Below are 144,179 nucleotides of genomic sequence, written 5' to 3' on the forward strand. Positions count from 1 at the left end.
TAACTTTTTAAGTATTTCACCTTTATAGTATCTAGCACTTCCCGCCAAAATTGCTTGCACAAACGGCTATCCATTAGTTTTCTGTACCACAATCATTTATAGCATCCATATCAAGTACAACCCATAACACCAAAGTAAAGCGTTTTCTGTATGTACTACAATCGTTTATAGCATCCATATCAAGTGTAAAAGTATACTGTTTCATTTGTTAATACAACCCATAACACCAAAGTAAAGCGTTTTCTGTATGTACTACAATCGTTTATAGCATCCATATCAAGTGTAAAAGTATACTGTTTCATTTGTTAATACAACCCATAACACCAAAGTAAAGCGTTTTCTGTATGTACCACAATCGTTTATAGCATCCATATCAAGTTTAAAAGTATACTGTTTCATTTGTTAATACAACCCATAACACCAAAGTAGAGCGTTTTCTGTTTGTATCACAATCATTTATAGTATCCATATCAAGTGTAAAAGTATAGTTTCATTTGCTAATACAACCCATAACACCAAAGTAGAGCGTTTTCTGTATGTACCACAATCGTTTACCACATCCATAGCAAGTACATCTAAAGTATTTCGCTACTAGTGTACGAAGCACCTTCTTGCAAAAAAGCGTGCACAAATTAATATCTATAAATGTGTATGTTAAATATTTCACTGCCATAGTATCAAGTACTTCGCCATAGTATAAAGCACTTGCGTACACAAACGACTATCCATCTACCAGTTTGTCTTTTATTTTAGCTGCTGATAGTTTGGACTTGTTCTCCAACAGAGGTGGTCGGATTGCTTTGATAGTTGGTGTCCATGCGCCTTGTGGTGAGTCTTTTCAGATTTCTTCGTGCCAAGTTAATTTTTCAGTAGTTTTCTATTTTTGTCTCGGTCAAAAATGGCATTTTCAACCTCTTCTCCAAAATGGGATTGTTTTGATATTTGGTGTATATGTGCCGGGGGGGGGGGGGCTATTCAGGTTTGTCCATGCCAAGTTGATGTTTTCTGTTTTTGGCAGATTACTTGGTAATTTAGTATCAGGTAAATCCCACTGGCTGGAAATGATACACCACAAAATTGATAGTAAAATGTATTATAGCAACATAAGTGTTACTAGTTAACTCATAGAAAGTTATGAGAGGAAGATGGATCTTCCATATTCGCATAATGTTTTGTGACTTTTAAAGATACATTCTTAAGGGTTTCACACTGACATAAGTGTACATGCTCGTGCATAACGTTTTCGATTCAAAGCGTCAATAACCGCAACTGCCCCAACAATTACCTTCGCCAACGCCCACTTCGTATTTCTTCTATTGATATTACCCATGTTTACAAATATTGTGTTTCCGCCATTAGCAAAACAGAATATAAGAAAAATTGAATATGTGACAACTGTTATCATCGTGATAATTAATATAGTTCTGCTACAATCACTTTTTTTAATATCAGTACCCTCCTACGCATTCTTCAGGTTCACTGGAATTTTACTCTCCGATGTGTAATTCTATATATCCTGTAATTCTATGTATCCAGTAGCTAATGAGATGTTGAATTTTATGTTTCTGGCTAACAAAGTAACATTCAATTCTATACAACCATACGACGGCGTTAATAGGGCACTTGCAATCCAGACTAAGCATGCTCGGACGCAAAGGACTATGGGATTAGAGGCTGTAGAGGCTGAGGTAGCCTAGTTCCAAACTGGTACAGTATTGCGTATTAAAAACTTCATTACTGTACCAGTCTAGTCAAAGCAGTTGTTCTGGCACATATTTCTGTGCTGCCCCCAACCGTGTTCATATAAACTTGATGACGTCGTCGCGTCCCCACGTGATTTCAAGTTAGTTTAAACAGACTGGAGGTGGAGTCCTGGTTGGACATTTGCATATCAGTGCAGTCCGATGACGACAGCCTGTCAGTTTGTGATGGATTACTACTGACATGCGCCCTTCGTATTGGTAAAGTAATGTACCAGTTTGGAACTAAACTAAGGCTCAGGAGACTCAGTACAGACATTCTGAAAATGAATCCTTTCAAAGTTCATTTCACAAAGTGTTTTTATTTGTGTTACTGAGAAACCAACAAGTGCAATATCCCCCCCCCCCCCCCAGATACGTTTATAGCAAAGGCGTTGAAAATGTCTTTAAAGAGAATAAGAGTTTCTTTTCACTTCTTTCTCAGAATCCATGCAACCTTTTTTTCTTTCAAGGTAGAACACACCTCAGGGACAAATATCCCTGAAAATCAAATGTCTTCTGAATTCTCTCCGAACTTTACCATATGGAAGCTTATTCCTGGTCCTTTTGAAAACACGAAACAAATTTGGGGTTTCACAGTCTTATTTTCAAGGAAATCGTCAATATTGTATTTTCCCTTAGAGTTAAAACAGTATTCGGCGGCCATATTGGGTTCTAAAATAACTAATTTTTATATCTTTTTTACTGTTATTTTGAAAGTGTATACGGTAACCCTACATTTTTTCTTGAAAATGGGTTGGAGTTTTATTGAACACTGTAACAGCAATGTTTAAACAGTTTATTACCGAGGGGCATTTTACATTAACAAAAAAACATGGAAAGGGCAATGCATCATACAGGTGTCCATAATTGATGTACGTAGGTGTGATATAATTTCTTAAGCTTCGAGGCACTTTTTTTTCATTTCAATTGATAAACATGTTTTTATATCGTTAACACCCACTTGACCATATTCAAGAACAAATGTTATTGACCAACTTGTATATACAAACAGTTGATATATTACATCACAGAGAACAGTGGAGAGAGGGTCGGGATGGGGGGGGGGAAGCAAAGATTAAGACAAACAGAGAACATATGCAAAAGATTTTGGTCTTTCATTTAAAATTTGACAGCCAAACCGGGGAAAAGTCAGAGTGATAATGGTGACAGAGAATAAAACATACAAACATACAGGCAGAGTCATGGGATTGTTATTGGAGATAGCATATCAGAGAGAAAACTAGAAAACAACTTTCGGGCTAGTCTGTCCTATTTTGTAGTGACAAGCGAAGCGTAAAAAACATATCCGCGATGTACACAGGCTACTTCAGGGCAAGCATGCGTCTCAGTGAGTTATAAGCGAAGTGAAAAATGTTTGAGAAATTTGAAGAGAGAGAGAGAGAGAGAGAGAGAGAGAGAGAGAGAGAGAGAGAGAGAGAGAGAGAGAGAGAGAGAGAGAGAGAGAGAGAGAGAGAGAGAGAGAGAGAGAGAGAGAGAGAGAGAGAGAGAGAGATGGGGGGAGGGAACAGAGAATGACAGAGAGGGATAGAAAGGAAGAAAAAGCCAGAAGGGGAGGGAAGGGATCATGTAAATGAACCGACCAAACACAGACCATTACTATAAGTTCATTCATATCATGTTACATGGGATAATGAAGATAAAAAGAGGTTCTGTAAATGATAATTTCATTTTTTTCTGAATATGTTGAGGGAAGTTTACACTTTATTACGAGTCACTGTAACCTCAATGTAGAGGTTGCTATCCCTTACACGAACCCATAATTGTCTGTACTTTCGACGTTGGCGGTCGCCATGACAATAGGATCGATAGTGTGCCACACTATTCTAATGAATAACAAAAACATTGGATAATTCTTAGAAGATGGGTTAATAAGTCTAGTTAATGAATTTGTTGGACAACTTCCATTATACATGGGTGGACATATCGATTGATATCAGGTATCTATGTAGATTGCCATGGCAACGATGACGTCAAACGCTCTTTTGACGCTGGATTGTTTGTGGCGACAGCGTGGCTCGTCATACCGATCAATGCCCCATATTTCAGTTTTAATATTAATAAATTTAACCACGCAAATTTGAAGAAAAAATTTACCATGGACATGTGAGACATTTAGGTTACTGTGTTGGGGTCATACCAAGTTCAAAACTGATAGGATAAGGCGATGACGTCACCATCAATTTTGACTAATAGTGTTACTCTGGTATTTTCACAATTTAAAAAAAAGAAAAGAAATGACACAAGTTGAAACACTTTATTGAACTACACTCCCCCTAGCCAATTGAAATGTATGTATGTGTGTGTGTGTGTATGTATGTATGTATGTATGTATGTATGTATGTATGTATGTATGTATGTATTTATGTATGTATGTATGTATGTATGTATGTGTGTGTGTGTGTATGTATGTATGTATGTATGTATGTATGTATGTATGTATGTATGTATGTATGTATTTATTTGTCGTTGTCGTCGTTGTTGTTGTTGTTGTTGATGATGATGATGATGGTGATGATGATGATGATGATGATGATGAGATGATGATGATGATGATGATGATGATGATGATGATGTATTATATGTTTTAAACGAAATCAACAATCAAGCCACGGTCCCTTGTGATACAACCAGAGTGATTGTTCAAAGCGTGTGATCATGCACGATAAAAAAAACTCTGCTTCATCGAGAGGGAGCCTCGGAACCGTGTTACAAACAAACAAACAAACAAACAAACAAACAAACAAACTAACTAACTAACTAACTAACTAACTAAGTAAGTAACTAACAAACTAACTAACAACTACCTTACTAACTAAGTAACTAACTAACTAACTAACTATACATGGATGAATAAAAACACCTTTAAAACACACGAATAACTGTTTATAGCCTCTGTTATCTAGACATGAATATACTGGCCCTTATTTTATTTCAATAAAAGTTGCACTTCCGAAGGCCGGGGTCATTACATTTTAGGGTACAGTGCATTTTAGGATGGAGCCCAGTGTGTTTTAGGGAGGTCCTAGTGCATATTCTTTGAGTTCATGATGTGTTTTACGGATGGTCACATTATATAGTGCTCAAAATATCATACGATGTGCATTCTGATGGTGCATGTAAATCACTCGTCAAGATGCATCTCAAAACGAAAGGTGTTATTTTATTATCTGTTAGTTTACGATCGCTATGTGTAAACGCATCAATGCACTGTCAAAGCCATTGCCGCTGGCATAGAGTCAAAGCGGAAAAGGGGACAGTACGCGTACTGGGAGTGTTTTAAGAAACACCGTGTATAATTGTGAAGTATTAATTCGTTTATTAGTTCACGCCAAGAGTTATTAACAACTGTTTTATGAGCTGTCTTAATTCCCTTTGTTACAGCGGTTTCCTTGACTTTCATACCTCGATATAAAACATGGCAATAAAAGCATATGTGTACGTAAGCCTTTCATTACTTCAAGACGGTTACATTCTACATTGAGGTCCGTTTTCAAAGTACGGACCACCGATAAAATTATTTGAGTACACGAGTAAGAATTTGAAAGTTTCTGTAGCTGAAGAAAGGTCAATCAAAGTGTTAGAGTGAATTTCCAAGAAGCGAGCCGTAGTCATCAGATGAGATATCAAGTTTAGTGAGACTGACTACAAGATTTTGTAGACACAATACAGATAGCAGAGATTGACCCCTCAGTGTGTATGCTTGTGTCTAGGATGTACCCTTCTCTCATGTTTTCTTTTTTTAGCTTTACACTTTCACAGTTATAACTTGGCTGATAAGTCAATACATGTTCCAATGAATTTGTAGTAGCTCTATACAGTTCATAGGCATGGTGGGGGAGAGAGAGAGAGAGAGAGAGAGAGGAGAGAGAGAGAGAGAGAGAGAGAGAGAGAGAGAGAGAGAGAGAGAGAGAGAGAGAGAGAGAGAGAGAGAGAGAGAGAGAGAGAGAGAGAGAGACTGACTAGCAGAGACTGTCCTGCAACATGAACAATAAACAACTTTACTAAGTGTACCATATGTCGACTGTAACAGTATTAGTAGTGTGCATTCTATTACTGTTTACACCATTAACAAAATAAAAAAGGGACCCACCCTGTGTAAAATGTTTGTGTGTTATCTTTATGGTGTCTATCTCAACATGAAACCTTGTGATCAGGCTCACTGATCTTGGTAGTTCATGAAATAGCTTTGACTCGCTTCTGGGAAAAGAACTGTAAATTCACCGTATTGTAAATTGTTTTATTCTTTCAGCTACTAGTACTTTGTTTTACCTGGAAGTATACGTTGCCATTGTTACCCCAATGGCGTCCACCTACTCCTAAAATAGATCCAAAGAGATCTAGTAGTTTTTTAAAATTCTAAAATGTCGACTTTGGGTCATAGTCATTCTTAGTTAGTCTAGTTCCTATACAATATCGTTACAATTTATACCTTCACTCACAAAATTAATCATACACATATTGGCATTCCCAAAATTGTGTATTGATCTCCTACATACATTCCCATGCGAATTTCCATTTCTCAAAAGTAAATGCAAATGTGGCATGCCTGCTGTGTGAGGGTTGGCAGTGAGTATGACTTCTACTCATTAACGAAGACATACATACACACATACATACATACATACATACATACATACATACATACATACATACATACATACATACATACAATACATACATACATACATAGACAATACAATTGGATTATATTCCACTTGTCTGTGACAACAATACATGCTATATATATATATATATATATATATATATATATATATATATATATATATATATATATATATATATATATATATATATATATATATAGTTTTTAACTATTATGCTCTGCCACTGCGGTATAGAGCACTGTCTTAGCAGATTGATACTCACCGAGTTATATATATATATTACATATTGAGTGTTTACACGTTGTACATATATAAGTATTATACGACGCGTAATACACTCGATATGTATGTACAATATATACATACATAGTATCTGGGATCCAAACCTTTCCCTTCGCCGTCAACAGTTGTCCTGTAAATTTCAATCGCGCATGCGTCAATAAGTTGGTAGACCTCACTGGTAGACGTAAAATGTTGACGTAGACGATCATTGTTTTTGTGTTATATTTTTATGATGACGTCACTGAGTTTAGTTTAGTTTAGTTTAGTTTATAATGAATGCTTATTATATATTGTGACATAGTAAATAGAATTCAATTTAATTGCAGTTCTGTTCACGATTGATGTGGTTGTCTAGGCAACACTATAATAGATAAAAGTATAGACTACGGAGTGCACAGTAAGCTTATTGTGCTCGAAGGAGGCATATTGCTATGGACAGAGGAAGCAGTGCAGTCGGTGTCAGACAGTTGACGTATCGGCGAGGTCACGTCTGTCACCATGGCAACGGCAATGAACGTTCCCCTGCCTTTAAAGAGAACCAACAGGACATTGTACAGTTGTCATAATTCGACCTCCATCCATTGTGTGAAGCAATCACGTCTGAGGTCATATATACATCTACTTATTGTATTAAGGCGCCATGTATACAAACCATGGTGTCTGGTGAAATCATGTGATAAATTGATACGTGGCTGACACATATCGTAATGCCATATGTATTTTTAAAAGGGAATTGACTATGAACGAGCGCTCCTAAAAAGTTGTTATAAAAAACTTTGAGATAAAAACAAGAAAATTTTTAAATTCGAACTGCTGAAGGGTAAAAGATTTTCCTAAGCTGTAATAGTTTCGAGCATACATACATACATACATACATACATACATACATACATATATACATACATACATACATACATACATACATACATACATACATACATGTATGTATGTATGTATGTATGTATGTATGTATGTATGTATGTATGTATGTATGTATGTATGTATGTATGTATGTATATATGTGTGTGTGTGTGTGTGCGTGCGTGCGTGCGTGTGTGTGTATGTATGTATGTATGTATGTATGTATGTATGTATGTATGTATGTATGTATGTATGTATGTATGTCGTAATTGTGTTAATGTACTTGCTTTACTCCTTACTCTCAAACAGAAGGGGTTTTCTGACAGACAATACGTTTGCCTAAGGCTCGAAGTAATATTTTTTGAGATTTTTTTTTTAATTCCTGCCCTTCCCTTCTTTATTTTTTGAGGTCATATTATCGGAAACACATTTTTTTCGCCAAATACATTTCGATGTGAAACTGATCGGCTACATTAGGCTAATCAATGGCATGCTGTTGTTTTTTTAAAACGTTCTATGTTTGAATGGTATATTACAGGCTATACCATCTGGTAAACTATAGATTAGGCTTACAGGTTCTGTTGCAAGCGGTATATAGTCCATAATCGTCGAATTTCATCAACTTAAAAAACCCGTACTTGTTAATATCATTAATCATTGTGCATTATTGAGTAGATGGTTTATCTTACTAATGATTATTAAATATTATTTCAAGGAAAAGAATGTCTAGTTCCCGAGAGACATTTCAATCACTGTGTTAACCTTGAACGCAGCTTTGTAGTTGCTATGACAACAGGGTGAAACAATGACAGCTCATATATTACATGGCAATAGGGAAACTGATCAAGATGAAATACAAGCTGAAGGCGACGAAGAAAATATTTCTCAATATTTAATTTAACATCATGGAATGGATAAACTTTATGAGTGCGTTATGACCGTATTGAAATGTGTAGTAGTAGTAGTAGTAGTAGTAGTAGTAGTAGTAGTAGTAGTAGTAGTAGTAGTAGTGGTGGTAGTAGTAGTGGTAGTGGTAGTGGTAGTGGTAGTGGTAGTAGTAGTAGTAGTAGTAGTAGTAGTAGTAGTAGTAGTAGTAGTAGTAGTAGTAGTAGTAGTAGTAGTATTTGACATTTTTAAGGCTTTTATAACAAGTCTCAGTCTATAATTTTAATGACCATTCACTATTCTTTTAACATTTGACATTTTAAGGGTGTTAACGGTATACTTGTTTTTGTTGCATTCACCTTATTTATGTTTTTTTTTTATTTTATGTGCAGCGCTTTTGAATATTTTAAATAGAAAAGGCGCTTTAGAAAGTAAATAAACTTAAACTTAAATAAATAAACTTAGTAGAAGTAGAAGTAGTAGTAGTAGTAGTAGTAGTAGTAGTAGTAGTAGTAGTAGTGGTGGTGGTGGTGGTGGTGGTGGTGGTGGTGGTGGTGGTGGTGGTGGTGGTGGTGGTGGTGGTGGTGGTAGTAGTAGTAGTTGTAGTAGTAGTAGTAGTAGTAGTAGTACTAGTAGTAGTCGTAGTAGTCGTCGTCGTCGTAGTAGTAGTAGTAGTAGTAGTAGTAGTAGTACTTTAAAAGTAGTAGTAAAAAATACTGTTTAGAAAAAAATGTATTTTGCAGCAAACGGTGTCACATAATCACATATGTTGTTCTGACTCTGTGATGAATAACACAATGTGTGGGTTTGTTTTTGAAATATGAACTCTGTGAACACGTATTGAATGAGCACACGTTCATATCGAAATAGAATGTATATGACAGGGTACTAGGGTTGCTGGTATGAAAGGACACATATGATGTATTGTATACAAACTGTTCATGACACCGTCACAGTCTGACAAATATGCGACCTTTAATTATGTCAACTCTTATGTAGAAAACTGACACAGTGTATTTTAATATTCAAGTGAAAATGTTAGGCCTTAAATGATAAAAGAAACTCAAAAGGATTCAAATTAAAATTTTGGAATTATTTGCGTCCGTATCTTGAAAGATTTTCCTAAATACTGTGGTATAAAATTTTATGGCAAAGTATTCGTGTCAAATATCATGCGTTCTACTTACAATGCGCTTGCGCAGAGCAGGTCAATCACGTGATATGTGACTGTCTAGACGATCTTTCGTTCATGGAGACAGTGTCAAGGTTACGGTATTGAAGACAAAATAAATTATTTTGGATATTTCAAATTCGATAGCATAGGGTCATATAACACAGTAGAAATACATGTAAGACAAACTCTACTACTCGTCTTGGCAGTTTTAATGACCATTTATGACGTCACCAAACTGTATTAATAATAATACACAAGTTAACAAGCAGAATGGCTGCGCTGCAACATCCGCCTACACCTAATGGTGGCATATCGCGCATATGCAGTCGTGTCAGCAAGAATATAGAACGATAAAAAAGAACTATCACCCATTAGACTAAATATGAACAAAATCAGTTATCTATATGTTATCTATATTCGAACAGAGAAAGGGCCATACAGTTTCCATGAATACAGTGTTTACATTTTCGCAAGGTGAACATTGAATATGTTTTTTTTTTGAAAAAAAAACTCTCTTTGGAAAAACTGTGGGAATTTCCTATTTTTAAATATGGATATGCTACTACTAGTAACTGAGAGATTGTTTAGTTTCAATATAACGATACTATATGAACAACCTGTTAGTTTTAATTTGGTAATGCCATTCAGACATTATTTTAGAATATATTGCCTTCGTATATGGAAGTCTGCAGTGTGTGGATATGTCTAGGAAATCGTCACGCCACGTTTCAATCAGCAACACTTACTTAAAATACATCTTTTGAAACACAGTCACCATTGTGTAATAATCATAACTCCAGCAGGAGTTATTTAATTCGTGAGAAATGTATTTGCCTGGTCGTCAGCGATTATGACTCCGATTTGTTGGATAACAGCTGTTCATCAGTATTAAAAAACAAACATTGAAATATTGAAGACGAAAATTCTCTTTCCTTTCATTCAAAATATAACGCGAAAATCTGAGCACATTTCGAATCCATTGTCATCAATGCCAGTTTATTGTCTTATATTTTATAATATTGGTTCCATTTTGGCGATGGTTTATATGTTTTCCGCGATATAGCACGGATTAGGAGTGAAGGTAGACAGGGTTGGCATTCCATGATATGGATATGTGCACAAAATTCAAAATGAATGCGACGTTTAGCCATTCAAAGTAATACATCACTACAAGCTATATGCAGTTTGGGGGCAATTGTTACGAACGTGTCAGGGTCACCGGTGACTAATGTATTGGAAAGTTATCCCTACGATTTACTAGCTGAATTGAATGTGTGATCCTGTCTATCTGTCTGTCTTTGTCTGTCTGTCTGTCTGTCTGTCTGTCTATAATATGGTTCCAATAATATGTAAGCTTTTATTCACATATATTTAAATTATGTTGTAAGGAATAAATATCTGTCGTGGCATAATAATGAAATGAACGCTAGTGATTATATACATCACTTATGTCCCATTCAGAAACTATTGCGTCCTTATCACAAAGCAAAGACCGACCTCTTTGATCTCCCAACTATTTTGACCAAAATCACTGTTTTCTTGTATTTAAGTTGCAAATATGCAAATTTACGTTTTTGTGATAACCTTTATACATTAGCAACGAGTAGTCGAATGGTTGAATTATATTTCATTTCTTATTATAAATGTCATCTTTCAATCTATTTCAAACATCTAAAGCAATGCATTTAACTACATTATATGACAAAAAACGTCTTGGAGATCGTGTCCGTGTACACACAAACACAAACAGAGACAGACAGACAGACAGACAGACAGACAGACAGACAGACAGACAGACAGACAGACAGACACAGAGACAGACACAGACACAGACACAGACACAGACACAGACACAGACACAGGCACAGACACAGGCATACCTATACATATCAAGCAAACACAGTTATTTATTAGGCCTTGGTTGGTACATGGTGGGTGGGTGGGTGGGTTGGTGGGTGGATGGGTTTATGGATGTATGAATGGATCGATGGATGAGTGGATCGATCGATCGATCGATAGATTGGTTGGTTGGTTGGTTGATTGATTGATTGGTTGATTGATTGATTGATTGATTGATTGATTGCTTGATTGATTGATTGATTGATAAATAAACTTCATTGAGGTGAATTCTAGATCTATGGTACACAGCAACTAACACTACAAACTTTTTGTGCAGTATATATGAAAGTCAGATGTTTTCGTGTGGTCTACATTTTATCTGGGAGTTCTGTCCAGTGTCGTTTTCTTTCACAACAAGTGTGAATATTCACAGCATTTATGTCGAATAGTTAATTGAATAGTGAGAACAATGATGATTAACATAATTATATATGTGTATTAATAACCTTGCACCTACACACTCTACGTGTCACAGTACCATTGACAGGCACCATTCTGAAAATGACGAGGTGGCAGCTGTCTTCTTACCCTTACCATTCCCCTTCAAACAGACTGAAACGTTGAAGGACTAGAAGTCTAGCGAAAGCTTGTTCGTACATGTTTCGCGACCCTTTCAAAGTGACAAAGCAGTCACGTGTCTAACATAAACGTAATCATGCCTTCCCCGAAGCTGAACCGCTGACGTTCTATAATGCGGAACATATATTGTTTTCATGACTGGTCGAGAAATAAATACTGGCCATGTAAACTTTTATAGCCAATACTTGAATAACGGTGTAAAATATTAAAATAAAACGGGGGGATGGATGGGATTGATGGACGGACGGACGGACGGACGAACGAACGAACGAACGAATGAATGGGTAGGTCGATAGATAGATAGATAGATAGATAGATAGATAGATAGATAGATAGATAGATAGATAGATAGATAGATAGATAGATAGATAGATAGATAGATAGATAGATAGATAGATAGATAGATAGATAGATATACACAAACGCGTGGGCGGGCGGGTCGTCTGACAGACAATACAGACAGACAGACAGACAGACAGACAGACAGACAGACAGACAGACAGACAGACACATTCACACATGGAGATACATGTAAAGGGATACAAAGTAAACCTAATTTGACCTTTATGATGTAAGCGGACATCGTTGCGACTACGGTCTGTGTTACCGACAAAAGGTACTATCTAATAAGTCGTAGGATGCTGAAAGGACAGGAGGGGTCATTTGAATATTTACTTTACAGCAATATGGGTCCTTTTAATATATTTGAATACATGTATTATAACGAGGACAGTGGAACATATGTCATTTAGCAATCGGCCACTCTTTGAAATTTACAACTCGTATTTTCAGGCAGCCTGTCTACGGTCGTGGCGGACCTAGCCCGTCAATGTATTTCTACAACCAGACCCGGAAAACGTAGTTACACACTTTGGGTAGAGTTATAAAATATTCATAAATATTGACAGCTGGCACAACAACTCTTATGTTATCCGCAGATTGGCAGTAATCCCCTGAAGCAAAAACATAATAATTTCAATACAAATTTCAGTCGCCATTTTTCTGCTGGTACATTTCTTCTCCTTATTTTATAATTTAATATGCCCAGTTTGCAATAGTGGCTATCTATCTCACAAAACACATATCAATGTACTAGTAGTTTAGTTCCTATACGGTATCATTACCATTTACACCTCCACTCACAGTCTAGTTCCTATACAGTATCGTTACCATTTACACCTCCACTCACATAGTCTAGTTCCTATACAGTATCATTACCATTTACACCTCCACTCACATAGTCTACTTCCTATACAGTATCGTTACCATTTACATCTCCACTCACATAGTCTAGTTCCTATACAGTATCATTACCATTTACACCTCCACTCACATAGTCCAGTTCCAATACGGTATCGTTACCATTTACACCTCCACTCACATAGTCTACTTCCTATACAGTATCATTACCATTTACACCTCCACTCACATAGTCTACTTCCTATACAGTATCGTTACCATTTACATCTCCACTCACATAGTCTAGTTCCTATACAGTATCATTACCATTTACACCTCTCATGTACTCACATAGTCTAGTTCCTATATGGTACAATTTACACCTCCACTCACATAGTCTAGTTCCTATACAGTATTGTTACCATTTACACTTCCACTCACATAGTCTACTTCATATACAGTATCGTTACCATTTACACCTCCACTCACATAGTCTAGTTCATATACAGTATCATTACCATTTACACCTCTACTCACTGGTTTAGTTAGTGGCCACGTTGGCGTCCAAACTAACATGAATGAAAGTACATTTAGAAATCCAAGCGATGCTGCTCCGTCGGTAAACTTTCCGCTGGTAAATTTATTGAGATCGTAAGGACTGAAAAAAAAATTGGTTCCTATTACGCCGACCCTAAACTTTATTTTACGTATTCGAGAAAAAAATAGTAAAATCGCGAAAAGTCTCGCAAGAAATAGTGGATGCGGAAACTGACATCAATTTAAAAAGACGATACAAAACTGTTCTTCCAATCTATAATGGCTGTATGTACATCTGATGGGAAGAAACCAATAACACAAAGACCATATGGAAAACTATGGAAAACACAACTACCTGAACTAGACACTCACATATGAAAATATATATTAAAAAAAAGTAAAATAAAAAATCTACCTACCCCACCTATTCTAAAATTGAGCGTAATTAGAACTACGCCATTTTTTGTTAGGTTTAATGGTGAACTTGAAGGTGAAAAAGTGGGAGAGGTTTTGTGTATATGGACACAATTCAAGTTATACAATTGGTTGTGTTAGGAACTGTCGAAGGGTCGATGTACACTGTATGCCAGTGTCACATCTGGAGTCTGAAAAGAGCGGGCTATGATAGTTAATACTATAAACTTTTAAATTTCCATCACAAAGAGTTTTTGAAAGCCGTGTCTGGAAGCTTTCGTCCTTTCACTAAGGGACGATCGGACAATGTCACAGAAGCTCAATAAGCGAAATTAGGGGGGGGGGGCGTCAGTGTATTGCTGAACTCCATTTTCGCACTTCTAACCACATTTCGACGAAAAACTTTCACTCCTTCAATGATAACAGCTTTTGTATTTACTACTGAGATGTTGATAAGTTGATAAAAAATACTTCTAATGTGAGATATGGTGCTGGGTTCTGATAGTCTTCTAATGTGTTTGCAATCATGTTTTTACATTACATCGATCATAGTAGTAGGACTGCTACAATTTTTCATCATAGTTTACATCATATATGAAAGTTTGATGTCCTCTTGTGAACATTCGTTTAGGGGAGGGGAGGGGGGTTTGACCTAAACGAACGATGTTCATTTGTTGAGCTTCCGTGACACAAATATTGTGCGATCGTCCAGAAGGACTTTATCAGCAGACTGATATGCGATGTATGATGATTCAGCGGTCGCCATACATGTGTATGCATATTACTTGCCATTTAACTCCCCTTTTGTATTATTTAATTTTTTTGAGGGGGGGGGGGTTAGTTAATTTATACTGCATATTAAACGGTACCTGCATTATTCTACACTCAGTGTACCATACTTAATCATTAGGCCAAATGAAAAAAAAAATGTGTTTCCGGTAACCAACCCTTGTTTAAGCCACCGACCCTGCACAATTTTTACTTTAAAAATATAAAATGGCGAGAATTTACTCCTATTTTCGTGTAATATTTCTGGCCAAAGTATCTTTGGTCAATCGATTTTTAAAATACATGTACCTTAAAAAATGCATGTTGGATTCATATAAAACAGTCTATATTGTGTTCGTTTACTTCACATATTCATTTTGTTTTACACCATCAAACTATCACAGAAGTATTGTGACTAATGGGTATCTTGACTATGGGTTGAAACAATTTCCCTCCCAAAAAAAATCAAATCAAATTAAAACTCCGACCTACCTACCCTATACCTTGACGTCATGTTCTCGGAAACAAACATTTTTTTAAAAACTTGCTATGGCAGAATTCTGATATTCAAACATAACATACATATCACCTCATGAACCTGGTACACAACATAATATATCTCTAACTTCGTACACAACATAATATGCCTCTAGCCTGGTATGCGACATAATATACCTCTAGCTTCGTACACAACATAATATGCCTCTAGCCTGGTATGCGACATAATATACCTCTAGCCTGGTATGCGACACAATATACATCTAACCACGTAGACAACATAATATATCTCACTTGGTACACAACATAATATATCTCTAACTTGGTACACAACATAATATATCTCTAACTTGGTACACAACATAATATATCTCTAACTTGGTACACAACATAATATATCTCTAACTTGGTACACAACATAATATACCTCTAACTTGATACACAACATAATATATCTCTAACTTGGTACACAACATAATATATCTCTAACTTGGTACACAACATAATATACCTCGAACTTGATACACAACATAATATACCTCTAACTTGGTACACAACATAATATATCTCTAACTTGGTACACAACATAATATACCTCTAACTTGGTACACAACATAATATACCTCTAACTTGGTACACAACATAATATATCTCTAACTTGGTACACAACATACTATACCTCTAACTTGGTAGACAACATACTATACCTCTAACTTGGTACACAACATAATATATCTCTAACTTGGTACACAACATAATATATCTCTAACTTGGTACACAACATAATATATCTCTAACTTGGTACACAACATAATATACCTCTAACTTGATACACAATATACTATACCTCTAACTTGATACACAACATACTATACCTCTAACTTGGTACACAACATAATATACCTCTAGCCTGGTACACAACATAATATGCCTCTAACTTGGTACACAACACAATATATCTCTAACTTGGTACACAACATAAAAGCTTAGATTTTATGCATGCATTTGAGTTGTAGATATTAGCCCAAATCCACTAAAAGAATATAATCAACATTATAAACATTCTAACATTCAATACTAAAATAGGTTCAAGATTTCATATATTTTCGACTAAATGAAATATCGCCAGTGTAGTCTAGGTCCAGACTGGCTGTATTACCATTACGTACTCAAAGTACTCAATCACTATCTCCAGTCTAGTCAAGGCAGTTGTTCGAGCACATATTTCTGTGCTTCCCCAACCGTGTTCATATAAACAGGATGACGTCATGGCGTCCCAACATGATTTTAGTTTAAACAGACTTGAGGTGGAGTCCTGGTTGGATATTTGCATATCAGTGCAGTCCTAGAAATGTTAGAAAGGTCAACAGCCTGTCAGTTTGTGATGGATTACTACTGACATGCACCCTTTGTGCTTCGCTCGCTACAGGGAAGCACCACAATTTAACACCTTTTGTAACTGCCTTGACTAGACTGGTATTAGTAATGGAGTACATTGAGTATGTACTACAGCCAGACTATCGCCAGTGGCGTTGTAGCTAGTCTAGATGCTACACATGGTATCAAATCATCTCTGAACACATCTGGCTCAATGAGAAATCATGAACCAAAAGTTCTTCATGCAAATGAGTAAACCCCCAACTGTTAGAATGATGGATACAATGTACAAGTTAGTATATACCCACTAAATCAATACAAATACAGCAATTTCTATTTTTATAATACTTATACCGACTCCTGGGGGGTACCAAGGGTATTAATAGGAGAGAAAAACAACAATAAACAAACCACAACAATCTAATGGCTGAAATTAGATAAAAAAAGCATAACTCGAACAAATGCGTTATCATAATGATTAATAGTATTGAGATATGACATTCCTGCTTTTGATAATCCTGTCAATAGTTCCTGACGGGGCCGTATTCCGTAATATCTTCATACTATTCCTTCTGTGCTGTGAATGGTTTTGTTTTCTCATAGACCTTACATGTGTAGGGTCTATGGTTTTCTTCTGAGAGAGTTATTTTTGTTATTGTCACTATATTGAGACGTCACTGCTTCAGTCACAATATATCTACGGATCTCTAACAGCCTACCTATAGCGTCACCGTCACGTGCCAATGAACACAAACAGTGCAGGAAGTGTGGACGGTGATGTTACGTAATGGTGTCTCTAATGACGATATTGTACTCTAAAACGACCGGATGTTTATTTGTGATGCGTGCCCTAACATAAAATCATAACAAACAACAACTGACGATGACTCATTACAACGTGCTACACTAAAAACACGTATACGTAACATCCCGCCCACCACCTTCCCTATCTATCTATCTATCTATCTATCTATCTATCTATCTATCTATCTATCTATCTATCTATCTATCTATCTATCTATCTATCTATCTATCTATCTATCTATCTATCTATCTATCTATCTATCTATCTATCTATCTATCTGTCTGTCTGTCTGTCTGTCTGTCTGTCTGTCTGTCTGTCTGTCTGTATGTATGTATGTATGTATGTATGTATGTCTGTCTGTCTTGCTGTTGTCTGTCTAACTGTCTGTGTGTCTTTCTATTTATTCATCCAGCTATCTATCTATTTATCAAAGGGCAAAGTGGAAACGAGGAAACGACAGGAGAGAGAGAGAGAGAGAGAGAGAGAGAGAGAGAGAGAGAGAGAGAGAGAGTATTAATTCTACAGCAAACGAATGTAGTTTGTAAGGATCAGCTATCAGTCTGTCCGTCGTTTCCATTTGTCCATCCATACATCCACCCACTTATACATATCCATAGATCCATCGTCCATCCACCCACCCTTCTAAAATATATATCCATCTATCCAGCCAGTCAGCCAGTCAGCCCTCCGTCGATCGCTCCATACTCATCAACAGGTAGTCGAGCTTAACTACATTTACCATATGGCAGCAATTATTTGTCAAGGCAGATAGTTAATAACAGTGTGGTTATTTTTTTTCAAGTTCATGTTATTTCGAAGTACATGATTTTCGTGTTTATACTGCATGACAAAGTAAATGTTTCAAAGGCTAATGCAGAATGTTCAACAGTATAGGCGAGATACATGTAACATGTATGACTCCACAAAGTCGCGTCCGTGTCGATGTTAGAATGACGTGGACACGGAGTCACTATTCATACTGAATGGCTCTATAGCCCACAGACTTCAATGTCTGCTTTGGAAATATCGCCACATGGCATCAAGAAACCGTGTTACAAACAAACAAACAAACAAACAAACAAACAAACAAACAAAAATATGCATGAATAAATAAAATATCATTTTAACTCATGGATAACTATCTATATACATGTACAAGACTTTAGTATATATGTATAAAGAATCGAGTGTAGAGACAAGGGTATGCGTACTTGTTGATGAGATGGTGTCTTGGTAGATTCATAATTTGATAATATACTATATGTTCCTATATATACTACCGGTATCCATACAAACAACACATATAGTATATATATATATATATATATATATATATATATATATATATATATATATATATATATATATATATATATATATATATATATACATGTATTAGATAGTTATCCATGAGTTTAAAATGATATTTCATTTATGCATGCATATGTTGTTTGTTTAATTTTGTTTGTTTATTTGTGTGTGTGTGTGTGTGTGTGTGTGTGTGTGTGTGTTTGTTTGTTTGTTTTAGCACGGTTCCTGGGCTCCCTGTGCTATCGATAGCATCGAAGTGACTTGTTGAGCATAAGATGGCGAAATCTAAAACGTGGTCAAGGAATGCGAGCTGTTGAAGGCCTGATATATTACTTGGGTAGCATAGTATGCCTACGCACTTCTATCTAAAACACGAATCTGAAAAACCTGAAGGTACATGGAAATTCCAGATCACATATTAATAAATTGACATTATCAGCTCATTGCACGACAGTAACATATATAGAGCTGGAAGTAAAGAATCCGATTCCTCTCTTAGTTTGAATTGAGAGGAAATTTCGTAAATTGACAAGAGGAAGATAACCTGAAGACAGGTGACTAATGAAGCAGAGAAATATCTAGGGATTGTCTCCTTTCTCGGTAAAGCAACTCAGACGATAGTAAGACTGGTAGTCGTCATACGGAAGTTTTGGCGCCAGGAATGACAGTGAGACATACTCAGCGTACGCCAGAGACAGCTTCCGTCTGTGTTATTTGGCGATTTGAAACTCCCCCACGCTCATTTCCTGGAGTATGATTTCACAGTTTCAATATTGACTTTCAATCTAGATGTCGTTGTCTGGTTATTACCAATACAATATGTCGATATTAACAGATGGATATGAGAGAGAGAGAGAGAGAGAGAGAGAGAGAGAGAGAGAGAGAGAGAGAGAGAGAGAGAGAGAGAGAGAGAGAGAGAGAGAGAGAGAGAGAGAGAGAGAGAGAGAGAGAGAGAGAGAGAGGGGGGAGGGAGGGAGAGAGAGAGAGAGATATATATATTTCAAATTGACTCGTAATATAGCAACAAGGAGAGAATCTAGTGCAGCAAAAACACATCAGTGAATCGCGACCATCATAGCATTGACTGTACAAAATGGGGAGGGGGGGGGGGGTCGGCATGAAAGTGAATACAATAAGTTTTAAAGCAGAGGGCATGTTCTCACACGAGCAATTGCGGCACGTGATATATTTCAGAATATAATACATTATCGATAATTGACATAAATGGCCGATACTGTGTGAAAGGAATGGAAAAACAAAGGTTTAGACACGTCAATATTGTCGATAGTGTATTACATTCTCGACTATATCAGCAGTCAAAAGTGTCACGAGTGTGTTAAACCGTGTACTGAAAGCAGTGTCGACTGTAACGCATAAATATCGGAGTCATATCCATTATGAACTCAATTGTAAACAGGTGAGGTTACCAGAATGACGTACAATGTGTCGTGTCGCTCCCTTTACAATTTTTACTATAGAAATACATAGGTAAAATCAAAATACGGAAAATGTTATGTTTTTCATCGGAAAATTTACAAAGAGCGTGAAAGAAGAAAAAAGAGGGGAATTATACCTATTTCATCGTAAAAAACCGTGTTACATACATACATACATACATACATACATACATACATACATACATACATACATACATACATACATACATACATACATACATTCATACATACATACATACATATATATATATACATACATGCAGACAGTCAATTAGTCAGACAGACAGATAGATAGACAGACAGACATGCAGACGTACTATGTGTATCTTGATTGTGGTTTTATAGATAGATAGATAGATAGATAGATAGATAGATAGATAGATAGTTAAGCAGACAGACAGACAGATAAATAAGAGCAGATGACCTAATAGATAAAAAGATAAGAAGACGGTGCAAAGAACTTCATAAGAGGTAATGTATGCATTATATGGCCCCATTAAAGTAAAATGGAACAAATTCTTCAAAGAGGACAATATCATAGGGTTAGCATCATGGGGGGGGGGGGACCCTGATTACAGATAAGATGTAAGCTTGTACCAGGTTGAATTAGGAATTATAAACCCAAATATTCGTTGAAATATTATCAGTTGTGCCCAGGCTCAACAAATGATTTACTTGCTGAGTACCTGTTGGTTGTTGTTATTAGTGTTAGGGGTACTTGAAAAAAACGACACGAATTGTTAGCGACTTGACATTGTCTTTTGTACAGGTAATTAGGCAGTGAAGTCCAAGGACCTTTATGGTTAACTTTTATCACCCACAGGGAACGTAAAAACAATGGATCTGACTAGATATCGGATACTCATTTGCCTTGGTTTTGTTTCATCGCCTAATTACAAAGTTAATGGCCTTCCCAGAGCTGACTACGAATGATACCGACAGAGAAATAATAGGAGGGTGATCTAGTGAAACAGTACCCGAGAGAAAATGGGATTTAATGCACTGTAGCCTCGCATCGTTCAATTTTTATTTTCTATGTCCATTCGATCATCATGTTGAGGAAATATACAAATGAAACGGAGTCCGACAAAGCAATAGTTATCCACGCACGTATGTGTGGAGATTTTCCGAAACATTGAACACTAGTGCTAAAACATCGATCGGACGGTCAGCAGGCGTACAAAGTAAATAAGTACGACCGGTGCCGTCCTTGCTTGGGGCCGGGTGCCGTCGTATACATACGCGCCAATGTATTTCCTATATACATTCATACGTACACAACATGTGCAGAATAGTGAGCGGTAGTACTAGTAGAGTTCACCCTGTTACAGAAAACTGCTTGTCCAGCATTGCCGTGACACTCGTACTAAACTTGTGCCTTGTACAGTTGTCATGGCAACAAAGTAGCTTGTTAAATTGATCGTTTACGACTAGTCCATGAGGAATGTACTCCAGCGATTCGGCTGTGAATTGATTCCGACTGAGGCGGTGCCTTTGACTGAGATTTGTATTTAGTCTCTCCCATCGTAAATATCTTTTCCGTCCACCTGCCGTCTCTAATATAGTCTAATACATTTTCCGTATCCCACTGAGTCACATCTTACATTAACGGTCACTTTGGTTATCTCATGCATGCAAATTACCACATTCCTTTACGTCACTGTGACGTCACGCGACAAGTCATGTGACTACTATGCCTGTTGTACTGATCGGATGTTGACCCCTTCTCACCTTCACGTCGCTGTGTGGTTGGCGTATTTGGCACGCAGCCAACCAGCTCAACGGTGTCTCACCTTCCTTCGTGTTGTTTGTTGATTGACTTGGCTGAACAACATTTTTTGCCTTATCAATAATACGTTACAGTCTACAGCAATTTTTGTTTTAAATGGTGCGAATTGTCATTGTTATGATCGCGAGTAAATTATACTGTCCTCTTCCGAGTTTCAGTTATGATATCAGCGACTTACAAGAAAAATTATTTATTTATTTATTTATTTATTTATTTATTTATTTATTTATTTATTTGGTAGGGTGGTGTGGGAAGTTGTAGAAATACCATAATGTATAAAGCTAGTGTGGTTATATTGCAATAATATAAATGCAATAATGATATAATTTACAACAAAATTCAACTTTTTGGTGCGATATCCTGATATTGTCTCTGGCCGGCAGTGTGTACGTGTTCCGGAAACTATAGAATTTTTTTTTAAAATTAGGCGAGGTTGGATGTTAAGTTTTAATTTGTACATAGATGGCATGCGACCTTTCGATGACGATACGACTCTACGAGAGCTTCTGATGTCTTATCTAGTCTATGTATACTTATGATATATGCACACTTTGTAGTCTTATAGACAGGTCTGACCTTCTGTAGTCTGAAATTCTAGGTCGCGTTCTTGCTATTCTCGGCAGCTAGCACAGTTTAGTTGCGCGGTCGGTCACACTGCGCTGCGATATACTAATCAATGAAGCGATATGCAAATAGGCCAAACGCGTTTAACGTAAACAGCACCATAGACTGATTACGATGTGTGCATTTGATAAAATTCGTCATAACTCGCAACGCTTTAGAATATTTTTAATGGCCCTTGTCTTAGAAATTCAAGTTTGGCTTTAAGTTCTTTCATCAATAAGGGGGTTGTCGAAAATAAATAAATTAAAGAATTTATAAATATTACATTTATACGACGAATTCTTGGGGTGAGCTTATTAGATGGAACAGCTCGTCTAGCCAACATTGTATATTTAAATTACTGTCCAGACACACAGACAGACTAGATGATATTCTTACTCGTGTGTGACTAGTGACTGTACGCCGTACGAAGATTCTCCGCAGTTTTTACGTTTGTTTTGACCGATCGAGAGGCGATCGAACATTTCAGACATCACCAGCACGTATTCTGGGTTAGGATGGATCAGATCCAACCCAATGTATTTAGTCCATCGCTGAAAAAAGTCCTTAAAAGTTACCAAACCGTCGCGATGAGTACATTGCAAGGGCCGAGTGGCTTCCCAGCTCGTTGGACAGAACAACAACCACATACACCCAGTTCGCCGGACGACGATTCTTTCAAGAAAGTCAAACTAGACATGAAAAAGGCTAACCAGGAGAAATATTTAGAAGACGTTGTTTACCATCCCCCACCCTTTCCAATTCAGCAGATTCCAGTTTTCACGCCGTTGGATCAATCACGTAGCGAACGAAGCGAGACCATTCTCGAAGGCGAGACGATCTCCTGTTTTATAGTTGGTGGAGAGAAACGTTTATGTCTGCCGCAGATCCTCAATAGCGTTCTAAGAGACTTTAGCCTTCAAGAAATTAACGCTGTCTGTGATGATCTTCATATATATTGTTCAAGATGTAACCCCGAGCAGCTGGAAATATTGAAAATTTTGGGCATCTTGCCTTTTAGTGCCCCGTCGTGCGGGCTGATCACGAAGACAGATGCTGAACGTTTGTGCAACAAACTGCTGCACGAAGTTATAGAGAAGTCGGTAGAGACATCCACAGTATCAGAAAAGAGTTTCAAAGTATATCACGAATGCTTTGGCAGATGTAAGGGCATTTTCACTCCCGAACTTTACACTTCTTCTCATGCCAAGTGTATAGAATGTGTCGATTGTCACGGACTTTTCACACCACAGCGATTCGTTTGCCACGCGCATAAATCGCCAGAAAACCGCACTTGTCATTGGGGATTCGACTCGGCCAATTGGCGAAGTTATCTTCTTCTTGCGAAGGACCAAGATATCGAGAAATTTCAAGCCCCATTGGAAGAACTGAAAGCCAAATTTGACTTCATGGGAAGATACAAACGCAAACCGGTGAGTGGATGATTTGTCATTTACATTTATTCCATTTTAAATATGAGATTGTTTTTTTTCTTCCTATTTTTGATAGTCGGTGGTGATGGGAGTGGAAACAACGGAAGCTTGATACAGTGCACTGCACTGCTAGTCCTAAAACTTTAAGTTAATTACTACAGACCTTTTTCATCGACATTCACGCCGCTATATTGATCTTTATGCAAATCCGTCACAGAAACAACATCGCTCACAAAATGCTAAAATCCCTTTTCAAATTTTTTCTTTGCCTTTTGTCTATTTAGCTTTTGCTTGTTTTATTATACACACTTTGAAAGTGTCTGGACCGTTTCACACATTTTTAGCAATGAATGTACCGGGCAAGAAACGATTTCCTTCAAGCCGCATTTTTTGTTTTCACATTTTGGACAACAAATAAGACAGCTCGAGCTGACCTCTCATTCGTTTTTCCTGTGCATGCTGTGTGGCATTCATTATAAACACCCAGTGAAGCTTGTATGTTACGTAACAAAGTTATGAATCGACTTTACTGCACTGGTGAACTCTCTTGACAACTCCCTATGTGGCGAGGTAATTAAAAAAGAAGGGCAGGGGTAAAGAAATTTCAAAGGCAGAAAATACGTCTCTGATGAGACGATCGGACTAGTAGAGTTCAGCCGAAGGTGGACGTATATTCCGATAGAAAAGCGATGCTCTCGATCATATTGTTTCGTAACACTGTTATCGTTTTTGACGCCGCTTGGATAAAGTAAACACGAGTTTGAGCACGTCTCGCTGTGTACTAATGGGTTTACGGTAATGGCTAGTCGAGTCGCGCACTTGATGTACGCATGTCACAACACTGGCGACACCACGGCATTGTTTTTTGTCGCTGGACACTGTGTATTTGCTTGTATACCGAGACAGATAATTAACCTTCGTTGTCAAAGTCAGACACTCCCGAAATGTGCAAAGGTCACCTGTTCGTACTTGTATGAAAACGAATTAACAGCATCACAAATTCAGCTACTAACGCCACGAGGGGAATCCCCGCTTTGGACCACCTACAACGGCTACAATGTATGAAAAATACCTTCTGCCAAGTTCATGTTACATATATTCCAGGGATGTTGGCTTTTAAGTGAATTGTTATGAATTATGAGTAAATTTTGACCAAGTCTAATAAATGTTTTTTTTTTGGGGTGTTTTTTTCTGTAAATATTGTTCAGTAGCTTTTACTTTAGGAATAATTTTCTTGAGTCTGCAAAAATTAAATTCAAGTAATTTTTCACAAATATTCATTTCTTGTGAATGACATTTGAAAATATTCTGGATTGTTGGCATTTGATAAATTTTGTTTAAGGGAAGTGTACAGGAAGAAATACTGTTCAAATTATTCATTTGAACTATTTTATGAGATATCGAATGGTTTTGAAAGTTTATGCCTGAAGTTTTTGGCTTTGAACAGGTGAAAAGTGAGGAATCTGTAATTTCATTTCTTGAGATGAAGGCCTGCTACTTTTGCAGTGCTGAGTAGCCAGTGTATGCACTATGCCAAGTTACAAGTTGGCATCTAGCCAAATACAGTGGTTTATGATGATCACCATTTTGTTCCCCTACTACACATGGTTTTGTTGGAAATAGAAAACAGAATTGAAAACGAGCTGACAAAAATAAAAGAATATTGAAAAAAAAATAAGAAAAAAAAATTGCATTTTTTATATATCTATATTATCGAATCATATAAGCATGCATTGCTGAACAACATTGAGATGTTTTTCCTTAGATTGAAATTTGGGTCCTGAAAATTCACAGTGGCTGATAAAGAAATCATTGTTATTCAACATCCCTATTCATTGCAAAATGAATGCAGAGCCATCATGACATTAAGTTGACTGACAGTGTTGTCAAAATAAGCACAGACCTTGAGCTGAAGGTCACAAGTGCCTGTGAAACTTCAAAAGGGGATGAATGTGAAAGGAATACTTGTATTGGGAGTATTTTTCTCTGTAATATCATGAAGGCTAAGTTGTTTACTGGCTGCCATCTCTACTATAGAGGTCTGATATTCTTGTTTTGTGCACACCTCTAAAGCTAAGTTAGCCTGTGTTGAAAGTTGTTGTTTTGCAGTTTGTTTTTGAACAATTTTTGGACACAACGATTTTTTTTCAAGTCAGTCATATTGGATTTTTTTCCTTTTGTGGCCCACAGCAGGAGTTGACCCCTGTAGTGATGTCGGTTATGTAACAGTATTGATGGAATGTAAATATCTGAACTTTAAAATAACAAAGCCAAAGCTCCTGACTTCAAGTGACCAGACTTTTGTTTGACCTGTGTCTGACACATTCTTATCATGTGAAGAATTCCTTTTAATTTGTAAACATTAGTTTGGGATTAATTCATCTCAAATTTAGATTGTAGCTTCACTGAAATGGTACTCAAATATAACAAGTAATTTGTCACATCATGTGTGTTCACAATCAGCAAATTTTTACCTTTCTGTAATGACCATTTGAATAATATGAATATGTACGTATTGTCACTTGTTTATCATGTGATGGGAGTTTTTTAAATTTTTTTATTTTATTAATTTTTTAAATTTTATTTATATCATGAAAAAAAAGGAAAAAGAAATACACGACAAAACTTTTGTAACAAAAACTAGTTACTAAAAGTAACCTAGAGACTTGGATTTTATGTGGCTAGAGAATGTGGTTCTTCTTTATGTCAGTAGGATAGCCTAATTTCTGGGCCATAAATATTCATACATTTCAAAATCAAAATCAACATGTGTTGACTTCTGAAAACGAAAAAGTCAATTTGATTTCATCACCTTGGTTTAAATCTGATGAGTTTTATATGTTATGATAAAAATGACTTCCATTATTCAGTGACGAACAAGTTAGATTAAGATTTTGCTAAATTAAAAATAAATAAATAGATGAGATGAGAAGCACAGCACTTAATGACTAAGGTCATAAAGTTTACATGATATGATAGCCTTATGGCTTTAGAAATGTGATATGGCTCCATTGAAACATTTGACAAATATGAAAAGTTCAGAAATAGATATGCTGCCAACATGTTTACTGAATATTGTTTCCCATCATGCAGTAGTCATTGTGACCTCTGACCCCCAAGTACTTTAGAAGCTTAACTAGTAAACAATTATATATTTTTCAAATGTGTTACACATACACTGTCCCTTCATCTGATGACAAGTTATCACAAATTTAGTAAAGTTACATGATTAGATTTGAAGTGAATTTTATTTTGTTATCCATTGATGTAAACCATTATTTTAAAATTGAGGTCATCTCATCATGAATTAGTGAAATAAAACAGAAAAATAATCTCCCTGGTGTATATTTATACGAGAATGTGTACCTATCTCAAGGCATATCTTTTCTTACTTTGTGCTGCGTATAGCCATGATTTCTGTAGAACAAGACAGTATTGACTTCTTAAAATAGCCATACTTTTCTAGAGAAGATTGCATAGATTCCAGGCTTCAAATTTTTATGAGTTTTGGAGCATTTAAGAGACCACTATCATAGTCTAGGAAGTGCTGAATCCATGCCAAACCAGAATTTTATTGTTGAGTAAAGGCCATTTATTTTTAGCCAAAAGAGTTGGCTATCTTTGTGGACAAACTGTTGAAGGACAATGTCAGGCCAGATCGCGAATTCGGCTTCTCTAATTTATTTTCCCCTCGATGTGTGGACACCAATTTCAGGTAACACGGAGACTTTGCTATCTGGTTTGGAAATGTTGCCAGTCTGGCATGGCAGTGTATGAATAAAGTATTTCAAGTCAGAGGTGTAGTTTCTAGCTTAGTTTCAGATGATCGTTTTGAGGGTCCTAAATTCACCATCTCATTCTAAATGTGTTTACTGACTTGGTGGAATAGTACAAGATTTATCTTTATCTGTATGCGAACACCAACAAATAAAATTACATATTTTAGGTTGAAATAGAGTTCAAGGTCTTTTAGGAGCAGAAGATTTGTCAAGACAAACTATATTACACATAAGGTGAATGAACTTAATTATTTTAGAGGAGAAGCAATTCTTTTATGTGTTCTGACTCATCCTAATGCCTTCAGAACTGATATACTATAGCCCTGGACGTTTTTTGCTATTTAAGACTTATTCCCACTAATTTTGCTGGAAAACAAAAATGCAAAAAAAAAATAGTGACTAAAATGCCTTATTGTACCGGTACATCAAAATAATGTGCTAGTCTGGTCATTACTGAAACTCAAGAACTTGCTGACTGTAAAATCGTAAAAAAAAATTGTAAAAAAAATGCCTGGCCTCTGTGTTATAGCGGCCAGGCATTGTCAATGCAATGTTGGTGAACTTTTCATGTCAGTTCAGATTTTTTGCATTTGTGTAAAAATAAGTGGGTGTGTATGACAGCAGTTATATAACATTAGATGAAGGATTGTATCAACAGTGACTGATTGTAGATTTTAATAAGTTGTATTCTGTATAGTTCTGGAGATATGTGCTTCTAGGTTTCTGACACATCTCTACCCCACTGCTATGGTTCCTCCCTAGCCCTAGAAATATTACGCTACTAGGTTTGACGCGTCTTCACCCTCCGCTATGGTTCCTCCCCACCTACAACCCCAATACTGTGAAAGTTTCGGTATAAAAAACCACCCATACCCATGCTAATGACTGCAAAAATACAGAAATAAACTTTAAATCACTAAATTCAACCTTCGTCTTGTCAACTCTCTCATTTCTTGTCTAACGTTTGCTCGAGTCACAAAACGGACAACAGTAAGTCATGCAAACAGGCTAGCTCAATATCGCACACGTGCACAACCTTGTGTACATTTGCGCTTTGGTCACATCGTCCATTTTGCGACTCGATTGAATGTTAGACAAGAACTGACTGAATAGACAAGACATAGGTTGAATTCAAAGTTTATTTCAATATTTATTAAAGAAGGTATGGGTGGTTTTTTGATGGAAAATCCATGAGTATGAAAACTGTGTGCAGTCTCTTGTTTACCTTATCGAAGGAACAGTATTGAGTGGGGTGAAGAGTGTCCCTCGGAGCACATATTTTCAGAGCCACATTCCTTGCTAAGTTAGACATGATAATTTGTGAAGCTTTATTAAATAGCACATTTGTTTTAGAGGTCATTCACCCTTGTTTCCCAGAAATTTAACACCCACACACAGGAAGTCAATACATTTGAGACAAATCCATGGAAAGAGGAAGGAAAAGTCATAAACATTTTCCAAAGTTCTGGTATGCACTAGGTCATGTAATACTGGCTCCCCTATGGTTACAATTTGCAACTGTGTAAATATTATGTCTGGTTGTGTTGTGATGTCTGGTTTAGTGGTTGGTGTTTTAAACATCTCATATTCTGTATGTATTGTCTGGAATCATGATTGTCTTTTAGCATGGTTATCTTTTTTATTTATAAAACAATTTGATGGTTCATATATCAGTTTACATAGTTCAGATCGGCTAGAAATATGTTATCGTTGCTTATCGTATGATTCTTAAATCTTGGCGAAAACTCAAAAATGTTAGGCCTGCTATCAAGACCCTGGAAAAAAAAGGAGCCATTTTGTCCATAAATGTATGAAAACTGGCAATGTGACAGACATTTTTGTGATGACCTCATTTCTGGTGTGTGCCAATTTGATAGCAGCGTAGCAGACACATATGTATGAAGTAGTACCTACTTCACTTAGAGCCAGCAACAATGCAAACATGTGAATGAATGTGTAACAATGGGCGTGGCTCACTGGGTCAGCTGGGTGATGAATGCTTCCAGAGAGTAGAGACGGAATATTTCATACCTCCATTGGAAGTGAAATAAAACGAAAGAGACATGTATCATATCGTAGTGAAACTGAAATCATAATTCTCCTATGGTGGTTGTTCAAATTTGAAATCGAGCTTCCTAACACAACAGCAGAGTGACTGCCAAAATCATTTGCATATTTATTTTAAAAATTTGTAGTTTGAAAGGTTTGGTAATTTGAATTTTCAAGAGCAGCTTTTAAAATTGGGTTTCAAAATATATTCTAAACCAGGCTGTTCTCCAAAGTAGAAAATTTCTTTAGAAAACTAGACATCTGCAAATATTACTCGGCCATATTGAACACATAATCCTGACTATACATGCAAGAGTTGTAGATATGACTGCCAAATATCTCCCGACCGGATTCATTATTCCTATTGGGATAAAAAGATTTATACAAAGAGTACTTTCCGTAATTTTCCCGATCAAGATTAATAATTTTTGAAATAGATTGTTGACAAGTACCATTAATTTATCAGCATCCCAAACAGGATAAACAGATACATTTATATCAGATATAAGGTATTCTTCAAATGTATGTACTAAAAAATTGACCTGGACAACGTATCACTAACACTTGGCATTTATGTAAATTGTAGGTCTTTGAGACAAGAAAGCATACTTTTCCCATAAGGGCCATGTTGTAGTTCAAAAAAGCCAAGAAATTCAACATTTATCCTGATGTGAAAAAAAAATATCCTGTTTGGGATAAATTTTCCGATCAAAATAAAAAAAAATTAATGCTTATCCCAATCACAATAATTATCCCAATTCAGGGTGGGGGTGGGGGTGAAGGATATTCTTGACTGGATGTTGTCATTAATTTGTGAGACCTCCGTCAGCACAGAACACATGAAGTACGTTTCAGATTAGTTGAACTTGGAAGTGATCTCAGGTCAGTCTGTTGCCTTGAAATTCAAGGACTGAAGGCCATGTGTTGGTAATACTGTTTAGTGCCTATATTTATCAAGATTGCTTCACATTTATTGGTGTCAAATTCCAATTTTTATTCAGGGTCAAAGCTGTTGAGATTTTGAAAGTCCTATAAATGTAGTCGTTTCTATAGTGATATTAGCTGAGAGACTGTCTTGATGTTACTATGGGCTAGCTCTTTCTATAGATTGGTGTAAAGAGAGGTGTACAGTAGTAAGCCCAAGACAAGTCTCTGGGCTTTAGTAGCATCAAGAATACTCACACTGCACTTGTATGCATTGAATGGAACTGTTCAGGAAATTACCAAGTAAAAAAAATTCATTTCTGTGTCTGTTATCTGGTAGATTGTCTACAGCCATAGTTCTTGAGAGTATGTGAGAGTTATTGGAAGCACCACGGATGTATTAGTTCACTAATTACATCCATGGAATCACAGATCAATACTGTAATAGCAAATTAGAACATTACATTTTTGTCACCAAATCTTTATCAAAATGAAATTTAAAAGAACTTTCCAATTGTAAAAACAATAGCAAGGCAATTCATTGATTTTCTGACTCCTAGTTACAATCACATTGCAAGGCTTTACCTGTTGTGTTTGTTTTCTTTCTGCATTACCCCCCAAAGTCTCAAGTTTACTAATTAGGCCTCAAAAATGCTAAAAGGATTTGCATAAGTGTTACCACTATACATTTGTCTTAGACAGTTACGTAAGAGGTGCCAGACTACTTCTTTGTATAAACTACATCATCAACTGTTGTAGGAAAACCATGAATGGAAAACCAGAATACAGTATGCATACTATTGATTGAATGGACAGCTTACTGCAAAGACAATAGTCTATGCTTACAGCCATGTTTTTTTTTCATTCATTGTTTTTTGGGAGGTGCATGTATGCACATGTAGTACTACAAATGTTAACTGTGTGAAAATATGCAAAAATGTCCTTTCTCTGTTGATCAATTAGAAAGTGGTTCTTTGTTTTTGTTCATTGATATACATCAACCTGTTGAGGCATTATAAGCTGGCTATTGACAAAAATGGCATGTCTAGTTTTCTTGGAGACTTGTTAATTGACCTTTTTTACATGAATATTTTTGAGAGAAACAGTGAAAATTAAGTAGTTGGGGTAGATTTTCTTAAATATTGAAGTTTAATATCTGTAGTCTGGTATTTCTCAAATTGTAATTACATTCACGGTGTGAACTTCTGATATTTATAAAATTATAAATATTTACATTTTTTGGCAAAAAAAGAAAAAAAGAGGAGAAACAGCATTTTCCATGATTATGGGTTGGAAACAGGATTTAACATATTCTGAATATTAATGTTGTGCATGGTCTGAATATGCAAATGATGGTTGCCATGGTGATGGTGTAGTATGGAGACATCTAGACAAATTGGCCTGAATATGGTAATGGTTGTCGTGACAACCAGCCTTGAATTTGAACTGCATTTATAGATTGGTTATGATGAGTGCTATTTAATTGCTTTCATGTAGAGTAGGTTTTTGGAAATTTGGCAAGAGAATTTGACACACAAAAAAAATTTGACTTTTAATATTCAGAAAATCAACTGTGTGTGAAGTTTAATCAAGATATTTGGAGTGACGTTCTAATACAAATTTATTAGCTATAGTGGTAGATTTTGAAAAGAAATGTACTTTGCATGGCATAGACATTTTTATTGCCATTAGACTAGTTTTGAAATCAGGAATTATTCGCTTTTCATTGATTGTGTGGATTATTTTGTCATGAAATAATGAGAATTAAAATATGAAAAGAAATCGGATTATTGATTGGTATTGAACTTGTCAGTGTTGTTAATTATGTCTCCTTCCGTGTAAGTTATGTTAATTTAGACACAGACCCCCCACACCTCCTTGGATGAAGAGAAAAGGGGATTATACTAGTATTTGAAACTGGAAGATATATGCAGTTATAGTATATTACATCACTGAGATAGAGGCAGTGTGTAACGAACAGGAAGTACATAATAGTCACCCAGTGCAGATTTCACTTTTTTTTTCTCTGGTCAAAACTATCGTCAAAGATACATGTAATTAGGAAATTGTACTGTGGTAATGATTATCCTTGTATTATTATTAAGTTCTCATAATTTTGAAACATTTGGGCAAAAGATATTCATGTTGCCACACCTTTTTTTTTTGTACGGCAGTTGAGGTTTTTAGTTATCAGACACACCGATACAACATGTAAGAAATGCTAAGAATGTTTTGGTTAGCCACATAGCCGTCTATATGTCTGAAGATACGTCCTGTCATGACTTGGTTCATAGACGTCTAATGTCTATGCTTGGATGATATCATGCACTGGGCATGCTGATAGTGGAAAACCTTTCAAGCTTTCATTTTGAAAAGTGGGTTGGGTTGTCGTAAATATGTGAATTCCCAGTACTATTGGTTCGGATTTAATGTGCATAGAGCAAATGATATAGCTGTTGGCTATTGCGAATATGTTGGGTTATGTGAACAGAGTCCTTACAATGTATGTGAACAGTGTCTTCTCCCTCAGATGGGATTAGTGGATACTGTCAAGATAAACCAACAGCAATTCAATGCTATAGTAACTGCCAATCATCACAGACCAGGAATCTCTATACAGTATACTCTCTTCTGTACTGACTTCGGGGCATTTCATTTCCTTTCTGTACCACATTGAAATGGCTGTCTCTTTAACATGATCAGTTATGAAAATGTATTGTCGTAGACTTGCCAATAATTTCTAATAGTGAAATTTTGCTTCACATTTGCAGAGGTCATATTTAGAGATTATATGTTCATATTTGTATACGTTTTCTCAAAGATTTGAGAAAAAGTAAATAAGAAATTGAGGTAAAGAGTGTTTTCGTATTATTTTGATGATAAACATGCCGCTAGTGCTCAAAGCCAAAACAGTACCAGCAAAATTGTGTATTTTAGAATTTTGTTAGAAGCAGAAGTAAGTTGTTTTATAGTAGCACCATTATGATTTATAATAAAAGAAGAGAAAAAAAGTGATATCGCAGTGAATTTTTGTTAATGTACTATATTTCTGTGTGTGGCACTTCCGTGTTGTGATGATATACCAACTACTGATGACCTCAATTCCAGAAACAAAATGACTGACTAACGATAATTTATCTTCATATTTGTGAGATGTCACTATTTAGTACATGAAGTATTCATAAATTGAAAGCTATAAATACTACGGAATGTATTCATTTCGGTAATTTCACGTTCCTCGAACTAAATACTGCCTTGTGTGGTATTTCATCCTAAGTCAGCAATTAATATAATATAACTGACTACCATGTCACTAAGATGCCACTCCATGATCATAAGAATGTCCCCTATAGTAGCAAGTACTGAACAATCTGTACCATTTCTAAGGATTACTTGATAAATATAGATGAAAAATGGGTAAAATTGTGATGTGTTTTCGACAACATATAAAATTCGTGGCTATTATAATTAGTGAAAGAGAAGTGGACCATGCCAAATAAGGGTGTTCCCCCTGTATACGTGCGATAGACTTCATGCAGTAGACATGACATTCTTGTGGCAAGCTGCACCTTTAAAAGGACTTGATGTGTTTTGTATTATTACTAAAGACAAACATTTTTTACAATATAAAACTACCTATTAGAAATCTCACTATTGGAAGTGATTGTCTGCTGTGACGTTTTTGTGCCCTTTGATGTCAGTACATAACGTCACAGCAGACTACTAATGTCCCGTGTTCCATTCATATGTTAATTAGTCTCGCATACACAGACTGCAAAAGACAAACTTGTACGACTGCAAAGAGAAAGGTCAACGTATGGTATACAACTGACTGTTTGCAGGTCAGATAGTACAGATAGACTAAGCTTTGTCATCAGCGTTGTCAAACAGAGAGTTGTAAATTTGACAGATTTTACGTTTTCTAAATGAAGGATGACTCACACTCAGGTTGAAGATAGACTGACTTTATTCTCAAGTCATGTACACACCCATGTGAGGTATTATTATACATGTGGAGTATTTATTTCAACAGATTTGAACTAGATTAGATTTGAAAATGTGTGTTTTGTAAAGTGTTCATTATTCTGAACTAATGTAAAAAACAAGAACAGTAAATGTTGCAATATTGATTCAATGTTACCCCCATCTATATCAGAATGACTGGTCAACGTATGTAGGAAGGGAAGACATGAAACACCATTCTCCCCAAATTTAAAAACTGTTTGTATTTAGTAAACAGAGTTTCTTTAATTAAAGCAAATAATGGAATCCATAGACTTTGGCACATAATCTTCCACTAAAGCATGTCTGTGATTACGAATGCCATGCCATGGTTAACAATCAAAATAGCTGATCTTAGATTATGAACAAAATTATATAGAGTGAAAATAGGTTGAAGAATTTGTAAGCAAAGCATTATGGGTACACTACCTTTGACCCCTCAGATATTACTTATGGAATATTCTGGAGGGCTTTAAGTTAACCCACATGACACAATTTCTGGTGAACTTGTAGAAATTGTCCTCGGTGTTGTCAAGTGTCTATTATGTTCAGAGTAAGAAGGAATTGCTGATGACCTTCTCCCTTAACACAAGGTCAACTAAACATTAATTTTTTGTTAGTATAAATTACATTACCAGATGGTACTGTACATGTGTTATGTAACACTGGTAACATGGATGTAGTAGTGTACAAGCAAGGGGAAGGGTATTAGTTCCCAATATTTTTCTTCTTTGGGCCAGAGAAAATAGGAGTGACCCAGGGGGTCTTTTTCACTACCAGTCGATGGACAAGTAGTGACAACCCTTAATAGGTCACGAGTATTTTCCGGCTGAATGAAGAAAAATATTGGAGAATAACAGAATTATACCAGTGCCAGAAATATCAAAGAAAAATCAGGGAAAGTAATGACATATTAACAGTAATTTTAACGCTTTGACTAAAATTTTGATCATAGCAGAACCGGTGACGTAGACACGCCTTGTTGTGACATAGATGTGTGTTGTGACGTGGAACAACCAGAGTATATATATTCCATATTTTTTGTTCTACTTGGTATAATTCTTTAGTAACATCATCATCATGCAAACAGGCATGCAACTAATTCAAGCAAGCACATTTAACAGTCTGATTGGTAGAAAGATGGGGAAGCTAGAAAATTTGTACGTTCATATTAAAATAAGTTACTGTTGGTCAGTGCTAGCTGAACTTAAATGGGGAGGAAGGAGGGATCTTAACCCTTGGTCTCGTACCATTGTATCTTGTTAGGTCAGAATACTGCTACAATTTTCGTAATAAATTTAGTCTGTGTGGGGTCTTCTTGGAACTTACAAAACAGTTCTGTTGCTGCATACTTTCTTCTCCAAATGTACGAAGTTGTTCTTTTGAAATCACAACCAATATTTGCGTGTGAGATGTTCTTGAGGTCAAATCCGCCATAAATTGTGCAAATTTTTATTACATGGTATTTGTCTGGTTGTATAGGGTTAAGTCAATATAGGATTACTACAATGAATTGTCGTTTATAAAGGTAGACTACACTGGTATGTCTGTGACCTTGGTTGGCTGTTGAATTTAGTGGATATAGTTGGGGAGTTGGTGTGAGCTATGAGAAGGACTTAAAAGTTAAGTAAGGTTTATATGCAGTAGATAAGTATACATGATGAGTTAATGACATCATAAGGGTGTAGTAACTGACTGACCAAGGATTCGTCTACATGTCAAATAGTATATATAGTGGAAAACTTGTTCCTCCCCCATGTTTGTAGCCTTATTATAGATGTAATTTATGGCCTAGGCAAAGATAAGACCGTGTACTGTAATTATTTCTGTCATTCAAGCAAAGAATGTTACAGTTAACCCCAATGGATAAAAATAATGTATGATCGGAGTTCATATATATTGAGAATGGGTGAAGATAAATATTACATCGTTATATTTGAAACCGATGTTTTGTGGAGTTTTTTTGTACGTGAATGTTTTCTATGACGTTAATTCTGTGTGATGAGTATCTAATGTAACGATTGTCTGTTGGTCTTCATCCTGTTGTGTGAGACGTACAAGTACTTAAGTACTGCATTCACGAGAATCAAATCTAGTCTGACTTCCATTGTACAACTTCTAAGCTGGTTTTTGGGTCAAATTGAAATTTGTCTTAGATTCAACTTGAGTAGGGACCCAAATGCATTCGTATTCATTTAATGTAAAACAGCTTAAAACACCCAGTCTTGGCGTAAACTGTCTGCTCACATTGGGACTAACGTAGCCCAATGTTGCCAGCTTCCACTCTGTAGTCAATGTGAACTCCCATACTTAATGTTTTCTTCATTGTGGTGTGGTATGTTCAAGTTGAGGTCAACTCTGCGCTGCCCTCATTTTGGATCGGGGTTGATATATGAGGTGTATATGACGTCTGTGTTGTATGGGCTGTACTGAGGTCAAAGGTCAAGTAACGAGACTATCAGGCCATACAGCGAGACAACACCTGGTTTAAAGTTCAATGTGTCATCTGTAGTTTTGGTGTGTCATCTGTGCCGTGGTGTTATCTATGGTGACAAACATACATGGTGACTGACTGTGTTTGCACATAGAAACACAGGGTTTATTCAAATTTGCAGGCTGGCACAAGAGTTTGTACTGTTGGGAGAGAGTGTGTTCACTAACGTACATATTGTATGTTAGAAAAAATACGATAAGATGTCAGAGAAAAAAGTTTTGAAGGGCTTTGGTGTGATAGTTGTAACTGTGGGAGACTCATCTATCTGGCTTCAAAATATGGCGTCAAATAGCTAAGTCTTTGGGTTAGCAGTAGCTGACTTGGTGGACATCATATGCAGGAACCACGGTGAAATTAGAGGGTTTTGTAGAGGGGTGTGTGTTGATTTTATGGTAGGAGGAGGGTATAGAAGAATGTGTTGAGGGGCATAGTGTGGAAAATTCAAACAGGTCAAATGTACAGTAAGGAGGTTGAATACAATCGTGGGGATATATTATTATTAGGGGATGTATTGTATGTAGCTAAGTTGAGTACATTAATAACATTAGGGAAAGAGAGAGCGAGAGGGGGGGGGCATAAAGAGGTAATGCCAAGTGTAGTTTTGGTGGTAGTAAGGTAAGAGAGAGAGTATGATATGAATGAGAGTATGATGAATGTGATGAAGTGCTTAGTATGGTTGAGGTAGTACAGTAGTTAGGGGAATAATGTGGTTTAAAATTAAAGCATAGTGGGGGGGGGGTACGGTTGTGAGTGTGATGAAGCAAAGTGATTGATGTAGTATGGTTGATGTTGTACTTTAAAAAGGTCAACTGAGAAAAAGGACTAAAAATGTAACTGTGAAAAACAGTTGTCTGGCAGAGCTTTAGAAAAGTTGATCTAGAACAAACGAACAGTTCTATATAATCCTCCTGGTTCCACTGATTGGATAACACTAACTCAGAAAACCTGGGATTGAAACCAGGGCCTTTGATAGGTGTAAGGGGACAGATAATGAGCTTGTAAGTGTGTGTTTAGATTGCAGTGAGGGCATGGGATTGTGTAGTATGGTTGAGGTGGTACATTAATGAAGATAGGTGATAATGATGGGGGGGGGGGGGCATAATGAGGTATATTGTCCAGTGTGATGGAGGTATACACATAATTTGTAATATTCCGGGCTGGGTTTGAAAAAACCTTGAAGTTACAATAGCTGCCAGCATGACAAGGCCATCTTTTTATCAAAAAGCACTAAGCTGTAACAATCATTGTTATTTGTTATCAATAATGATTATTATTTGATTTATAAATAACAAACCAATCACAAGACAGTTGACAAAACTTTCAAGGTCATTAAAAATGAGTTTACTTTGCTGTCATTGTGATGACAAAATACTCGTTTTGTATTTGATTTTAAAACTGTAAACAAATTTAATATGATTATTAACTTTACCAAACACATATTTAGTTTGTAAAGTAAGACATGTCTAGTCAGAATCCAGTTATGTGGGATTCTTGGTTCTCAGTCTTTCCTCTGCCATGCTCTTTCCCCAGCCATGCCTGGCATTTTGCTGATGACCATTTATTCAAACGATACATTCGATTCCACAACTACTAAAATGATATTTATGTTTACATCATAAATTAACTCGCTGAGTCGGCCGTAATTTTGAGGTGGTGATACATCTCTACAGTAGGAAAAACTTAAAACCCAAAGAAGAATTTGCAGGGAAGAAGGGAGGGATAAGCTGTCTGGAGAACTTGCAGAGAGAAGAGAAGGGAGGGATAAGCTCTCTGGCAGGTATTTTGTCACAAAAATACAACTTGAAAAGAAAAATGAAAAATGGAAAAAATTGATTGAGTATTGTAATTTCTCGATGGTTTTTGAGGTGTTTCCAGAAGGATTAGTTTTGATAGAAGCAGTTCGAACTGACTAACTTACCTAATATTCTCAACATGAGTGTATCAGGTTATAATCTTACAGCATAGCACAACAAAAAATAACAAAAAACACTTTTGCAGGTGTTGATTTTGACTACAGAAAACAAATCTGGGTGTCCGATTGTTTGGGTGATACAGCAAAGAGTTAGTTTACACTGGAACTGTATAATCATTCATTGCCTCTCCTGTAAACTATGCTCGCATTTGACGTGCAAGAATTTTGTTTGTGTATACGATTGTGGAAATTTGAACATGTGCGCAAAGTGTGTTAGCTCGAGTAGAAGTATAACCTGAATGACGTACATGTATGTGTGTGTGTGCTCCATAACTGAAGTCTACCTTGAAAGTAGGTGAGGGTCGTTATCCGGTCTGACCGATACCTGACCCGACTTGCTCCCTGTAGAAGTGCTGGATTTAAAGATGTTTGGAATAAGAATATGTGTGCATTGAACTCTATAGGATAATAGGTGGGGCATTGACACTGTAATGGAATACAAGAGTTTGTGTTAGGTGATCCAGCAACATTATGGACTAATACTTGATTGATGAATAGCGCTTTTGTAAGAATGTTGTTTGCGTTGTTATGAAAATAAAAGAATGTATTGGTGTATGCAATTTGAAGAAGTTAGATACCACTATGTATAATTAGTGTTTTAGTTGTACACTAGAGATTACAGCACAGGACAGGCTAGTGTGATAGGTATTTTAGGTGTATACCGGAGGTTACAGCACAGAACAGGCTAGTGTGATAGGTGTTTTAGTTATATACTGGAGGTTACAGCACAGGACAGGCTAGTGTGATAGGTGTTTTAGTTGTATACCGGAGGTTACAGCACAGGACAGGCTAGTGTGATAGGTGTTTTAGTTATATACTGGAGATTACAGCACAGGACAGGCTAGTGTGATAGGTATTTTAGGTGTATACCGGAGGTTACAGCACAGAACAGGCTAGCGTGATAGGTGTTTTAGTTATGTACTAGAGATTACAGCACAGGACAGGCTAGTGTGATAGGTGTTTTAGGTGCATACCGGAGGTTACAGCACGGTACAGGCTAGTGTGATAGGTGTTTTAGTTGTATACCGGAGGTTACAGCACAGGACAGGCTAGTGTGATAGGTGTTTTAGTTATGTACTAGAGATTACAGCACAGGACAGGCTAGTGTGATAGGTGTTTTAGTTATGTACTAGAGATTACAGCACAGGACAGGCTAGTGTGATAGGTGTTTTAGGTGCATACCGGAGGTTACAGCACGGTACAGGCTAGTGTGATAGGTGTTTTAGTTGTATACCGGAGGTTACAGCACAGGACAGGCTAGTGTGATACCGTACAGATTACAGATTTCACCGCTCTGCTTGTGTACAATTTACATGTGTATGTGCTACTTTCTGACTGAATGGTTAATTGAGAAAGTGTAAATAATTTAATTTTGATCACTGTGTGTGCTTGTTGCTGCATGTCAGACATTCTCAATAATTATGGTGGTGATGATAGGGTGGGGAAAGGGGTTCATTTACACCTAACATTTGTACAGGCTTTGCTACTGGTATTACCCTTGTGGTAGACCAGACTGTTTTGTTGGCTTTGACTTGTTATATTTGTTAAAGTGGTACTTCTGTTTAATTTATGATTTGACTGTAAACAATCTAAGATTTATGACTTGACCGTAAACAAACTAAGATTTTATGTGTCAGACAATTTATGGTAGTTATGGCCACAACAAATGTTATCTCAGAAGCCACTGCCTACCTGTGCATATTATTTTGGATAATCTCAGGAAGACTTACAGCGTATCTCTATACGTTGTATATTTTTATATTTTTCTCCTTGTGCAGTCATTTCAGGATAGGTATTAAACCCTTTCAGGACTAGGAACTTTCACGCCAAAATTTTTGAACAAAAATTCTTGTTTCTCTGTAATTTTTGGAAAAAGATCAACTTTATTTTAGATCAGAATTCAAGAAATATTACTTCCCAATGAAGTAATATTCTTAAATTTTAGAAAATGTTCTTACAATCAAGTTTCCATTTATTCCAATGTCCTCTCTAGGAATGAAAGGGTTAAACACAACTATTTTTGTATCGCGGACCATATGAACTTTGTAATTTTTTGTGTGAATATGCCAACAGTTAACAATATAGGGCAGAATACTAATGTGTCCACAGATAAGGTATCTCAGAGTTGGAATTTAGCATTAGTCCAGGACACGGAGAGTACTAAAAATCATATCTATTCTCAACAGACCTGTCATTCTATCTACTATTTATGGTGGTTACTGTTCTTTTTATTTTGTACTTTAGAGCAAGTGTGTATGTAGGGCAGATGTTGTTTGCTTGGTCATGCATGATTGACTCTGCAGTTGTTTTCACTGAAGTAGGGAGGATTATTTTTGTGTCATTGTCGATGTCTCCCCCCCCTCCTCCCTCGTATCTGCAGACTACACCCCCCCCCCCCCTCGTATCTGCAGACTACATGGGCTGGGCAAACATGAAAAAAAAAACATGAGGCACGAGGGTATTTAAATGATATGCGCACTGACCAGAAAAAAATTCTCTCTCTCTTTTAAAAATTTTTTTTTTGTATAAACAGTGTAGCTTAATCTGACAACTGTATGACTCTTACCAAATGGATAAATTCATGCTTTGCTGTATGTACATGTAGTTCTATGAATTTGTGATGTATATATGAGTTGTAATGACCCCATTTTGGTATTTATTTTGTACCAATCACCAGATGTTGAATCTGTCTGTTTCCATTTAAGTTTCCATGTGCCATTATTGAATACAAATAATAAGAATGATTTCAAATGAATGCGGTAGTCAACTGTAGTCTAGAAAATCTCTCCAAATACATGGATGATTGACAGTGTGGTATGGAAGACCCCATGTTGTGATCACATAAAGGAATATTCAGACACATTTTACTTTGTGTTATGTATGAATGGGTTAGTACAATGTCTATGTAAGATGAGGGGAAAGTGCAACAATTGGAGACTCCATGACCATATGCTAACCAAGGTTCAGGAAGCATACATAATGTGTAAAATAAAACAATAGTACAATAGTGTCCTTTACTAATATAATAGCGTAGAAGGACTAAACTACCTGAAAAAAATAATTTCATGACCATACTTGTCCTATCCAAACTTGAAAGCAATTAATAAAATAGATTTGCAACAATTGTCTCTTTTGTTTTCCACCAAATTAAAATCTTTGTTATTAATAGTGTCATTACATTACATTACATATACATGTATGTGTATGCAGGGATATAAAGAGGGGCGGCAGCCGGTGAAATTAACCGCCTACTCCACAATGCTTTGTCAGCCACTATATCAGATTCGTTCTTTCAACCACTGTATTTCCATTGATAGGCAGATTTGTAGATATTGAGAGGCTACTTTTAAAATTAACTACATCCCATAATATGTTATACAAGGAGTAAGGTACACTTGTCCAAGCTAAGGTAGATGTACTCTGTGACTGCTTTCAGCAACTTGATGATGCTTGCTACGTCACTGAAAGTACTTGAATTGTTGAAATGTAAATTCTACTACAAAGTCAGTATGTTTACACTACATACAAATGTCTGCCTAAATATGTGGACGTGATATCTGAGTACAAACACAATGTACAATGTTGTACAGCTCTATGTGTGGACTGGCTAAATGTTCCCATTTAGTCAACTTACTGTACAGTAAATATTCTAAAGTAAGGTTAAATGTACACTGCAAATAGAACACAAATATGACAAGTTGTTTGTTTTCATGACAAGTACATAGAAACGTTATTTAGCGTACACATATCAAGTATGTAGGATTTATGCCAAGTAAGATGTATCCTGTTAAATCCCACATAAGTACCAGATTGTATATTGTGTGTGTGTGTGTGTGTGTGTGTGTATGTGTGTATCAGTGTATATGTATGTATGTATGTATGTATGTATTGTATTGTATGTATGTATGTGTGTGTGTGTGTGTATGTATGTATGTATGTATGTATGTATGTATGTATGTATGTATGTATGTATGTATGCATGCCAAGGGTGCCATGGGAATAAAAGGTATGTTGATGAATTGATTTGAATTCTGTGCCTTTACAGCCTACTGTAATTGTCTGCTGTCATGTAGCTGTTAGCCAACCTACGTACTTTCAGTTCATGTAGGTAATGGTATCCACAGGTATCTTAACTTCCAAGCTATCTTACTACCACAGATAATGATATTGTAATTGTATCAGTCCACCTTTTTTTGGGTCCATGTCACCACATAATGTAGCCTGGCAAGATTTAACTGGGATCATACTTATAGAAATACAGACATAACTGCACAGCATATGTTCGCAATTTTGTTAATGTAGCTAAAATATTTACAACATTGAAAACTATTATTGGTCAGACCATATGTGGTATAGATACAAAACAGTATATTGTAAAATACTTTCAATAGCTCTCTGTCATGTAGAATTATGACAAAAAATGATACCTATATAAAAAATTTAAAAAAATTTAAAAAAAAATGTAAAAAACCCTGACATTTCTGACAAAAATGGGACAATTTCTGATAAAAACTAATGTCATTTTGTCTAGCCATTCTGTAGTGATGTAAACACCATCCAAATATTTAGGTAGTTATTACAGGATTTGTGTATAGTTTCAATCAGCCCGTATCCTTTGAGATTATAGTCATGAGACAGGTACACTGCTCCTAAATATTGCCATTGTGGTGATCTAAATATAGCAATATTTTCTCAAATTTATGCAGATTGCCAATTATCTTAATCAAGTTTAATATCACGGAAACAAAGCAGTTTGCTGTCTAATTCAAGGAAAGATAGGAACAATTTGAAATGAGAGTACAAGAAAATTAATTTCGTTGTCAAAGAGTCCTTTTGTTTTTTATGAAAAGCATCACAAATGTCATGGTTACGAACGATGAGTCACCGTTGTAGGCTATTATTAAAATTCCCTTACTTCATAAGGGAGGGTAGCACTTTGTTGTAACAGCCAATTTTTCTGCCTGTAGGTCATGACATTGAATTTATAAGATTAATGAATACTGGATGATGCAATTGTGGTTCAGTTGTCATGACAACTGTCTTAAAACATTGTGTGGAATATTATTACTTTTTTTTTTTTTTTTTAATCAGAGAGAAGTTGTCAGTCATACCAGGGTTTACCTCAGCTTTTTAAAATCGTTATCCCACCCCCCTTGAATATTCACAGACTAAACACATTGTTGCTTCTGTGTAACTACTAGCTAATTGGAATGCTAATGTGGATCATTGTTTTCATTGAAGACACAGAAATACCGGTTCTACATACTTGACCACTGCAGTGGATCAATCATATGTAAATGAGATCGTGACCGTTTATAGCTAAAGACAATAAGAAATTTAAGTCCGTGTGCGTGGTCTGCAAATAGTCTGTTACACCATAGACCCTCTGTCTATGGTTACACAAATGACATGAAATAACATGAATAACGTGACAGGAAGTATGCATATATGCATAGACACATTTCTAACCAGTACACATGATATGGTCATTTGGGTGGGGGTTGGGGGTGTATGAAGCGAGTTTTCATCCTGCAACTAACAGCTATTTATATGTTTTTTCGCTCAAAATTTCTAGAATGTGATACTGAACGTGTTCAGAATGTGTGGTTAACATAATCATTGGTTTGTGGATAGTTAGGCAGGCATAATATATGGTGTGGCTGTACTGTAAGCAGTCACGAGTGAAGGTGCCCCAGATAGTGAAGGTGCCCAACAAACATTCTATTCCCCACCCCTATGAGTGAAAGCAAAAGTGTAGTCGTAAAAATAGAGAAAACCACATCACTAAATGTTATTTGTAGAGAGCATATACAACAGAGGAGAGAGAGACTGGAACTGCTTTCACCCATTATACAAAATGTAATTATCCCATTAAGAATTGTAAACCTTGAATTAAAAAAATAAATAAAAAACACTTGCTTTCAGAAATGTGTTAAGACTGAATAGCAGTGGCTACAGTGAACCTGTGTGGTTTTCCTGTGTTATACAAGTGACCACAGAGTTATTTCAGTAATTAAAATGACATGTGATATCTCCCACTGGTCTTGATTTGGTCTTTATTTGTATTTCCGCAGTAGGAAACAAATGAGATTCATTGTTCTGTATGGAAGCCATCCCACTGGTCTCTGATGTAACTGTTGACCATTAACTCTCCTGTGGGTGACAAGTCTGACACTAACTACAAACCCTGCATTGTTTCACTTTGAGTTGACAGCATGAGGTTTACAACTGTTATTTCAGTTTTAAAATGAAAGTGGAAATTGAGAGATTGTTGTACATTTGGCACATTCTTCTCTCTACATTGAGGGTGGGGTGTTCACCCATTTTATGTGTAGTTCCTCATCCTACAAACGATTTGACTTTTAATGAATCCGTTTTGTACCCGTAAGTGGAAATCTCTCTAACAAATGTCAAATTGAGAAATATAAGATTTTTTTGCTGTAGGAAACGCATTGTACTAAAATTAGTGTCAACAAAAGAACTATTTTTCCTCATTACATACCAGCTTTGTATTCATAGCATTATATACTACTACATACTGATTGGAAATTGATTATGTTCACTGAAACATTTCCAGTTTTGGCCAATTTAGTGTTGGGGGACAGGTCTAAATGAAAGTAGAAATTGAGAGATTGTTGTACATTTGCGTATTTTCTCTCTACATTGGGGGTAGGGTGTTTGAGTATTTTAGTTGTCATTCTACAAAAGTGATTTACTTTGAATGGATCTGTTTTGTACCCCTAAGTGGAAACATCTCTAAAAAAATTGTCAAATTGAGTAATAGAAGAATTTTTGCTGTACTAAATGCGTTGTACTAAAATAAGTTAAAGTGCCAACGAAAGAATAATTTTTCCTCATTACATACCAGCTTTGTATTCCTAGCACTACATACTGATTTGAAATTGACTGTTCGCCGAAATATTTCTAGTTTTGGCCAATTTAGGTGGGAGGGGGGTCTGAGGCCTAACTAAAAGAATTTAGTTCTTTATCCTAAATTGTTTAGCCTACAATGTTGGGCATGAAGTGTTCCCAGCATGCACTGCTCCGATCGGTACTTCCTGTTCGGACAAGTTGGAATCCCAGACTGTTGCTTGGGGAGGTCTCGTAGGCAGAGCCCCAGCGGCGAGAGTCTGGGTAATCAAGACTATTAATTTGCGAGAACATAAACTGTTCTTTTTGTGCTCTCTTCAAGTTCAAACATCACTGAATAATTCTGAGTTCTTGAGGGAGATTGATATTTATTACAAAAATGAAATAAGTTACCAACAAACCAAGTTGGAAGTGTAAAATATAAGACTTTCTACTTGATGAGGATGTGATCAAAACATAGACAAGACTCCCGAAATAAGTTATCAAAATATAATGTCTGAACTTTCAACAACAACAACAACAACAACAACAACAACAACAACAACAATGGAATAAGAGTCTTGATGAAAGGTAGACAGACTGCAGAACTAAGTTATCAAAAAATCATGGTAGTAAGATAGGAGACTCTTTAGATATTGAGAAAGGCTATTTCAAGGAGCACTTACTAAGAAGAATGACAGAATGATTGACATGTTGATCTAGTTCCTCAGACTATCGGACTCCTCGCAGTCAATCCATCGTTTAGATTTATGTGAGCTTAGATTTCATTACTGAAGTCAAGATCATTCCACAGACTCATTAACGCTGCACTAGTTGTACTCAGGGAAATATTTTTTTGATCATAGAATTAAAAATATGTGAGAATGAATATTCATGGCCTCTAGGTTTATACATAGTAATGAAATATCTACTAGTACCCACAGAGTCAAAACAATTCTTGGAAGCAAATTCCAACTTTTTCACCGATGTCTCATCGGCATCATCAGGGGTGTACTACAAAAAAACTAAGAATATATTGACAGAAAATGGTCAAACTACTAACAATTAGATGACTATGAGGTCAATTTTATCTATAAGTTAGTTGTAGTATAGTGATAAGGTGACGTCATGATTCATGGAGTGCAAACTCAAAATCGATTTGATTGGATATATTGTACCATATACCATGTGTAGTGTTAAACAAATATGTTTACCTCCATGCATGTAAATTTATACATTGAATTTGGAATGCTGTTCGCCTGAATACTTCCAGTCTTGTTTTCTTCATAATCATTAGCTAATTCACCATAATGTGCATTTTTCTGGAGGGCAGGAGGTTTAATTACACAAATTAGGGAGTCATGGGGTTTACTTACACATATTAGCGAGTTATGTAAGTTTGTTGTTTTGCACAAACTAGATATACCACTTCAAAAAAATTGTCTGGGAACAATGCTGATGCTTAGTCAGATAAGTGTTAGTCTGGATGCCAACTGTGGTAAACCACAGTCTGGTCAAGGTCCCTCAATCAGCACAAAAAGTTGTTCATCCAATCAGTGAATAACAACTACTATATGATGTAAACAGTATATAAGTAGCATCCTGAGCTGACAAATATGCCATATTTGGACATTACATAACTGTCCCAATAAACACTAACTGTATGAGGGACTGTTATTGGTTAGAATTTTGTGATGATGTTGATGACTGTGTGGGTGGCTGTGGATGAATTTTAAATTGCAGCTCAGGACTTCTAGAGTAACGACTTTGACTATACTGTGAGCAGAGGTGTTGTAAATGGTAACAATACTGTATAGGAACTAGACTAACATCGCTGGATCTGTGTTAGTCCATTGTGCTTGCTCTCTGTTACAACAGAGCCACAGATTCAGTAACCTTAACAGGTTGCAATAGAATGAATGTAGGGAAGTCACAGATCTATTAACAGAAATAGGCTAGAAATGTATGAAAATAGAAGAGAAAGAAATACATGTCGCTATTATATTTGCAAAAGTATGTCACACACTTATTTGTATAGATTTTCTTGCAGCTATCTTTTTGACATTTTGTTGGCAAACTTCCTCAGTGGTATGATTTGTGGACAGCCATAATAACCTTATCACCAGAAATCTCATATGGTAGATAATCTGAATCCGGTCCCTGAATGATCAAAGTAGAGAATTATTGAAAAGAAATAAATCCTGGATCTGGCGGAAGGCCAACATATTCTGGAGTCCTGGGTGATCTTTGTAGAAGAAGACCCTAGACTAAATAGTTTGCAATTTTCTAATTTGTAGTTTTGCCAAGTATGTTCAGCCAAGCATACAGACAACTAGTTGGATGCCATTGCTTTCTACTAGATTGTACTGTAGTTGCCATAAACAAGTTATTTTTGTACCTGTAATCCTGAAATCTAGGACAGTTTGAATGGATGACCATGTTGACCCATGCTTTAAGGGTCACAGTTGGTAGAGCAAGAATGGTGCCTGTGGCAAACACATGTCAGAGATTATGTTTTAATGATTGAATCATTCTGTATTTGGAAATTTATTGAATGGTCTGCTATTCAGCAGTGTGCTAGTGTTGAAGCAAAAAGAAACAGGAATACCTGCAGCAAACTTTTTACGTGTGGTAGGTTCAACACCCTTCTTCAATAAAAAGATACACACATACCTACCAGTGCTGGGCCTTTTCAACCAGATTGCAGCAGTAATAGGAGGCATACCAGTACATGCATGAGCCAACCTCTTGTGACTGATAACCCTTGCATATTTGAGTGTTCTTGTCGTGTTGGTCTCAGAGTTCTATTGACCTTCTCCCCAACCCAAATGCACGAGGACCTGCCCCTTCTTTGAACCGCATTGAAAGATGATATTACCCATTTCTCCGAGTCCTGTTTCATTTTAGAACACATGTAATGAGTTTGAAAAATGATGCCGAGTGACCTGACTTACAGAAGATCATATGTGAAATATACCGATAATAAGATTATTTTTCTGAAACTTGCTTATATGGTCATAACCTTCTTGATTAAATGATTACTTCAATCATGTGAGTTGTAGACCAAGTCTTCCCTGTCTGCATAATATTGACAATACTGGCATGTACATGTTAAGTTTAGCAACAAAGTAACAACCGCAATCACCACTATCAAATCACACCTATTGTTGCTTAGCCATAGAATGATAAAAATAGCACCATATATAAATCTGATACAAGGTCCTTCACTAGACCCATTGTTTAGATAAGGCATATCTTATCCTTGTTGGTGTCAACTTTCAGACACAAAGACAGTACAGTAGTCATTTCTAATATTATTTGTTGACTGTTTGTCAACTGTCTGGCAGTGTTTTCTGTCTGCTGTCTGCATGGTCTGGTAATGGTTTCCTTCTGATGTTTGGTCTGGTACCTAGTGGCAGTGCTTCCTTGTACAGTCTGCTCTGGTAGCGTTCCTTATGTTGTTGTCTGGTCTGGCTGTGCTTTCCTTGTGTTGTCTGGTCTGGCGGTGTTTCCCCCCATGTTGTCTGGTCTGGCTGTGCTTTCCTTGTGTCGTCTGGTCTGGTAGTGTTTCCTTGTGTTGTCTGGTCTGGTAGTGTTATCCTTGTGGTGTCTGGTCTGACTGTGCTTTCCTTGTGCTGCATTTGACTCTGAGCTCACTTTTTATCTGCTCAAATTGGGTACAACGAGGGTGGGCACATTCCTCGGGCTCAAATTCGGTACAATTGGGAGAGGGTTGGACTCACTTTTTATCTGTTTCAAATTCAGTGTAATTTGGAGGATATGGAGGAGGGGGCATGGTTAGGGACCCTCATTTAAAGATTAGAAGCTGCAAAAAAGTAAAAAATTCTGAATGGATTTTCCCCCCACCTTCATATTTAGGACTTGAAGGTACCAAAAAAAAACCAATGAATAATGAGAAATATGTAGTACTGATGAATTTTCAACCCAATTCAAGATATATTTGAGTTTCAAAATGTTTAAATAAACTGTAAAATTGAAGTTGTATTCCATCTGAATGAATTTACAAATTTTTGAAAACAGGAAAACAAAAAAAAATTAATTTTTTCTGTTACAGATGCATTTTTGTAGTTGGAATAAACAAACAACTCCTGACTGTAGAGTAAAGGTCAACACACTTTTGTATGGTTCATAAAGCAGTGCATTGTGGGACAGTGACAATAATATCAGTGTGTCTTTAGTGTTTTGGCAGTCAACATGTTTTGCGTAATATGTAGGCTCTTGTTTCATGTCAGGGTCACCAGGGGTCAAAAAAACAAGCGGAAGTTAGATTCAGCAACAGGTTTGAAGTCCTTTCGTTGGCAAGTTGCCATGCACTGTTCACTGTGTTTACAATGATTGCAAAAAAAACCATCTCTGTTGTGGGTTTTTTTCAGTGAGTGTCCTTGAGGCTTCATAATCAGTAGAGTTGTTATGTATTGAGAACTATTCATTCTTACATACCCCTCATTCTGTATTCCATGTGGGGTGAAATGACAGCTCTTTGATTTAAGAAAGAGAACGTGAAACTGTATGCATAAATTGAAAACATGCCAGCTGTTAGTATTTTGCTACCGGAATCAAACCATTGTAAAATGAATTCCATCACCAAATGCAAGTGATTCGGAGAAACAAGGTGACATTGAGAACAAAATTGAATTCCCATGATTCACTTTCTTCTAAAACGATAAACGATAAAACGATACTTCTACATTAAACTTGAGGAATGACATGAGATATGTTTGCGTAATATGAGGCATGAAGTATGTGTTCATAACACAAGTTATGTGTCGGTAACGTGATATTAGCTCACATCTGTGTATATATAATCTGTAACTCAGGAAATGTCTGTTTTTGTTACGGCTTAAAGTGATGATAAACCTGAACAGATAGACAAGGTCTTTATATATTATTGAATGGCAGTGGCAGGATTGGTTATTATGGTATTAAATTCTTAGGATTCATCTTGAATTGTGTAAGATAGTACAGATGAATGATCAAACCAAGGACAAAATCTATTCAGAAATATTTACCTCTGGAGAATAATTTGAAAAAAATTGAAAAAAAATTGAATATTGCAAAGGTAAATGCTTGAAATTACAAAGTGATTTTTAAAAACGCAGCTGAAAATTTCAGAAAAATGATAATTTTTTTGATGCTATGGTAACAAGATAGTCAGTGCAGCCAAATTAACATGCCACTGATGTACAGAATTTTGCTCTCGACCCAATCAAAATTTGGAGTTCTCCATCTCTTACTATGTGGTGACTCGCAATATAAACCTATTTTGTCACTTTGACCTGCACAACAAAATTGTCACACACTGACCACTACCAGCAATTGAAAATTTCAACCGTAGAATTCTAAAATGCTGTGGCTAAATAAAAATAACAGCACCTGTGAAATTGTTGAACAAGATTGAAAATAGGTCAAGTTGTCATACATTTGTAATAATTCTTGTAGACTACGATATTAATCGGCAGACCTTTTACTGCAACCTTATTTGCATATCAAATATGCCGATTTTTAATAGCTCTCGGCATGATGTGTATGTACTCAATCCAACAAACCGTGTACTAATTCTTTTATATCGGTTCAGAATAGCTATAATATACTCAGATTGTATTCTGTACATATCTTAATTTATTAACAAATATTTTTACCAGCAGTTCCTGTAGCATTTCACAAGAAACATCAAATACGGTCAAATACTTATTTGATCTAATTTTCACTGATTTAGCAAAGTGTGCTTGGTATCAATGAAGGAAAGGTGTTTCAAGACATTTAATTTTAACGAAAAAACTATACTGGTGAAAATGGATTCCAAGATTCCACTGAAAGCGTGGTTGAACGTCAGTTTTTCTTAATGAGTGTGGAATCATATTGTCACAACTAATGTAGATATTTCTAATATGGGGTAGAAGGAGTGAGGGGAAGGGTGTATCTCATAAAATTACCATATTAAATGTTCATTTAGCGTACTGTCTAAAGGGAAAACTGCAAGTCAGCAAAGACTAAAGGACCATGACATAATTGTACATGTATACCTCATTGTATTGTACAGTGTAAATTGTCAAATGGAATTAAAATGTCAACTCAGCTACAAAATTATCACCAGGAGACATGATGTGGCAGAAGAAGGAGTTTGGTGCCAGCGTGGTCTCTATGTAAATGGTAACGGTACTGTGTAGGAACTAGGCTAAGGAAGAAAGAACGAACTAGGCTAAGGAAGAAAGAACGTGATGGCTACTTGCCCTCAAGGCCAAAACACAGAAAGTAAACAAATGAATAATACAGTATTTGATTGCAGTTCAGTGCTGGACAATAGATTTAATCTCGTAATGTAGTCAATTATATAACAACTTTCTTATTTCTGGGAATATGTCCTTGTCAGTTATTGGAATTCGATAATTGATTCTTTCTTTAAGACGTAACCCCCCACCCGCCTCCCCATGATTGTAGTTTGTACCACCCAAATGTATTTAAAGAAGTAACCAGTTATTGAAATCTAAGAATTGACAAGTTTAAATTGACAGAATTGAGAGAGTTGTTGTATAGCTAACTATTGTTAACATGGACTAGCATATGGATAAACATTTTTAAAAACTGTACAGTTGTGCTACAATGCCATTGGCGGTATGCAGTATCTCCAGTTTCAATTTAATGAAGCAGTTGGTGGCTTTCATTTGCCAATAGTTGAAAATTCAGAAACTCTCACACAAAATCAGAAATATAAAAAGTGTACTGTTGATGAAGTTTGCATATTTCCTGTTTTTGTAAAAATTGAATTGATGAAGTGTTTCATCGCTGGCTTTGATTGGGTGACAAAGTCTAAGTTTTAAGAACATGATATCTATTATAATCAAATAACGTAGTATCACTATCCTTTAAGATGAAGTTCACGGCTTAGTCACTGTAGATTAGGATTAAAATACAGAAATGCCAGTTGTCTGGTAGACCTACAGAAAAAGTTGGTCAAGAACCCATTTAGAATGGCCTGATGTCATCCCTTATGGCTCCACTGATAAGAGATAACACTAATGCAATGACAACGCCCCCCCCCCCCCCCCCCCCATTATAAAAAAAACCATTGTAACACAAAGTTCTTTAATTAATACTCAAATTTGCATACCACCATAGTATCATATGTATAGCAAATCAAACATTCCAGGCAATAGCAAATGTTTACGACAGAGAAAAATTATCAAAAAAGAACTAGTGCATTGCAGTTTATTTATGATGATTACTATGGGTAGGCGTAATGGCAGATAGGAATGCAGAGGAAGAAAAGAGCTATACACATTTGATATAAGTTGCTTTTGATGTATGCCGTCACATGATTTATATTGAGCAAAAGAAATTGATGTAGTATGAAGTTCTACATTCGTTCTGTAGTCAGAATTTAATGATTTACTTTCGGCAATTGTACTGTGAAAAACAAACAAAAAAGAGGCCGTATACATGTAGTATGGTCTGATTTAGGGCAAAGTGTGAATTACAATGCTGTAATATTAGATATTGCAATCTAACGAACAAGTTCGTCCCAGCGGTTGTACGTGTCCTTGAATTGCTGCGTGTCACCTCAACTTCACCTTTCTAGAGGGGAGATAAGCCATACATGGAATAGCTTCACGTCGGTGTTCCATATATTGATGTCTGTGGGAAAATGAGGTGTGCATTCCACATTGTGGTTTCCAAGTGATCAAATCAGAGGTGTGGTTTTGGCTCATATTTTAACTGGCTTCGATAGGTTTTACGCCCTTCTGGAATTATTTTGTCTGGTTTGTTTTACTTTGAATTTTGTGAAATTTGAAAATACATGAAATTGGCCTTTTCTAAATTACTCAAATTTAATTAACTGTCATTCCTATTTGGGTCATGAAACTCAAAGCCAAATTAATGTTGGTGTCGTACGAATAAGTGTTATTTTTATCAACATGGTAAACATAAGGGAGGGGGTGATGGTGTAGCCACCGGTAAACATAAGGGAGGGGGGTGTGATAATCTTGATGTGATTGGGGGGGGGGCTGACATTCCCATTTGATCAAAGTGTTATAATGTATTTAATTTCATCTTACCAGAGATGACATAAAAAATAGGCCGTAGATTGATGAAACAGGGTTAACTATCCACTCGGATTCTATTAACTGTATTATGTGTGTCATTTCATGTTGGCGTAACCCCAGGTGAAACATAAAACAACCCCACTGTATTATCTGACTGTGACACAGTTTGTTCTTTACTCAGAAGGATTAAGTTTGATGGCATCATTTTTATTATCAATAGGTCTTAAAGCAAGCCAAAACCAATACTATTGATACTGACATTGCATTAACAGAAGACAAGATAAAAAAAGTAACTATTTATTGTTCAGGGAAATCTTGTTTTACGGGTAAAAAGCCTCAGGGATGCCATAAAACTAGATGTTCACTTTAAACTTCAAATTGAGATGATATTGATTAAACTATGTAACTTTATGAGGTATTGATTATGTGGTCTTGTGAGTTTGTAGAATTTAAAAAAAAAAATTGTGGTAGATTAATACAAAAAGAATATGTTGCCTCTGCGTATGTCAGACTTTTTATATTTCTGGAACGTATCTGTGCATTCCATGGATTTTAATTGGGTTGGTATTCTGGAATTTAATTAGTTTGGTATTCCATGCAGGCTTCTCATATGCTAACCAGCCTGGGAGTATTACAATACAGTGTAATTTCCCTAGTTGCAAGGGTCAGTATTGAGTTCGTTATGTAAGAGTGCATCAAATGTGTGTGCTGGTTTTAATTGGCCGTATAATAACATTTTGTAGTATTGGAAGTAGATTATATGAAAAGTGGAAAATGTTCTTAAGTTTGTTGTCGAAATGCACTCTACATGTTGGCTGTTTGATGTGTTTACTTAGTATGTTTATGGAATATATTGATGTATGTAGATTTCGTATCTGAAATTGACTTCTAGTGTTTGATTCTGAAATACAAATTTATCTGTGTATGTGAACAAATTTGTGATATCAAATATTTCTAAATAAATTGGGAATGGGGGTAGGATACTATTGACAAGGTCAAAAAACATTAATGTATGGAAGAGAAGTTGAAAGAAATGTTGAAAGAAAATAAATAATAAAATCATGAAAATTGTGAAGTCTCACAAGAAATAGTGGATGTGAAAACTGACATCAAATTTAAAAGACATATAAAACTGTTTTTTCCAATCTGTAATGGCTGTACATCTGATGACAAGAAACCAATAACACAACAGAGACCATATGGAAAACAACGGAAAACATAACTACCTGAAGTAGACACTCACAGATAAAAAAATAATAAAAAATAAAATAAAAAATCTACCTACCCCATCTAAAATTGAGTGTAGTCGGAACTACACAATTTTTTTGTTAAGCTTAACAATTTTTGTACAGTCAAACCTCTAATAGCGACCACTTGCGAACAACAGCCACCATAGAACATTCCTGTCGCATTTTCAATGTTATATATCCCTTACTGAGTGCCACTCTTATGTGACCAACATTAAGACATTTCTTTAGGCCGTTCATATTTTGTATATAAAATATTGCTTATTACCATTTTAAAGTTAGAAATTAAATTTCCCCTTTTCTCTTTTATTTTTGCAGTCACATATTGATGACATTGGAGGAAAGAAAGCCAAATGTGAATTTATTCCCCCTGATCATAAATTTGGTCATGATGCAATAGTGACGTCAGGCGTATGGATGGGACAGCCGCATTCCATTGTTACACCAATTCATCGACTGTCAGCGTTCAGGCCGTGGTCGCCAAGTGCCCTCACAAAAGACGGCAAGTTAAAGGAAGGATTGATCGATCCATCAGGAGGATTTGTGAGAGATGGGTAAGCTTCATATATACTGCCCTCTATGTTGTAGATAAGATTTCTTTTGTTTTAGTTCATAGCACTTTATTTGCAGTAATCTCAGAACACTAGTTTTGATCTGTTGTTTTCTTCATACTATTTGAAAATCTAAGTGCGAACAATTATGTCGTCAATAAAATGATGTTACAGGTATGCAGTTGATCTGTGAAAGAGATATTTGAATGTTTTTACAAGTCCTAGATCTGCCATTTCACTCATTCATTTCACACTGTTTGTCATAAAGAATATGAGAGGTAATCTTTCTGTCTTTCTTTCCTCTTCTAGTCATTTTGTTGCCCCTTCCTATCTGAGTACTGGTCCTCCTGTACTTCTAAATCCAGACCGTGTTATACCTCATAACTCCAGCTCAAACAACAGGTAATAAATCATCAGAAATTTTGTCATCAACAATCATCATACTTACACTGAAAAAACTGTACATTTTATCTCTTTTTCACCAAATATTTTTAAACCAATTGATAAATAAATAACATAACTATAAATCTAGTCTAAAATGCTGTAGAGAATTGTAAAAATATTATTGTGAACGAGATATTTTGACTAATAGAAGTTGGGAAAAATGACCATTTTACTCTTTTTTTCACCAATTTTTACATCAATTGATAACAAAATAAGGTTACTATGAATCAAGTTCATGATGAAAAAAAATTGATTGTAAATAAGAATTTTTTAATTTAAAAAAAAAGAGAGAGTGACCTTAGGACTGCAGTGATTGTAGCCATTATATTACTGTAGTGTTTCTTCACTTTTTTCTCACTGTCAAATTTTTTTTTCTGATATTGCCAGATATGATACACATTTTCAACCCAATGTTGCACTGGCACCACCCGGCGCACAAAAAGTCCAAGCTGAAATGAAGTCACCCAAAATGAAGGAAATTTCAGCAGAAACAGATAAGGAATCCAAGAAGGAAAACAAAGAAAATATGGAAGTGGAAGATACAGGGAAAGAAGACCAAGAATTTAAAGCAGCTGAAATCAGTGAGTAGACTGATCTTGGAGTTGTTGGTCTTTTGACAAAATTGAGATATCTTACAAGGAATTAACAGCTCTCAAATGTCAGAGATGTTCTGATAATGAAACTAAGTGATAATAGGTGAATACATGTCTTCCAAGGAAAGAGACGATTCCTTAGATGGTCACAGCTTGTGTCTTTATGGTTCTCGGTTGTTACTTTTGTTTAAAGGGGCACAGTCTCACCAGTAATATATTCATAATATAAAATGACATAATTTATTGTATACTAATAAATTGTATAAAAAAAAAGAAGAGCACACTATGGGTTTTTGTGCATATTTAAGGAGCTTTTTGTAGTTCAACCATTGTTAAGGATGAAATTTGTATGACCTTTCTAATTTGTGCAGTGATTTTTGGTGAAAAATTCCCAGATATATGCTGTGCCACTTTCAGTAGTAAAGACTTTGGTTGTAGAGTAACCTGTCTCTTTGTGTTATCTTTCTGTGTAGCATCCACTGATGTGAGTATAGTGAAGGAGGAATTATTGTCGACAGAAGCAACAGTGGAAAGTTCTGTCGAACAAGAACTAGAGTTGGTGAGAAATGCACTGGAAAACAATGCACTTGACTCAAAGGATGCGAGAGAGAAGTTGCTGCATGAATTAGCTAAGCTTAGAGTTAAACAAGAGGAGAGGTTGAACACTGCATTACTGTCCAAGAAAAATCTCCAACAGGTAAAGAAAACAGAAACTGAAATTTTGCAATCCTTTCACTCTTATAGTTTTCTTACACTTACTTACTCCTTTGTACACTTTTCTTATATTTTTCTTACACTTACTCACTCCTTGGTATACTTTTCGTATATTTTTCTTCACACTTAACTAATAGTAAAGTGTATTGTCAACATTTTGAAGTCATATTACTTTTGACCAAAAATGTTCAACAGCTTGGTAGATAAAATGATTTACGCAGGTCATAACACCCAAGTAGTTCAAAGCTTTTTTTGTAGTGCAGAGCTTTCATTTTGTCTAGGTGGATGATCCTCATCAGAATGACAGCTGGTGATCAGATGTAAATATGGAATCTGACACTCTGATGGGGATTGTCAACCAAGATATAGTATACTGCCACCTAGTGGTCAGCTGTAACCATGGAATTTGTCTTTCTAATGAGGATCATCAACCAAGATATATTATACTGCCACCTAGTGGTCAGCTGTAACTAGGGAATCTGTCATTCTGATGAGGATCATTGACCAAGATATAGTATACTGCCACCTAGTGGTCAGCTGTAACTATGGAATCTGTCATTCTGATTGTCGATCAAGATATATCCAAAGTGCAATGCTAACTGCTTGTGTGTTATAACCTGTATAAAGCTATATTATTGTTTGTAACAAAAAGTAGGGTAACTTGACAAGATTTCTAATACTTTTGAACTGAAGATAAAGATATCCAAACATTGAACTAGGTGTTATCCAGTTTACAGAGGTTAATTCAACCAAAACCAGTAAACATGAAGCAGAACATTGTCTGACACGACAACATCTTTCTAGTATTACTACATATAAATGACTTGCATGTCAAAAATCGTACTAACACAGAAATCATTGATGTTTGTGCAGTTATTTTTACAAACTTGATTAAATTTTGTTCGTCTTTTCACCAGGAATTGGAATTCTTGAGGGTTGCCAAAAAAGAAAAACTTAGGGAGGCCACCGAAGCTAAACGAAGCCTGCGTAAAGAAATAGAAAGATTACGATCTGACCAGGAACGCAAGTTAAAAGAAGTTAACGAGTCACGTCTACGATTGAAACGAGAGTTGGAATTAGCACGCAGTAAGAGATGCGACAAAATTAACGAAATGGCGAAGTCCAAAGCCAAGCTAAAGATACAGGTCGAACAGCTAAGAAGCAAGCTCAGTGAAGTTGAAAGAGAAAGAGAAGGCCTCGTCACCGATCTTGAAAATGAAAGGAAAGTTCGGGAAAAATTCGAACAACAATTAAAAGACGCCAATCTACTCAGGGAAGAAAAGCAAGGAAATGAAGAGTCAACGACAGAAGTGAAAAGCGAATGGACGATGAAGGGAATTAAGCAAGAAATTGAGGATACCGAACATTAGTTGAAATGCTGCTATTGGTTCCTACTACTGCTGCATGCTGCATATTTTCATCAGGGACATTTTTTCGTATAGAAATTAGCTAGACCATGTACATCAATATTATTGTCAGATTATTCATAAAATTATACAAATTTCTATAATAAGTATATTCTATATTAGTGTATTAAAAATTAGACAAATTTAGCGAGACATTTTCACATTTCTTGTGTATCATTATGTACAAGTATAAACATGTGATAACTAAAAGTTTCAATCCTTTTGGCCAAGGTTATATTATATTATAGCAAATATTAATTGAAATAATGAGGTGCTTATTGATTTGTATCTATCTCTCTCTTTTAAACTAAATATTTGCTTGTACAGATATGTATGTTTTTAGCAATTTGAAAGACTGGATGATACATAGCAGTCCGAACTCAGGTAAAAGTTTGCTAGTTGCTAGTTTGCGTAGACAAAATCAGTTTATTAGTAGGGATAAACATATTTATTAATACCGTAATGCAATTTTATTTTTGGCTAGATATTTTCGCTCCATGACGTTCATCTAGACTGGGTCGAGAAACTGTCTTAAAATTACCACTGATTTTTGTGGAGGGCATCTTTATGGGAAATTGTATCAAACACAGAGATAGTTTGATAATACCGAAAATGGAATGGGAGGCCCCTTTTAGAAAATTTGATAATCTTATTTTGAAGTTTTTTGTGTATATAATTACAGAAAACTTATTTTGACCGTTTGGTTATTTGAACATTGTGGTTGACTGAATAACTACTTTATCTGAACGGTTTGATTCTCAGAATGTTTTGTTATCTGAATAGTTCATTTATGTGAACTGTTGAGTTAGCAAAACAGTTTTGAGTATCGTTAAATTCAATGTATTTTATTTAGACCTGAAATATATCGAGACAAAAAATGTGACATGCCCCGACGAGAAGTTTAATTACAAGCCCGGTGAATTTTAAGAACTAAATGCTCGCTGTATATATAATGCATGGCACTTTGCTTATACTAGATTATGTAGGCAAACTTTTCTTTGAGCGTACTTCGTCCAGGTTGCTTCGTTCTTTAAATTATGACGTTAATTTTATTATGTTTATTTAGTATATATTAGGGTGTTTGAGCTGTGATTTTTTTTGTTGAAGATTAGAATTGGCTGTATTTGAACAAATTTCTAGTGATTTATGTCGTTATAAGTTTGGTGTTTCTTTACTCGTAGTTGATATTGTGTTGTGATTTGGAAACTGGCATGTATCATCCAAGTGGTCTCTCGTTCTTAGTAAAAGTCTGGGTGATTTTCCCCACATTTTTTTATAAATAAGGAGATATTAGAAAGATAAGGCGAAATGAAAGCGATGTGAGCTTGGTGATGGAGTGGTGTGGTTTTTGTTGTTGTAATTTCCTGGCTGTGAAAGTTAACAAATAGTGGGCCCCCATCGATTATTTATTCAAAATATTAGTAACATCTGTTGTGTATCACAACATTTTGAGGTTATAGGGCCGGTCTACCGTATTGTGAATTAAGCACGCAAATATTCCCAAATCATTAAAATAGTGCCGTTATTTTTTTTTCTTCCCCAATATTTTTTCTAAGACAAGTTGGGGTTGGCTGTATTAATATGACGCTTCTCTCTTTTTTTTGAAGAGATTTTATAAATCTTCAGTTTTTTTGTAGTGTACATTGCATTTTACTGTAATCACCCGCTATGCCTTCAATGTTCTTTTGTCTGTACAAAATGGTCATGTACATAATAACACAGTCTAAGTACTCGTAACAAATTTGTATTCAGTATTACATTCACACATGTTTACAGAAAGGTATTCAGGAATTTATTTGTTACATGTTTAGGTTTTCGCACATCTAGTGTGATGGTCACGTTGGTAGTTGGGAGGGTTAAAAAGAAGGTCATGGCAATTTTAAAAGTCGTACTGTTCAACAGAAACGGTTACCTGAATCCTATTTGTTGGCACCCATTTGTTACAAATTGAATGCGGGTTCGTGACTAGCGCCACCTAGTGTCCAGTGTCAGAGTAATGCATGGTGCTGATTATCGCCAACTAGTGTTCATAATGAGAATCATGCATGCACTAAATAGTGCAAACTAGAATTCATTGTCACTAAATTTGCCTGGAACTGGCGCTGCATTTTGTTCACTATGAAAACCCAAATTAGACAATTATGCCCCTGCAGACAACACTAAAAGACGCATTGAGATTTATAACCCGCATATTTTAAACATCGTGTAGAAATTTTGACAAGAAATATTGAGTGTGTACAAAGTGGCCACGAGAAACTATTTGTTGATATACAGCCATGGAAATTCTTCATAGAAGCCACACAAAGGAACAATTTTTGAATATAATTATGTAGAATCAATGCTGTACATTGCATGTCTTGTGCTGAGCGTAGCAAATGGGCTATGCTTTGTCATAAATACTCCTGTAGAGTAGAAGAGTATGTATATAATAATCATTGGCCAACAATGTTGTAATATCAGTCCTGGGCAGACAAATTTTGTTCTAAAAATTTAAGGTGTTCTTTTTGAGATGACCTTACTCATTTATGTCCAAAAGTGCTTGTTTAATATTGAAATGTATCTTTTTCAAATGATCTACTGCTCTGCTGTAATTGATTTTACAACCTGATACCCCTATTTCTTGTCTGAATGGTACAGCCCTATTCATTTCTACTAAGGTTATTCTATTTCGAAGGGGTGAATCCATGGATGTGAACACACCTCAGTTACATTCAGTGTGCCCTCTTAGCCATTTTGACATGCCACTGATGTACACAATTTCTAGTGATGCACCAAAATTTGGTGTTCCACTATCTCTTACTATGTGGTGACTCTCAAGAAATGCCAGTTATCGTTATCATTTTGACTCGCAACAACAAAATTTGGCTGTCATTAGAGGACACACTGGTGATGTTGTTGGTGTCAAACAGGATACTACCCTTATCCGTTCATTTCTGTATGTCTTGGAAGAACACCTAGGAGCATAGAATATATTAGAGTTGTACCAAACAGAACCAGAAAAGGGAGGGGGGGGGGAGTTCAGAGTCTCAGTGTTTGAAATATAAAGTAAGGACTGATCAAGACTACCCAAATATTTAGTGTTCAACGGTTGCCAGTTGTCCAAAATGTGTATGATTTGGTAGGGTGACAGGAAATGATTAGCTGTGGAGAGTCACCTACTTTGTATATGTTTAAAAATTCACCGTCTTGAATGATTTTGTCATAGTTCTGTATAGAGTAATATGAGGTGAAGACTGATTGCTGATGGGGAACAAATTTTGCAAACTATTCAAAAGATATAAACGCACACCCTTTTAGCTGAGTGAGCCACCCCTCATGATGCAATCAGTCTGACTTCATAACAACTATTGCCATGGCAACCTGTACACTTGCAAATTGTAAGAATTTGGAAACCTGGCATGCAGTCTTTGAGGGAGGGGGGGGGGTCAGTAGATGGATGTATGGACAATTAAACTTGCACAACTTTATTCATATAGAAGGTATGTTTTTAAAAAAGAAGTGGATCTGTCCATTATTGTGATGGGGTGGTGTGACTTGACAATAAGTGGACAAGTCTATTATTTTGATAGGGGTAAGTGTATAGTCAGTGAGAGGAAGTCAGCAGCAATATTTTCTGAATTGCACGGCAGGGATGAATGTTTTTTTTTAGTGTGAGCTTATCTCAAAATATCTCAACAACTTTTTAAATGATTTTAAACAGCATGTAGCCACCAAATATAATGCCAGGACAACACAACATGTAATTTAAGAAATTTTATTGATGATGATGATGATGATGATGATGATGATGATGATGATGATGGTGATGATGATGATTGTGATGGTGATGGTGTTGGCACGATGTTTTGTGATAAGTTCACTTTGACGCAGGGTAAAGGCTATGTCTTGTGTTGTGTATATATTACTGTACATCATAGGTAAAAACAAAGTTCTGTATTTACGTCACTTAGTTGATCTATGACTATTTTAGAGTTGATAAGTTACATTTAGCTGCCAACAATGAAGCGCATTAAAGCAGCCATTTACTGAAAGTGTTCCAAACAAACAACAAACAAACAAACAACAAACACATGGTCACTGTCATATCCAGTATTGTTGCTTTGAAAGGCATACTAGTATACACAATTCCTCATTATTGGAGTTTTGAAAAGGCAAACAATAAGGTCATGCGACAGCTGCCAATCAGAACAAGGCCTCTAGCTCTGATATTGTGACCATTTGTTTGTTTGTTTGTTGAAGATGCCTCAAGAGAGCATCAGAACACAAACACAAACCATGTCAATTCAAACATAGATTCCAGTGTGGGAAAATTAGTTTTCCTCATCTCTTCCGGAACGACTCAGTACACAGACAAACAATGTCAATCTCTGGACAAATACACCAGAGACACAATTCTCAGGAACATAAACAAAATAATCAGTTACACATAACATATATAGTTTATTATAAGCTTCTGAACAATATTTCATTATTATACATTGCACAGATTTTGAAACATTTTATTAAACTTTACAAAATATAGATACAGAGAGAAGTTTTCAGTACTTGTACGTATAAAGCTTATCAAACAGATACACTTTTTAAGTATCCATCAACTCGGCTGGCTTGCCTATTGGTTTATAAATGTCACATGACTTGTTCTATATGCACATCTAGATTGCTTATTGGTTCATGCAAGTCACATGACTTGCTTTGGTTTTATATTGACCTGGATTGCTGATTGGTTCATGCAAGTCACTTGACTTGTTTGTTTGTTTTTGTCATAACCAGTTGGTTTCCCAATTGGTTAAAACAAGTCACATGATTGTTAGTCACTGTTATTAGTTAATACCAAACAAGTACTTATACTTTTCAACTGCAGCTGCACTTTGGACAAATCAGTAGAGTATACTGTTATGATTAGTTTGTTATTGTTTTTTGTTGTTATTTCTGTCATTGATTTTTAGCTTGTATATTTTCAGTTGAGGTATGTTTAACACTAAGCTTGTTGAATATCACATTCACTTATGAGTGACTTTCATAGGTAAAATTGTAAGTGCTAAGAAATACATTATCACTGACGATAATGAACCCGAGTCCCAATATGGTGTTTTAGATATCTTCAGATGTTTTGTTTGAAACTCAAATCGGAACACTATCATTGTCAAAGTGGAGAGAAAGCAAGACACCTGAACAAATCAGTGTCGTGTTATCAAACTGATGCAAGAAATATCGATTGTATACTCAACATATGTATATAAGTGATGCACTTTATCTGCTTAGGGTGTGTCGTTATCGACATTTTCATGTTAACTTTGGTCAATGATGTGAATCATAATACCGAAAGCAGAACTTGCAAGAAATGTAATAATAAAAAAATCCTTCATGTTCAAAACTTGACTGAGAAAAAAGTCCGAAAAATCATAGAATCTACACCCAATGTTTACAGATACCATAACCGTTGTGTATCCTATTTCCATTTCAGTGGAAATTTAAAGAAATAGGAGTGCATATGTCTTATGTTAGGAAGCTCAGTAATTTTAATTTGGTGAGCTATAATGGATTATATGGAAACAGCGGCTGATTTTAAGTACCACTGAATGTTCTTTAGCTGCATCACCATTCATATGTATGTTAATTTATTCATATGTATGCTAATTTATTCATATGTATGCTAATTTTCATGTGATCAGTGCATGATATGTTGATCTCACTCACTTACAAATTGTGATTGGCCAGAATGTTTAGGTTTGTGGTTGATGACCTTTGCCCCAGGTGCATGATTGGCTTTCTTCTGTGGTACGTTGTTAAGTAAAGGTCAAATAAAACGTATTACTCCTAAGCTAATGACTTTTGTATGCTGTTTGTTTATTTAGTATGTATGTAGATGTGTGTATGTATGTATATATGTATGTAGTAAATAGTATCAAACTCGTAGAATAGAGTGCTCGATGCTTGGGTAAGCAGGGCGGGAATAATCAAAGTGAGTTGGTTGGAACTTGAGGTGCTAAGTTGTAACTCCGAGTTTCACGCTCAATGCGTTCATCAGACATTGTCTGATGAACGCAGTGAGCGTGAAACTCGGAGTTACAACTTAGCACCTCAAGTTCCAACCAACTCACTTTGATTATATATGTATGTATGTATGTATGTATGTGTGTGTATGTATGTATGTATGTATGTATGTGTATGTATGTATGTATGTATGTATGTATGTGTGTATGTATGACTTCTCCATTGATTGCTTTTCACTAAGGATAAGGAAATACACATAAAAAAATACGAAAATAGACAATGAATACTATCTCATATGTCTATAGAGGCTCATAATGAACACATATTGTCTGGCCTATATTCGAGCTATAGCACCCGTTTATTACACCCAAGGGACTGTGAGTTACCAGAATTACATGCTATTAGCATGTGATTCTGGTAACTCACAGTCACGAGGGGGTAATGAACGGGTGCTATCGCCCGAATATAGGCCAGGCAATATGTGTTTTATAATATACCTCATGCTGTGAACTCGTGGTGGCAGACGACATCGTCAGAAGCTGCCATTTTGACCTGCTGTGAATGCGCGGTGGTCACGTGACCATGTAAAAGTTGATGGAACTATTTCCCTAGGGAAATAGTCATTCTATTTTCCTATCACGTGACTGATTCTAGCGAATCATGGCGCAGCATTATCACTAGGTATATTATAATTATGCATTATGTAATGGTCAATGAATGGCAGGAGGGCTATGATAGTTTATTACACCTCGGCGTTCTTCCGAAGGCTGTGATTGGTCAGACTCGTATCACGTGACCGATTTTAACTGGGCTATTGCCCACAAGGTGATATTGCCCGCTCGTGCAGAGACTAATGCCCGGAACTATTGCCCGCTGAAGTTGTGTGAACCACTGCGCACTGCTTCTGCGCATAACAAATTGTCGTTCACTACTTTCGCTCAGACATTGTGACTGCTGCAGTAAGACACGCAAACCTTTCCAGTACAGAACTCGATGACATTTTATTAGAATTGGACAGTAAGAACACAAAAATTGCTACCAATCATTCCGTCTCTGTTTTTAAAGATTATATCGGTTCCAAATTAGGATATGGAGAACGCGCAATGGAAACTTTCACCGCCGCAACATTAGACGAGGCCTTGACTACATTTTACGCTGAAGTCCGTACACAGAAAGGTGAGCTTTAAGAGGGACGGTGTAATAAAATTAATAACACATGCGCTCGGGCAATATCACCATTTAGTGCCTGCCCTTGTGCTGACACTCTTTACCAAAATTTTGTTAAAGAGTGTCAACCCTTGGGCAGGCACTAAATGGTGATATTGCCCTCGCTGGCATGTGTTATTACTTAGGTATATATTGCACGGAGTGCATAGCGTAGAGGAGTGGAGCACCAGGTAGGTGCAATTCATACGCAATAGTCCAACCCGACTCCATTAAATAGCTTACACCACAAGCACATTCAATCACATAGTTAAAATGTTGTTATGAAAGACAAAATATTTTGGCCCAATATAGTGAAATGCAGCTAACTAACATCGACAATAAGACGAATCCTTACACTACTGAAAGTGTTGGAAAGTTTATGATTTTGAATGGATAGAACAAACACCTGTGTGTGTGGTCACAAATTGACCAATCGGGTTTGAGGATGTGTACACTCATTAGCAATTTATTGTGAGCAACAGGCCAGTGATTGGCCAATTCATTTCAACCGCCACCTGGCACTTGTGGTACATGTTCTATCAATTTTCTCATCATGAGATTTGGTTTGGATGAGAGCACATGGCGTTTGCAATGTACTTTGAGGGCGTTTGTAGAGATATTGATCTAGTTTGGCTTCTCCACGATTTCAGGAACGGACTGGTGAGTAAAGTGAATCCTTGCGATCTGTAAGCTTATTTACGTCACCTAAAATCTTGCTTTCGTCCACAAGACTTGAAATCGGCTTTGTGTCTGTCTGTCTGTCTGGGACTCAACATAACTCCTTTACTCAGTTTAATTACAGACAAGTACTTCTTACTTGTCTGTGGTTTAATATTGAAAACTTTCATACATATTCGAATCAAAATACGTAAAGCAAAAGATCAGAATTTGAACACCTTACAAACCACAATGACTATCAAGTGACAATCGTGGTTCAAATCTTGCCTAGGGCTTTAACCATTCAGTCGTCGTTGTGGGAGTTATCATCACTCCTAAATTTAAGCGAGTACCACATTATGCGATAGCAACGTTAACCGGCACAGACTATTTGCGATTTTTTGCCGGCGGGAAGTACGTAGCACACTCCAATTTTTTTTTTGCTGCTATCGTCGAACGCGACCGGCATGACGTCATTTCAAAATGGCAGGGCTCAACAAATCTCACATATCAAATTGCAGCAATCCTCCTTATTTTACGGCGCCGTCGAAAACTATATTACAAGGCGTCTTTTCAAACTGCACAATGTCGCTCCTGGCTCCTTCGAATTCGAAGACCATATTATGGAGCATACATTATAATTTCGGGAAACATATGATCGTAAGCCATAGCACACTCCTTGCGGTCGGTTATCGCCTGTAAAAATCAAAACATTTTTATCCTTGCGGTCAAGTCGGCGGTAAAAAATTCGCTTTTCAGCCCATAGTATTAGTACACTACGCGATTTTTTCCGCCGATCTGCCGAAAACTTCGCCAGCAGCTATCACAAGTAAGATTTTTTGTAGTGGGCTACCCGCTAACAACACGCAGAGAGCGTAACGCCAGCAACGACCAACCTGCCAGTCTCCGTTGTTTGGAGTTCTCATGAATCAGTGCCCATGTTTCAGTATTGCTATATTTGTACTGAGTGATCTGATATCAAACTCCAGCTAGGCAAATCATTATTTTGAGCTCAAAGTTGACAGTATAAGTTGCCAGTTTCTGTTTGTGTAGATGATATGATGATAAAATGATATAATTGTAGTATTACTATAAGCACCACGCACTTACCACAGGAATGCTGTTCTGGTAATACATTTTCACTAGTACAATAAATCTGATTAAAATCCGATGTGGTGAAAGCGGCTAGATGTCTTTATTTACCTCTATTTCCATCGTGTTGTGACGTTTGTTTTGTTCCGAGTGATCGAAGGCGGCGATCACTCGGTACGAAAACAAACGACACAAAAAGATGGAAATAGAGGTAAATAAAGCATTTAGACACTTTCACCACATCGGATTTTAATCAGATTGTAGTGTACTGTACTTCTAAATATAGGCTGAATGATTTTCCGTTTGAGGTGTTCTTTGAGGTGCTCTACATATACATATGTCTGCAACGTATATGACTCGTTCGGTGTACTGGCGCATAAAATTGCACGGTCACAAATGTATGACAACATAGAACAAGGAAATGGGTAATTTTAGCGCTGAATTATGTTTTTTGCCACTGTCAACATAAAATCCCATCATTGGTAGATTTTTCAGCAACACCAAATGTTTGTTGCTGCAGGTACAAAAAAATGATGAAATCGGTCTTTGACACCTAGTCCACAGCACAACTGTTCAGATGGCATGGCAGGTGACATGTTACTGTATCGGATGTCGTGTCAAAGGTCAAGCTAATTAATAATCTACTAAACGATAAATGTAACCCGTGGTCTATCACGGATGTAGGATGACGTCATATGATGAAATACGGAGTATCGACTGTACCAGGAACTTTATCACAGAAATAGAACGAAGTCAGCTTGATGCGAGGAACGCAGGTGAGACCCTCCATGATTCAATTGATATATTTCATATGAGAAATAAGAATGTTTGTGTGTGTAAGTGTAGAAATATAACCAATAGTATGAACCACAGACAAATAGCCAGTTGAGGACAATGGCCAGTCTAGCTGGTATATATATAGCGTTATGTAGGAGGTACGCCATGAAATATCACAGTGAAAGATATGAATGGTATGGCATTTCAACAATATGAAGTACGACGTTAAATAAATAAAACTATACATGTAGATATAAAACAGACAGATTCTAGATGTTGACTAATAATATTTTGCTATTATTATATTATTTTAAAGGAAAAGTTAACGCTGGAAATCTGGAGATAAGCGACGCCAGCGCAGCTGAAAGTCGGTGTAAAACGAAAGAAATAGTGACTGTTGTTCAGTGCGTTTCGACAGAGTTTGGCGTTTTGTTCCACGTACTGATCAGTGATAGATATTGAGAAAACGAAAGAAGAGTCATTGTCGAGATAGAACTTTAAAGTTTTCAAACTGATATGTCATTGAATCAAACTGTACTTTGTAGTGTAACTCGCGAGACCTAAACGTATGGATATGTTCAAAGGAAGGGAGAATTAGGTCAGATAATAAGCGATTATTTCAAACGGTCAAACATTGTAATTTAATCAGTCGCCGTTGTCAGTTGAAACAATCTGTATACAAAGCAATCACATTGTGATCAGATACATCCGAGGAGACAGACTTCAACGTAGCATACACCAGCTATATTAAATATCACAAGAAAGGTGAAACATTAAACCAATCACTTTTGGCATTCATGAAGCCAACAAGAACAAATCCACAGTAAAGCTAACAATGGAATCAACAGGTGGCTGTTCTGCAAGCAATGATCAAACTCGATACAGAGGGCATATCAAGATATGTTATTCGCATCTCAGTGACGAGCCATGTCAACGTCCACAGTGTCCATATGTCCATATATGTGTGAATTTTTTAGACGAATTGTGTGAAAATGACGAAACTTGTAGATTATCCCATCGATTTAAAACAAGGAAAAACGAAGTATTCCTGAAGAAGTTGAAGCTGGAATCCAAAGACGAGAAAGTGATACAAAGAATTATCTGTCAGAATCTTCCACGAGTCTGTGTTAAATACAACACAATTACAGGTTGTGGGAATCCTTCATGTGAAGATATTCATCTTTGCTCTGAGTTTGTTATCACTGGAAATAAATGCATGAAAGGAACTTGTAACTTAGCACACAATTTCAACAAGAAACATCACAGAATTCTTGGACAATACAGACTATCTGCATCTAACACATCGTCAGTAAATAGTATTCTTTCAACGTTTGCTAACATACGTGTTCCAATCAGCAGTTATGGTGACACACCGTCTTCTACCATCTCTGAAAATGTTGGCTTGGGAGATATTGCAAACACCTTACCAGGTAGTAAAATAGACGAGTTGAGTCATAATAGTGGTCAAACGTTAGCAGAGGTGAATACACTTGAAGACTCGAATCAACAAAACGAACATTTTCGTAGAATACAGAGTGAGAAATATGACACAAATCAAATGAATGAAAATCTAACTCAATGCGGTGATATAGTAGGTATAGAAAGAGAAGATCAAGATTCGATATTGGCAAAATCACAGCAACAACAAACACTAGCATTGCAACTGCAGCAGCAACAACCGCAGGAACAGCAGCAGCAGCAGCAGCAACAACAACAACAACAACGAAATCAACAACCTGCTGAGAACCATAAACATGTGATGGAGCTTCTAGACCGAACGTCACCTGAATTTCAAGCAATTGTAGACGGTTTTGAGAATTATCACAGACAGCATATCCGACTTATCTATCGAATTCGGAACCCCGTACTTTGGGAAAGGTATCAATTGTAGGTTGGATTGTTTTATTTTACAACGTTGCCATAGCAACGATGTGATCGATAGGTTTATGCCATTTTTATAATATAAAGCTATGTAGAATGCGACATTCATGGGGTCTTGGTTGATTTCGGCAATGTACAATCAGCTTACTTAGACTCTTGCGAGTGCTCAACGGTTCTGCCTTTGAACCTAAAATAGATTACGGTTTCATTAAAAACAGATCCACTGACGTTTATCGTGAAATCTTTCCCTTTGTGATTATCGAGAGGAGAATCCCAAAATCTACCAAGCAAAGAGTCTAGGGTACCTGCAACTAGTTTTACTAATACCAATACACAGAGATAAAACAAATATGGCTGGTGAGAAGTTCTTTTGATTTTAAATCTATTGTGGTACCTACAGTATGTTCCATATAACATTTGCAATCACGGCTGTATGATTAAAACACACAGGTCGCTGTTTATTACTAATGATCTGATGTTTATATTCATTCGCACATACCAATACTTCAATTGTCTCTCCACAGTGAAAGAGCAATGATGGAAAAATATGGTATTGCCAATGAGAAAAATCTTTTCCATGGAACAGCCGCCAGTAATGTGGAGGCCATCTGCAACCAGAATATCGACTTTAGACTCAGTCGTCGGGCTCAAGATAAATATGGATCCGCAGCTTACTTTGCTAGAGATGCTTCTCTGAGTGTAAATCACAAATTTAGCCCCCCTAATATACAGCAAGACCAGTAATCTTTTGCGCACGTGTTCTTGTAGGCAGATACACCGTAGGGGAGCCAGGTCTTGTGCGACCACCTCCAATTGATCCAGAAAAGCCTGATGGCGAACTTTTAGATTCCTGTGTTGATGATGTGCATAATCCATATACATTTGCGATATTTAGTGAGTATCGCTGCTATCCAGAATACTTGATAATCTTCAACAAGAATGTCCATCAACCAAATCAAATATCACCGATGCCAAGGTCTTCTCCAGACCTAGTAAACCTCAAATCCTCGCTGGAAGCCCAACAACAGGCAACATGCATCAATCTACAGCCGCAGTATACACGTGCAATACCTCCACCCTATCATCAATATTCAGGCAGTCAATATTATATACCAAATGTAGCTGGCCTACACGCCTTGCACATGCGCGGTAAAGCTTCACATTCTACTCCATCACAACCCCAACCCCTGGCTATTCTTCATTCAAACTATCCATATTGATATGCGTATTAGCTAACACCTCGTTAACAACACTAATCGAGATACAAATTCAAATACAAATATGCATTCAAATGTGACAATAACCCCCACGAAGTTAGGGGGCCTTTTATACCCGACATTCCGCTTTAAAGGGAAATTCACCAAAGTTTGACTTGTATTGATTGATAAGATGTTTGAATATTGATTTATACCACTTATTGTATTTGATTATCATCTGTATAACTTCAAACTAAATCTTTATGTCCGATTTTTCAAGTTCATGTATGTCGCCATATTGTCCATTTTGAGCTTCCCTCTGGCATTCATTTTGAGAAATCGTGACGTCATATCCTCCTAACCTTGTACTTGATATTGTCAGGCAATGACGTGCAGTAGTGGCCCGGGTTTGACCCCACAGATTGTGGAATACATACATTACTTGAACCTGCGTATTATCACCATTGTCCGTCTAGAAATATATCAAATTTGGAGAATTACTTGATCGCAAGAAATCATTAGTTATGGTAATGACTCATTGATCTGAAGGTTCACAAAAACCTTCCCATTTCGTGCTATTTCCAAACGGAATTCGTAGATGAAGTTGTCATTAGAATTGACGCAGTACTTAGTGCTTGAAATACCATGCCAATAGACAGACAGACAGACAGATATGACACACACACACACACACACACACACACACACACAGACTGGCAGGCAGGCACAGACAAGCTACATTACCTCCATCCAAAAAGAATCATTGTTTTATTTTCCTTGTGATCTATACGTGGATTGAGTAATCAAAGATTATATTAAATCTTTGTGTAATAATTTGCTATTTTAGATTACATGGGTTTTTTCTTACAATCACCGATACAATATTCTCGGGTAGGAAATGATAAAGATTTCATACAAAAAACACAGCATGGAAATTAGAACTTTTTGGTATATGTGAGTCATTTATTGTAATAGTGTATACATGGCCATCGGCCCAAAATACAATCTGAAAACTACTTGCATACAATAGATAAAATGTAACAGGCTCATACAAGTAATGCTTTCTGACTCTTTTCTCAAGGAGAGTACATTGAATAGAAATGCAACCAGTCTTTGTTTTGTATACTCATCTTCAGAAAACATTACTTCTATAAAGTTTGCATAAGTAGGAGCAAGTAAAAATAATGTGGAATGTACTTTTTATGATACTTATAAAAAAAATGACATTTTAAAAAGAAAATGGAACTTATCTGCAATCTCAACAAGTGTACAAATACGATTAATTATCTCTATATTGTTCTTCCTACTAGATTCAATTGTCAAACAATAAGACAAACACCTACACCGTGCCACCATCATGCGGTGATGACCCAATTTAACAGCAAATAAGTATTTATCAGGATTTAAATTAAATTTAAAAAATTTAAAATTTCTAAAATGCAACAATTTACCAAGTGTTGACACCTCATATGCCATTTAGAGAACAAATGCATTTTAAATCTATTGACAACAGGTTTTACAAATAAATTTACATTTTGTACCTCTTGTGCAATCTATACTTCTGTAAGAAATATGTACTTAAGATATTGCCTAATTGCCTAATAAAATTAATGTAATTATGCAAATAAATAATCAATAGACATTGTTATTATCAACGTAGAACTTTTGAAGTCTCCGTTGTTATTGTGTGTCCTGTAGATGTTTAGATATTCCCCTACTGCTGTGAAAGGTGACAATTTGTTTTTTTGTTGGAAATTTCAACACAGGGATGATTGTATTCGAAGTACTAATGTGGATATACGTCAGCTGCTATGTAGTGTGTAAATGGATATACATGATTTGCGGGAGCAATGGCCTGAAGTTGTGGTTTTGTTTGGAATGCTGGAGACGAATTTGAACCTACCATAGGCATTGGTACAGCATGCAAAGATGGTAAGTAACATTGACTAGTTGTACAAGGACAATGAAGGGGGTGAAGGGGTTGCACTGGTTGAGGTTGTTGGGGTAATGTAGGCTGGGGTTGTACGGGGGGAGGTTGATGGTAATGCAGTGGTTCATGTGTATGTTGATATATATTTGCTGTCGGTAGGGTGGTGTTCAGCGGTTGGTTGTTGGTCTGTTCTGTATGAAACGTTGGTATTTTCTCAGGTTCGTTGACCTTCTTGTTGTAAACTATCAAGTATGCTGGATAGCAGCGATTTTCACTGAAAATGGCAAATGTTCCAGGGGTAAGTATATTATCTACACATGAATCATAGAGCTCTCTATAAGGTTTTTGGTAATCAAGTGGGGGTGGTCTTACAAGACCTGGCTGCCCTACTGTAACTCTACCTGCAAGAACACGTGCCAAAAAGACAAACTGGCTTTGGCACATATTAGGGGGACTAAATTTGTAATTGAGACTCAGAGCAATATCTCTCGCAAAGTAAGCCCCTCTTCCATATTTATCCTGTGTTCGGCTCAATCTGAAGTCGATGTTTTGATTACATATGGCCTCCACATTAATACTCTCTGTCCCATGGAATAGATATCTCTCATTGGTTACGCCATTCTTCTCCATTGTTGTTTTTTCACTGTGTAAATAAAATAAATAATTGTATCTCTGATCATTACTGTATTACATCCACAGCTAAACTACAGTACTCGTCCGGCAATAACTCGCGGTCATTTATACCCCCCCCCTTCTTCTTATTTCAACCAGTTTTACCTGTTTCATATTATTTTGTATTTTTCTTTATGACTGTTACATTAAAGGGTGCTATTAATTTCAAATAATTTTGATGACTATGACGTTTGAGATATTGGGGCTTACTCTGCAAACTGCAAATATATGCCTTTGTTAAATCTCTTTGGGTGAATGAATTTCCACAATAACATGGTCATTCGGAACTATCTGTTCGATACACAGCATAGTGTTTGGCTAGAGTTCAGGGTATATGTTGAAAATGTATTGTCTGTTGAATGATGCTTTTAAACTCTAGATCTCACTTAGGGATCTAGAGACCACACTTGACCGAGTACTGTATACACTGTAGTTCTTTGACACTGCCATCTAAAGGAAGGGCAGTTAGACAGCGACGTAATTAGGAATCTCTGTTTCAGTAAAAGCTTAAAGTAGACAGGATTTTGCATTTGACATTTTCGTGTACATTGCTAGCTTTATTCCATAACAACAATACTCCATCATCAACCCATGACATTTGGTATTGTTGGGGTTCATAAGACGATTCTAACAAGAGACATCTGTGCATCACTATTAAAACATACTCACCAAACATACCGTGTCCACAGTTTTTGGTTTTGGATGCGATACACCTCCAAGACATTTTGCCTATGATGTATGTCAATGTGATCCATGACTCTTTGACATTCAATTGACAATGGATGCAAAAGTACTTTGATATGACTGACACCATCATTTATCAATGACCAATTATCAGGGTAGTTGTGGGCATGCGCATGCCTAGTTGTACTGTCATCTAATGGCAACGATCTAAAGAATGTGAATAAACCAGCAGTCTCTCAATACAGTTGAACACACGTGGCAAACGAATCGGTAACAATATCATAGAACAAAATTAACACATGAATAATGAAAGCTTGTTTATTGGTCAGTCAAAGTTCCCCGTCTTGTTTTTGTCCTTTCTTTGAAAATACATATAACAGAATCTGTACTTGTACTGGTATATTCGCATGTGAACTCTCATAATGTACTAAAATCCCACCTTGCATAGCTTAGGGCTCCTGTACTTAATTCTATGTTTGTCTTCGTCATACCTAGACTTCTAACACTCGTCTTGACAGTTTTGTATTTTATCTTTAATACTACGATTTTGTTGTTGAAATACAATTAAAATATGGTGTTCGATGTACGTTCGATGACTCCGAAGTCGAATGGATTATATTTTTGTGTTCGAATGCTTTGTGAGTATCATGCGTTCTGTATAGAATGTGCACTGTACATGCTGATTATCATATCCCATGTATGGTATACGTTATGTATGTGCACACAATTAGTAATAAATAAATAAATATTTCAAAAGGTTTTTTTTAGGAATACGACAAAATATAATCCTCATCTGAATACAGGCTACGTCATACCTTAAAAACGATGGGTTTGTCCAAGCAACCTGACTGCTATACCATATCTCTATTATTATTTAAATACAAATGAATTTGTACAATATAGGTGATAGTACCATTGGTGGAACTTTGAAATGCCCACCACGGGGAAACTCCTGTAGTGAGATTCAGCAGGGGCTGTAAGGGGGAATTAAGACGTGGTTACTATAAGCAATATTCTTACCTCTGGTTGGAATTGACAGGAATGCTCTCACTATTCTCACATGGACAGGTAGGTTTGCATATTCCTTTATGCTTTTTGTCAGTCATCATGTCACATTGTGTACTGGCATCTTTGTATAGAGTTGCAAACCTTTCATGTTCAGAAGGTTGATATGGCTGGAGTGTCTTAGTGTTTAATTTATCTTGTAGGATACTATCACAGGCGTAAGGTGTTGATTCGTCATTTTGTAAGTACCACAAGGATTGGCCTGTTGCTTGTAGTGCACTACCACCGAGAGGAATTGACTCAGAAAGCTGGGGCGTCACGAAGGCCATGTCTTGGTTTGCATACGTGTCCAACTGAGTCTGTTTTACGTCGTTTTCTATGCTGTCCTCACTCATTGTGTCCAATGGCACATCTGTCTGTTCTTGGTGTATTGCCGGTACCATCTCAAAGTGTTTAGGAAATAGTCTGCGCTGGCCATCTTCTTTAATATGTCCAATATCTAGGCAAACATCTGGTGTGATTAGATTACTGGATTTTTGTAAATCAGCTTCCGTTTTTGTAAATACCAGTTCAGTTTCACTTTCTCCTCCTCCTCCTCCTGCTTCTTGGTAAGGTTGGTGTTGCCATAGTTGCTCTCTTGAATCGAATAGCTCTAGTTCCTTCAGAATCAGCTCAATGCATTTCTCTGGACTGTAGTCATCTTCTTTGTTAATCACCTTTTCCTGTTTACATGTTAGCTGATGGTTATGTTGAAGTTGTGGATGCTGCTGACTGTGTAGTATTTGAGAGTAATTACTAGCTTGTAGTGGTGCCAATTCTTCTTGTTGGGTGGACTTTTTATCAGCTCCGTCAGCGTCCTCCGTTCCTGAACGATTCTCATGATTTTCTGTCACTTTTGCATATTCTAACCATGTGATTGTATCTTGTGTGGCATGGTCTTCATTTTCCAAATTTCCTGATATCTCACCTTTTGGGTTCTCAGTGCATTTGTCGTTATACTTTTGCTGAGTTGCTGGCTCTCTTTCTGGCTCACATTCTTGTCGTTGATTTTGTTGTAGTTTTAGCTGCTCCTGCTGTTGTCTTTCAATGTTTTCTTTGGATTGTTGTACCGCCAAACCTTTGATTTTAATACTTCCTAACTCATTGTGTGATATTGTCTCTATTCCGTCTCCTGTATCTTGCACAACGTGGACTTTCACTTCTGTATTTCCTGATACATTATCTTCGAGCTTCTTCAAGTGGCTGTGGTGTATTTCATCCTTATCTCCAGGCTCTTCAGGAACATCAGTAGTCAACTGATCAGACTGACTATCATTGCAAATAGTCAGTAGGTTTGAAAATATGAAATCTTGCTTGCCATCGGTGTTTGCATCTTTCTCGTCACAGACAACCAAACCATACTTTTCCAGGACAAGTAGATGTTTTCTGCATATGAAATGAGACAATTTACATATGTCGTTCTCACATTTAATTCCTGTCATTACAAACTCTTTGCATAAATGAATGTCCTGACATGAAGAATCACTACAGCCAGCTACGGAGTTGTACTTCATACAGGTATGTAGGAGACTCTGACGAACTGTTTGACGTATGTAATTCTCATCACTCGAATCCAGCTTCAATTTTTCCAGGATCTTGGCATTTTCTGCTGTCTTAAAGGCATGGGACAAAGAACACCTGTTTCCGTTTTTACAAACACCATTTAGGAACGCCAAGCAAAAATGGAAATATGGACAATTTTTCTTTTCACACATCTTTTGGGTTAGGTACAGGTGACATATTTGTACCTTGCCTTTGTAGCTACTTTGTTTATGCTTCCCCTCAACTGTATTGCACTGCTGAGTCGGGTTCTGTTCAATGTTGACCTGTTGCTGTGCCATGTCACATCCAAATGCTTCCTGTGCTTGACTAACTGGAAGTTCTATCTGTTGACTCTTGTCAGAGTGTTTACAATTGCAATTTGATTTAGTTACAGATAACATCATAGGGTCGTGCAGAGGTGTGTTAATAGTTGGTTCTTTACCATTCTGTTCTGTCAATTCCTCTGTTTTATCACCTGTTACTGGTTTGATTTCTTTCATGGTATTCTTTTGGTCTACTCCTCTATGTTCCTTGCTTGAACCAGCCATTTTTGAACTTTCCATCTTGATGCCATCTATCATAATACAACTTGTGCTGACAATGTTTTCTTCTGTTCGTTGGCGTGCTTCGTGTTTTAAAGCCTTACTTGTAGTTTCTCTACAGTCAAGTGTACTTTCTCCAGAGTCAGATATTTCTTCTGTATTACCTGCATCTTTGGTGCTTGACTTATCCTCCACCAGGCTTATCGCGTTTGACTTATCCAATGATTTATCATGATGTTCTGGTTCCTTTGATTTGTTGGAGAGTTCAAAATGAAAATCATCACCTCTTTCAGCTACAAGTATGTTTGAAAAAATGACCTGGCGTTCTTTGTCATTGTTTACGTTATACACAGACTGTTTGTCACCACCACCAACAGCCAGTCCGTATTTTTCAAGAATGAGGAGATGCTTTTCCTGTATGAAATGTGCTAACTTACAGGTATCCTTTTCACATCTAATTCTTGTCATTACAAAATCCTTACATAAATGAATGTTCATACATAACGTGTCACCACATCCAGCTGCAGAGTTGTACTTCATACAGATATGTGGGAGACTCTGACAAACTCTCTGCCGTATGAAACATTCATCACTTCCATCTAGCTTCAATTTCTTCAGGATATTAGCGTTTTCTGCTGTCTTAAATGAATGTGATAATGAACATAATTCTCTGTTTTTACAAACACCGTTTAGAAATCTCAAACAAATGTGGATATGTGGACAGTTCTTTCTTTTGCACGTCATCTTGGTTACATACATATCACATATTTGTACCATTCCCTTGCTGTATTTTCCTTTCAATTCATCTTTTTGTATTTTCTGTTGGTCTCCAACTGGCACCTGAATACCTTTATTCTCATCATTGTGGTCAGATTTCATGAAGACCTCATTGGGCAGACACTGTTGTTGTTCTAGTGACCGAGACGCCTGTTTTAGTGATATTCCACTTTGTTTGTTTACTACATGTTGTTTTCTCAGATTTCCTGATTCTGATACATGTTCATCATCCCTTGAAGAAATGGTCCTTTCTTGCTTGTTTGCTTGTCTTATATTTTCTTGTATGACCTCAGGAATTGGTTTGTCCAGCAGATCAGCATTGGACTGCCTTCCAACATAGCATTGTTGCTTATCAATGGTCGTTTTCTCTGTAGAAAGCGTGCTCTGCTTTGCATGATAAGACCATCTATCAGTAACGAGTATGTGTGATAATATACGCAGACGGTTCTTATGTGGATCAGGAAAAGCCAATTGATATTGTTCTAGAATAGTCAGATATTTTTTGTATATAGTGCATATGCTGTGTTCTAAATGACAGGTTCCTCCTATACATTTCTTTCCAGTTACAACAAGATCTTTGCATATGTGAAGATCTCTACATAAATCATTCTTACAACCATCAATTGAGTTGTACTTAATGCACACATGTGGAAGGCACTGACAGATAATTCTTCGAACCGCCTTCTCACCACTCGAGCTAAGTTTTAATATCTTGAGGACCTTAGCGTTTTTCTTGGCTTTAAATTGATGGGACAGCGGACAAGAGTCTTCATTCTTACAGGACCCATTTAGGAAGTCTATACAAATATGAATATAAGGGCACAGTGGAACCTGGCATTGTTTTCCATTCCAGCACGAATCGCAAAATCTTACAGTTCCTTTGCAATATTTTAAGAGTGCTTCTTCGTTGAGTTCTTGATGGGCCTGTTGACAGAGTTTTCGTTGATGTTGATTGGATGATTTAGAAAACGACAATGATGAGTATGTTTTCTGTAGATTACACGCCATCATTTGTGAAACCAAGCTTGTATATTAATTTGTACAGACAACGCACACTCCTTTCTCCTCCTCCTCCTCCTCCTCCTCCTCCTTCTTCTCCTCCTTCTTCTCCTTCTTCTTCTTGTTCTTCTTCTTCTTCTTCTTCTTCTTCCACGGGTGAAAGGCCTAGTATGCCAGGATCCACTGTTGTGATGGTGTTTACAGAGTAACCATTTTTGTCCACGCTTCCATTATATTGGTACAAATCGAGCTTTCCCTCAGTTTTCTCGTCTATGGCAACTCTCTGATATCATAAATCACGTAATCGCATCAGATCTGAGAACAGTTTGTCATCCTTAAGAGAAAGTGAAAATGGTTTTTACAGTAATAAAGCAGCCAAAAACCTTAGCTGTACACAATAGGGAACTTGCACACCCGTCATGTTGAATGTTGTATCATGGGAAATGTGACAATAACTACTAATTAGTTTTGTAAACAGTGTTGATATTGGTTGTAACCACACATATTCAATTCATAGTTACCATGACAACTGCACCCTCTTTGATACATATGAAATTATAGACATTGGAGCAAATCACTCTCCAAAATTAAATTTTTGTTTCAGTTGATGAGAAAAATAGTCTCCATTGACAGTAGACATGGCTATCTCACATAATATAATGTTTTCCAATTAATGTTGCAGACTCTTGTTTGAAGATTTACACGGTCGAATAAACAACAATGCTGTATGGACACTACATCTCAATTATTTCAATATGGCTTCATTAAAAATTAAAAAAACTAATCCAATATATATAATTGACTTGCATTAAATGCAATTCAATTATTAATGGAAAATGCTGGTCATTCTCTCATATTACCATGTACATACATACATACATACATACATACATACATACATACCCACATACATACATACATACATACATACATACATACATACATACATACATACATACCCACATACATACATACCCACATACATACATACATACATACATACATACATACATACATACATACATACATACATACCCACATACATACATACCCACATACATACATACATACATACATACATACATACATACATACATACATACATACATACATACATACACACACAGAGACAGATACATACAGATACACAGACACAGACAGACACACACACACACACACGCGCGCGCGCGCGCGTATGATGTTTCTGTGACCCTTATCATGTGGATAACCACCTGAGGAAGATTCACGATTCTACTAAATGAAAAAGTGGAAATTACACAGAATAGCAAGGAATTGACACAGCGATTCAAATAGCCCCGCAGAGGTTTTAATATCACCGCCATCTGGGGTAGGGGTGACATGCGATATTTGCAGTAATTGCTGTAATACCGTCATGGTAATACGGGAGAGACGAGCAGTGTACAATATCCGTGATACCTTCACCTTGTCTCTGTCATAAGTATGGCATACAGGTATTGTACGTGCACACAGGTATTGATCAGTCAAAAAGTACTCCCATAAATGGTACACACACTATTAACCAGAACTGGGTATGTTACATGACATAATTCCTATTAATATACAAACCTCATGTCATAGCTATTGAACACAATAATTCTGTAATTACAGGGACGGAAATGGACGTATGCCTTACCTCAATGTACAAGTGGTTCGTTTCATCACCTCTATTGCTTTCTTTTTTGTGATATACTTCCTGAAAAGGGTCTCTTTACACGCCGTGGTATTTCCGGTATATTATACATAGTACGTGGGTTATTCAACACAATACTCTAGTTTGGATTCGTATTACCACTGTAAAACCTAATCAATCACTCTATACCAAGTAGCCATGGCAATACACAATTCCCCACAGAATTACAACAAAACAAGTCCTGGTGACCCAAAACACTTTAGCGCATGCTCATCAGCCACCCCAACACCAATTACTACTGGAGTAAAGGAGTAACTGGTACTGTCACGATTGATTGCATTTGGGTTGTGTTATACTTTGCCTGTTTGTTTGTTTGTTTGTTTGTTTGTTTGTTTGTTTGTTTGTCTGTCTGACTTCCTGTCTGTCTCTCTGTCTGTCTGTCTGTCTGTCTGTCTCTGTGTATGTATGTATGTATGTATGTATGTATGTATGTATGTATGTATGTATGTATGTATGTATGTATGTATGTATGTATGTATGTAAACTATGTATGTATGTATGTATGTATGTATGTATGTATGTATGCATGCATGCATGTATGTATGTATGTATGTATGTATGTATGTATACATACATACATACATACATACATATACATACATACATACATACATACATACATACATACATGCATACATACATACTTTACATACTTTACATACATACATACATACATACATACATACATACATACATACGTACGTACGTACATACATACATACATACATACTTTACATACATACATACATACATACATACATACATACATACATACATACATACAGACAGACAGACAGACAGACATACATACATGCATATATACATACTTTACATACATACATACATACATACATACATACATACATACATACATACATACATACATACTTTTATCTTGAACCTATTCATTGTGCATGTTGTACACACGCAAATTTTAATACACAAAACATGTTTTAATTCATGAATAAATTAGTGCCAGTTATCATAATAACTCTGTCGACCTCTTAAACATTTTAAGTTGGAACGTGATAACTACAGACCTCTAATATATAATAGTATAATGGTTTGATGAATATCAAAGTCTTTGTATGAATAATAAACTTGAATAATAATAATAAACTTTATTGCAACCTTATCTATTATTTTAGATATCAGTATAGTACAATAAAGTAAAAAGAAAATGCTTGTATTGACCATACACAAAAAAGAGAGTAGTTTCACAATGTGAAAATCAACATAATAAAATATGTAAATGTAATTGTCGAATGTATATCACGAGGCAGCTGGTATATTTTTGTTCAAGTGGTGTTCTTGAATTTTGAATCCTTGTTGAATAAATTTGCTTATTTCAACTAGTTTATTTGTGTCTTTTATTTTGAGAATCTTTATGAGATTATCCATGCTTGAACCTGAATATATATTTAATTTGTTAAAGAGTTCTTTCCATTCATTTTGATATCCCGTACAGCGTAATAAGAAATGCTCCTCGTCTTCTATTTCACCTTGTTTACATACAGGGTATGTCCTGCTTGATAAGGTGGTGTTTGTGTATCTTCCAGTTTCTATATGTAAAATATGTGCACTAATTCTAAGTTTTGTCATTGCTGATCTGTATTGTGGGTTTTTAATGTCTTCTAAATAGTTTTCAAAGTTCATATCCGTTTTAATTTGTCTATATGTACGTAGTTTATTTTTATATTGTTTGTCCTTGTATAATGTAACGTAGCTGTAACATAACACTTTCCTTGTCACGTTTGACATCAAACTAACCACAAAATGTAAGCTTTTCGTCGGGTTCCTTGATGCCAAATCAAAGTTGTGACATGTTAATAGAATAGGATTTATCTGAATTTAATATTCCTAAACTTCGCATATTTTCGACACGGGAAAAGTTTTTCCGGGTGTTGTTGACGTAGTATTTTCGACTCCCATCTCGTTTTAATTTGAGAGAGGTGAGAGCAGTGAAGAGCGGTAAAAGGAAGACATTCATCAGTAAAAAATATATGAGTAAAACATGTGGCGCAAATACAGCAAATATTACAATTAAAATAGCACTGAACAGACTGTACCCCCACAGGTGTTTAAAACTTGATGTAAAAGCGTTTGATTTCATGAATTCTTCTTCGACAGCTCTTTGCGGAATCCATTTACTATGCTTCCAAATGTTAGCCTGTATGGCTTGGAAAAGTCTGACGCACCCCACAATTGCTTCAGGTGTAAATTGTAAAATGGAACTAAACGTTTCCAGCAATACTAAATGTATATTGTTGAAAGACAGGATAGCTAACTTTGGAAATACTAAAACGAGGAACATAATGATGGCCAATGGCAGATGTGGGAATATAACATGAGCGTTGATTTGAAGAAACGCGTACAGTAACAGGAGAGGCTTCATAAACATCATCCGGATGGCGGAGTGCGCAATGTACTTACTAACAAAGTCAAATTCACATTCTGTTCGCACCTTAGTGGCGTTAAAGTCGCTTCCTTGAACTATACTCTGAAGCCATCTCATTAGTCGACCAATAGTGGTCCTCCAGAAATACATGGATAGCAAGATTTCTCCTTTATTCCATCTTCGCTCCCGAATACCCCACGTGATGTAGTTGTAACAAGGCGCTTCTAATAGAAACGTACATCCTGCGTAGTATGGCTTGAGAATAGCCGCTTCGAAAGTGTCGTGGCTAAGGACATCGACGGGAACTTTTTCAAGCGGTTGTCCTCTCTTGCCAATTACTTGTTCGAGGTAGATTTGGTTCTTTATCAGTGCTTTTCCAAAGAATCCACATTGGCCAAAGAGCTCGTTCATAGAATCGCCAACTCTCGCGCTCAGTTGTTGGCGAATCTTTTCTAGATGCATAAACAAAGTGTCGCCATCGTCAACATTCATGATAACAGCAGGCTGGATAAGTCCCTTTTCGGGATTTCCTGCAGCAATTGCTAAAAGTTCATGCGCAACACCTGGAGCAACGCCGGTATCACCATCAAGTACAAGCGTGTAGTCAAAATGTCGGCCTACAAGGTTTGTGACGTCATGACAGTCGTGGAATAAAGGTTCGTCAGGTGTTCTCGCCATTTTGCCATAATATTCTTTATCTGTGTATGTATAAGACTTGTCGTCTCCACTACTTAACTGAATCAAGTCTTGATATTGCCCACACTTTCTCAGAACTCGACTGACGCGATGAATAAGCATAAATTCGTTAGCAATTTTGGCGCAAAATTCTTCAGTGTTGGTTGGAAGTGAGTCTTTTGAATATTTCTGCCAGAATAATTTTAGTCTGTCTGTATCCACACCAAGGTCTCTACCGTATATGTGAGCGTAACATTCCGAAAGCAGTGTTTCGTAGATAGTATTTCTGTAGCTCTGGCAGGTGTCAATTTCGTACTGTTTTAAGTTGGAATTTCCCGTAGCACTTATAAGGACGATGGAGATATTTTCGCTAAGGTTCCCCATAAAGGCTTCGAACATTTTCTCGAATGTTTCATCGATGTCGGATTCACTTAATGCAAGTAAGTTGTAAGCCATGATTAACGTTAAATTCGAGTAATCAGCTCTCTGGTCGGTGTGTGACCATCCTCGAACTCGGAATATAAAAGTTACGAGAGTATTCATCACTAACTCCATCACACAACTTTGTAAAATGGCAAGTACAACACAGAGCATAATGCCATGAGCAATGTGAGTCCTTTCCCAGTCGATATTTAAAGCATTCAGTACGAGAGCCGCCATGGCGAGGATTGACCATGCTGTAAAAAATGCAACCACGTTCGCCTTCGTTCGCATGCTGATTTCATGACCGCCTCTGTGTTGCTCGTAGCGGCCTCGTATAGCTGATGTGATACTTGGATGTCCTTGGGAACAAACATGCAGGTTATGCAATACATACTATTAGGAATAATTTGATCCGCTCCACCCAATTTGATACTGAATTAGTTCCACTTTAAAGGTCGTTTGAACAACTTTGTTCATAGAAACAATGGTGCAATGTTGTCAACATGTTGAAGGGTGTCGGCTCATTCCTGGAAGCTTACTTTCCCGGTTGACTTTCACACTTGAAATGAAGTTAGTGCAATTACCGCAATTCTAATGTCGTCACTGCAGTCACATTAGGTGATCATAACCACATAAATGGGCGTGCTGGAAGCTATCACTAAATACTAATGTACATACGTAAAAACACAGGTAAGAAATCGAAAGGAAAGTTCTGACAGCACCTGCTGGTGAACATCCATGGGTGGTGGTGACTTATTTGGTGACCGGAAGTCAATCAAAGATAAGGGACCGGTCAGTTTCTCCAGCCTGGGGGGTGGGGGGGGTGGTGGATTCTTAAATCGGGCCGACAAAAAGTCACTGACCCCCCTATCTGTAAAGCCAAAAACAGACTGACCCCCTCTCACTTAATTCTAAAACATGATGACCCCCCCCCCCCCCCAATATGTAATATTCACATGACAGGTATTTTTTGATCGTGACTCAGTATGGACTGCTTGACTGTCTTGCATCTACTGTATAAGATACCGGGTTAGCACTATCATAATTATGATTATTGACTACATGGGTAAATATATTCCAAAAAGGAGTTTAATATCATCTTGACAGTGAAAGGTATGGGAAAGCTTGAGCAAGGAATATGTACATCTCTTATAGGGGTCCTAAGGTGTCTCCCACTAGAAGCCCTGGAGGTTTTTTACTCTGAAAAGTCAATTTTGAGACTATTGAGGCCCTTCCAGACAATAATTTCCAAGCTTTACAAGACCGCACCTATTAAGGCAATGTTTTGTTATTCATAGCCTTTGAGGTAATATTTCCAAGCTTCGAATAGCTAACGTAAATGTAAGTTTTAATGAGTTTCCCATGTCACATAAAAATGACCCCGTAACATTGGTATAGGGACATTAATATTGCATGTATAGTAAAGTCACCGGTATGTTAGAGAACTTTAGGTGGCCATACCTAGTGTATAATACAAACTGGAATCTGATGAGCTGTGATGATTTGTAGTGTTCATAACAAGTAGTGTCCGAAATAGAAAGTGTATTTATCCCTTCTGACAAGTTAGTAGTGACGAGTAGAACATTTTAGATTAACTTCTTTTATAAACTATCTATGAAGATAACCATTACGAAACCTTCAAGTTCACTTTTGCCCTTAAAAGTGCAATATAAGTGATCTATGAAGCACTGATTGTGAAACAGCAAAGCATTTACACGACATGTTCTGTAAGTAAGAAACATGGCTAAGAACAAATATTTACATGTACCACTTTTCAGACTATATGCCATTGTAGAAAAGGCATGTTTTTCTTCCATCACAATCCAAAACACAACGACCCTCCCCCCCCCCCCCCCCATCCACAATTATGAAAACAGCATGACCCCTCCCCCTACTGCCAATTTCAAAAAAACAGGGTGACCCCCTACAAATCCACCCCCGGCCGAAGCAATGACCGGTCCCTGAGCGTGAGAGTAGTCTGTAGTTTTGTAACCACGTCAAATGTCCTTCAAATCACCATCATTAATGTCGGGGGGGGGGGGGGAATACCTGTCCTGTGATACGGTTTGACCCGAGAACAGCGCGTGCCCCCGCTACACTACTGGCGGTGAGTATCTTCTATTCCGTTTTTCAACGAATTCTTGCGCGTATTTGTCAATTTTTTATCAGGATTTATTCCGAATTTGATAAAACAGGTGACCAGTTTCACGCATGATAGCCTTTTAGATATATGAAGCATAGTTTCCTTAGTTTTAACATAGCGACTGTGCTATATATGCAAGTTCTTTGTACCTTCATATCTTCTTTTACCGTCTAGGTAGTCTAAGTATAGGGCTCCCAGGGGGAGCCAGACCTAGATCTAGCTAGCTGTCATGAAAAGTATGCCCTTTCTGATCCCAACCAGCATAAAAAACCGACCCCTTTCGCGCGGACCCTAACCGCATTTGGATACAGTGACGTTGAAACAAACTCTGCAAGAATTTATCTCCGATTGATAATAATTTATTCCCATTCTGCCATCTTCTGAGGCAATTCCATGAACTATTTGAAATTAGCCTCCAATCATATATGGCGTGTTTCTATGACATAACTACTAGCTTAACGTAAAATGCGGTTAAAGCATGACTTGGACATTTTAGGCAGTGCAGTGCATGCGCAGTACAGTACCGTTGAACAACCATGGTCTGAATGAAACAAAACCGTTAATTAACAGCGTCAGATTTCACTTCCTTACACGTAACAACAGGACAAAAAATCTGATTGATATATGTGCAGTACAAACAACCATGGTCTGAATGAAACAGTGGAATTGTATACGTAAAGGGTAGTGTCAAAGACCGATTGAACAGACGGTTGTAACAGCAATACATCATGTACAAAAAATCTGATATACACATGTGTATCAGAAGTTATATAAAGGGTCACTCAACATCATTATTTTTTACTTTTTTCGAGAAGGAAAAGATTTTTTTGATAGAATTTCATGTTAAAATTACCCTCTCCCCACTTCTTATAAGCTTAATAGTATACGTTACGTTCCTTACAATAACATATTCCATTGTCAATTTTTGTGATCAAATTTATTTCACATATGCATGTAGTATAGGTTTAATGACCTCGCATATGTGTCTAAAAATAAAAGTCTAGTTCTAGTAATGTGTGAGATAACATTGTGTAAAATCTGAATACGGTCGTCAGAAACTAGAGTACAAAAATAGTGACGTGAAAATGATGGACGTATTCAGTCAGATACTGCAAACTTCAGATCTTTATTAGTACCAACGTTTCGGCAATACACAAATTGCCTTCTTCGGGGTAAAAAATAATAATAGATACAAATGGCTAAAATAGAAAAAAAATACAAAATGCTGAAAATGTGCACATGGGATATAAATTGCTAGAAACTTGAAAGTAAAAATATTTTGCCATCTCCGTCCATGTAGCCATATAGGTTATATATTCGTCCATCGTTAGTTGTGTTCGACGTTCCCTTCGAGAAAGTATCTAGAAAGTGTGTTTGGTTTAATTTCCTCTCGAAATAACCATGGATTATAAGATGCCCGGCTAAGATGGCATACCATTCAGGGCCGTAGCCTGACCAAATTGCCGGGGGGGGGGGGGCAGCACTTTGTCTTGGTGCAATCATGCATTCATTTAAAGCAAAAGCTATATATTTAGGGTTTTCATTTCTAAATTTCTTGATGCAATCATTTAGAAATGTGCTAATTTACATAAATTTGCATACGATTGACATAATATCTATTTTAGCATACGCAATTAAATAACATATGTAAGGCCAGACAAAATAAAAAATGCTGGTCAACGGGTAACCTAACCCATCACATTGGGTAGATTGGTCGATTACATTTTTTCACAATGCTTGACAAGGATAATACAAACCATATATAATGATAGCAAAATATTTCAGGTCGAGTTTAGATAGAACTTATTCAGTCATCTTGATACTATCTCATGCAATTTGTCTGCATAGCTACAGTTAGGAAATGTACACAATTTACGGTTAAACAAATGTTGTAGTTCCTCTCAATCTCTCTTCTTAAACATGTCAATCACCGCCAAATGAAACTCAAGCATTATTTTAGCCACCCCTTCTGATAAATAATCATATGGTACAATGATGCATAAGAGATAGCCAACTCAACTACAATAATACTCCTAACGAGATTACTTTCCACAGGATGTGGTTTTCACATGCATACGAAGATGTCTGTAATTAGCTCTAACCTATACAGGGAGGTACTTAACCAGACACATTTCATCTTATTTTAGGGGAAAGACAGTTATCACCTTGATTGCTACTCATTGGAAGGAGTTTGGATTTTGATGTCGAAGGTACAGCTCTGTTTACAAATTCAGGGCATTCTTTCCATAGCAAATTGTCGCTTCAAAATGAATTGCGGAATAACGCTAGTGTCAGTGTGTAATGAGAAACGAGAAAATATGGTCACCCTTCATGCACATACAGGAGCGAGCTGGCTCACGTGACTGTGAAAACAAAAGTATCTGATGAACAAACTAATTTATTGCGGTGGCGCTAGCAAATTGTCACGTGATACTTCAAGGAAAATGGCTGCTGAGGTGAGTTGAGAACAAATACGATTATTATGGTCTATGAGGGAGGGGATTTCACCGCCATTTGTGCTGTTTAATGTGAAATCTTCTACGCTAGCCAGCTGTCTGACAATCTGTTTCCATTCACAGTTTGCTGTCGTGGTTATCAGAGGTAGGTTTTTATTTTAGGGACGGTTCTTTTGACTGTTGTCAGTGACGTGATTTGCTCTTTGCGTGCGCCGAGTCGGCTGATTCAGTCCGAAATGTCAGCGCAGGGCCACGAATATACGACATTGCTAAAGGCCGAAGTTTACGCTAAGTTTTCCAAACAATATGAAGAAAAAAAATTACACAGACGCGTGACTAACGCTATCGGATGATATTGATATGCCGGTAAGGATATATATGCCATGTACTGCCAGTACTGGGATATTCGGAATTCATTTCGGCTTTAAAATTTAAATTGCTTTTAAAAAATTAAATTGCCGTTTTATCTCACGTTACGTGTAATGTTATTGTAACATAAGGGAAAGGTGGCCGGTGGTGACAACAACTTAACAAGCCGTAAAATGACAAACACTCTTGTGAAATGTAGCGTAGATGTCGAACAAGGTCTTGACAGGTCACGTACTTTATGATCACGTACTTTATGATCACTGCAACGCCTCCATTAATAAATCTATGCTCAGACTAATTATCACAAGTTAAAAGCAGCAAATGGAGGTAAAATATACCTGCCTATGTATATATCAAATGATATGCTTTTTTGAACATTGACTTTCATGTTTGTAAGTTGAAATTAAATGCCACCCCATATCAAACACTGACCATGTGACTGGTGTTTTTCTTCTTCTTGTAAATTAACAAAAGGTAACAACTAGATGTCATTGGCATGTGACACTGACAGGTAGCAGGCAGACAAATCAAGCATGTGTTAGGGGGTGTAACGTTATCATCAACAGTGACTGACTCCCTAGCTTAATATCGAATATACATTTATTGTACAATTGGTCCATGCAATTGCAGTGTTGCTGTAAAGGTTTGGGGGAAATAGTTTGAACACTGTCGGATTCTAATCTTGATTCTGAAAGTGTAGAAATTAATGCCACTTGCTACAGGTACAGACATCCTAGAATCCAGTCATATGAGTTTTTGGGCTGTCATCTTTTTCCTACCACATCTGTCATTTCACTAGTAATCATTTACCCTAACGACGCTACAGTCAAAAATCTTATTAAGTTTTAAATTTTTCCCTGAGTGAAGTGATGTAAATAGCATCAACAGGTGGTTAGAACCATCATAGAGGGTTTAGCTATACAATAGAAACATGATATTCAGTTGTCACTGCAGGAAATCAAACTTCAATTTTTTTTGTTTGAATAAATGGCTGCTAGCAAAATGCCAGGTGTGGTAAGAGAAAAGCAAGTGCCAAAATCCCTACATGACTATGCTAAAATAATGTATGCAGATACTTTATCAAGCATGTGCAAAGTATGTAATTTGGAATTCAAATTTCCATGTGTGCGTACATAAAAAAAGATTTATACGTGGTGAACAAGGGGATGAGACAGATAATGGTTTAAATACTTGTTTAAAAGTAAAACACACTGCAGTCATAGTGTTTTTGCTAAGGGCGGTAAGTCGGTAAAATCAACTGGGTTCCCATGTCATTTTACTTGGTTCGCAAACAAAATTACCATAGACCCTATGGGGAAACACTGCCATTTTTACCCCATTCTCCCTTTCTGTTACCGGGGTTCCCCAACCTTAGCAAAAACACTGGCAGAGGATGAGATGAGGATGAATAAGATAAAACATTGGACTACAGAAAGGCAACAAATTATTCAAAGCCATATTACAGTAAGGCCTAATAAAAAGAAATTGTGTGGTTCCGATTACATTCAATTTAAGAATAGGTGGGGTAGGTAGATTTTTTATTCTATTTTTTAAAATTGCGTGGTTTTTGATTTTAGAATAGGTGGAGTAGGTACATTTTTTATTTTATATTTTTTTTTCATATGTGAATGTCTACTTCATGTAGTTATGTTTTCCATTGTTTTCCATATGGTCTCTGTGTTATAGGTTTCTTCTCATCAGATGTACGTACAGTCATTACAGATTGGAAGAACAGTTTTATTTTGTCTTTTTAAGTTGATGTCAGTTTCCACATCCACTGTTTCTTGTGAGACTTCACAATTTTCGCAATTTCATAATTTTTTTTCTCAAACATGTAAAAGAAGTTTAAATTGGTGTGAAAATTAGGTGGGGTTGGGTAACTGGAACCACACAAGTTTTTTAAGCCTAATGATATGATTTTTAATTTTTTTTTTATTTCTTTGCAAGGAAAAAAGAAAAGTACAAAAGGTTACAGTAATGAAATGATAGCATTGTCAAGATTGTAACTATTCAAAAGAAAATTTGTCCACAGTCCCTCTAAAAGTTAGTCTGGATGCCAGAGTGGTTTCTAACTAAAACTAAAATGTTTCGGTTGCAGCTAATGCCAAAAAAAGAAAAGAATTGTTTGTGGTCAGGACAGTTTGTCTAAAATGGTGTCATGATGCAATTTTTTTTTTTAATTCTCAACAAACCTGTCACTCAGTCTATTGCAGTTACTGTTATTTTTATTTAGTACTTTAAAGCAAGTGTGTATGTGGGGCAGATGTCATTGGCTTGTTCATGATCGGCTCTGCAGTTGTCTTCACTGAAGTAGGGAGGGTTATTTTTGTTTTTTTCCCTGGATCTGCAGACTGCATGGGCTGGATAAACATACACAAAAAAAGACTGATGCAAGGGTATTTCAGTGGTGCGTGTGCTGACCAGAAACACTGTTGTTTTTTGTGGGCTAAGGCCTAATAAAAAAATGGTTTTGTTCTGGTTACTCGACACCACCTATTTTTTCATGCCGACCCTAAACTTGGTTTTACGTATTTGAGAAATAAAGAAAATTGTGAAGTCTCGCAAGAAATAGTGGATGCAGAAACTGACATCAACTTAAAGAGACAACATAAAACTGTTCTTCCAATCTGTAATGGCTGTACATCTGACGAGAGGAAACCGATAACACAGAGACCATATAGAAAACAACGGAAAATATACCTACCTGAACTAGACACTCACATATGAAAAAAAAAAAAAAAAATCTACCTACCCCACCTATTCTAAAACAGAGAGATTAGAACCACACAATTTTTACTGCTGTATTCTTCAGTTCTCGTCATTCTATTGATATACAGTATTCATAGTAGTAAGTAAACCACACAGCACTGAAAAACTAACATTGATAAATTTACAAAACATTGTAGTTCAGTAGCTACAAAAATCAATACACTAGAGAGACAATTGTATGTGTATATGTTTATAGTTTCTAGTTATTCAACAGAAATAATGCTATCTAATATCAGATCAGTATAATAACGAATAAATTGTAATAATTTTCTGTCAATTTTTTATTTCATTTTTTAAATATACACACCATTTTTGAAACACTGATATTTTTATGACCTAATAGACTGGTTGTTAATATGTGTAAATCAGTCTTTATGCTGTTTTATTTGTTTAGGAGTATTCAAATGAAGTGGTGTATTGATTGGCTAGTCAAAGTATTGTTGTACATTTCATAATCATTATTATGGTGCAGGTAAATTTCTCACGATATATTGTGGTATGTTAGTTTTTGTCATGTTAATTTGTGATATATACATTAAGTATTCAAAACCACAGTAGATGTATCAATGTACTCTTTGTGTTGGTGACCGGTGTGACTTCAATAGAAAGACTAGTCTCAGTCACATAGACAATACCATCTTTTTGGGGAGGTGAGGGGAGGGGGTGTCAAAATGTTAAAATGGCTTCCTGGTGAGTCCCTCATGACCCCATGGTGAGGCGTAGGGGGATGCTAAATATTGATGTGGCATAAGAAATTACTCTGTGTGTGTGTGATTGGTAAATCAAATTGTAATAGAGCTACCGGGTAGTATGCCTTCTAATCAAAGGGACAGGTATTGTATGCTCCCCAGGGAGTTGACTCTGACGAAGACTAAAGGGCCGTTGTGCCTCTATAGATCCATGCCAGGGGTAAGAATTGTAAAGTGCTTTGAGCACAGAGTGGGAAAGCGCTCAATAAAAACCAACATTATTATTATTATTATTATTTTTACATATTTTGTAGAAATCAAAGTGTTATAAACTGACTTTTCCTGTGAGTAACCGTGGACCCAGTAGTAAGGGACAAGGGAATAGCAAATGTTGGTCTATCATAAAAACTTATTGTGCATCAGTGTATAATCATAATGGGCCTTTCCGAAATTTGCTGTGGTGGCGCTCTACTTCCTGTCTGTGTATGTATCTTGGGGTATACATGGTATTAGTTACTCAGTTAATCATAGAGCACTGCTGCTTTCCTTGATGTCTGAACAGTATAAAAAACATCCCTGATTTACACTTCTACAGAATACCAAGGGTCAAAGCTCTTAAGACATGGTACTATGAGGTGATGATACCCCCAATTTGAGTGAGGGCGCTGTATTCACAATTTCCTGTTTGCAGCCTGGAATGGTGTATTACAATAGAGTTAGCATGCCCACTAATCAAAGACAGACATTTTTTATGTGATTCAAAATGATAAAATATAATTTTCTTGTCACCAGCATAGTATTAGTAGTATTAGGATAACATAAGAAATTGTGATGGGTTAAAATAATTTATTCTACATGCATTTATAAATGAAATTTCACATTTCTCTTAGAGGACAATCCCCACCACACCACCACTTCACTCCAATCCAATTAGAATATTAATTAGGATACTATTTCCCATGATGCAACATTCATGATATACAAGATGGCAGGTTGGCAAGTTCCCCATCGGCATAATTATCCTGATTGGCAGATATTGCTGTATGTAATCAGTAGTAGTGAAACAAATGATGAAAGGAATGTACACAACAATAAATCTACTGTTGGCCCATATACCTTTAACTCTACGCTTCTGTTAGAACACATATTACGTGTACATACAGAGTAAGAATATCTGAGAAATGATTTATACAAATAACTTGAAGTGTGTTAAGTTAAGCCAATAACCTATGCACACATTGGCATTATTGTATGACACACGTCAATTCATGTTATTCACTAGTACTGTATTCATAAAATTAATAATTACACAAAATTGATGGTTTTCTGGACATTGTGTCCACCATATTGGATGGTTTGTGAAGCTATGAAAAGTAGGTTGAATGGTTAGAGTGGTTGGTTTGTAATCTGTACATTGCTGGTTGTGGAGTCGTAATGGTTGAATGGTTAGAGTGGATGGCTTGTAATCTGTACATTGCTGGTTGTGAAGTCATGATGGTTGAATGGTTAGAGTGGCTGATTGTAATCTGTACATTGCTGGTTGTAGAGTCATGATGGTTGAATGGTTAGAGTGGTTGACTTGTAATCTGTACGTTGTTGGTTGTGGAGTCATGATGGTTGAATGGTTAGAGTGGTTGGCTTGTAATCTATACATTGCTGGTTGTAGAGTCATGATGGTTGAATGGTTAAAGTGGTTGGCTTGTAATCTGTACATTGCTGGTTGTGGAGTCATGATGGTTGAATGGTTAGAGTGGATGGCTTGTAATCTGTACATTGCTGGTTGTGGAGTCATGATGGTTGAATGGTTAGAGTGGTTGGCTTGTAATCTGTACATTGCTGGTTGTGGAGTCATGATGGTTGAATGGTTAGAGTGGTTGGCTTGTAATCTGTACATTGCTGGTTGTGAAGTCATGATGGTTGAATGGTTAGAGTGGTTGGTTTGTAATCTGTACATTGCTGGTTGTATAGGCATGATGGTTGAATGGTTAAAGTGGTTGGCTTGTAATCTGTACATTGCTGGTTGTGGAGTCATGATGGTTGAATGGTTAGAGTGGTTGGCTTGTAATCTGTACATTGCTGGTTGTGGCGTCATGATAGTTGAATGGTTAGAGTGGTTGGTTTGTATTCTGTACATTGCTGGTTGTAGAGTCATGATGGTTGAATAGTTAGAGTGGTTGGCTTGTAATCTGTACATTGCTGGTTGTGTAGTCATGATAATTGAATGGTTAGAGTGGTTGGTTTGTAATCTGTACATTGCTGGTTGTGGAGTCATGATGGTTGAATAGTTAGAGTGGTTGGCTTGTAATCTGTACATTGTTGGTTGTGGAGTCATGATGGTTGAATGGTTAGAGTGGCTGGCTAGTAATCTGTACATTGCTGGTTGTGGAGTCATGATGGTTGAATGGTTAGAGTGGTTGGCTTGTAATCTGTACATTGCTGGTTGTAGAGTCATGATGGTTGAATGGTTAGAGTGGTTGGCTTGTAATCTGTACATTGCTGATTGTGGAGTCATGATGGTTGAATGGTTAGAGTGGTTGGTTTGTAATCTGTACATTGCTGGTTGTAGAGTCTTCATGGTTGAATGGTTAGAGTGGTTGGCTTGTAATCTGTACATTGCTGGTTGTGAAGTCATGATGGTTGAATGGTTAGAGTGGTTGGCTTGTAATCTGTACATTGCTGGTTGTGTAGTCATGATGGTTGAATGGTTAGAGTGGTCGGCTTGGAATCTGTACATTGCTGGTTGTATAGGCATGATGGTGGAATGGTTAGAGTGGTTGGCTTGTAATCTGTACATTGCTGGTTGTGGAGTCATGATGGTTGAATGTTAGAGTGACTGGCTGGTAATCTGTACATTGCTGGTTATAGAGTCATGATGGTTGAATGGTTAGAGTGACTGGCTGGTAATCTGTAAATTGCTGGTTATAGAGTCGTGATGGTTGAATGGTTAGAGTGGATGGCTTGTAATCTGTACATTGCTGGTTATAGAGTCATGATGGTTGAATGGTTAGAGTGGTTGGCTTGTAATCTGTAAATTGCTGGTTATAGAGTCATGATGGTTGAATGGTTAGAGTGGTCAGCTTGTAATCTGTACATTGCTGGTTATAGAGTCGTGATGGTTGAATGGTTAGAGTGGTTGGCTTGTAATCTGTACATTGCTGGTTGTGGCGTCATGATGGTTGAATGGTTAGAGTGATTGGCTTAATATTATAATCTGTACATTGCTGGTTGTGGAGTCGTGATTGTTGAATGGTTAGAGTGGTTGGCTTGTAATCTGTACATTGCTGGTTGTGGAGTCATGATGGTTGAATGGTTAGAGTGGTTGGCTTGTAATCTGTACATTGCTGGTTATGGAGTCATGATGGTTGAATGGTTAGAGTGGATGGCTTGTAATCTGTACATTGCTGGTTGTAGAGTCATGATGGTTGAATGGTTAGAGTGGTCAGCTTGTAATCTGTACATTGCTGGTTGTGGAGTCATGATGGTTAAATGGTTAGAGTGGTCTGTATTTGTGATAACAAGTTATACCACTCTTCCTTACAGCATGGATAAATTGTATGCTCCCCAGGGGTTGGGGAGTTCAGTGGGGTGTACTGTTATATGTCTGTGTCAGACGTGATGACTGCACAGTGATAGAAACATGCATTTATTGAAATAATGATAATAATAATATTAATAATGTTTATTCACCAATATGATAAAATGAACCTTAAATTACATATACAGAATATACATGGCAGAGCTAGTCAAGACCTCGGGCTTTCTTCTGATACAATACGGAAAACGACTAAAGGTCGCTTTATCGAGGGTAGAACGCCCGCATTAGTGAGCTTCTGTTGCCTTCACATGAATCACAGTGAGCAGAATAGCCTTAGGGGTCTAGCAACAAGACTAGTCAAGCTTGCATCTCTAGGAATAGTGTTCAGAGATCTCTAAGCCTTCTTTGTGAAAAATAAAGTGGTTGAATGCTGATCTGAAATGCAAATGATTTCAGTACAGCACTTAAGTTAAATATTAAGATAGCTGCTACCTTTTGTTTTAAAGACAATGTAGATATAGATTTCTGTATTAATGAAGTGAAGATGTTAACAATAGGTAATTACGGAAATGAATACATTATCATAAAATTGTTTTATTATAATTGATTTTTATGCTACTCTGTTAGTTTGTATGTGTAATGATTCAGCCATGTTCTACTGACATACAGAGTTTACTTAAAGCCATGATGGTTACACAGGGTCAAAAATGGCCAACTTTAGGTTTAGGTTATGTTGCCATAGTTTTTATGCATTATAACAGTGATCGGACACAAACGACATGTCTAATATCAAAGTTTTCACATTTAAGATCCTTAGGCATTCAAAAAACAGTTTGTACAAAGAATAGAAAGTCACACATTTTATGGGGAAAGAAAAATAGACCGAAAATAAGACCTCCATAATGTTATGATGCGCAACATGGTAAAAACCTGTCAAGTATGACGGCCTAGATGGCAAGGATGGTGTTAGCAACTGTACTTTCTCTATAATGGGGAGAACATAGTACGGCAGAAATCTGCAAAGCATGGCTGCCTAGATGGCAAGGACGGTGTTTGCACCATACTTTCTCTATAGTGGGGAGAACAAAGCACAGTAGAAACCTGTCAAGTATGATGGCCTAGATGGCAAAGATGATGTTAGCAACTGTACTTTCTCTATAGTTGGGAGAACACAGCATGGCAGAAACCTGTCAAGCATGGCAGCCTGTGTGGCCAGGCTCCATACTTTCTCTATAGTTGGGAGAACACTGCATGGCAGAAACCTGTCAAGCATGGCAGCCTGTGTGGCCAGGCTCCATACTTTCTCTATAGTTGGGAGAACACTGCATGGCAGAAACCTGTCAAGCATGGCAGCCTGTGTGGCCAGGCTCCATACTTTCTCTATAGTTGGGAGAACACTGCATGGCAGAAACCTGTCAAGCATGGCAGCCTGTGTGGCCAGGCTCCATACTTTCTCTATAGTTGGGAGAACACAGCATGGCACAAACCTGTCAAGCATGGCAGCCTGTGTGGCCAGGCTCCATACTTTCTCTATAGTTGGGAGAACACTGCATGGCAGAAACCTGTCAAGCATGGCAGCCTGTGTGGCCAGGCTCCATACTTTCTCTATAGTTGGGAGAACACAGCATGGCACAAACCTGTCAAGCATGGCTGCCTAGATGGCAAGGATGATGTTAGCACTGTGCTTTCTCTATAGTGGGGAGAACACTGAGGCCGCTCAAATGCTAAATACAAATTTATGTTGTGTATTGTAGACAGGTGCTTGAATCTCAAAAACAAGTTTTTTGGCAGTAACACAACATATAGATATTTAATAGACAATTTGGTATATTTGACTATATCGTATATCATATGCTAGGATGAATTTTTATAGGCAATAGCATGAATTTCATGTGATTTGAGCAATGAAGTTATATTCTATCATGTCATTAATTCTTAAGAGTCTCTCGATAAACCTTTTCCATTATGGCATTAGCACATAGTTCTGATAGTCGCTGTAGATGTGCTGTAAAATAAAAAGCTCTTTTCTCTGTAAAAGTGTGAACAAAGTAACACAGGTCTTGTGTAATGTAGTGTTGATGTTCTGTTTTTTTTTCGGATGTGCTAGTTTTGTAGGGAATTTTTTCGAATATTTTTTGTGGATGTGGTACAGATAGTATGTTTTGTGCTGTGAAAAGCTATTTTCACAGTGAATTTTTCCAGGCTCACATCTCATGTATGTTATAATTTCGTCAGAAATATTAAATGTAACTGAAATTTTCAGCCAAAAGTACATCTTTGATGTTAGGATAGATGTTATACATTTAGAAATTTTTTCTGAGTTGTGAAAAGTTACTTTGAATTTTTCTAAGCAGTGACACAGTCTTGTGTATATTCATGCTGATTTTTGTCAGCACTACTAGATTGATTGCAAATTTTTCAGCCAATACTACATCTGTGATAGACGTACCATAGACATTATAAATGTTCTGTGCTACTCTCTTAGTAAACTACTCTTTCAGTACATTTTTCCCGACAGCACAAGTCTTGTGTGATAAGCGTTGCAGACATCACAATCCATTTATACCTTAAAGCCATTGGAAAGTAATTCAATTTTCAAACTGTGCAGTTACGGTATCACTGTATTTAGGTTATACATAGCGTGACGTATACTGACTGGTTTTTGACATGACCTTAATCCTTACATTGACAGACAGCTGACAGTTTTTGTGATGAAGCATAAAACTTCATGGCACCAACCAGCTCAGCTCAGTTAATGAGATGTTGTATATGTGCAAGAATAAACCTAATAAATCCCATGTATAGTTTTGCCTCATATCATAGAAAATTTGCTTATGGCCCCAAAAGAATTTAATAGGGCCTCAAATTCAAGATATTGAAATATCGAATTTGAAAAAAAAAGTAATTCTTAAAAAGTATGACATATCAATTTCTTTTATTTTATATTAAAGTCTCTGATTTGACCAAAAGTCAAAATAATAGAAGTTAAAATTTATGATAATTTTGTCATGTTAATGGCGTTAAAGTGATTTGGATGATGGCCTAGAATCTAGGTGATTTTAAATTTTTGAATTTTGATTTCCCAATCTGTTTCGAAATGATGAATTCAAAACCCAATCCACATTGATTCCAGGCTATATGGATAAGGATTTGGTATTTATTTTGGATTTTTAATTTATAAAACAATTTCATCATGGCTTCCTTCTTGAAAAATCAATGTGAAACAACAAAGACTGTCTCCGTTTGTAACTCAATACACTGCAAAAAGCTAAAACGTATGTACAAAGTTTGCTATTGTATGTACAATAAAAACATTTTACACATTTATTAATCTTTTGTAATGTATTGAGTTACAAACAAGGACATGGCATATGTTGTTTCATATTGATTTTTCAAGTAGGAAGCCATGATAAAATTGTTTTATAAATTAAAAATCCAAAATAAATACCAAATCCTCATCCACATGGCCACTTTAAGATAGTAACAATATCAAATATTGAATTATCTTTATTTTGATATTTGGAATACTGAATTTGAACAAAAAATGTCTAAATTTTCAAATTCAAATTTGATGATTATGCAGTTACTTTTGTTGAGATGTTCAGAATATTGTATTGTCATAACTACTTTATTAAAATCACTAAATATGAAGAAGAACATCTAAATATTTGATTAAGAAATAAAAATTGACCATAAATGTGTAATATTATGGTTAAGATATGATAATGGAAAAATATTGTATTAATATTTAATACCTATGGTCAATTTTTATTTCTTAATCAAATATTTAGATGTTCTTCTTCATATTTAGTGTTACTCCCCTATTACAGAGCTGTAGTATATACAATCATGTACTTGTAGGGAGGAGATACGTGTTATGTAGTCCAAAAGGGTCTAGTCTTAAAGTGGCCACATGGATGAGAATTGGGTATTTATTTTGGATTTTTAATTTATAAAACAATTTTATCATGGCTTCCTACTTGAAAAATCAATGTGAGACAACATAGACCAAGTCTGTGTTTGTAACTCAATACATTGCAAAAGATTAATAAAATAGGCAAAATGTTGTACATACAATGACAAACATTTTACACATTTTTTTTTAGCTTTTTGTACTGTAAAGAGTTTAATACAAAGAAAGACTTGGTCTGCTATTTCACAATATTTTTCAAGTAGATAGCAATTTATGAAATTGTTTTATAAATTAAAATCCAAAATAAATACCTAATTCTCATCCATATGACCACTTTAAGTGTCAGAGTCTAAAATATAGTACATTGTTTGTCTGAAAAGGCGTGTCGGGAAAAGGAATTTATACCGAAGATTGACTCTGTTCTTTGCATGAAAAATGGGGAATTTGGGTACTAAAATTTTAACGTACTAGTACACACAACATAATTTGATAAGCTTCAGAGCTTTCAACTGCAAACTATCTGTCTTGTTTACTCTATGATAAATGGCGGGAATCCAGGTGTTAATTCAGGTGTTCATTAACCCTTTCATGACTAGAGACGAGTTTTAAATAATATGGGGACCCAATTTATATGAATATTTTCATAATTACAATAATATTACTTTATTAGGAAGTAACATTTCTTTAATTCCAGTCTAAAATGAAGTTGATATATGCCAAAAACTTACATAAAACAAGAATTTTGTCCAAACAATTTTGGTGGGAATGTTTTCAGTAATGAAGGGGTTAATTATGTGTTGTCAAGTAGATATACAATTTACAATAGTTTATGTCTAAAATGGAAGAGGGAGACTTTCCTAGAAACTGTTTTGTTAAATATGATGACGTACGGTGTACTTAATAAAATCTTACATCCTGCACAGTATTGATTCACCTGTGGTAAACATAATCGTGTAGCAGTACACTTAGTATGGTGCAGTGCATCCAATCAAACTGATTTTTGGGTCCGCATCAGTGCCCCCAATGCAATCCCGCTTTCAAGCTGTTACCGTACTACTTCTGGATACAGACGACCACTAATCTAATTATCGGTATTTTAAGCCAACAACTGTCATTGAACATATTGTTGGTTGTGTGAAAAAAATTATTCAAGTTACAACTGTAGTGTGGTTTTCAACTAACTTGATGCACAACCGACAGACAGCAAGTTCTTGTGATTACCAATATTTGCAACTGTCTACTCACTACTGATGAAACACAAAAAAATATATTTCACTTGATGAGCCACAACAAAATATTATTTGTTTTTTACACAGCACACTTAGATGTTATTCCCAAATATTTTTCTTTGTTCAGCCAAGGAAAATATGAGTGACCTAAGGGGGCTTTGCCACTATGAGTCACTAGACGAGTAGTAACAAAGCCCCTTAGGTCACTAGTATTTCCAGCTGAATGAAGAAAAATGTTGGGGAATAATAGAATTCTACCTACGCATAATTATGAAAAATCGGGAAAAATAATGGTGATTTTGAACGTTTTATTTTGGGTATCGTAAACCAGTGACGTAGACACAGGTTCTTGTGACATAGAACGACCAGGGTATATAACCCATATTTTCTGTTCAAAGACAATAGCTTGGTTTGAGTATTGTAATAATGCAACACAAACTACTCTGCAGATATCGTATACTTGCATGTATCTCAATGAATAGAAGTTGCTTTCAGGGGAATAAATGTCTCAAGGGATGATGTCAGTTTGATACAAGTTGAAAGTATAAATGTATATAGAGTAATGATTTTCTGTCTCTGTGTTACTTACTCTCAGTGTAATCATGATGGAAGCACTAACTAAAAACATCAGAATTATCCACAGTGCAATTTAAATTACCTGTTTTATTTCCTTCGTAGGACTGACGTCAAAGGATTAAACGGTACACAGGAGGGTTTTCATTTTTATTCTGGAATCAATTTAATTTTGATAGCAACACAGCTTTACCGAACTAAAGGAAAGTCAGAGGAAATCAAAGAGAAGAAGCAAGCTCGCATTGGACAAACAAAGAAAATAGATCTTTTTGTAGTTGTCAGACTTGACGTTTGACCGGATTCGACCTTTGACCCAATATGGCTGACGCTACATCAGCAGGTTCAGGGTTAGGCATTGAAAGTCATGATTACGAGCTGCTGGAGCCAAGCAAAGATGAGACTAAACCGCTCACATTCAAAAAGAAAGCTATCAAGAAAGAAGAACCCTATTATTTCAGCGTTATTCCAGATCGACCCGAGCAAGAGGAGAGTGTATATGTGATTAATGATCCAGGTGATAGTCAAGAACAACGTGACAGTTTTAGTAAAAAACTTGACCCTGGACCTATTTATCATACTTTGACTCCAGACATTGATCTCGATGAACTTGGACCTGAAAGTCCGAAAAATATCGGACGAGTATCAGCTGATCACAGTCTTGTCGCTTCTATCATATCATCGCAAAAACAGTCTGAGAAGTTTAGTTGGACCGAAAATGTCTCTTATGAAGGTGAGTAAAAGATTTGATAAAAATGGAAGTACAACATTATGAAAAGTTGCAATGAAGAGGAAAAGGAATTCTCATACGGTGCTAATTTACTGATTGATAAATTTCATTAGTCAGAAGTTGTCTGATATGTATTGCTGGATTGTGGGTAATTTATGCAAATGCAGGAAATTCATGAAATTTGCATAATTCTAAAGTTCTCCTTTTGTAAATCATATAGATATTTGCTGAGCAGTGTGCCCTCTAATAATAGCCAATAATTTTGTTGTTGTGAGTCAAATGATAAAAACTGGCATTTCTTGTGAGTCACCACATAGTGAGAGATAGGAAAACACCAAATTTGGTGAGTCACTAGAAATTGTGTGCATCATTGGCACATTAAATTGGCTTAGAAGGCAAACTGCTGCTCAGAAACAAAGCTTGGTGTAAGCATCTGTCGCGTCGTTTCTGTCTATGTGTTCATAGCATGGAAAAAAAGAAAATGGAACATTTATTAAGAACATTCTAAGTTTTCAAATTCATATGATTGCAGTTCCAGGAGCACAAGCTGAGTTTATACAGTTCTCGTTTAATTTTTGCTGCATATTTAAAAGTCACTCATAGTATTCTACTTACTGAAGAGTACATATTACTTGCAATTAATTGAACTCAAACCTGGTACTAAGATGTCAGTTAGGATAGCAACATAGTGTAGTAGCGAGTCTACAGGTAGGCTACCAACTTGTAGTTTTTCGGCTGCAAAGAAATACACTCCTTGTAGAAAGAGAATTAAATAACAAAAAATTCACAGTGAAGTAACACATTGCAGTGAATGCCAAAAATAGAAGTTTGAAATAAATAATTAAAATAGAAGAAGACAGAAACACTTGTCTAGTATGCATGTCACAGCAAATGTAAAGGTTAAAGGTCAGCAGGAAAGGTCAGAGTGGAAATCTGAGATCCAAAAATGATGTGATAAAAGGTGATGTGATACGTTATTACTATGTAGATAGAGGAAATTGGATACACTGACATTCATTACTCTAGTGTATTCACTAATCTTTTACTATTCTTGCAACTGAAAACCTTCAAGAATTCATCTCATACTGTTTTGTCATATTTTCAAGTCAGTTATTTTACTTCACTTGACATATAACATACTAGTGTCATGTATATGTTACTGCAGACAGATCATTGTGAAGCAGGTTAGTGATTGTTGAGATTTTGTTGTTGTTTTAGAATACTGGTAATATGTATCAAAATCTGGATGAAATTGTTTGTTTTTTTGTCTCAAAATTGAACACAGAGAGCAAGATTTTTATGCAGTCAACTCAAATATGTTTTTGTCTTTTCTAGAATCTGGTAAAATTGACAGTAAGGTCTGGATGAAATTTGTCATTTTGTCTCAAACTTGAAAACACAGAGCAAGATCTTTATGAAGTCAAATGTGTTTTTGTCTTTTTTTAGAATACATGATAGTAAATTTGATGTATGAATCAAGATAGAACATTGGTTTCATCTTAGACAACGCTGCTAACAAAATGGAAAATTATGATAAAATCATTGATTTTGTAATAGCATAAGGTTTTAGTAACAAAGAGGGCAAAATCTCAGATAAAATTGTTGGTTTCTCTTAGTTTTCAGTTGAACACTGCATGAATGTTATTGTGTCTGGACTGTACAAAAAAAATGTACATGAACTACGATGTGGTCAGATGGAGGGGGGGGGGGTGCACAATAGATAGAACAGCTGAGCTGGCGGACAAAGTGAATGCCAACCAGTCACAAACATACACTGAGGTCAAGTGCGAAAAGCTATTATTTGGAAGGGAAAACATTATGAACTATAGATGTTACTATGTTGGTAAATACCAGGTGATGAGTATGGTTATTATATGTACTTGAGATTACCTGCACTAGTGCACACGCATACTAGTGGTATTTTCACTGCAGTGCAATACCGAAAACATTATTGCAGACCTGCATGCAAATGATATGCAAATGAGGATGCAATCATGTGTTCACTCTCTGTGATTTTTATGGAAATTTGCCGTTTTAGATAAACATATATAATAATGATAGAACACCATGCCATGTGAGTTCCAGTGTGGGAACTCTTGAGGTATTCACACTCGTGCTTGCAGTGTTTCACTCACTACGCTCGTAATAGTACAGGCGCAGAGAACACTGTAAGTACTCATGCAAATATCCCAAGTACGCCACACTTGCACTCGCACGTCATGAGGTTCAGTCATAATATGTGCAAAAAAATTGGTATGTGCATGAAAATGTGTGGTAGGTAGTGAATAATCAAATGCATTTGTATTCATGAGGGAAAGAAGCAACATTAATTCATAAGCCTTTCAGAAGATTAAAATGATTTCAAATTACTCTTAGGTGCATGAGTTGAATTACTCAGTACATATATACATATATATATATATATACGCCCTTGAGGTTTTAGATACATGATACAGAAAAGAAAATAAGGCGAAAAAGATGTGAGTTTGTCGAATAAACAGGGATCAGTTCAACTGCGGAAAATGCACTCTGACATGAAGAGAGGCCAGAACTTGAGGGGATTGTGTATAGATTCTATGTAACGAACAAAATTTTGGTTCCAATGTGAGGCACCATCTTTGTTTGTCATCCGCATACGGATATGTTTGTCGGTAGATTTAGAAAAAGCAAGCACATTTTGTTTTGCTCAAATCTAAGAGTCAGACTGGTTATATTATAGCTAAAATGATGTAGGCTTGGTGTTTCATTCATGGGGCATTGCACTCGCACGTCATGGGGTTCAGTCAGAATATGTGCAGAAAAATTGGTATTTTGCATGAGTGAAACACCAAGCCTACATCATTTTAGCTGTAAATGTCATTGCATGAGTGAAACACCAAGCCTACATCATCTTAGCTGTAAATGTCATTGCATGAGTGAAACACCAAGCCTACATCATTTTAGCTGTAAATGTCATTGCATGAGTGAAACCCCAAGCCTACATCATTTTAGCTGTAAAAGTTTCCTATGTGTACACTTTATTCAACCATAATATAGAATGGGAAGGTATACATGTAGAAGACATATGGTACATTCAGATCAATTTTACCCGGCAGCCATTCACAACAACTCGATTTACAGCTTCCTAGACTTACTTTGTGGTTAACGCATCTCAGACTAAAGCTAGCTTTGCATCGATTATCGTACATCAGCACCGAATAATCAATAAAAGACTGATTTGAAAGTCATAACAGGAGCCTACACTAGGTACAATGAATGCTGTAGATGTGATCTAAACAGGAAGTGATGTCATAAGAGTGTTCTCCAGAGACTTGTGGGTGACGTAGGCCACTCTATGCTGTCATGACTAGAATACAGTTACTGTTCATGATTGATTGTGTTCAGTTTGTGAGATCAGACAAGACCAGAAGACATTTGAAATGGTTCACAAATATCTTCAAGAATCTTGTTTTTGTAGTTTGGAATATTTCTTTACTTGTATTTGTGATATTTTTTCAGACGAGGCACCAATATTTGGAAGACTAGTTCGGTTTTTCGTCAGATTTTAATTAACTTAAGGAGTATTGCAAATGTAGTCCTTGTACAATTTATACTTGATGAGGGGTAGCATCAAAATCAATGTCATGGCAACCACCTAAATCTAAATCTGTTTTTGGATCAATTCTGTATTATGTCAACTTTAGGGAGATTTTCTTGAAACTTAAAAAAGTAAAAATAAAGTATGCATATATGTATGTATTCCACCTCCAGAGTCAATGTATACAAGTTAGTGTTCATCTTCAGAATTGAGAGCTATAAAAAGTGACTGAAATAGCCACCTAAATCTCAATCTGTTTTTCAGCTCAATGGTTTGGAATACTATTTCTATTAATTTGTCATCAGCTTAGCTGAGATATTCTGACATTTCGTAATAAAAGACCGAAAATGGCACACTATTTATGTATTCCACCTACATGTATAAATATAATGATTATATACATGTAGTGGACAATGGTTACAATCAGAATAGACAGCCATAAAAACAGAATGGAATAACCACATGAATCTGTTTCTTGAGTTTATATTTTGGAAGAGATATATATGTAGTTCTAATTCTTATTACAGTAACTTTGGGGACTTCTTAAAGAGTGAAATAAGATGTATTATGTAATCCATCTATAAATGTACAAAGGACAGGGGTTAGTCTCAGAATTGAAAACCATAAAAAACAATGGAGTAACCACCTAAATTTAGATCTGTTTTTCAACTTAATGTTTTGAAAGACTTTTCCTAATTCTCATAAACCTTAGGAAGATGTTCTTACAAGAGTTAAAATAGTATATTGTATTCATGTATGCCACCCACAGGTACAACTGTGAAAAGGACAGGGGTTAACATTAGAATTGAAAGCCATACAAATGACAATGAAACATCCAACTTAATTCCTTTCTTGGACTGGAGGAAAGATAATCAATATAGGGCAATATTGATAAAATGTGTCAGATACCTGATTTGATTTAAAAACCTTACCATCCATTAAAGTAGCCGTATGGATAAGGATTGAGTACATATTTTGGATTTTTTAATTTATAACACAATTTTATCACGGCTTTGTATGTGAAAAATAAATGTGAAACAACATTGACAAAGTCTGTGTATTAACTCAATACATTGCAGAAAGCTAAAAAAATGTGTACAAAGTTTGATATTGTACATACAATAAAAACATTTTACACATTTATTAATCTTTTGTAATGTATTGAGTTACAAACAAGGATGTGGCATATGGTGCTTCACGTTGATTTTTCAAGTAGGAAGCCATGATAAAATTGTTTTATAAATTTAAAATCCAAATTAAATACCCAATCTTCATCCAAATGGCTCCTTTGATAACATACATGTACTGTGAAAGGAGAAATGGTCTACTGCTTTGCTATTAACTTAAGTGCATTGAAAACTTCAAAGGAGAAAAAATTGATAAAGTAAGTCATTTATCATTACATGCAATAACTTATATCTTTAATAGATTCTATAAAAAGTCTCTTGTTATTTTGTTATGGCCATTGTGTAATGGAATGAGGTCCATCATTAAAGTCGACAGATTATTTAGTTGCAGAGGATAACGATTGTGAAATGAAGTTATTACAGCAAGATTTAGATTTGTGAATGAAGGAAACCGCCTTTTTGTATAAAAGAAACTATTATCCACCCATCACTGGATAACTTTATAGATATAAGTTGAAAATAGTCTGGATGCCAACGTGGTTTCTAACTAAACCACTGTGAGTGGAGGTGTAAATGGTAATGATACTGTATAGGAACTAGACTATGTGAGTGGAGGTGTAAATGGTAACGATACTGTATAGGAACTAGACTATGTGAGTGGAGGTGTAAAAAATGGTAACGATACTGTATAGGAACTAGACTATGTGAGTGGAGGTGTAAATGGTAACGATACTGTATAGGAACTAGACTATGTGAGTGGAGGTGTAAATGGTAACGATACTGTATAGGAACTAGACTATGTGAGTGGAGGTGTAAATGGTAACGATACTGTATAGGAACTAGACTATGTGAGTGGAGGTGTAAATGGTAATGATACTGTATAGGAACTAGACTATATGAGTGGAGGTGTAAATGGTAATGATACTGTATAGGAACTAGACTATATGAGTGGAGGTGTAAATGGTAACGATACTGTATAGGAACTAGACTATGTGAGTAGAGGTGTAAATGGTAACGATTCCATATAGGAACTAGACTATGTGAGTGGAGGTGTAAATGGTAACGATACTGTATAGGAACTAGACTGTGTGAGTGGAGGTGTAAATGGTAACGATACTATAGGAACTAGACTAAGTTGAAGATGGTGATGAGAGCAAAATAGAATTATTCCAGAGAGATTTATAAACCACTGAGGACTGGATCAGTCACATTCATCTACGTTATACCTATAACCCTGGTATATGTATAGTACCATAATTATTTCTGTATGGCAGTGATTTTAATACTAATGTTTATATAGACAGGACTGAAAAACACTGGGCCTAAACATATATGCTGTGTACTCCAGCCTGTTTTTAAGTGGAACTTTTTGCTAAAGACTTTTTTTTACTTATTTCGCTAGAAAACAAAAAACACAAAAATAAATACATGTAGTGATTAAAATACCTTCTTGGACATAAACACAATGTACCAGTCTGGTAATTAGTAAAAAATAGTCTTTGAGAACTAGCTGAAGACTGTAAAATCGTAAAATTTTCTAGTAGTGAAAATATCTAGGTTTACAGTACATGCAGTATCGATGTAAAATGGTTACCACATATACAAATAAACCTAGTGTCTTCCAGGTATGTTAACTTATTAAAAATGCATGTAATATTACTATTAGGTGAGTTGTACATATATGTATTTATAAGTTTCTTTTGAAAGATTTCTAGGAAATAGTCATCAAATTGTAGATTTTCTTGAAATATTCATCGTTTGCTACATAATCTAGATAGATAGATAGAATACATATTAAGACCCGAGGCTGTATATATAGGTAATTTTACAGGCAGCCATATTGTCATGACTTCAGTCAGCTGTTGGGAGATTTGTATGCTGTGGTGAAGGTAGCCAGTTTCCTGACTGATTGATTCGATCAATCAGTCAGTCTGTGATCATTAATATTTCATACAAGCAGTGTAAACTTTACAGACACTACAACTAACAAGACAGTCAATTCCTGACTCGTATTCATTCAAATACAGGTGTAGTATATCTTTTTAATAGTGATTTTTGTGTCTTGGCGATATTACTGTTTTTCTGTTAGTGTTTATAGATCCTTGTTGCAGGGGAGAAAGTGATAGAGGGGTTTGGGTGCTGAAGGAAGGAAAGAACATTTAAAGGGAGAAAGTGAGATATAGAGATTGGGATAAGATGCTGCTTACTTAGTTATCCAAAGGTACAACACATGTATTAGAATTAGTATATTAACCAATATGTGTAACATGATGTACGTGTACAAAGTTGAAAGCTGAAAGATTTCACCTGTAAAAATGTCGGTCTTATTCAAGTTGCTATTGGTGAGGGGATGGGGCTGAGTGCTAAAGGAGATGGAAATTAAGATGAAATGCCAAAGTTATCTGACGGTGCAACATGTGTATTAGAATTCGTAATTTAACTATTGTACTCAACATGGTGTACAGTGTTGTAAGCTTAGAGCTTTCAACTGTAAACTGTCTGTCTTATTCAAGTTGATATTGGGGAGCAGTGTGCCCTCTAGTGATAGCCAAATTTTGTTGGTTGGAACACCAAATTGTGGTGCAGAGGGCACACTGTTGGGGAGGGGTAGGAGTGGGAAGGGGTAGGAATGGGGACAGGGATGGTTGTTAACGGAAACAGAGATTCAGATTTGATTGGATATCAACAAGCATGCTCCTTGCCATATTTGGCCAAAGTTTGTCATGGCATGACATGGAAAATAATTGCATTGCATTGGAATTGATACTGGGTATATGAAAATACTTAATATCTACCCATGAGACATAACATTATTTGATCAGCGGATAGCTTGTGATTGCAAACTGTCTTGTCTTGTTGAAGTTGCTATTGCCATAGTTACCAAAAATGGTATGAAATGACATTTTGACGTACATGTAAAACGAGATTCAGGAAAAAACTAATTAGGGAACATTGAAAAGGGAAATCTTATTGATTGGTATTTGCTGTTGCACAGTAATAAACATTGCCTAACAAATTTGGTAATATTAGGATTTTTCTTCACAGATTTTAATATTACAGAGCTCTTTCACAGCATACATTGTAGGAAATAAATAATAGTGTGATGACAAACACAGTTTTCAGGAGACTAAACTTATTGAGTTATAGCGGAGAATCTTTTTTTTTTGACAGGTTGATTATTTATAAGTCCTACTGTTACCACCTACAATATAAGTTGTACATCATACATGTATAACCCCGAGGACTGAGATAGATAGATAGATGTGTTACCGTGTGTACAGAATGAAGTAATGAATAATGATCTGTGTGCCCTCTAACGATAGCCAAAGTTTGTTGTTGTGAGTCAAAATGATAAAAACTGGCATTTCTTGTGAGTCGTCACCACATAATGAGAGATAGGGGAACGCTAAATTTTGGTGCATCACTAGAAGTTGTGTGCATCAGTGGCATGTCAAATTGGCGTAGACTTGAGGGCACACTGCTAATGATCTAGTGACAGAGGGTTGGACACATGATAATTCTACCCAGTCACATGTTATTAACCACCTCTCACTAGATTATTTTTATCTTTATTATTATTATTATCAATCATCTGAAGAAGTGTCCAGGATAGAATGTGAAACTGTCGCCATTCAAAACAGCAGCAAGTCCAGTAGGATATAGATTGTAATTACTTGGTTATTAACTTCACACATGTACCTGGATGATGGAGAACATTCATACATGTGTACAATGTGCTCATGCATGCATTGTTCATATATTTGTTGTCATGGTTACAAGATGTCAAAAAACCCAGTGGGTGTTTCAAGTTATTTTTTTGGTGTGTTTTGAGTGGATGCTCCTATCTGATTCCATTTATCTGTGATTTTGTGTTAAAATACAATATATTCCTAATTCACCAGAATTACATGTACATGTGCATGTGTATATGTTATATATGCTAATATTTTATTATTCATACAATGTAAGTCGTAAATACCGGTACTGTCATATTCATTTCTATATAGAAGTTGTGTATTCTTCAGTATGATCATGCACATATCAGCTGACATAAACAGACACTATCAACACGTGTGTACACACACGCACATACATGTACACACGTCACGTGCATTTACACATCATACATATTCAAATTCACTTATATTCATTCACATTCACGCACACACACACACACACACACACACACACACACACACACACACACACGCACACATCACATTATCACTACCATGCTCGCACATTCACTACCATGCACACACATGTACATACAAACAACATGTATGTACATAATACACACATACGTGTATGCATACATGTACACACAAATACATGTACATTTCTAGATGTGTATAAATTTGGTTATGTCACATAGGAAAGATTTAATCATATCTTGATTTTAGGACACAGACATCATAGTCAATTTTGTAATACATGTATATTTGTACATTATTGCCTGCTGGATACAGATTTACTTGTCTGTACACTGTACAGTTATATGGAGGTTTTGTCAGATATAGATTTATTGGTATGTACAGTAGTAAATAGAGGTTTTGTTGGATAAAAATTATAGAAATCTGCCTGAATTGTCTCTGTATGGGTAGTCGTAACAGTATAAAATCCGCTTGAACTGTCTCTGTATGGGTAGTCGTATAAAATCCACCTGAACTGTTTCTATACATGTACGTATACCATTACTATCATCTGTAGCAATATAGATGTACAATCAATCTAGAACATCTCGATCTGTGACTTGAAACGTATTCAATTATTGATTGAAAGGCCTTACAGACATTTCAGTTAGTGTTTGTAAAAATGGAACTCTGCTTGTAGGCATTGTTAGTATTCTATGTATAAGTGTTGTTTCAATCAATCTTCTCTTAATATACAAAAAAAGTAATTATTTTCTAGCTGTTCGTTTTCTACAATATTCTCGTCAAACAAACAAACACGATTGCAGGAATTTTTCAATTCATGCAGTCTTGTGTCGTGACATCCACTTTCTAATTTTAGAATACTTCATTTGAACTGCTTGATTTCATTTCAAAATTATACTTATAGGAGACTCACTATGTACAGTAGTATGCTGCAGTAAATGTACATGTAGTTCTGAACTCAGGGCATAAATAATTCACCTAGTATACATGTACTTCGGCTAAACCACTCGGCCTTCTTCTTCTGCTGTCGTTTTGTATCTGATTCAGTGACTTGTCATATGACTGCAGGAGTGTATTGTATATGTTCATTTCCTTGTCCCTGTAACTACGGTAATGAGGACAGTTTCCTTTTAAATATTCTCTATGGCTTCTTTCACTCTGTGTTTAGTATAGTGACCTTTACATAGCATGCAATAACCTTGGTACTTTTAGAGGTGATAGAGTCCAGACTTCGGTTTGTAAAACTGCTGACTCACTAGTCACAAAAAGATTGATTTGTTTATTAGCTGTATGGACATTATAAACATGTCATCTCCTGATGTTGCCATTATTTACCGATCAGGGAAATGGTCACATTCAAGTCACTAACACTAGAAACAACAACAACTTGAGAGAGAATTCTACTTGTAATGATTACAAACAAGATATTTTTTAGAGCTGAATGACTTTGTGTACTTTGTGATTCAAATGAAATCGAGGACCATTTTCTTTTGAAATGTGATTTTTTTGCACACCTCAGGTCAAATACATCCCATTATATTTCGATAATTCACAATCCTTTGAAAAATTTACACAACTGTTGTCATGTGATCAAGTGGATGAATTACAGAAACTTGTCGCTAACTTTATTTATTACTCATTAATGAATCAAGACAGAACAATGAGAAAGAAATACTAAAGACTTATTTTCACTTATTTCAGCTAGAAACAAAATTGCCAAAACTAAGTAGTGGCTAAACTGCCTTCTTGTACATAAACACATTGTACTAGTCTGGTAATTAGTAAAAATATGTAGTAACTAAAATGCCTTCTTGTATATGAACACAATGTACCAGTCTGGTAATTAGTAAAAATATGTAGTGACTATGCCTTCTTGTACATAAACAGAATGTACCAGTCTGGTAATTAGTAAAAATATGTAGTGACTATGCCTTCTTGTACATAAACAGAATGTACCAGTCTGGTTATTAGTAAAAATTAGTCTTTGAGAACTAGCTGAAGACTAAAATTAGAAAATTTTCTGGTGGTGAAAGTATGTAAGTTTACAGTATTTTCAAGTATTTGTATTTTTGGTAATGGGATGGCCTTTGATTACAATAACATGACTATTGACAAACTAAAAATGTATATTATAATTTGACAGCCTACCTGTAGACTCGAGGGCGACTGTCACGGCACTATGCCACTATCCTAACTGACATTTTCGCTACTGTTTACTGAACAGTAGCGGAAATTCAACAATCAAAATGTTACTGTTAGTTAGGATAGCGGAATAGTATAGCAATAGTCGTTCTCAGGTTTACAGATAGGCTAGTAGTTTGACAGAAATGAACAACTGTGACATAACTGAAGTGAAATGGACTACCGGTCTGCTACATGTACTTTAAATACAAAGCAGACAGACAGTACAGCAGTTGAAAATTAAAATGTAATTTATGTATCTAGGACAGTATGAATGGTTGAAAGTTGTCTGAAGGAGACCGGTAGTTAACATCACACCCACACAGCATGTAAATGTACATGTGGGTGTAGGTGTACACTACATGTATGGTTTCATGCACGGGATATACATATTTTGTTTAGTAAAAACTGACATATGGCGTAACCACAAATCGGAGAAGTCAAATTGTTTCATATGAGTAGCACTTGACAGGCACCATTGACAACGATATAAATCGACAGTGAGAAATCCCAGACATAGGGGAACATCAAGTGAACATAAACCTGCTAATATTTTTCTAATCCATTCAACAGAATCGGGAAATATCCTGCAACAAAACTCTTGCTCAGTATTAAAGATATGGCTTAACCACAAATCAAATACAGACCCAAGTCAAATTGCTTCATCTGAGTAGAGCTGACAGGCATCATTGACAGCTAAAAACCCCACAATGTAGAACTTTTTGTGAAAATAACATCACTAAAATCTTCCTAATCCATACAGCCGAAACTGAAAGTACTCTGGACAAAACTCCTGCTTAGTAATCGTTGAGTCAGTGCAGTAAGGTCGTGTCTGCCCATACAATTGCATAGCAGATACGACCTTACTGCACTGACGCAACATATTATAGACTGTGACTTGTAACAATAACACATCTTACTATGTAACTTGCATCCATCTTGTAATAATTTTCTAGAGTCGATGTTTCAATGATAATTTTTTTGTATATTACAGGACACGGTTTTGAGCCGTCACAAGATGTAAAATTGTTTTCCATGGCTGGTTCTGATTCACCTGGTGATGCAGCGTTATTGTATGAGGATTTAGCCCCTGATATGGTGGCTGAACAAGGTACTGTAAATGTACTGTTTGAGAATTTACAACTATTTGTACTTTACCTAAAATGGGTTCTTTACTTTACGAATAGAATAGAATAGAATAGAATAGAATAGAATAGAATAGAATAGAATAGAATAGAATAGAATGGTAGGGAAGGGAAGGGAATGGAACGGAACAGAGTAGAATAGAATAGAATAGAATAGAATAGAATCTTTATTGCATCCGTTAAGAAAACTACATATCTTCATAGAATTTTCTGCAATAAGTGTTTGGTGCTAAAACAAACTAGTAAATATATCAACTAGAGTAGTAATAGTTAAAAAAAACAAAACAAAATATGGTTTATATGAAAGTGTAAACTTTAGGTTAGATAAATGTAATATATAATATCTTTTAACTCTGTACAATGTCTTTCCTTTTGATAAGTGCTGATTTTAGGAAAGTTGTCAGTGCCATAAGTATTAGTCTTTGATCAGAGTTAAAAAGAGTAATTTTGTTTCATTGTCTAGTTCTTTGAAATTACCTAGACCACTGATTGCACTTAGTCTGGTACACATTTGTTGTCTCTCAATATTATAGTTGTTGCATGTTGTGATGAAGTGTATTTCATCTTTTATGAATTATTTTGGCTATGAACCTCCTCAGTACACATACATGTAGATAATAATTCAAAGAAATTGATGAAAAAATAGTAAAAAATACATTGACTATACGAAATTGAATGGCTTGTGAAATGCTAATTAATAAGGCCTAATAAAAAATAATTGTTTGGTTCTGGTTACCTGACCCCACCTAGTTTTTCACTGCTGACCCTAAACGTTTTTACGTATTCGAGAAAAAATAATAAAATTGCAAAAATTGTGAAGTCTCACGAGAAATAGTGGATGCAGAAACTGACATCAACATAAAAAGAAAACAGTTCATCCAAATATGTAATAGCTGTACATCTGATAGGAAGAAATAAATAACACAGAGACCATTTGGAAAACAATGGAAAACCTGAACAAGACACTCATGCATGAAAAAAAATAAATAAATAAAAAATCTACCTCCCCACCTATTCTAAAATTGAGTGTAATCGGAACAACACAATTGTTAGGCCTATTAGGCCTAAGCAAAGATCAGAAAAATGAGTAAAATTTACTAGTATTATTTTTATTTTGATAGGTTTCTTTATTGATGATGAACTCCTGTATGACGACATTCCGTCACACAATTTTAGTTTTGGAGGAGAAACCGACTCTTTGTCTAGTTGGGGTTCTGATGAGTGGGACAGGTCTGATGAAGGTGAGAGTGGTGTTGATAGTGATGTTAATAACTACTTTGAAGACACGCCACAAACACCTGGTGTGAGTCGTCACCAATCTACGATTAAAGGGGAGCATGGTACACCTGGGAGGAGTCGTAAATTTGAATCCACAGAGGTGAGTTTAATAGTATGATGTGTGTATGTTATTGGCGTGACCGGAAAATGGTACACTTGTGCTATGCTATCGTGTGTGTGTGTGTGTGTGTGTGTGTGTGTGTGTGTGTGTGTGTGTGTGTGTGTGTGTGTGTGTGTGTGTGTGTGTGTGTGTGTGTGTGTGTGTGTGTGTGTGTGTGTGTGTGTGTGTCTGTGTGTGTCTGTGTCTGTGTCTGTGTCTGTGTCTAGGAGGGGGTGAGGGGTGGGATGAGTGTATAACATTCATGGCAACCATGACCACACCCATAGCAACAATTGAACATAAGCTATCAAACATCTGACCAGGTTTTGTAATAAAGTATGTTTCATCAGATACTTCAAAACACAGATACCTACAACACTGACGGCAAACATTGCGACATCGGCTCACAGCACAACAATTCAAGTATATAAATTGAGACAAAGAATAAAAGTACAAACAAACACATTCATCCAAAATTCCAACCCACACCTGAATGGAACTCTTGTGCAGCAGAAACAGAAACTGATATGACAAGTTGAAAGTTTGACAAAAAATAAGAACATTAACACAACTGCAAAAGTCGTAGGTTGGATCTGTACGATGCTTGATGCAACTGCTAATATTGAAACATTGATGAACGGAACCTGTTACAAACTGGGAATGTAAACAAATGAATTGGATTGATAACACTTGACAGGTCAACATGGAAACTGTGAATAGTGTTTTGATGAATTTCACTAAAACGAGGCTGGCTGTGGTCTAGGAATAATTAAGAATTGACATAATATTGTGTGCATTGTGTTGTCAGCTTCGTGATGATGATGGGGTTCTTAGACTGTTGGACTTTCGTAAAACAGCACCTGACAAACAAGACGAAGATAAAGGTATGTGTCAAAGGTTAAAATTAATTCATTAATTCTAATTATGACAAGAAATTATTTTAAATTTTTCATTTTTTCCTTCGAGTTGTGTGCCACTACGCCACCTAACGCCATCAAACAGACCAATTGACTAAGCCTGTGGGTTTGAACAGGTGAAACGTTACTCATAAGAAATTAGACCCCATGGATGTAGTACAAGAATTAATTATTACTAAGTTGAGAGCCTCTTTCTAGGGCTCATGGGAGATGATGGTAAATTAATTGACATATTTAGCCAACAGTACATAACATTTTAAGGGTTAAACCACTGTCTCTCTGTCTCTCTGTTTCTCTGTCTCTGTCTGTCTGTCTGTCTGTCTGTCTGTCTGTCTGTCTGTCTGTCTGTCTGTCTGTCCCTCCCTCTCCCTCTCTCTCTGTCTCTGTCTCTCTTTCTCTCTTTCTCTTTCTCTCTCTCTCCCTTTCTCTCCCTCTCCCTCCCTCCCTCTCTCTCTCTCTCTTTCTCTCTCTCTCTCACACACACACACACACACACCCACACACACACACACACACACACACACACACACACACACACACACACTCACTTCTATAATATTTGAACCTTTCACCAAACAGAGGAGGAAAGTCCATACATAGATGTAGCAATCTGTGACAGAAGACACCCTCCACCACAGCTACCCCCAGCACCTGAAGGACTGAGTAAAGAAGATAATTTAAGAAGACATATTGTACAGAGTATAATTGACAGTGAGAATTCCTATGTCAAGACATTGACCAGACTTATACAGGTAAGACTTTATATTCTTACATGTCTAGTAGCCCCTTGGGGGTGGGGGTGGGGATTAGGGGGTGGTTGGAGGGCTTGAATTGTTTTGGTAAGTCAGGATATTATCAGGAGGCATTGACTCACAGCCTACAGTGGTGTTGGGGATTTTTTGCTCTTTAAAAGTATCTTTCCCTACAAGGTGCCATGTAATAAAGTAATGATTTGAAAATCTGGTGTTTTTTTTCTAAATCAATTATTAACTTGTTCTTTTGCTGGTTTTAATAAACCAGCTTTACTATACTGACTATGATTAACCTTATTAAGTATTTATGAGTTAGTTCTACTAAGCGCCCTCAACCTGTCACCTCCCCCCCCCCCCCCCCCTCACCTTGAAATATGACAAAGGATGATGATTTATTAATGTGGACCCTCCTAGTTGTTCTAAAAGCCCCAGTGGACAAAGTTTGGAGGGGGAGGGGGAGGGGACTATTACATTGAGTCTCATGTTCATCCATCGGTGTCCACCTGTATCTCAAACATGCATGGGTCAATTTCAACCAAACCTTCCACAAATGTCAGGTGCTATTTGCATAATTTATGCATGTCACTTTGTTTCATGAGTGGACCTTTTTAATAATAACTGAATGATGGCCATATTTGTCATTAAAAAATTCAGAATGTGAATTAGTAAGTAGCAATGTTAGGGGGCTATGTCTGTAACGATGACTTGTTATAATATTGTAATGTTGTTTATTCCTACAGGACTATGAGAAACCTTTACTGGATAGTAGCCCACCAATTCTTGAGAGAGAGAAGGTTGATGTCATCTTTAAGCAAGTTAGAGCAATACACCAGTGTCATAGCATATTTCAAATTGCACTAGCAGCAAAAGTTAAAGAATGGGACGCAGTGCAGAAATTGGGAGATGTCTTCGTGGCCTCAGTAAGTATTTCATAAATAAACTGAGTAATGTCGTAGAGGGCGCCCTACTGACGCCTAGCATTGATGCTTGCAATACTGCCCTCTATTGACAAAGATCTGACTAAATTTTGTGTCCTACTGTAAGAAGTACATTATGCCAAAAATGAACAACATTTGTTATCACACTTGCATAAAATCTTTAAAGTATGTGAATATTTTTTTCCTTCCACTTACACAGCAAGTATTTTCCTTAGTACTAGTAATATTTCCACCAAAAGAAAGAAATATTGCCAAATTTGTAGTTGGTTGAGTCAATCACCAAAAACCTGAAATATTATGTATGTATTGATCATTGATGGAAAAAATATTCAATGAGTAATGGCCATTTGATTGAAGTTGCAGTGAGTGTAAACATTGAGAGGTCATGAACTGTAGTGGAAGGTACATTTTCTGTCCACCTGGTAGCTTTCCTTGATGTAAGCAAAGTACATATCAAATGACAGGTGGTCATAATTGTTTTGAAAAAAGCTGTATAGTCCAGCAACAGTCTTCCCACTGTTGATTGCCTCAATGTTATCAATTTCCAGACTTGACTGTAATATGCTAATAGTAGTCAAAGAGAAACAAAGGGGTGCTAAATCACAGGTATAACCACAGGTGGCTACAGATTGAACTCAGGCCAGCTTTGAATATCTTCAGCTGCTCATGTATTTCAATCATAGACCCAGGTGGAGGGTCTATGTTTCAGTGTGCCATTCTCTTCAGATGTGTGTATTTTCAATGACAGGTGTACTAATTAGTATTCATATTATACACTTAGTAAGTCCAAGAACAATAGAATATTTTGTAGTAAACATTCTGCATCCACTCCCTTCCATTGAGTCCACCATAAGGAGGTCCCTGGCAAGCAGGATTTATAAACTCAGTCTTTTCTGATATTTAGGGTTGTCTAATTCCCTATCATTCAGTACTCGCAAATTTGTGTTGGTACTGGCAGCCTACAGTACTAATGTCAATAACTACCATGGTATTATATCATACCCTGTAGTTTTCCAAGTCCATGGTACTGGCTGCCTACAGTGCATACGTCAATAACTTCAACACAGCAATGGATACTGTCAAGAAATCTTGTGCCAGTAAACCAGCATTTGATGAATTCATCAAGGTAAGGGCACAGATATATTTATGTTTTCAATTTTATTATACGTGCAGACATTGATCTGTAGGTGATAAATAGTTCAAATCGTATGTTTGGGACTTTGATTTTTAAATTGTGAATTTTCTTGGTCTAAAATTTCAGGATAGACAAATGAAGAACAGTGATAGAATGGATCTACAGGGTATGATGTTGAAACCAATCCAGAGATTCCCACAGTTCATCTGTTTACTTCAGGTACGATGATGTCTTGGACTATTGGGGTGGGGGGTGGGGGGGGGGGATGGGGTATGGTAGTCTAGTTCCTGATGACCATATTTTGATTTTACTACGTTATCTTCACACATTACGTCTAGTCAATCTCGTTAGTCAAGAACAGAATTCTGTGCCCCCCACCACACACACACACACACACACACAACATTCATATGAACATGATAACGTTGTCGGGTCTCCACTTGATTTAGTTTAAGCAGACTGCAGGTGGAGCATGTGGAGTTCAGTTGGATATTTGCACTGATTTTACGGTGTTGACCCAAAAACCAACTTTGATTGGATTTATTCTACCATATTACACAGATATGTCTAATACCCACAACTGATTCAATACTGTTCAGGGTATATGACATTAGGCCAAAGAATTGTTTCTGGTCGGACTGAAGTAGGGAGGGTTATTTTTGTGTTTCCCCGCGGATCTACAGACTGCATGAGCTGGACAAACACACACAAAAAGACGGATGCAGGGTATTTAAGTGACGCATGTGCTGACCAGAAACAATTCTTTTTTGTGCCTTTGTGTAAGTTCCTATATCTAAGAAAATATTTTCAAAAACACATTCAGTTGAAGTCTTAAATCCACATGTTACTTTGATATAGCTATTTTCTATGTGTTGTCATTCTGTAGGATCTCTTGAAGCATACACCACAGGGTCACCCGGACAGGATGTCTTTACAACTAGCTCTAACCAGACTAGAAACATTAGCTGGAAGACTGAATGAAAGGAAAAGACAAACAGAACAAAGACACGAAGTCAGACAAGTCCTGAAAAATCTCAATGTCAAGTACTCAACCAAGGTGAGTTAGTAAAAAAAGATTACTTGCACTGATGTGTGCACATACTATATAGTGGCATATGCGCTGCAGTGCACTACACATGTACCTGTGATTTCTTGCACCGGTGTGTATACATACTAGTGGTATTTTCACTGCATTGCAATACATATGTACCAGACATACCAGTGGTATTTTCACTGCAGTGCACTACACATGTACCAGAGATTACTTGCACCGGTGTGTATACATACTAGTGGTATTTTCACTGCAGTGCACTACACATGTACCAGAGATTACTTGCACCGGTGTGTATACATACTAGTGGTATTTTCACTGCAGTGCACTACACATGTACCAGAGATTACTTGCACCGGTGTGTATACATACTAGTGGTATTTTCACTGCAGTGCACTACACATGTACCAGAGATTACTTGCACCGGTGTGTATACATACTAGTGGTATTTTCACTGCAGTGCACTACACATGTACCAGAGATTACTTGCACCGGTGTGTATACATACTAGTGGTATTTTCACTGCAGTGCACTACACATGTACCAGAGATTACTTGCACCGGTGTGTATACATACTAGTGGTATTTTCACTGCAGTACACTACACATGTACCAGAGATTACTTGCACCGGTGTGTATACATACTAGTGGTATTTTCACTGCAGTGCACTACACATGTACCAGAGATTACTTGCACCGGTGTGTATACATACTAGTGGTATTTTCACTGCAGTGCACTACACATGTACCAGAGATTACTTGCACCGGTGTGTATACATACTAGTGGTATTTTCACTGCAGTGCACTACACATGTACCAGAGATTACTTGCACCGGTGTGTATACATACTAGTGGTATTTTCACTGCAGTACACTACACATGTACCAGAGATTACTTGTACTGGTGTGTACACATATTAGTGGTATTTTCACAGCAATGCAATACTGAAAACATTAATGCATATTATATCTACATAAATTATACATGATGTGCAGTGAGTGTTCCTTTTACATGAAATCCTGTGAATGCACGGCATGTTTTTTATGGAAATTTGCTGATTTAAATAAACTTAATTAGTAAATGAACTACAGTAATCAGTTGTAATATCCAGCTTATGAACTAACAAACAAACAAACAAATAAAGAAGCACACAGACAGGGTCAAAAATTTAACCTCCATCACTCTGGAAAAGTGACGTTGCTCATGTTACATCTATTGCATCTTTGAGTATGAATCATTTGATCGTTATGGTTACAGTTTCCTCTATATTGTTTCTAGGCAACCACAGCATCCAACAGATGTCTAATAAGGCAGGATGATATGTTACAAATCGTAAGTTTAATATTTACATTTAATTTATTTAGACTTACACATTTTTGATTTGCGATGATTACACCATATCCCCAAATGATTACAACTCTGGTAATCCAGTCTTCAGTTTACTAAGATACCGGCAAACTAAATCTATTGTTCTTCAATGTGGTAGATTACACAAGTGGGTGATAGCGGTTCCTCTGTTGTGCAATTCTAATCACCCTGTGACCAACATAGTGTAAACACTGAAGTCCCAAAACAGTAAATTGCAAGTTTATGGCACTCTAAATAAACCAGTTTTCAGAGACAACTCCCTACTGAGACTATAATTAAACCAACATCCATTCAATAGCTTATCACAGTTGTATCAACATGTTGTGACAATAGTTTTAGTTTGTGTCTATCTTAGAAAACCAAAGGCTAATACATGTATGTGGTGCAGCACTGTGCAATGAATAGGCAAGTAGCACCAATAATTACAAGGAGTCAAAAGATGACTTCCAGTGCAAATGCACATGTAACTATATAGTCAGAAATGTGTTCATGTACATGTAACTGTATAGTCAGAATTATGTATATGAGTAACTACAGGAGTCAAGATGTTTTCCTTATAACCATATACATATATGATAGATTTGTTTGTCAGTTTCACTTTTCGTTTTTGTGACTGTACGTCAATTTTGGCACTTTTCCCTTTCTCTACCTTTTCGCTTAGTGTATTGAGTTTTATTTTACATACTTTTATCATTTTGTATGATTGTTAATGTAGTAATGCTTGAGGGCCTCAATAGAAAGAAGTGTTTCACTTACTTTAGTACTGTGACACTTATTTGAGCTATCCTGAATAAATCTATTTTATTTTATTATTATTATGCATGTCAACACTCACTAATGTCATGGTGATCTGAAACATTGTTACTGTACAGTATTCTAATTCTCTATTCTATGCATCTCTGCTATCATAATTAAAGTGGCACTGCCTGTAGCTGAGACCCCATTTTAATAGTGTACACAATTCAATACAGAACACACCCTAAACCTGATTTAGCACAAATGTGACACAACATTATTCACTGAAACCAACTTGTCACACCGTGCTATGTTATCTATTTATTTACTTCTTTGGACAAAGGACATATTATCTTCATGTTTTTACAACAAGTAGTGGTTGAATATACACAAAGAAGATTGAAATCAAGAGTATAGCATTTCTTGATTTTATTAGTAACTAAAATATTATGTCATAATATATTCATACACATTTCTGATTAGGGCTATTCATATTTCTAGGCTTGATACATAATTTAGTGGTTGGAATAAGATAAGGCGTTGTTAAACAAACGTAACCACGAAACCCACAAACTTACAGACTGTGCCCCTTTAATATAACTGTGGATAAAAAAATAAGCCTGAGGGTATTATTAACATGTAAATATGTCTGAAACTCTTTTCCTGTCTGTTACCCACAAACTTATTTCTGTGATGTGTTTGTTTCATATGAAATGTGATTACTATGTATGCTATCAGCATGATGTTATTAATGTCATTGGTGCATGAATATATGTTATTGTTTGTATCTTTTCTATTTTCTTTTTGTGTTTATTCAGGATGATGTAAGTGTTTTCCTGCCTGTGAAACCCTACCCAATAAGATCAGTATATGTTTTAATATTCCCCAGTGTTTTCATAGCCTGAAAGATCCTGTTGTTGTTTACGCTTATATTGTTACTATTAATTTTTTTTTTAATAGTAAACTTTATTTCGGGAGAGAGAAAAGAATGCTAAAATACTCATGAACATCCCATAGATAAAAAAACACAAAAAACAGCATTTTTAAAACCAGTAAAACTTAAAAAAAGATAAACTGACAAATACATACATGAGCAAATACAAGCATTTAAAAATATAACAAATCTCTATACAATTTTAAAATCCCTGAATAGACATTCTCGCAAACCAGAGCTTTTATTTCTTCCACCATACTGCGAAATAACGGCCTTTTGACGTGTGCCTTGGACGGTGGCGTAAAAGAGGCCGTGGATTACGATGATGTGAATAGAGGATTGTATCAGAATTAAGCACTGCTGAAATGAGACTATTATAACTATTTCTAATATGTTCAAAAAAATTATACGTTAGTTTTTGTCTTAACGCTCCAAAAGTGGGGATTTCGTTCTGCACAAACAATAAGTTAGCACTGCAATCTCACAAGTAACCTATATACTTGGTTATCGAGTGATTATATAAGCAGACAAACAACAGGTTCTTTCAGGCCAGTGTTCTCCACGATATGAATGAAGTAACAAGGATGCCAAGCCCCCTCATAATTTCTGATTTGTCCACTCAAAATATTGAAAGTTTTCCCTGAACAAATAAACAAGGATGCCAAGTCCTCTTGTAAGCTATGAGTGCTGTCTTGAAGTAGTGAAAATTTTCATGCACAAAGTAACAAAGCATTCAGCTCTTGTTTACTTCATAAGTGCCCCCTTGATGTAATAGAAGTTCTCCTTGAACTAAGAAACAAGGGTGTCAAACCCTCTTTTCATTTCTAAATTGTGAGTGCACACTTGATAGAATGAAAGTCATTTCTTAACAAAATAACAAGAGTATCACTCCTTCTTGTAATTTGTTAGTGCCTTCTTGATACATGTACAGATTCAATGTATATTGAAAAATATCATGTATTCCAAACTTTATTCAAAAATTGTACAAAACACAGCTACATGACCCCAGATTCCCTTTGTATAGCTGTCAACTCCATGTACAAGTAACAACTATAGGGGGTATTATCAGTTTCCATAGTTACCCACTGTATGTACATGTAGCAACTATTGAGAGTGTTATCAGTTTCCATAGTTACCAACTGTATGTACATGGAACAACTATAGAGGGCGCTATCCATGTCTAAGCCATCCTGTGAAACATTCTAAGGAGAACACTGTTGTGTGTTTATAGAAGTGGCAAATCTCATCTAAGATTAATAACTAATTATTTGTGTAGCATTGTCAACTTAGAAAGTTTGCACAATCTTAAAATGAATGTACACTAGATTTAAAATAATTGACAACTTTTATTTTTTTTTAAATACACGACTTTGAAAATGTATTTTTGTTGACATTTATCAAAATCAAAGTATTGTCAAAAACATATTTGAATAATCTGCTTTCAAATTAAGACTTGAGTGAAATAGTTGATATTTGTTGTTTCATTTTTTTTAGTCCTATAACAGTGTTGGTGATGAAGTCAAGATGGTAGAACGTCGTATATTTATGTTAACAGATCTTGTCATATGTGCCTCTGTTATACACAAGTAAGTATAAGTAGACCTAATTTTGAATTTGAAATTGAAATTTATTTCCCTCCAAAATAACATAACATACAAGTAAGAAGTAAAGATTAACATCCAAAAAAGAAAACGGTCAAAATAGAACAAGAAGGTTGACTTATTCTCAGTACCTGCAATAACATTTTACCTCATACTAGAGGGTTAAAATAGAACAAGAAGGTTGACTTATTCTCAGTACCTGCAATAGCATTTTACTTCATAGTAGAGGGTCAAAATAGAACAAGAAGGTGGACTTTTTCTCACACGTGCCGATAGGTAATGCATGTGGCATGGAAGTTATGGTGTCAACCATGGAATCGAATGGTTGTTATTTTTATGACACACTGAGGTAGTAATATTCTATATCAGGTACATAGAATTGACATTTACAATGTCTAATTATTGGTATTTGTAACAATTTTCAGTAAATATATTGTTGATTGTCCAAAAAAATAATACCCAAGTTATACCTAGTGTAACTTCAATAATTCTTGTTTGTTTCTCATTTCTGTAGATCATCAATGTCAAGTACTTATGATCCAGTAGTACCCAAGTATAAATTAAAATGGTCTGTACCATTGATGGAGGTCGAGGTAGCTGCCTCAACTGAAGCAGGACTGTATTCCACAGACAAAGGACCAGCTAGAACCACGTTGACTACTACACCAGGTAGTAAAAGAAATATCTCCAGCAAAGGTCAGAACACATCATTGTCATTACTAGGAGTTAACAACATTGTAATGTACTGGTAAACTAACAGACACATACATATAAGGACTCACATACATGCACAGGAACCAAGTTACACATAGGTAGACATTTACAGGGAAAGAACATTGATATACATACATAGGAAAACATTCACATACACAAATACACAAACACAATATGGATACACTCTCACATGGAAACACCTGTTACAACAAAAGTGCCAATTAGCTATTAGACCAATGGGCATACATATCCACATACACAGGCATAAGGTTGCCTACCAAATATTCACATCCACTCACCTCTGTGTGTGTCTCTTACTTTCTGTCTCTCGATGTCTGTCTGTCTCTCTCTCTCTGTCTGTGTCTGTCTCTCTCTGTCTGTCTGTGTGTGTGTGTGTCTCTCTCTCTCTCTCTCTCTCTCTCTCTCTCTCTCTCTTTCTCTTGCACACATACATGCAAATCATAAACATACAATCATAAATTTCACAGACATCACACAAATAATTCACTTTCATTTAATAACTAGATTTAAAATTAATGTGATCCATGTATCAAAGGAAGAGTATCACACCATATCTTTACACTCAGTGTTTGTCATATTGCATATGAGCACTATTTTGGTGAAGTAAAATGAAAGTGTACCACAGCATTGATCAATTCGCTACAGTTTCATTTTATGTGTGCTCCAATAGGGAACTTGCAAACCCACCATGTTGAATGTTGCATCATGGGAAATGTGATAATAAATACTAATCAATTAGCATTGTAAACAGTGTTGATACATCGTTTGTAACCACAAATAATCAATTCATAGTTACCCTGACAATTGTGGGAGGTTAATTTTATCAGTAGCTCCAGATTAGGTATTACGATAACAGATAATCCCATAGTCCTTTGCATCTGAGCATGCTCAGTCTGGATTGCAAGTTCCCTATTGAGGGTGATCTGAAAAGTTCTTCATCCCGCCACTAATCCAGGTCATATTATGTCATAGTCAGTGCGACGCCCTCTGGCGCCATACATCGGAGAACTGGAAAATCAACTTTTTTTGTGTGTAAGTTACATATTTTCATCATTACAGATATGAAGAGTTACACTGGTCCAGGTAAACTGTATGCTGAGAGAGACGACCTTACACATGACCTAGCTATTGCCGATCAAATAGGAGCACAAATCAAGTTACTTAAGGGGACTTACAAGACTTTTAACCCCTCAGCTGTTGATAAATGGACAACTGCAATTCACACCTTGATTGAGAGGAAGGAAGACGAGATACGGGCTGCTGATTCTTGCAAAATTCAACTCTCTCTACCTGCATCTGGAAAGTTAGTATTATTCTCTTAAATTAACATGTTAACACAGTCAACAAAGTGCTACACTGAATATTGAAGAAAAATTTATAAGTTAAAATTTATACTCCGAGTCAAAACAGTCTTAAAGGAAATTCCAAATTTTTGCAGATGTCACATGTCTCGCTTGAGAGTCATGAACAAATTTGGAGTGATACAGCTGGGATCTTATCTGGTGGTCATTGTATCATAGTGTGTTTGTTTCTTAATTCTTAACTCTAATTTCTTCAAAACCACAATTCAGTGACTGAATGTATGCCTGTTGAATTTGTAAACTATGGGAAACATTCTCGAGACATTAAGAGTTAGGATTAGGACATTCGTTGTGTCAAATAATTGGAAAGAACAGTTGGTTTACTGTTCTCCATTTTTCAATTTTTATACAATTTTCATTGAATTGATGAATTTTTGGTTGAATTTTTAATGACTTCTAACACACTGGATATCTATTGTGTCTTTGTCTATTTTTAGATCAGGTCGTACCATCGTTGTTTTCAATGCAGGACTTGAGAAAACCAAGACAAACTGGATAGCAGATTTAGAAATGGCCAAACTTGCCTTAAGTAAGTTTTTTATGCTACTTACCTAGTACTGTCAAATTTAACTTACCATATTACGAATGAACAGAATTTAAAGTAAACTTACAGGTAGTGTGTAATTGCGTGAAGTTGTCAATATTTAATGGTGTCAGGTTTGCACTCTGCTGCTCAGAGCCTTGATGCAACCGTTTGTTTCTGAATGACTGAAGTCCTTGGGCAAGATTTGAACAATGATTGTGTCACTGTCAATTCAGCTGTACAAATGGGGACCTGGTAGGATAGAGGTTGCTATGTGAAGGATTTAATCCTGTGTACTTAGTTGCAGTACCACTATTGTTCCCCAGTCAAGTCAGTTGTATAATTAGGTACGTGGTACCGATAGAAGTGCTTGTCTCTGAAAAAGTTCTTTGAGGGCTACCCCACATTGATCCAGTGTTAATGCAAAAGAAAACCAGAATACCCAGGAAAAACCTGACCGTGTGTTGTTTGGTAGAGTTAGACTCAATCTGATTAAAATCCGATGTAGTGTACATGTCGCAATTTCTTTTTTGGCTGTTACGTTTACTGTCGTTAGTTCTGTTGTGAGCGCTCATTACATACATCTGATACAATACCATAGGTTTTCCTGAGTCACACGAGAATGCACCCCATCCACAGCAGTAAAGAGGCAAGTGGATTAACCACTGACGAGCCAATAGTTGTACCCTGATTCCATCAGCATGACTGTTTATACAATACTGACATTATCTGACCTTATTTCATTGACAGAACCCCGCAATAATCCAGCCTGGTACGACCCAGATGAAGAAGGAAAGCTGGACATCTCTGGTTTACCATTAATGATGAAATCATCACCATTAGCTATGACCAGTCACAAACAACCAATGAAGGTATGTGAACATCTGGTAGTAAACCAATAGAATTGTAGTTACTATAAGCTTTCGTATAAGCCACAAACAACCAGTGAAGGTACACACATCTGAACATCTGGTAGTCAACCAATTGTATTGTATAGTTACTATTAGCTTTCGTATAAGCCACAACCAACCAGTGAAGGTACATGTATGTAAACATCTGGTAGTCAACCAATAGAATTGTAGTTACTATAAGCTTTTTTACAAGACACAGACAGCCAGTGAAGGTACTGTATATGTATGTGAACATCTGGTAGTCAGCCAATAGTATTGTCACTGCTTTTAGCTATATGTATAAATCTATAAGCCTTCATGTATAACATTTTTCATTAGCCACATAATTTGTATAGAGGAAATATATTTCATTAATCAGAGACTGATAAATTCACATCTGAGATTTTCACTGTGTGTGTGTGTGTGTGTGTGTGTGTGTGTGTGTGTGTGTGTGTGTGTGTGTGTGTGTGTGTGTGTGTGAATCAGTCATATTGCTAGTATATGCAACTCTTTTCATACCAGTTCGATATGAAAATTATGAAATTTAAGAGAACCAAAAATATCACATCTAACTTGATAATGCAATGAAGGTGATAACTTTACATGTAAAATGTGTATTATTCCCCAACATTTTTCTTCATTCAGTCAAGGAAAATATGAGTGACCTAAGGGGCTTTGTTGCTATGAGTCACTAGAACAGTATTTATACCCTATAAATGCACACGATAAATTGATGTTTCTCTGAAATCACAAGTAATTTTAGGTGATGTAAAAATCATGAAATGACTCTCCAGAACCCATAGTTTATGAAAATGCCTTTATTCCTGGAGTTCCATTCCTAAGTACCAATTTTGAGTGTTTCCCAAATTGTACCAAGATGTTAACTATTGGTAATGAAAGAGTTCGATGTAATTGTGTTTCTTGTTCATATCAGCTTAGTAGTCTGTTTAAATCGCAATCAGAATTTACTTCACTGTCTATCTTAACTGCTTGTAGTCAATGGCAACTGATTAATATAGCCCACTCCCCAGTGGCAGTTATCACCATACCCGGTACCAGTTTGTAGATATTTACGTAATATTCCCCATATGTAAATTATGTTGGTCTTGTGCACATCTCAAAGAGAGCACATTTACATATTGACTTCATATGAATATAGTGAATTAGGCTGACATACGTTATCACTCCCCATTGTAACTAATCAGTTTGAGTGTATAATTTTTAAAACCACAATTAGTTGCCATTGATATCATTACAAGCCGTTAGTGAGACAGCAAAGCAATATCACAGATCACTTTGTAAACAGACAACATATAACTATCAGCAGTACCATGCATTACTCATTTTAATAATCATCTATCTTTTACACCTTTCTGCCAAATAAGGGTCTGCTGGATGCTTTGATGAAGACACAGTTAGTGGTCCGTATTGCTGTCCAATTTACCAACTCATTAACCTTCACTTTGAAAAGGAGGCACTCCAAATGAAATGTGTTACATAGTATCATCATGTATCCACTGACAATTTAACATTTAAGGCCAAATCTTTGTATTCCATGTTCTGCGATTAGTGTTATTTTATCAGTGAAATCATCAGCATTAGCTATTTATAAAATCATTTTTTTTGTCCAGGACCAACTTTTCTATAACTCTGCCAGACAACTGTTTTCACACCCAAATTGATTCCTAATCTGTCACGGGTCGTTTATGATGTATATGAAGTATATCACTTAAACTGAACATTGAGAATTTAATTTTTTGCAAAATAATGTAGATTGAAAAGAAACTTTAATAAAAAAATTTGTAAAGAGCAAAAAATTAACTATGAAAGTATCTGTGGAACTAACTGATTGATGATGGTCAACATGTTTCATTTGTGAGAAAGCCTCCCTTACAAATGATAAGTTGCAAGTACATGTAACACCCTAAGTTACTCTAATTTAATTTCTAGTGGTTTTTAACGATGCATGCAAGTTTTACATACCTTTATTTACATTTTATAATAATCAAGAAAAAACTATTCTACATATATGTATGTATTGTTATTTTTAGAAGAGTCATTTTTCATTCCATTTTCCTGGCATTTACAGCTTTTCTTCTCTCCTGTAGTAAAGTTGAGTAAACATATGGCATGCCAACAAACTTTCCGATTGAAGGATTGTAGAACTCCTCCCAGTGGTGTATGTGGTGTGCATGTGACAAACACAAACACGTGATTTCTCTTCAATGTTCAATGTCTGTACATGTGACTGTCATGTGACCAATGTGTTGACTGATAATCTGTACATGTGACTATCATGTGATGTCCATTTGTCCATATGTTCATTTTTTTTGTTCTAGTCACATGTCTGTCATGTTGTTCATTTCACATTCACCGCACTTTTTAGGCAAAAATATAAAAAAAAGTTTTGTTTCTGATAACATGACTTCAGAAAATAGGGTAGCTTGGTCTGAATTTTATTTTATTTATTTATAAAATATTTATTTATTTGCAGACTATACTGTTTAATTTCAACTTATAGTCTTAAAAGACATGGAACATGATTTTAAAGGAAAATTGACCAAAGATACTCTGACAAGAAAATGTCATGGAAATAGACTGAAGTAAATTATCACCATTTTACCTTTTTTGAAAGAAAATTTTTGAAATTTACATCTATTGGTTATAAAACAAAATATCGAGTAAGCAAATGTCAAAATGAAAGATAGATGTGATAAAAAAAAGCTTCGCTGAACATATTTGAAGTCGTAGAGGGTCTATACTTTTATATTTATTATGCCAGCCTGCAGTAAGAAATTTCTTTAGAGTTTTCGTGGACCGTATAGTATAGAAGAATTCATTTCACCTGTGAACTCTCATCTGAAATATGACGTTCAAATAAACTCTATCCTAAGGTAGTTGATCATAATCGTTTAAAGCATGACATTAGACCAGTATAATTAATTCGTAGTACGCCAAATATGAATTCGTCATCGACTTATTCTGAGAGAAACAAAAAACCTGTGAGCAACAAGAACATACCATGAATACAATAGCTAACACAGCAATAGATTTTCAGTCATAGTGTTCACCAAAAATTAGTTTTCATGACGATATGGGCAAGTTTTCGCCATCTTATAAAAAGCTTTTAGAATGCAGAAGAAATGTTTAGGGTCAGCGCCATAAACTAGGGTCAGTCATGTCATCGGAAACACACAATTTTTTTCTATTTGGCCGTAATTATGTCATGGGAATAATGTTTAAATAAAACAACTAACCCAAAACTGGCTTTCAAACTCTCAATTGCAGCATTATACTGAGTACATTTTAGGTCTAAATGCAGATTTCACTGTAGTAAGTGCCCTGTCAAATGATATATTTGAACTTTGAACTTTCACCCCTGACCCTGTACATACATTTTTGGTAAAAGTCAAAAACATACAAACACAAGGTAAACAAGCAAGTTGTACTATTTTTAGTTTCAAAGTTTTTATAAGTTGTAAATCAATTATTTGGCAGATTGTATACATCATATTATATAATGAATGTGAAGTGAAATTGGTCTTGTATTGTTAGCCAGAATTTTCATTTTTCGCATTTTAATTAAATGTCGTTTTGTCGTCTTTTTTTGGTAGATCCCATGCTGTTGCAATTGAGAGTGTATGAAGTTTGCATGTCATGATTGTATTTATAAATTGTTCACTTTTTTCTGTTTTCTGTCTGTACAAGTATCTGTTCGTATTAAGTATGTTTCACAGAATGTACATGTGCATGTAAAATGTCTGCATATATTTCCTATTGTGTTTTTCAGGTTCAAGCAGCAGTCTACTGCCCTCTAGAGTTTCAGGACCTGTCGCCAAAAACACATGCCAAAATGGCCAACTCAGGTTTGTACGAGGGCTCAGTTTGGATTAGCAGTGGGGAGCAGAAGAGATCCATTCTCAGTATTGTCTCATTCCATCCACCCAATCCACATGTTGTGGAAGCATTTCCAGCTGGAGAACCTTTGATATCGTGCATGGAATATGTTCCAGCAATCAACAAATTCGCAAGGACAAGGAAAATGTCTGAATCAGATTACTGTCTACCAGATGCTACTATGTGGGTTGCCACGGAGACCGGAAGGTAAGATGTTTGTGTTTGTATAATGTCTACCCCTTTTTTCTTGAAGTGGCACAAGCTGAGTTTATGAGCTCTTTTATACTCAAGTGAAAAAACTTACAAGTAACGTGGATTAAACTATTCTAGTGTAATGTTATGATGCATGCCTTGAAAGACAATTTGTATTCTGGTAGTGTAAGTTGATTGCTTATAGTAGGGAGTTCCTGTACATTTTTGATATGCATGATAAATTACGTCGTCAGATCTTTTATAAGTTATATCTTAATACCAGTTCAATCAGTTGCAAGTGATGGCTAAGTATACAACAGTAAGTGGACACTAGAGGGCAGTATAGTAATTATATAAATGACATCATTAGATAGTTTATAAGTTATATCTTAATACCAGGTTTGAGTTCAGTCAATTGCAAGTGATGTTAAGTGTGTGCTTCTGTAAGAAGAATAATCTGAGTACCTTATATGCAGCAAAATATACGCAGCTTGTCGACTGCATAGGGCTAATCATTTGTTGACATGCTAGTGGATGAGGGCCCATAGTACAAGATTAGGATATTCTAGTACAATTATGCAGCAGATATTGGTACATACAAAACAGCTACTAGCAATGCTCCTGAGGACTGGTGAAAGAGTCTATAGCTAACTATGTACTTTCTTTCCATTGCAAGGATATCTGTGTTCCTCTGTCAGGACAAGAATAGGCAACCCCTCTTCACTTTCAAGGTCTCACCATCAGCAATATCATCGATCAAGTTCATGACCAATAGAATGTTTGTTGGATTGAGTGATGGTACGCTCGTGGTTTTCAAGAGAATGCAAGGTAATGTACACAGATGTGTCTGTCAGTCAGCCTCCATATCATGCACATTTTAAGTTCCCCAAGAACAATTTAGATAGATAAGAAACAGGCTTCCCACAGACCACTCAATACAAATATAAACAACACCACACTCTTGCCGACAAGCAGGCACTGTATGTGTACACACACATCACTAACTTTGAATCAGTGCACTTGTATGTGTCAAAATCTAAGCCTGCAATGTGACGACTTTGTTTGTTCCAAGGACAATGTATGTGTGTCTGTGCATTGCCTGTTTCTTATCTAACTAGATTGTTTCTAGGGAACATAAAATGTGTATGATATCATACCCACACTCGTTCGACAATCCCTCGATGTTTTAGTTGTACATGTACATACAATTGCTGACATCAGACTGGACAAAATGAATTTGATTAATAACACTTAGCACAGCATGTTGGAACAGCAGAGACTTGTATTATACATCATGGTTTGATAAGAACAGTTTCATGGCCTCTTTATGTTTGCATGAAGTGCCAGGGGAACTGGGAAATGTGAACTATTATGTAAAGTGGCCATAAAACTATTCTTATCAAATGATGGAATATAATACAAGTACTTCCAACATTCTGAGCCATATTTTATTAATCCGATTCATTTGTTTACTTTCCGTGTTTGTAACAGGTTTCGTTCGTCCATGATCTGATGCCAGCAGTTGTGTATATTAAGTACATGTATACATATGTAAGACTACACACATTCATACAGACAGTACAGTACACACATGTACATAGACTGTGTTTTATTTTTGCTGTTCTCCATGTACAGTTTTGTTGACACTATTTTGATAACGGTAGAATTATACCAACATCATTAAAGTTCCTCTATTATTCATATTATGCCAAAATAATAGATGTAGTGTTTGTTGAAACTACAGGCATCATATTATTAACACATTAACAGGTGTGTGGCCTTAACTGTTGAAAATGTGGCTTACATTCTGATACATGTTTTTTCATTATTTACTAGATGGTGCTTGGTTGTTAGAAGAGCCTCACGTTTCCCTACTGACAGCTGCTCCAGTGACATCATTGTTACCAGTGACTAATTGTATGTGGTGTGCTGGTGGTAATGCAGTCTATATTATCAATACTAACACAGTACAAAGACAGGTCAGTATACGTTAATATTTATAGGATCTAAGACAACTAGTTTGGAATGAAAGTTTTTTATTATCAATTTTCTGTGAGATACAGTAGTACAAACTGACAAGACTGAAAATGAAGAAACTCAAACTACTTTACAGTTGACTTAATAATCTAGCCTAGAACAAAAATGGTTACATAGAAGTGGTTTCCAACTTAGTACAACAGTAACAGACATTGTTGAAGTTACACTAAAACTTAGAGATAATAATATCAGCAGTGGACACACTTAGTAGTTGCCTTGTCTGGGAGTAATAGTCCTATGTATGCTTGAATGATATGGCTGCTGCAATTCTAAGTACATTCTACTTCGAACACAAAATTGATGAGCATATATCTCTGAAGATAAAGCAGACAGCTAATCTATTTATTCAAGCAAATGAGTAGGTACCTAACTGTGATAAAATCGTAAATAATCATCAACTACTTTACTGGACACTTACTTTGAAACCAATATCAACATTTTTCTAAACATTTTTGTTCATAAAAAAATGAGATGCCACTATATGTCAACACAAATACCAAGCCAGTCTTCTAAATCATAACGGGGCAAAATAAAACAATTGTGTGTTTCCCGTACATATTTCATCAAACTATCACCTAAGTCGTATCATTTTGTTTGGTTCGAAAAACAATATGTATTTAAAAAATGAAATCCTACCCTATTCTCTGAGGCCATGTTATCGGAAACACACAATTATTTATTTTATTGCCTGATTTTATGAGACCAGCCATGTACCTAATGTTATGTCAGTAGTAAGCATAAGTTTCTAGCCATAGTCTAGTATTTTATCAAATATCACCATAAAAACATTCCTACTCTGCCTGTTTGTAATCTCTATAATGACAAGTTCAAGGTGGGTCTTGCAGGTAGTTGGATAGCGTGGCATGAATGTCATATCTTACAGAACTACCGGTACATACAGTTACTCTTTTGGCTTGCCATGTCAATTCCTTCTCTTTCTTTGATATTCTTTTCACAGGATAGTTTTACAGTCCACAACGATCACAAAATCCGTGTTCAGTTCATGGTGAGGGCAGGAGTTGGTGTATGGGTGTCCATGAAAAATAAAGCAACCATCCGATTATTTCACACAGAGACCTTACAATATCTGCAGGAAATCAACATATATGCACCAATTGGTAGAATGCTGCAAGGTAAAATTAACATTTCATATTCTGAGTCCTCCCTACAATTGTAACTTTTAGATATAGCATGTCACAGTACAGTATTTTACCCACAACTCCCTCTTATTTGTACTCTCACACATAAGCTTCAGTTTACAGATTTTCGATTACCCAATGTCAATTATGTTTTGTTGGAGAAAGACAGACATTTTTATAAATTTTTCAACAGTCTTTCTTGAAAGGCATGTAGAATATTTGCACCTGTTATCACTTCACCAAACAAATTTACATATTAAACTCTCTATCCAATCTGGTAATTACTTGATGTTGAAAAGTATTTTATTCAAAGCACGCATTTCATTTAGTTTTTTGGTATGTTTTTAATATGCTTTTCTTGGAAGTTATAAAATAAGGAACATCCCAGTATATAAATCAGAGAGTTGTGTTTAAAATACTGTACAATGCATGTGGCTCTGAAATAAAAATCTTAAACTGTTAGGGGTGAGATCAATAGTTTAATGTAGAATAAAATACTTAGACCTCCACCCCTTCTAACTAAGTTGGCCAAAATTGAAAAAATATTTCTAATAGCACAATCAATTTCAAATCAGTATGTAGTGAGGAAAAAATAGTTATTTTTGTTGACACTTTAATGTATAATTTAGGAGTACAAAACATTCATTAAACGTAAAGTCAATTTTGTAGGATGAGAACTAAAATGATTCAAAACCCTCACCCCAAAGTAAAAGAATTTAGTTTTTTATCCTCCATTGAACTTTTGATCTCGCCCCAAAAATCTCATTTTGTAAGTTAAAGACCAGGGATATAAAATCTGGAGTAGTCTGAAACATCCAGTTTTTTGTTTCCATGGTTATACGTAATATGGTTAGCAATTGTTTAGATAAATGAACCAATTGACTGACCTTTTAGACTAAATCTGGGCTAATTGTACACATTTTTAAAACAGAGGTCAAAATTAAGTAATTTACAACCTAGGAAGTTAACGCTTTGAGGATCAATTTGCTCCTGAATGTAACATTTGTGAGTAAAATAAAATAATATATAATTATTTAAACTTTAATTCTCAAACGTTTATTGTGACAAATGCCATGTTTATCTATTAAATACAAATAATCATCAATTTTGTTGAATGACAATGTTCATATTCATGCAAATGGACTTCAAAATTTCACCTGCATTACACGTAATTACTGAAATTTAGAATCCAATATGGCCACTGAATATACTGACAAAATTAAAGATGGTCTATTTCAAAAGGAACGATTCTCTTATAAAGTCCTAAAACTGTTCCCCCCCCCCCATAATTTTTGTTCCTATTTCCAACTTGCATCAGTGATCAATTGTGTTTGATAAGAACCATGTTCAACTAAGTAACATTGAAAAAACAGTGTATTTCCGATAAGCCAATAACCCTAAATATTTGTTTGCAGTCAGTCACTTTTAACAGAAACCAGGTCTTTTTAGACTATAACAGTACAGTCTGTATAATTGTCTTCATTTACTTTTTTTTATACCTCATTAAACTCTCACGAAGTATTGTGACTTGGGGTCAATTTTTTTTAAAATACAAGCAAGATAAAATAAAATAAACCGACCTACCTATTATCGGAAACAAACTTTTTTTTTATTTTGCCTATTTAAAGTAACCTCTGTACAAAAATGTGAGTTGGGTTGAATTTCATGTTCTTGGTTTATAGAATAAATCTGGTTGCACTTCTAGTGGCCATGAGGATTGGGTTATTTAATTCAATTCAAATAACTTTATTGTCCGTATATAAATACAAAAATCTGTCTTAAGACTACAATTTTGCGAGTTTAAAATAGACACAGCTGTTGGAATTTTTGAAAAAAGGTTTTCTGTAATGATTTTGTATATTTTGGATTACAGCTTGACAGAACATATGCCAAGTCCTTGTATGCATTTCAATAGATTAATAAATGTGTAAAATGTTTGTTATTGTACTGTGTTACCACGACAAACATTTTTACACACTTAATTTATTGGTTACAAGCACAGACTTGATTAAGGTTGTTTCAATTTTTCAAGTATGAAGCCATGATAAAATTGTTTTGTAAATTTAAAATCCAAAATTAGCTAATCCTCATCCATATGGGACACTGGCTACTATGTCAGTTTTTTTGTTGGGGTTTTTTGGTTGAATGTCGCTCTTATCAAACAAGCTTTTTACTGCCAACCTACAAAATTTTTGGTTAATTCAAAAAAATTAGAAGTCATTTCCTCTTGTGATCAAAACAACATGGCGGAATACAGTGTACTACACGATGTCTTCTGCGTATTGTACAGAAAGTGTTTTTTGCATTATCAGCAACTTGTCAAGTAAATGTAAAAATTACTCACTTTTTCTTCACAGGTTTGGAAAGCCGTACAAAATCATTCTTCCACAATAGAACTGTGTGTGTTACCTCCATGTTGGCATGCCAGGGTTCTCTATGGGTTGGTACCAGTGTCGGTGTCACCTTAGATCTACCAGTACCACAGCTTGAAGGAGTACCCCTCATCAATGGACCAGCCAGGGTTGCCTACCATACACACGTTGGCCCAGTTAAATGCCTCATAGCCACACGACGCAAGAAATTACCAGGTTGGCGGTTTGTGCGTCCCGATCTTCTCAGGTCAGAGGATGGTGATAATTTCAGTTTGTCCAGTGAAGATGGCGTCGGCGTCGACCTTGGACCAGACACCAGTACTGCAGCTAGTGTTGCAATGGCGACCAAACCTCAAAGTTACATGGCATTTACATTTGCAGAAGACAAAGATGAAAACGATGACAAAGAAACTGATAATTCAGGACAAGATTTTGTGTTCCTAGAATCAGGCGATGTTGGAGACAGGGAGAATAGTTCATCACAACGTAAAAACAAAAAGAATGACTCGATAGGACCACCAATGCTAGTGTTGTCAGCTGGGGAGGGTCACTGGTATTTGAAAGGAGACGATAAATACAGGAAAAACAAAGAACCCACAGTAGTTGCATGGCAAATAGGATAAAAAAAACATGTACTAAGACTTGCCAATCTAAAAGAACAGATGCATATACTATGGGCAGTGTTGCACCCAGGTTTTCTAACATTATGGTTTTCATTACAATTTGCCATCATAAAAGTGGAACGTGGTCACAGATGACTGCTTTGGGTACAACACTGGCTATGGGCAACAGATCTGGGTTGCTTTTTAATATCAGACACACTGCAAGTATTTGGAACTTGTTGACATCTGATTTTTTTTTAGCAGTTTGTACTTCTGTTATACAATGTAAAGCTATTCATTGTTTTCGTGAATTTGTTCTGACATACTAAAGTGAGAGACAATATGAATCTCACAAATTAATGATTTCAGCAGTTAACGAGTACAAAAAACCTTACAATGTAAAATGTCACAATGTGTTTATGGAGAAACCGTAACTGTACTTACCATTCATCAGCTGTGAGTCCTTCAGACATTTTGTACGAATTCCTTCAAATCTATGCCGATATATATGGATATACAGGAAACTGTCTAAATTCAACTCATTTCCACTCTCCAGTAAAATGGATCTGAAACAGACTCATGAACTTTGGTTGATAATTTACAGCAGTTAACAAAAATATATTTTTGAGTTTTGAAATCAATGTATGGCACTAAACCTGCAATTTTACTGACATAGCTGTGTGTTTAGGATATCAACTCAACAAATTTCCTTCCTGCAGTAAAGTGGTTCTGAAACAAAGTTGATTTTCCGAGTTTTTAAAAATGTATGACAGTAAAACTTTGCAAAGCTGTATACAACTCATGAAATGACACCAATATGTTTACTTGCTCTTGGCAAAACACAAGTTTCATGCAAAGACAACCCAGTAATTAATGTCGGTACTTTATCGAAAAGTATAAACCCCATGGAAGCTCGGATTTTGTTTAATAAATGGAACTCTACACTTTCAAACAGTGTGCAACTGTTACTTAAATTTATTAATGGAAGGATTATTTTACAACATCACTAACTTCCACAGTATGATGTAAACAAACTGAAGAAAACATCACATCAACCGACATCGCAGGGTGTTTTTGTATCAGTTATCTTGTTGTCCTTACCTATATTGTCTTTGCATGAAGTCTTCTCTTTCCTCACTTAATTCAAGCAAATGTATCAGTATTTTTTCACCAGTTGTATTCAGGATATCAACTCCATACATTTCCTTTCTCATGAAAAGCGGCTCTGAAGCAGACTTATGGTCTTTGGTTGCACCAAACTTGCAACATTTTAGCACTAATTTCTGCACAGCTATCAGTTTAAGATATGCCTAGGTGGGTGTATATAAGCGGGTTCATGGCCAAAATTTGATGAAAATGAAAACCTGCAGAAAAGAAAAGTACAACATAAGATGAAATCACTTAAACGTCCCAGAACATTGATTTCCACATGGAATTTCAACATTATAAAGTTATGCCTAAACCAACTTTTCTTCAAATTTAACTTAAATTCTATAAAACAAGTTAAAACTGTATGCCATTACATTGTCTGATAGGATTCAATTATGGGTCAAATTACGATTGAGCAAGTGTTAAACGATGGAAGAGTTAATGAAAAATTAGCGAACAGATGGACTTTGCATGTGACATATATTTTGTGAATATAGTGGTAACGTAGGAAGGCCAGACTTCAGTTTTCAAATGTGAAGTAATAGTTGCACTAGATAAATGTATGTCTTGGTGGTATATGAATATTAATGATGGTTTATGAATATTAATGAGGCAGGTTGAATATTAATTATGTCTTATGAATACTAATGGTTTAGAATACAGATGTATTTGGTACATTTTAATGAGATATGCATATTTTAAAAGTCAAATTATGATGTAAATTTATCATCAATCCACAACCACTGCAGCTCACATTTTTTCGTTTTTACATAATTTTTTTTTCTATTATGGTTCAAGTGGAACAAAATGTTTTTAATTTTTTCTGATGTAAATCGTAATAATTTTCTACTGTGTATTTTGTGGACATGTATATTTTTTATCTTATTTTACGTTGAATGTTTAAGAAAATGAAGAAAAATGACAACTTCCCGATTTTCAGGGATGTTCTAATATGTAATTGAAAAAAAAATTATGGCAAATATCTGAAGGAAGATGTTCAAAATTTTTAAAATTTGGATGTAAAAATATTTTAGCTATGTAGTCTCTCTGAAAAAAAAATGTGTAGGATGATATTGTCAACCAATACTGAACTTTCTATAAATAGCTGTGGCAAATGCTTATATCGCTCTCTCGTGTTGTATTGTGTATAATTTGAATGGAGAATAGTCTTCTGGCAAACTGTTATATCGCCCTCTAGTGGTGTATTTTGTGGCAAGCTGTCATGATATATTGCGGCGGTGTCTTTTGTGGCACATTGTTGTACTATATCGCGCCTAGTCATTTGTCTTGTGACAAACAACTGTGGTGATGTACCGCCCTCTAGTGGTGTTTCCTCAACTTGAAATTGCCCTCCATTAGTATCATGTACTTAAAGTACCCAGGGTTGGGTTGGGCAGTCTAATAGTGTATTAACTCTTACAATACTTCTGTGTGAAGTGTTTCAAGTATCCTCAATTCTGTGATTTGAACTGACACACATTGCTCTGTTTGTAAAGCCATGCACTGATATGCTCGTGTTGAAGAGGTATAGCACCTCCATGCAGTACAACATGGCACCTAGTGGGTGGATGTATAGCTATATTATGAAAGTGGAGTGGAAATTATAAATACTGATTGCTTTTGAAATGTTGTAAATGCTGACTGTACAATTTGTCCTATTGTCATGACATTCATTTCTGCCAGTCACAACACACTGTACAATATCTTACCCACAACTCTCTCTGATTGGTACACTTGGCGGTTCCTTATTTTATAACTTCTTCAATAACCCATATTTCTCAACATTATAAGCATAATAATTACCTTTAAATAATATTTAACAAAAGTATGTACGCTTAAGAATCAAAATTATTTTCTAAATGTTGTATAAAAATGTGCTAACAACTAAATTAAACATACTCTGAATAAAAAACTTTTCAATGTCAAAGTATCACTAACTTGGGTAGTCAGTTTGTATGAATAGGTTTCTTTTGTTATACTATACAGAGAAATCTGTATCTTTGACAGAGTCATAACTGGTGCATATGTTTTCCATAATTTCATGGCAAATATTTTGCATGTCTTTCAAGAAAATCTGTTGACAAATTTCTACAATTGCTACCCAGAACTAATGAAAAAAGGTATTCAGAAACTCATCAGTGTCAATTCTACACTTGCAAATGGCAAAAATGTTTATACAAAATCCTGTATACAGGTGAGATTTGTCTGACTTCAAGGAGATGATGTCCAGCAGTACAAATCAGAGAGAGTTGTGGGTAAAATATTGTACAGTTCGACACAACACATCATTTGTATAACACATTTTGTGGTATTGTAGAACAAATAATTTCTGGTAGCACCCCTTTTTTGTGGTCTTTG

General features: G+C 36.1%; 3 protein-coding genes across 3 annotated transcripts; 2 read left to right on the forward strand and 1 right to left on the reverse strand.

Moving 5' to 3' along the window:
* Window positions 1-23,199: 23,199 nt before the first annotated feature.
* LOC144451160 (ski oncogene-like) lies at window positions 23,200-65,142 on the forward strand. Its single transcript, XM_078141941.1, has 6 exons — window positions 23,200-24,239; window positions 55,937-56,172; window positions 56,479-56,571; window positions 57,001-57,194; window positions 57,680-57,903; window positions 58,838-65,142. Exons 1-6 carry the CDS (start codon window positions 23,325-23,327, stop codon window positions 59,288-59,290), a joined length of 2,115 nt encoding a protein of 704 aa, XP_077998067.1. The 5' UTR covers window positions 23,200-23,324; the 3' UTR covers window positions 59,291-65,142.
* An 18,698-nt stretch (window positions 65,143-83,840) lies between these two features.
* Window positions 83,841-85,763, reverse strand: LOC144451828 (uncharacterized). Its single transcript, XM_078142731.1, has one exon. It carries the CDS (start codon window positions 85,761-85,763, stop codon window positions 83,841-83,843), a length of 1,923 nt encoding a protein of 640 aa, XP_077998857.1.
* A 17,828-nt stretch (window positions 85,764-103,591) lies between these two features.
* Window positions 103,592-143,410, forward strand: LOC144451382 (rho guanine nucleotide exchange factor 10-like). Its single transcript, XM_078142208.1, has 21 exons — window positions 103,592-103,932; window positions 115,966-116,082; window positions 117,238-117,494; window positions 118,303-118,378; window positions 118,991-119,163; window positions 119,904-120,083; window positions 121,111-121,227; window positions 121,363-121,455; window positions 122,123-122,293; window positions 123,565-123,618; window positions 126,818-126,909; window positions 127,439-127,620; window positions 128,719-128,962; window positions 129,458-129,549; window positions 130,294-130,415; window positions 131,819-131,854; window positions 134,224-134,537; window positions 135,199-135,350; window positions 136,359-136,501; window positions 137,518-137,692; window positions 140,056-143,410. The coding sequence occupies exons 2-21, from the start codon at window positions 116,007-116,009 to the stop codon at window positions 140,691-140,693; spliced, it is 3,387 nt and encodes a 1,128-aa protein (XP_077998334.1). The 5' UTR covers window positions 103,592-103,932; window positions 115,966-116,006; the 3' UTR covers window positions 140,694-143,410.
* The last annotated feature ends 769 nt before the right edge of the window (window positions 143,411-144,179 follow it).

Source organism: Glandiceps talaboti, chromosome 21 (genome assembly GCF_964340395.1).
Source record: "Glandiceps talaboti chromosome 21, keGlaTala1.1, whole genome shotgun sequence".
Classification (NCBI taxonomy): domain Eukaryota; kingdom Metazoa; phylum Hemichordata; class Enteropneusta; family Spengelidae; genus Glandiceps; species Glandiceps talaboti.

What these genes read in the sequence shown, in the direction of transcription:
- LOC144451160 (XM_078141941.1), top strand. Translation starts at nt 23,325, where the DNA reads ATGGATCAGATCCAACCCAATGTATTTAGTCCATCGCTGAAAAAAGTC. An exon ending in ATTTAAAGCAGCTGAAATCA is followed by an intron (nt 57,195 to 57,679) that starts GTGAGTAGACTG and finishes CTTTCTGTGTAG; the next exon opens with CATCCACTGATGTGAGTATA. An exon ending in CCAAGAAAAATCTCCAACAG is followed by an intron (nt 57,904 to 58,837) that starts GTAAAGAAAACA and finishes TCTTTTCACCAG; the next exon opens with GAATTGGAATTCTTGAGGGT.
- LOC144451828 (XM_078142731.1), bottom strand. Translation starts at nt 85,763, where the DNA reads ATGGCGGCTCTCGTACTGAATGCTTTAAATATCGACTGGGAAAGGACT.
- LOC144451382 (XM_078142208.1), top strand. Translation starts at nt 116,007, where the DNA reads ATGGCTGGTTCTGATTCACCTGGTGATGCAGCGTTATTGTATGAGGAT. An exon ending in TCTCTACCTGCATCTGGAAA is followed by an intron (nt 128,963 to 129,457) that starts GTTAGTATTATT and finishes GTCTATTTTTAG; the next exon opens with ATCAGGTCGTACCATCGTTG. An exon ending in GGTTTTCAAGAGAATGCAAG is followed by an intron (nt 135,351 to 136,358) that starts GTAATGTACACA and finishes ATTATTTACTAG; the next exon opens with ATGGTGCTTGGTTGTTAGAA.